General features: G+C 44.0%; 1 protein-coding gene across 1 annotated transcript; it reads left to right on the forward strand.

Annotated features, from left to right (window-relative positions):
* Positions 1-13,485: 13,485 nt before the first annotated feature.
* LOC137346464 (multidrug and toxin extrusion protein 1-like) lies at positions 13,486-82,931 on the forward strand. Its single transcript, XM_068009916.1, has 17 exons — positions 13,486-13,635; positions 14,255-14,356; positions 25,353-25,421; positions 29,405-29,553; positions 40,015-40,057; positions 43,521-43,565; positions 45,609-45,706; positions 47,397-47,494; positions 47,631-47,744; positions 51,579-51,646; positions 55,359-55,467; positions 58,358-58,433; positions 58,541-58,610; positions 62,705-62,837; positions 75,628-75,722; positions 78,096-78,177; positions 82,659-82,931. Exons 1-17 carry the CDS (start codon positions 13,489-13,491, stop codon positions 82,895-82,897), a joined length of 1,737 nt encoding a protein of 578 aa, XP_067866017.1. The 5' UTR covers positions 13,486-13,488; the 3' UTR covers positions 82,898-82,931.
* Positions 82,932-144,179: the final 61,248 nt, after the last annotated feature.

Below are 144,179 nucleotides of genomic sequence, written 5' to 3' on the forward strand. Positions count from 1 at the left end.
GATAGTTTTATTACAAGTTGCGCCAGGCAGTCACGTGGACCTTTGAGAGCAGGTAGTTTACTACAAGTTGCGCTGGGTAATAAGGCGAACCTCTGAGAGTAGGCAAGGAACTACAAGTCACATGGAATAGCAGAGCCAACCTCAGAGATTAAAGCTAATTGACGACACAACTTACCTAAATATAGCCAGTGACAAAATGGAGCTCGAGTGAGGACCCAAGGGGTCCCTTAACCATTATTTCGCAACCAATAATAAGAAGCTTATAAGCAAAATGATTCGGTCTAATTGGAATCCCCATGACCCTCCTGCAAAACAAAGGGAGTGGTGACAAAAAGAAGAAAAGCATTCACTAAGTTTATGGCAGAGTGACATAAAAGACTACGTTTTCGAGTAAAAACAAGTTACTGTGTCTTTTGATTCGAATGTGTGAATGCTGGAAGCTTCCACGAATGAAATGAATGCCCTTGGGATGTGCTGCTTGTGTTCTGTCGAACTTGGTGTTCTGCAGAACTGACTGTCGTTAACTCTTTGTTGTCTGGCTTTAATGTTGAAAGCATGAGGTCTGTTAAGTTGTCTGGAATTGAATGAGTGTGAAAAGTGATTGTTGAGTATGTTCATTTCAATTTAAGATTGTGCACCCAGGAATGGGATATAAACTTGAATTATACTTTGTTAATGTTTTATTTTAAGTTTGGTTTTGCAACTGTGAAAAGGCAATGAACAATTTTCTAAGAGATAAGCTTCAGCCTTGAAGGTCTGAAGATGTCTGGCAGAAATCCAATTTGAAGTTTAAAACACTGCTTTAATTGGAAACTCTGCTATTGCTTTATTTTGCAGTCTAAACTTGAAGACATGTTTTACTGACTGTTTTTAAGTAGCAAATGTCAAAAGATTGAATATTGTCTTAAGGGAGAGAAGGATAACCAAAGGAGTTATGGGAAAGATTAAAGTTTGTGGAAGAAGCTGGTGTTAAGTCTTTTGTTGTAAGAATGTTAAATAACTTTTTCTTTAGTTTTTGGTTTTAATAGTCATTTGAAAAAGCGTCTGTTCTGTGTGTAGTTAATAAGTATTTTCAGTTAATAAGTCTGAATTAAATTTATACTGTTAAGGTTAACTAACCTGTTAAGTTGAGGAAAACTTTTAAATGTTTATTGACATGAACCGGAATTTGGAATCATCTTGGTCAAATAAAAAAATCCTTGGATTAGAAATCTCTTACAAAAGATGCTAAAAGTTTGGAAACAATTGGAGTTTAATCTAAAATGCCCTCTTTCCTGATGGAGATGGTTTCCTTTGAAGTTGATTATGTTCCTAATGATTTTGTTGCTTTAAAACCCTAAGGATACCAAAAAAAGAGTTTAAAATGGAATTTAGTTCTTTTCGATAAGGGAAAAAAAAGGGTTACTTAAAGCGAGCAGCCGAGAACGCTTTGCTCCGCCCCCTTGGAAACAAGCAAAGAAATTAACCTTGCTGCAGCTATCTTTATCAATGAGACAAAAGTCTTGAGAAGGAGAGATAGTTGCAAGCACTTCTGTCTTTAGTGTAAAAAAATGCAATTCCAAGTCTGGGCATAAGAAATTGCAATCGATAAACAAAATTTAAATTGATATGAGTGGTTATTTAAAGCACTCAAAGGGAAACTCACTGTTATTTGAATGTGGAATAATCTGAGATGTTGAAAATCCAGTTTAATTTAGCAAGTTATTTAAGGAATTAAAATGTCATCTAAGGTAAAAAAACAAACAATATATAGTAATGCCTGGAATCAAACGGAAATGTTTGATTTCTGTTTTCAGGAATTATAAGTATTGATTGTAAAGGTTCTCCAGGGCTCAAAATGAAATAGAATTATAATTAATCGAAATTGGCAATTAGATCTGGCTGATGCAAGAGCTAATAAAGGAATTCTGGAGATAAACAAATGGTGAAATTAGAATTCAAACAGCTAAATTAATATAGTGCGAAATTTTCAAGAAGCCTAGAATTTTCCAGTGAAAGTCAGGAAAGTGTAGATTAGACTGGCAATTGATAGTTTTCTGTTGGAGATATGAGTTTTTAAGAGATCTACATTTGAAAGTCTGGCCATTTTTGATATTTTGATAAGATCACCTGAGAGTTGAGAACATGTGGCATGACACTGGGATACCAGTGCAGGTGTGCAGATGTGATTTGTTACATGCAGAGCAACTAACATGCAAAATGTATGGTGAAATGCACTGACGAACGGGTCTCAAACATGTTTACTGACTTGAGAAACAGCATGGCATAAAATGGTTAATGCAGCCAGTACAGTGAGACAGCTCGCATAGAGAAAATGACTTTATAATAATCAGGATAAATTAAACACCTTAATAATGACAGGAAGGGTGATGAGGTTGCTAGGGGACATCGTAGCAGGTAGTGAGGAAATAGGAACTGCAAGAGAAAGGGTTAAAAGATTTTTGAAGGGGTTATGCAGACAACTGTATGAGTGGAGGCAGGAGGTTCTATAGAAACAGACATGAAAGAGGAACAGACAAAGGTGCCTGTTGTGGGAGATAAAGTAATGGTAAAGGGAAGGGCCGATGGAAACATTGGTCCCACCTGAAGGTATATAAAGACAACAGCAAATGACAGACCCTGAAATAAACACCACCTGGTAAGCAAAGAGATACCGGGAATGGAAGAAAACACTTGAGAATGGACTACTCGGGGGGCTGGGAATAATGGTATTATTGATAGGCATTTGAATTATTATTAGATGGGCTACTAACTGGGCAAGGATTGTGGGGAACGAAGCCTGAGCACAATGGGCCCATATAGATAATTTCGAAAGAGTAGAGATGATAAGAATATAAATTAACTCCTTGATTCCCCAGGACGTATTCAGTCCCCACAGATAGATATGTATCCCTCATCAGGGGATACTCACAACATGGACAAGTACTAACACCTGGTGACCACCAGGGCAGTGTGTTTAAATTACAGATATAACCACTAGTGGAGAATGGGAAGGAACGGAATACAGTGGCCGTGGGACCTGATGCTAATATCTGGAGGCTTGGGACAACGACCGGAGAGGAAGAACAAAGACCTGGTGACGGATGCACAACGCTTTAATGAAAGGGGTATTTTTTTTTTTAGAGATACAGCACTGAAACAGGCCCTTCGGCCCACCGAGTCTGTGCCGACCAACAACCACCCATTTATACTAACCCTACAGTAATCCCATATGCCCTACCACCTATCTATACTGGGGGCAATTTATAACAGCCAATTTACCTATCACCTGCAAGTCTTTTGGCGGTGGGAGGAAACCGGAGCACCCGGAGGAAACCCACGCAGACACAGGGAGAACTTTTATTAATTAATAATTAATTAATAATATTAATGTGGACTATATGAACTATGGGGCATTGTACAACATGTCGGATGGGAAGTGTACATATGTTTGCCCCCTGATCTCCGACAACACCTCGCTCTTTAACAATGTTCATAACCCCTAAAGAACTTCAATGTCTAATAGCAAAAGGACCCAACAATGGAATAGTCCTGTTGAATGGGGGACGATAATGTAAAGCATGAAAATGTGCCAGCGCTGATCAATGTCTCAGGCATCCGGATGCTGGAGCAGTGTTCAGAGCAGGCCGAGAATATGTATAATATGTTAACTGATGTTGTGATAAGTCAAGCTGCTGATGCCACAGGGGCCACAAGGATAAGGGGGCAGAACCCATTTCATAGATACAAGAGAAAAATATGAAATGATGTAATCACAGGGATCAATACTGGGACTTCTTGAATCAATTCTTTAGATATACAAAGGGTAAACGAGAATGTGGAACAACTCTGGAGGGTTATAAGGGAGCTCATAATTCAAGCTGAGAGGGCCCAATTGGATCAAACAGGTCTGGGGCAGAGAACAATGGAAATTCAGTTAGATGGGATAGCAGTGCTCGAGGTACATGCCTAGACCATTAATTGCCTACTCGACAGAGAACGAGAGGATGCAGGAAAGCTCCAGCAGGGACAACTGTGCCACGCTTATGGGTTGTGGATGGTTGAACAAATGAGACACAACCTTGATCAGATCCAAAGTAGGGAGATACCAGATTGGATCAATAGCACATGGTTGGCCTGGTGAGCTGCACTCAAGGAAATACTGGACAACGGTACCCTAAAAGGTTTGACCAGGGTATATCAAGTGGTCCCCAATGATACCGGGACATACCTCCACTTATACAGGGCAATACCTCTCTCCGATATTATCTGACAGAGACTCATGCGGTACGGAAAAACCAGACTCTGTATGGAGTCTCTGTCACCGGGTATAAGCACCAAGGTGGCCTCACCATGTGCCCTCATCCAGTGGGGCAGGGGGAATTAGATGAATGTGGATTTAATTGTGAGGAAGGGTGTGCCCTGGAAATTGTGCCCGCCACCTCAGTCCCCAACACTTTGCAAGGTCGGGTTACCAGGGAAAAGGAAAGTACTGCGTGTCCACGACTGAAACATCACACCACTACAGACGTTACGCTGCCCCATCCCATACCCAGACTTCTGTTTTACCCCTTAACGACCGTTACTATAGGACAAGCCCAGATAGTTTATATCCAACAGCGGGGGCTGGAAACCATTAATGCAATCGATCAGCTCCATGATCATCTTCAAGTTTATAAAGAGCTGGAGCAGGCCCCAATCCCACAGCTAGTGGATGAGCTGAGTGAGTTAAGGGACAGAGTAGGTCAGTCAGTGAAGCTCGACCACCAGCTACGGAGTAAAATAAAGGTTCTCAAAGAAGATACTGAATGTGAATTTCAAAGCCCAAGCTGGTGGGAAAAAGTATGGGATTGGGGGATGAATGTCAACAACCACCCTTGGATTAGGATAATAACACATGTGTTGGTGAGGGTGCAATTGATCCTGGCTCTCACCTGGGGAGTATTGGCTTGTAGATCATGCAGACGATATACCATGTGAAAGAAAGCAAAGGCTTTGGTAAAGGAACAACACAGGAGGTTAACTTCAAAGGGACACGATAATTTGGGACATATTGATTTGATTTAAGTGACCGGGGTTCCCGAAAACACGTGATTGACCAGCATTTAGAGGCAGGGAATACCGGACAGGGTTAAAACGGGAAAGATAAAGTAGGTATGTCAGTTAATAGGACGAGGGGCAGTCCTTTACTGAAAGGTGGGATTGTTGGGGGAAAATTGTGGCCGATGCAGCTAAATAAATATACACATAGATCCAAGTTGAAAGTGTTTGTTTCAAAATGGAGTACTTAACTAAAGCATTGTGAGACAAGTTAGTTACCTTGCAGCCTTGAGCATGGTACTGCTTAGCACAGGCAAATAGGCTGACCCATGAGGGCCCCTCATATCACTGCATAAGACAGCTGCTCCGTTTAATTGCAGACTGCACAAAGCAGCTGGGAAAGCAGGCCTGACAGAGGTAGAAAGATTCATTGTGAAGACTCAAGGATAGTTGATAAGGGGGCCTGGTAAACATCCTGAGATGGTCAGGGGCGACCACAAGCTATCCCCACAACCACATGATACCTAATCAGTAATTTTATTGGTAATGAATGTAATGTATGTAATCAATAACTGTTATGATTGGATTGTGTCCAGCCAGGATGGGCTGAGTAACTGTATATCCGTTGTGGTTTCTCCTTTGTTCAGTGGAGAAGTGCATGGTAAGCCCAGCGTCTTACTCCCCACTGGAGTAAAATTCAATAAACCATTTGACGATTGGAACGGACCCTGAGTGTTGAGAGATTTGTCTTAGTCATTCCACTCTAACAGAGTACAAAAGCAGGGAAGTTATGCTGAACCTTTATAAAGCTCTGGTTCGGCCCCAACTGGAGTTTTGTGTCCACTTCTGTTCGCCGCATTTTAGGAAGGATGTGAGGACCCTTCAGAGGGTGCAGAGATTTACCAGAATGGTTCCAGGGTTTGGGAGATATTGGTCCAAGGTTAGTTTGGAGAAGCTGGGGTTGTTCTCCTTGGAGCAAAGGAGATTGAGGGGAAATGTGATAGAGATCTACAAGAGCATGGCAGGATTAGATAAGGTAGACAAGAAAAAACTGTACCCATTAACTGATGGTCAAAGACTATGGGACACAGATTGAAGATTTTGGGAAAGAGATGAAAGGGGAAAATTGCAGAAGAACATTTTTATGCAGCGAGTGGTAATGACCTGAAAAGAGGGTGGTGGAAGCAGAAACAATCAATGATTTCAAAAGGATATTGGATGGGCACTTAAAGGAAATAGACTTATATTGCAATGGAGGATCGAGCAGGGGAATGGGACTGACTAGTACACGGCAGAGCGCCAGCATTAACTCGATGGACTGAATGGGCTCCTTCTGTGCTGTAAATAACTCCATGACTCTATGACAGACAAGCCAATTCTCACCAATCCATCTGAAGACACACACAGGTTAGACAATGTCTTTTAATAAAAACACTTAAAAAGAACAATTTTAAAAAGGGGAGCTGTCGTTATGTAAAGCACTGTGCAAATGTAATTTGCAAAAGCAGCAGTCCTGAGGGTTTGTTGAAATTAAGTCATGTTCACCTGACAATCATTGTTTCAACATTCTCAGTGTGTTTTATCCATCAAACCACAGCGTATCTTCCGAGCTCCTTTTCCGTGACAATCATGGATCAAAGAGCTTCAGGTAAGGTTCTAACAAACAACTATTTAGAAACATTTGGAAGAGTTTATGTTATAATGTAACTCAGCTACACAAATCAAACCATCCTGCAACAGGAAGCATTAACAGTACAAGCAGCACAAAGTTATTGTAGAAAGACTGACCGAGACTGTCAGTACTGAGTGGCAATGTACAACAACAATTTGCATTTGTGTAGCACCTTTAATGTATTGAAACATCTGAAGGTTTCACAGGAACGTGATCATATAAAAACTGGCCCACAGTGTAGGTCAGTGGGCACAGGGTGATGGGTGAATGGGATTTGGTGCAAGTTAAGTTGCGGGATGCAGAGCTTTGGATGAGCTCAAGTTTATGGAGGGTGTGAGTGAGCAGCTGTTCTGGGAGAATTGCAGAGAAATGCAGCGACTGTATTTACTGTTCGAATCCAGATGGAGCAGTTGAGATTACTGCTTTTCAGGAGACAGCAATATGTCCATCGGAAAATGTTGAGAGAGGCACAGAGGGTAAGCATGAACAAGTGGCCTTGACAGCTGGTTTATTCCACATCCTCATCCTCCCCCAGCACAGAGACACTGAGGACAATTGTAAAATCCCTACTGTCACCGTGAGTGAGATGGAAAGACTGAGCAGAACACAGGGACCTCCCTGGTCTGTACAGTTCAGTACCACACTGGGAAATCTACTGAAGCCCTTAAATTGAAATTACTGCTCAGCTTTTTAAATAATGTGAAAGAATTCAACATTTCAAACTATGTGATTTAAAAAAAAAATAATAATAAAACCATAAAGTGCTGGAAATACTCAGCAGGTCTTGCAGTATCTGTGGAGAGAGAAGCAAAGTTAATATTTCAGGTCAGTGACCTTTCATCAGAAGCTGAGGGGCCAGTGTCCACATTAGTATCACCCTGATGTGGCGAGGAGGTTCACCTCCTCCATCTCAGGGCTTGTATGAACTTTGCTGCTCTCCCCCAAAGGACAAGGAGCAGAGATACTCTCCAGGCCCCGGTCTCTCTCTCATCTTCCCACTGCTGTGTCCAGCTCATGGCCAAGGCGAGGGTTTGCAGGACAGCGCGGATCATTGGAATCTGGCTCTCCATGAGAGTCGCCAACATCGCGATGGAGGAAGCTATGCGCTCAAATGCCTGGGACATAGCAGCTATCATGGCCTGGATGGACTCCCCCACTGTCCGCTGAAGGCTGCGCATGGCCTGTGGCATCTCCACCAGATGTGTTGCCTTAACTCTCCCTGCAACTCCAGAATGTCCTGAGCTGTCGACACCAGAGGACCATCATCAACCTGGGGCTCAGCATGGGCCTGGACACCCACAGTTCTCCCACTGTCAGAGGTGTTGCCTTTCTCAGCCTCAGCCAGCTGTTCGGGCCTGTGCAATGCTCTCACCAGCTTGTGATCCAGACTCTAAAGCCGAACGAATTCCCACCCAGATGAGTGTATCTGTGCTGATGGAAGGTGCAGGAGTGTCATGGAACGCTGTGTCCTCTGAGGTTGTCTCTTCCTCAGAGGTGGTGTCAGTCTCCAGGGCCTCCAATGCTGACTTGGAGCGTCGCCCTGCAAGATACGACGTTAAGGGCACAGTTTTAGTTTTTTATGGTGTCATAATTATGACTTCATTGTCCCCAAAAATAAAATGTTATGCATAATCATTGTGTTTATCAAAGAGCTGTATGTTCACCCAGGACCACAAGCTCCACATCTGAAACGGCAGATCCTCCCTGGCTGCCAGCTAGCTCGAGGGCATCCTTCTCAGACTGTGTCAGCAGTCTAATCTCTGGCACCCCTCCACCGGTCCTGGTCTCCTCCATCGCATTGTGGGCCCCGTTCTCCGGGAAGAGCAAGGATGCAGATATTGAACATTGCCAAACAACAACATGATGCTAGTCACAACAGGATCACTAAAACCAAAGGTGGGGAAAGCTCAGTCTGTAATACAGACTCAGCCTGTCATGTCGGTGCCATGCTCCGAGCAGCAAACGAGGGTGAGTTCTTTCACAGATGCAGCCACTCATGGCATCAATCCTCCATGCCCGAACTCCCTGTCTTTGACATTGCAATGGCACCCATGTGCCACTCTGTATGGGGACACCCAGGTCAAACAGAGCCAGACAACAAAGTGCCACTTACCTTTGCCAAGCACATGAGGTCGTTTGCCTTCTTGTGCATTGCACTCAGTCTTGGCGGATGACCCCATGGTTGCTGACTTCCTCTGCGATCTCTTTCCAGGCTTGCTTGGTCAGGCGAGAGGACCTCTTCTTCCCATTGCTGGGGTAAAAGACCTCTTGCCTTTCCCTTGCAGCCAGGAGGAGAGTGAGCACGGAGGCATCGTTGAACCTGTGACCACCCTTCCTCACACCTCTGCCATCTCCGGTGCCTTGCAGGTGTAGTTACTTGGCAGACTGGGCTCTTCAGACGTCACTGCTGGCTGGTCAGCTCCAACAGCAAAGGTTTACATGTGCAAGAGGTTGCAGGGCTGGCTGCCATTTAAATATGGTTCCAGCACCTGCTGGCCTGTCAGCTGCCAATGTCGAACAGACTGCCCCTTCCATGTGATTGGGGGGTTGGTGGTGGGCCAACCCGGGCAAGATAGTGAGCCGCTGTACGGATGATTGCAGTGGCTCTTTGTGTGCGGCCCACCATTTTTTAAGCTTGCCACCGAGATCGGTGACATGCTCTTAAAATCCAGCCCCTAGTGTGTGTGTATGTGTGTGTGCGTGAAAGTTGGCGCATACTTTATTATTTATTTAACAACAATAAAGTTAACCTCTTACTTTGAAAACCTGACCGATTGGTTCTGGTTTTGATCATAACAAGTAAGTAATCAAACACCTCCTGAATTGGCCAGAACACCCACTTTAAGAAAGAATTAAACCTGTTGTTGTCAGACAAGGAGAGGGAAAAGAGAGAAGCTTTTTGGCCCCTCCTCACTTGACCGTAGCAATGTAATTGGATGTGTTGTTGGATAAAGATGTTTTATGAAGATTTTTGTTGGTAGATTTTGTTGTTGAATGTTGGCCAAGGGGACTTTGTGTTGGGGAGTTTGAAATGGATGTGACGGTGGGGAATAGTGGGTCCATGTTGGGATGGGGAAGTTAGTTTCAATTTCAGAGGCGCACTGTCTGCTGTCTCTCACCGTGTCCAGTTGCATAGGGTCAATGATGCCTCCTCACTCTCTTCTCTTCCTCTTCCTGCTTTGCCTCCTCTTTCTCCACCTCCACCTCTTCCTCGTTCTCCTTCTGCGTATCTTTCCCTTCCTCATCCTTCTCTTCCTCCTTCTCCTGTTCCATTTCTTCCACCTCTTCCTTCCCCTCCTCCTGCTCCACCTCCTCTTTCCCTGAGGTGGCCTCTGGATTGCTGTAGGTTGCGGCTGTGCCCCCATAATGTTCAGACAGTGGAGAACACAGCACACCACCACAAACTGGGAGACCCTCTCTGTCTCGTACTGCAGAGATTCCCGCCGAGCAGTCCAGGCAGGGGAAGTGTTGTTCTGAAGGCCGATTGCCTGCTCCATGATGTTATGCATGGCTCCCTGGCTTTAGGTAAACACCCACTCTGCTTACATGGTGGGTTTGCGGAAGGGGCTCATCAGCCATTTGCAGAGGGGTGGCCCTCGTCCCTCAGCAGCAAACTCTGGATCTTCTCAGAGACCTGAAAATGGTGGATAGGGAAGGGTGTCGTAGGATGACAACATCGTGGCTGCTGCCAGGTATTCACCGAGATGAACTTCTTGGTGGATCACACACCAACTTCACGATTATGGAGTTGTAGCCCTTGCTGTTCCTAAACTTCTCCCCATTGACACGGGAGGCTCACAGAGCCACGTGCTTTCAGTCAGTGGTGCCCTGCATGATCAGGAATCCTGATATCCTAGTGAAGCCACGTGCCCCTGCACCCTGCACTCCCTCCTGAGGGAGAAGAGGATAAAGTTCCCTCGCATTGTGTATTTAGCCTCCATCACCTCCCTGATACTGTGATGCACTCCATATTGTGAAATATTCATCACATCTTCCACTGCCATCTGGAAAGATCCAGAGGTGTAAAATGTGAGAGCAACGGTGAGCTTCACAGCCACTGGGAGGGTTGTCCTCACCCTGGGGTGAGATTCCAGGTTGGGCTGAAGGAGGTGTCACAGCTCTGTGACCACCTCCTTGGTAAACCTGATCCACGTCAGGTATTGGCTCATAGGAATGTAGCAGTTTTCTCCTGGAAGACCAGTGATGGGTTGGGCCTTTGATGGAGAACCCTCCTCCAGCTCCCTCTACCTCCTCTGTTCCACCTGATGGTCATGTTGCAGACTAAGAGGTACAGCAACAAGTGCCCTCATTCCTGGGTCCAGTCCTCCTCTCTCCTCCCTGACTGTAATCACCAACTGCCACAAAACACCTCCAAAAACAACACTCCACACAGCTTCCACCAACTCTGGCTGAACACATGGAAGTGAAAAACACCTCACCTGCAACATGCTGACTGATCCTTTAAATAGGCCTAGTTCAGGGCCCATCTTGCCTTTCTGCACTTGTTTAATCATGACTGTGTGGTCCAAGTTTGCAACCCTGGCATCGCATCACTCAGTTAGGCAGTGTAACATGAGGATAATGTCCATCCACAGCATTACAGCGCACACAGGAGACGTACCTGTGTGTGCCCTTCCTCTGTACTAAAACTGTGTGGGCCGTGCAGGAAGCAGCCAGCAGTGCGACTCACACTCAGTAAGCGGCTCAAGGCCTCGGTAGCGGCGTTACGCAAAACAATTTTTCATCCATCAAATTGTTAAGGGGTTTGACAGGGTGCATGCTGGGAGGATGTTAGCCCTGGCTCAGGAATCTAGAACACGGGGTCACAGTCTCAGAATAAGGGGTCGGTCGTTTAGAACTAAAATGAGGAGAAACTTCTTCGTTCTAAGGATTGTGAACCATTGGAATTCTCTAACCCAGAGAGCTGTGAATGCTCAGACATTGAGTATATTCAGGCAGAGAGTGAGAGGTTTTTGGGCAATAAGACAATTAAGGGAAACGGGGATGGTGCAGGAATGTAGAGTTGAGATGGAAGATCAGCATTAATTACAACTGATTAATTTCCTGCCATTTTTCCTTCTTCGTACAGAGCCTTAAAACATAATATTTTAAATTTAAAAAAGTTTTTTGTGTTACTTTTTGTGTCATCTTAAATGACATCATACTACTTAGGAACATCTAGTACATATTTGACTTGAAAACACTTTGGGCTGGCATGAGGTTGTGACAAATGCTGTAAAAATGCAAAACCTTCTTTTACATGCTCACGCAATGCAGACTGAGCTGTTGGTCTGTGCTGTGTTGTGAGGTCAATAAACCAGATAAAGTTCTAAAGTGAACATCGTTCCCTCCCTCAATTCACCCGTCTGTCACCACCACCCCCCCCCCACAACTCCCCCAACCCATAAGAAGCAGAGAACCATTGCAGACAAAATGTGAACTTTAGTTTGCACATACAGAAATGCATGTCACAACAGGAAAGATTACAAGGAATAATATTTGGAAAACTTGCTCCTATTATGTGCTTTTAGTACTCATTAACATGTTGCTGGGAATAGTTTCCAAAATTTGAAAAGAAACACTCCAGACAATTCACAGTGTGTTTAGGCTCTCTGTCGCTGTCTTTGTTTTATAATTATCCAGAGCTGTGGAAATCTCAGTGCAGCTCATGATCTCCACTCTTGTAAATGACATGGACAGTTACATATACTGCATTGTACCAATGGGACATTGAAATTATGGTTGTCTGTTGTTGACATTGGGTCACTTATTAAAAACCTGGCTTGGAAGTAGCAAGAACCAATTGTATCGCAGGCTGCTGACGTTATTAGCAGTCTAATATTAGGTCACCTGATATGTCTCTTTTACTGGTAAATAGTCTGCAGATTGGAGAACAATCAATATCCTGTTGATCCAGGGGTAAATGCATTGTCTGCACTGTTACTAATCTGTACAGATTGGGCAAGTGCCAATCCTGTTGATAGATTGTTTGGTTGTGTGAGTGCATCACAGTTGCACTTGAGCCTGTGCTCAATGTCCATGGGTCACTGGATAATGACCTGGAGTGGGAGCCTTGGCTGATTTTTCCACCTCCTCCTTAACCCAGGGCTATCAGATCAATTGTTGCAGCCCCACCAACAGCCCCACTTTGACAATGCTAATACCACAGAGATTAGGATGACATTTGCCCAATCTGTACAGACTAGTAACAGGCCAGACAATACATTTACCCCTGGATCAGCAGGATCTCTTTAATAGACCATTTTATTGATTGTTCTCCAATCTACAGACCATTTACCAGTTAAAGAGACGTATCAGGTGACCTACTATTAGACTGCTAATAACGTCAGCAGCCAGCGATGCAATGGGTTCTTGCTATTTCCGAGCCAGAAGGTTGTGGGTTCAAGTCTCACAATGGAACTCGAGGACAAAAATCTAGGCTGACACTCCAACACAGAACTGAGGGAGAGCTGCATTGTCAGAGGTGCCGTCTTTTGGATGTGATGTTAATCGAGCCTGTCTACTCCCTCAGGTGGATGTAAAAGATCCCATGGCACTGTTTGAAAGAAGAGCAGGGGAGCTCTCCCCACTATCCTGGTCAATATTTATCATTCAATCAAAATCACTAAAACAGATTCTCTGGTCATTATTACATTGCTGTTTGTGGGAGCTTGTTATGAGTAAATTCTCAGCCACATTTCCAACATTGCAACAATGTCTACACTTCAAAAGTCGTTTCTAAATGAGAGAAATATAATAACTGCTTTATTTTCATTTTGCAAGGAAGGATTGGAAAAATGGAGAATTCAATGCAACTTAGCTCTGACAATGCTACCCAGACTCGTGGAACCTGTTGTAACCTGTTACTGAGGAAAATTAGGAGATTGATACCCATCAACTTCTGGCAGGAAGTGAAATGTGTTTCCAGACTGGCTGTGCCAATAGTGAGTTTACACCCACTGAACATCTCGTCATATCTTTCATACTCTGCTCTTTCCAGAAACGTATCTAATTCTCCACCAAACCCATTACATAATTAATCTCCTTCAATTAACACATTTATATAATTCAGCTCACCGTGCCCATTTATATAATCCTCTTCAATTAATCCATTTATACAATCATCATCACTGAGCCTATTTATAAAATTCCCTTCACTGATTCTATTTACACAATCCATTTTAATGAACCCATATAAAAAAACACTTCAATGACCTCATCTGCTAACTTATTCCACAACTCCCAACTTAAAAAGTGATAATGCTCCGCTTGACATTGTTTTTTAACTGCAAAGACCATAATTGCTAATTTGGTGCCTGATATTTGAACCTTTCATCACAGTGAATGATTTCCCTGGATCAACTTTGCCATTTCCATTCAGAATCCAGAAAACCTCAGTGAAATCACCTCAAAATTGTATCTCCTTTTTGAAAAGAAACAATTGTTTTCAGCAAGAAATATGATTGCTTTAATTCGATTATAATTTTATTTGTAAGTGTAAAAGAGTATTATCTAAATTAACTAACCTGTGTATACTATTTATAATTCATTTTCCTTTTACAGTTTTTAACACAGCTGATGATGCGTCTCATAGATGTTGTCAGCTCCGCATTCTGTGGACATTTAGGAAAAGTTGAATTGGACGCTGTTAGTCTTGCCTTAGCGGTAAGTTTACGTTCAGAATGAGCACATTTATTTCATCATAATGTATCCTCTATAAAATTGTGATGGAATTGCATTGCTTCTGTCAGTTTCAGGTTCAGTGCCTTTATCAGCTGTTTATTACTGATAGATGATGAAATCAGCTCCTTGTAATAAAGCCTGGGATTTACCTGCTGGTCTCAATGGAAGAGAAACGAGAGTGTAGCAAATGGCTTCAGTGGCCCTAGATTTAAGAACAGAAAAATCAGCTCAGAATTCCAGCTCATCACCATTGTCAGTGACCCAACCTGGAGTCTGAAATGGGTGGATGTTCGGGTGAGAATGAGACTGGACTCAGTCGTCATGCTGTTCATGTGCAGCTAATCTTCTGCCTGTCACTTGACTCACACATGAAGACTGCTCACTTGTGCAAAGCTTTCAAGGGTTTCTGTGGCCCATGGAACTGTATCAGGAGCAACAACAGCTTGCATTTATATAGCACCTTTAACATCGCGTTGTAATCACTTGGTTCATGGTTTGTATTATTTTAATTTAGAAATTGAATTTTTTTAAGGAATGGGTTATGACCAGGATGGAAAGTGGTCTCGGGTTCCCTCTCAGCCTTCACCTGGTCTTACTGTAACAGGGTTTAATTTTAAACCCATTGTTTTTAGCTCCTTGTTCACCACTTTCCAATTATCAGGCAAAGAAACCAGCACAAACAGGCTTTCTTAGGTTTAAAGAAGAAAAGTTGAAGTTTATTCAACTTAACTCTAATTCGCTTGACGTCTACAGATACACGACACACCCATGCTAGCATGCATATGTGGTACACACATACAAATAGAGACAGAAAAGAACAGAAGAAAACTAAAGTGGAAAAGTTTGAGGCAATATCTGAAGAGTTTTTGTGACGGTTTTTCGAGCTCACTGCAGAGTCCTTGATTGTAGGTAGATCTTGATTTTTGTTGGGGTCCAGTATTCTTCTTAAACCTTGTTTGATGTAGGAGACTTTTCTCTCTTGGGGTTCTTGTGTCTTTTGAGGCTTGTGAGAAAGAGATGGGAGCAGGCAGACAGGAGGGGCTGTGGCGAGCCAGCCAGGAGAGATCTTCTCAGTCCAGGAGCATTCTGCTTTCTGTCCAAACTGTTTGTAAAAATTCAAAAAACACAGGATGCCCAGCAGGTTAGTCATGTAACTACTGGTTTGACCATGTCCGTTTCTGTATTCAGCCATCTTAGCAGTCAACATGGAATGCGAGCTCCCCCACCTTCAATGTCTGGTGATCAAAAGTCTATTGTGCGTTGAATGTGTCAGGGAATGGCTGCTTTATCCTTCCACATGTTAATATACAAATGTCTTTTCCAGCCATGGCTGATCTGTTTGACAAGTCCTTTCTTCACTCCAGTAACAGTTTAATTTTGTCATGAACATTGATTTTAATGTGCCTCATTCTTGGCAGGTGGGGGCCTAGCATGACAGAAGACAAATGAAACACCTGGTTTGATAAGCTGGCAAACAAACCTAGGGTGGTTACAAATCAAAATGTAGCCCCTGTTTAATTTGTTTCTTCATTCGTTGGTGTCATTCCCTTCCCAGAAGGTTGACTGTGATGAATCTCCACCTCTGTCCTGTCCTGTCCTGTCCTTACACATTCTGCATAGGTCAGCTGCATCCAGTCGATTATATCTGTCATCTATTTTCTTCTCTGCTTCCCTCTCCGACATTTTCCATCGATCTTTCCTTCCAATAATTGTCTCTGTCTACCTTCTGCTCTAATGATGTAACTGAAGTATTGTATCATTCTCTCTTTGATGTTATGCACTAAATTCCTCTTTTCTCCAGCCAATTCTTGCACTTCCTCATTCATCTTTCTGTCTGTGTAAGATATGCAGAACATCCTCCGATATGTCCACATTTCAGATGCTTCCAGCTTACCAATAGTCTCTTTGTTTGTTGTCCGTGTCTCAGAGGCAATAAACATAGAAGACAAAATATATCACCTCAGCATTCTTCTCCTCAGATTCAAGGTCAGTTTCTTTGATGTTAACAAGTCCTTCATTCTGACAAAGCTGGTCTTGGCTATCTCAATGCTCCTTTGGATCTCACAATCACATTTCCCATCATCTGTGATAACCTGTCCAAGGTATATAGACTTTTACACTTGTTCCAGGACTTGTCCATTTATTTCAATTTTCACTTCTGGGGTTCGGTCTCTGCTTGTCACTATTGTCTTGGTTTTCTTCACAGTCATTCTTAATCCATATTCCACACTCCTTACATTCACTTTGTTCACTATTTCTTGTGGTGCCTTTTCTGAATCTGCAATCAGTGCAGTGTCATCTGCATATCTCAAGTTGTTAATGGTCAACCTACCAATGTTGCAACCTGGTAGATGTTCTATGTCTCTGACGATCACTTCAGTGGACAGGTTCAACAGTGTTGGAGACATAACACATCACTGACACACTCCTTTCTTGATTGGGAAACTGTCTGGCAAGCCACTATCAAGTCTCATCACTGCTGATTGCTTTCAATACAGATTCTGAATTATCCTTTTATCACTGTTGTCAATGTCTGATTTGTTTAAGTACTCCATTATTGTCTGATGGTAGAGTCTATCAAGTGCCTTCTCATAGTCTATAAAGTATACATACACAGGTTTTTATACTTCCAGATATCTTTTGATTATACTCTCAACTTAAAGATGACCTCTCTCGTTCCTTTCTTTGATATTTATCCTGACTGACTGTCATCTATCTCTGCTTCTACAGACTGGTCATTTCTTTCCAAAATGATTATTAAAATCATTTTCATCACATGGTTTATGGGGCTTATTGTCCTGTCGGAAAACTCTCGGGCTTTTGGTTTCTTTGGGAGCTTACTGAAGACTGTCTTGCAGGCCACCACCTGCCAAGAATGAGGCAAATTAATTTCGCCACATGGACATTAAATTTCAAATTGTTGCTGGGAAGGAGAGAAGGCCTGTTACAAGGCCTGTTGCTTGGCTAGCAAAAAAACATTTGCATACTAACAGACATTGAAGGCAGGGAAGAGCATTCCATTCCCTGCTAAGATGATACAATACACAGAGCCAAGATGTGGTCAGACCAGTAGTCACATGACTAACCTGCATGGCAATCTGGGGGTTTTCTGAATTGTACAGTTTGAATTGAGAGCTGGCAGAAAGCAGAATGCTCCTGGACTGAGAAGATCTCACCTGGCTGGCTTGCCACAGCCTCTCCTATGTGCCTGCTCTCAACTCTTTCTCATAAACCTCTGAATCCACTGAAGACACATGAACTCCAAAAGAGAAAAGTCTCCTACAGTGATCAAGGTTTAAGAAGAATACTGGGCCCCAACGAAAAGCAAGATCTACCTACAATCTAGGAAGCTACAGTGAGTTCGAAGAACTGAAACAAAAACTCTTCCGATATTGCCTCAAATGTTTCCACTTTATTTTCCTCTGCTCTTTTCTGTCTCTATCTGCATGTGTGTATCATATATGCATGCTAGCTTGGGTGCATCGTGTATTTGTAGGCGTCAACCCAATTAGAGTTTGTTTAAGTTGAATGAATTTCAACTTTTTTTCTTTAAACCTAAGAAAGCCTGTTTGTGTTGGTTCCTTTACATTATAATTGGAAAATGGTGAACAAAGATTCACCAAGCGGGAGGTTTTTTTTTAGAACATTACAGCGCAGTACAGGCCATTCGGCCCTCGATGTTGCGCCGACCTGTGAAACCATCTGACCTACACTATTCCATTTTCATCCATATGTCTATCCAATGACCACTTAAATGCCCTTAAAGTTGGCGAATCTACTACTGCTGCAGGCAGGGCGTTTCACGCCCTTACTACTCTCTCAGTAAAGAAACTGCCTCTGACATCTGTCCGATATCTATCACCCCTCAACTTGAAGCTATGTCCCCTCATGTTTGCCATCACCATCCGAGGAAAAAGACTCTCACTATCCACCCTATCTAGCCCTCTGATTATCTTATATGTCTCTATTAAGTCACCTCTCCTCCTCCTTCTCTCCAACGAAAACAACCTCAAGTCCCTCAGCCTTTCCTCGTAAGACCTTCCCTCCATATCAGGCAACATCCTAGTAAATCTCCTCTGCACCCTTTCCAAAGCTTCCACATCCTTCCTATAATGCGGTGACCAGAACTGCACGCAATACTCCAGGTGCGGTCTCACCAGAGTTTTGTACAGCTGCAGTATGACCTCGTGGCTCCGAAACTCGATCCCCCTACTAATAAAAGCTAACACACCATATGCCTTCTTAACAGCCCTATTAACCTGGGTAGCAACCTTCAGGGATTTATGCACCTGGACACCAAGATCTCTCTGTTCATCTACACTACCAAGAATCTTCCCATTAGCCCAGTACTCTGCATTCCTGTTACTCCTTCCAAAGTGAATCACCTCGCACTTTTCTGCATTAAACTCCATTTGCCATCTCTCAGCCCAGCTCTGCAGCCTATCTATGTCCCTCCGTACCCTACAACATCCTTCGGCACTATCCACAACTCCACCGACCTTAGTGTCATCTGCAAATTTACTAACCCACCCTTCTACACCCTCTTCCAGGTCATTTATAAAAATGACAAACAGCAGTGGCCCCAAAACAGATCCTTGCGGTACACCACTAGTAACTAAACTCCAGGATGAACATTTGCCATCAACCACCACCCTCTGTCTTCTTTCAGCTAGCCAATTTCTGATCCAAAGCTCTAAATCACCTTCAACCCCATACTTCCGAATTTTCTGCAATAGCCTACCGTGGGGAACCTTATCAAACGCCTTACTGAAATCCATATACACCACATCCACTGCTTTACCCTCATCCACCTGTTTGATCACCTTCTCGAAAAACTCAATAAGGTTTGTGAGGCACGACCTACCCGTCACAAAACCGTGCTGACTATCGCTAATGAACTTATTCTTTTCAAGATGATTATAAATCCTGTCTCTTATAACCTTTTCCAACATTTTACCCACAACCGAAGTAAGGCTCACAGGTCTATAATTACCAGGGCTGTCTCTACTCCCCTTCTTGAACAAGGGGACAACATTTGCTATCCTCCAGTCTTCCGGCACTATTCCTGTCGACAATGACGACATAAAGATCAAGGACAAAGGCTCTGCAATCTCCTCCCTAGCTTCCCAGAGAATCCTAGGATAAATCCCATCTGGCCCAGGGGACTTATCTATTTTCACACTTTCCAAAATTGATAACACCTCCTCCTTGTGAACCTCAATCCCATCTAGCCTAGTAGCCTGAATCTCAGTATTCTCCTCGACAACATTTTCTTTCTCTACTGTAAATACTGATGCAAAATATTCATTTAACACTTCCCCTATCTCCTCTGATTCCACACACAACTTCCCACTACTATCCTTAATTGGCCCTAATCTAACTCTAGTCATTCTTTTATTCCTGATATACCTATAGAAAGCCTTAGGGTTTTCCCTGATCCTATCCACCAATGACTTCTCGTGTCCTCTCCTTGCTCTTCTTAGCTCTCCCTTTAGATCCTTCCTGGCTAGCTTGTAGCTCTCAAGCGCCCTAACTGAGCCTTCACGTCTCATCCTCACATAAGCCGCCTTCTTCCTCTTGACAAGAGGTAAAAACATAATGGCCAGAATTTTATGCCACCCCAGCGAGACGGATGGTGGCCGGAGATGGGTGGCATAAAATGGAGCGGGAGGCTCCGGGAGGCCTTTTCGACCTGCTCCTGCCCCGCCCACTTTAAGTAGGGCTGGGGTGGGGCGAGAAATGGGTCGTCCTCCCCAGGCCAATCAAGGCCCTTAAGTTGCCAATTAATGGCCACAAGGGCCTTCTCCTGCCTCCACGCAGATTTTACCCGTGGCAGGCGGTTGTCCTGGAGCCGTAAAAGGCCCTCTAATAAAAGAAGGTGGCCTCTCAGCACCCCGGAGATGGGCCCCGACAAACAGGCACAGGGTGCCCGATTGAGGGTCAACCCCGCTTCCCTAACAACCCCTTGGACCCAAGACGACCCCTTTCTCCCCACAAATGACCACCCTTGCCTTGCCAGGGCATGACCAATTACCCCTGGCAATACAACCCAAACTTACCTGCACTCCTGGCTCCAAGTCCTCGGCTGGGATGCCGTCCCAGCAGTGGCCACCGCTGCCGGTAGCACTGCTGGGACGAAGAGCTGCCGACCCGATGATTGGCCACAGCTCAATGAGGCGGGACTTCCTCCTTAAAGCAGGTGGAAGCCATGCCTCGGACCAATTAAAGCCTAGGGACCTGTAAAATGCAGAACGGATCCCCAGGCGAGGTGGAAGCGGGTTTGTCAACAACTTTTACGTGGGTGGCCAGCTCCTGTCGGCCCGATGTAAAATCCAGCTCAGTGTGTTTAAAAAAGACCAGTTGAAGGCTGAAAGGGAACCCTAGACCTCTTTCTCACCTGGTCGTCACAGAGATTTGGGTGCTAGTGTCCGGAATTGACTCACAGACAAATGAGAGAAATTGGAAGTGGGAAGTCAAATTGTTCCCAATCAAAAAGAGCAAGATTTCAATATAGGTTTTCTTGTGGTTGTGTGTGCTTGTATACAAACATGTCTGCAACTGAAGCGAGTAGCTCTCCGAGCCAGGGTGAAGTAACTTGGGATAAGTTAAAAGCATTGTCTATGGAGGAGTTGAGGAAAATGGCTGAGCAGTGTGGGATCAGTGTACATGGCAAGACTTAGGAAATCTGAACTCCTAATGCTGGTGGCCAACCATTTTTTCCTTGAATCTGACGGGGCAGAAGCAGTGTTAGAAGTAGACCCAGGCAGGGTACTGCTAGCAAAGATACAATTGGAACAAAGGAAACTTGAATTAGAAGACAGAAAAAAGAAATAGAGGGACAGGAAAAAAAGATAGAGAAGCTGGAGAGGGATAAAGGAAGAGCTTTCCAGAAGGAGTGTGAAGAGAGAGAGAGAAAAAAAAACACATTCTGGAAGGAATGCGAAGAAAGAGAAGTGAAGCGGCTTGAGTTAACTAGGGGCTGACAGAGAACCCTCGTGAAAGCATGGCCAATATGGAGGAGCGTAATTCAGGGCTGGGTACAGAATTGTTAAAACTAGCCCAATTAATTCCAAAATTCAATGAGGAAGATGTAGAAGAATTTTCTGTCCTTTGAGAAACTGGCAAAGCAGCTAAAATGGCCACCTGAGACCTGGTCTCTTTTACGACAAAGCAAACTAACTGGCAAAGCCTGTGAGGTTAATTCCCTGTTGCCAGATGAGAGTTCATCAAATTACAAACTGACCAAAAATGCTATCCTCGGGGCATATGAGTTAGTACCCGAAAGCCTATTGCCAAAAGTTTAGAACCCTCAAGAAGCAAGCTAATCAAAATTATCTGGAGTTTGAAAGAAGTAAGCAGCTGGCTTTGACCAGTGGCTGAGGGCTCTTAAAGTACAGCTCAGCTATGAGAATCTCAGAGAAGTAATTCTGTTAGAGGAATTTAAAAACTCTCTCCCATTCTCAATAAAGACCCATGTAGAGGAGCAGCGGGTTCAGAGAGTCTGCCAAGAGGCTGTTCTGGCCGATGAGTTTCCTTTAATTTATAAGTCAGTTTCCCAGGGGAGAACTTTTCCTAGTCACCCCCACAAATCCGAAAAGGACAAAGGGTGGTAAGGTGATATCTGCCCGGGAAGGTGATATCTGCCCAGGCAGTCCTGGAAGAGAAAGGAAAGTAGGAGACACAGGGGGCCCTCCTCTAGCCAAAAAGAAAGGTGCTGTGAGCAAGTGTGAGACCGAGAGACCTGTGTGCTTCCATTGTAATAAAGCAGGGAATTTAAAATCTGACTACTGGAAACTAAAGGGAAAACCTGCAGGGTTAATCAGGGCACACTCAGCTCAGTGAAGAAAGGAAGCTGATGGTAAGCAAAGCAGAACAAGCTGTGGCTTTAACTGCAGTAAGAGTGCAACACAGGAAGCTTACTACTGCAAGTGCAAGGAAATTTAATAGGATTCCTGAAGGCTACCAGAGTTTTGTGTCCGAGGGAAAAGTAACCCCATACCTCTCGAGTGGGCCAAGCAAGCCCATAGTAATTCTCGGGGACACAGGGGCCACTAGATCCCTTTGACTGGGAAAAGGTCTGACCTTTCCCCTAGAGAGTGCAGTGAACACCAAAATGGTGATGAATGGTATTGGAGGGCAGTGAATGCCTGTAGCTGTACATCGGGTGCTCCTGGAGTGTGACCTAGTTTCGGGAACAGTGACCGTAGGGATTGTCCCTAGTTTGTCTGTGGACGGGTTGACCTGCTCCTAGGTAATGATCTGGCGGGGATGAAGGTGGTAGCACCCCCCAGTAGTGAAAGAAGGACGCAGGAGGTCAGAGAGACAGGGCGGTGGCAGGAGACGGACCCCTGTAGTTTCCCTGAATGTGTAGTGGCTCAGGGGCCATGATCAAATCAGCTTCCCCAGAGGAGACTGAATTAGCCTTGCAGACAAATGACCATGAGGTCTGCCTGCCTGAGACTTTCTTTGGAACGGTAGGAGACCCAGGGAATGAATTAATGTATTTTCCCTAGGTGAGGCTCAGTGAGCCAACCCAGTATTGAGAGTTAGCACAGGCTGCCCAGTCTGAAAGTGAAGCAGAGGGAGTCCCTGATTGTGACCACTTTCGAATGAGGTACTGATGAGGAAATGGTATTCTCCTCACAGACCTGAGAGCAAGGAGTGGACAGTAGTTCAGCAGTTAGTGGGGCGGCAGAGGTACTGAAGAGAGACTGCAGTGGCTGTACAGGCCGTTATACGAAAGACCAAAGGTTGTATCAGACAGCTGTTTGACTGGCTAAAACTCCACAATGATGTGGTGGAGTACTGCAAGAGTTGCCAGGTTGAGGAGAAACCCCAACCTACAGTGAAACCTGCACCCCTAAGTCCTGTACCGGTGTTGGGAGGACCCTTCAGCAGACGGCTGATGAACTGTAAGGAACCCCCACCGAGAACAAAAAAGGACAGACAGGCACGAGGCTGGCAAAAGGTTAGACAGGGAAGGTGAAAAAGTGACCAAGAGGGCAGGTTAAAGGAAGCCCAGGTGGATCCGCTGCAGGATTTCTAGCCTCTGACCTGCTCTTGTAGCCACGGTATTTATATGGCTACTCCAGTTCAATTTAGGTCAATGGTAACCCCCAGGATGTTAATAGTGGGGGATTCAGCAATGGTAATGCCGTTGACTGTTTAGGGGAGATAGTTAGATCCTCTCTTGTTGGAGATGATCATTGCCTGGCATTTGTGTGGCGTGAATGTTACTTGCCACTTATCAGCCCAAGCCTGGATATTGTCTAGGGATAATGAAAACCCTACAAAAAGTGTGGATGAGAAAAGTTTACAGTTTGTTCTCACTGGTTGAAACAAATCCTGGTGGGAAAGGACATCTCTGAAATTTAAATGTGTGGATGCAAGTCATCAACTGTCTGTTTTACAAAAAGAAATGCATGTACAAAGACATTTCAGGGGCCCAAGAAGAAGGCCATCTCACAATGTAACACTTTGTACAGAATATGGAGTTTCCTGATTTAATTTTGTTTGAAAATTCAGTTACACAAAGAAACGGTAATTTTTATTTAGAGAGAGAAGGGAATCCTTTAATTCTGTATTAATTGTAATGTACACCACACACAATGTGTGCTGATACAACAGTCATGGTCTAACTCTGAAGAGCTGTAAAAAATGAACTTTGTCTTGTTTTAAAAAGTGACCAATTGTCCAAAATGGTCACTGAAGAAAAAGAGGATTGGCCTTTTGTGTATTCAAACAGTCTGACAAAGACAAAGGACAAATCTTCAAAGCTAAAAGGTGTGTGAATGGGACCAATCCTACACCTATCCAAAAACATTACAGAATTGAATGTCTTCTTCTGAAACAATTGAGGTGTGAAGTAGCCATGTCCTGGGCCATTGTGCGATCACCATGGGGGAGGAAACCAGAGTGTGTCCGAACAGGAGGCGAGAGATAACAGCTTATCCTTAAAAAAAAAGAGACAGACAGAGAGAGAGGGACCGACAATGGTGAGAAACAAATCTAACAACCGACATTCCAGCAAGTCAGAAAGCACATGCCCTACTGAAAAAATCTGACATCTACATTATACAGCAATGAGGATGAGAAGTAACCTACCATTTTTTAACAGAACCTTCAGTCAAGAGAGAAATCTACAAACATCTTAGGCCTGCATCCATCTAGAACTTGGTTCTCAAGAGAACAGGTTTATCATAACCTTTCCGCCCACTGAAAGCCATCTTCCCTTTTCACTTCTCTATCTGTTTATTCTTTTGAGTGTGTGTGTGTGTGCATGAGAGAATGCATGAGTGGATCCGGTTGCAGCACTTTTGGGATCAGGAATGTTAATCAACAAACGCATTATTTTATGCTCTTGAAAACCTACAAGAAAATCTATCGCTATCTGGTTATTTGAGAATAAACCACCAAAGGGCTAAACTCTAATACAAATACACTTGCTGCAGTCAGGTGGGGAGTTGAACATTGGGAACCACCCGTATCACATCACCTGGTCATTACATAATTCTGTTTAATCGTCTGCAGTGGTTGGGCAATAACTAGGAATTCATTTGAGCCTTTTAAAGTAGACACAGACTAGAACTACGGTTGGTGGTTTAGGAAGTGTATGTTAAGATAAATGTCTACAAAGATTGGCTCCAGTTTCCGCCTTCACCAACTGGCTTTCTGGAATAGAACACAGGGATCATGGTATATGGGATTCTGAGGAAGTTTGGGCAGGAAAAGCTGTGAGTTTTAGATGACCTCAAGTTTAGGGAGGGTGGGAAATTGAAGGTTGGTCAGTTGAGTATTGAAATAGTCAAATCTGGAGGTAAGAAGTGTATTAAAAGTTGGTACCTGATGGAAAGGAGGAGTGAAAAGGGAAAGAATGAGGAACAAAGAAAATTCCTATTTTGTATTTTGTAGCATGTTGCTGGCATCTATGATGATGGTGTTAAATGTTCTTTTTCTATTCTTTATTTCTTTTGTACAGGTAATATCTGCATCAGGGATCATGATAGGTATAGGATTGTCCATAGCATGTGACACACTCATATCCCAGGTAGGTGCCGTTAACTCCAGGCTGTACAGTGGGCAGTGATGAACCTCTTGTGCAGCAAAAATTAATTCATTATATCAGAGAACAATGGGGGTGTGAATTTGGTTTCCATAGCGCTGCTGCAAGTGGTGATATGTAAGCCTTGTGCCCTCCTGGAGATACAGACTGTGCTATCAGCTTCTTCCACCATGGCCCGCATGGCAGGCTGTGTTGAGAAGGGTGCCCATGCGGGCGTCCCTGTGTGTGCCAGAAGAATGTGAAGTAGCGCTATCCTGACAGCACACACCCTACCAGCTGTTGTGATGTCAGACTTCCTAATTTGGACCAAGCAGGTCCAGGGAACAAGTTTTCTTGTCACTCTGCAAACAGCAAGCATTGAGCTGTAAGACAGGTCTGACACCAGTGTTATTTAAAGGGCCAGGCACCCAACTTGCAGGTAAGGTAATTTTGAAGAACTTCTGCTATTGTAAAGTGTCTGGAAGTGTTTTGGAGGTGTTGTGGTGAGTTCCTAGAGAGTATTGCTGTATCCTCACAGGAAGGGTAGAGGATTAGGTGACCTGTCCACACAAAGGCTACAACAGGTATGGGCATAGCAGTGGCAGTACCACTGGGTCCTCAGCATGTCAGAATGAAGCAGAGGCTGTGAGAGGTCAAGCTCTGCTCAATGCCCTCTACCAACTTGGAGACAGACTTCTCCATGCCCCTTGACAGTGACAGGCAGGCCAATAATGCACCCAGAATCTCAGTATGCATTCCCATCAGCGCTCACCTGAATGTAATCCCATCCAAGTCCTCATCTGAGTCTTCTGCAGCAGAACTCCTCTGTGACTGTGCCCTTCAGGGAGCTGGCAAATGAACCCCGGCCTGGCTGCAGCCCACTTGTGCCCAGACGACTCTTCACATGCTGACCCCAACTCTATGATAGCCTCCGAGGTACGTGCAGATCCAGCATCTGAGCTGGTGGCTGCGAGTGTCTGATCAATTGACAGGGTCTCTTTATCAGTGGAATGGTGTTGCTCTCTCTCTTCCACCTTCAGCTGCTGTGGCTGAGCAGGTGGCAGTTTTGCCTGTTTAAAAGCAGAAACTCAGAAGGGGAAGGTTGGTGTGGGGTGGGAAGAAAGAGGTCCATGGACCCCATCAGCAGCTTGCTCTTCATGGGAGATCCCAGGATGAGGGTGAGTGGCAGTTAAGAAGGGGCATAAGAACAACAAAGAACAGTACAGCACAGGATCAGGCCATTCGGCCCTCCAAGCCTACGCCGATCTTGATGCCTGCCGAAACTAAAACCTTCTGCACTTCCGGGGACTGTATCCCTCTATTCCCATCCTATTCATGTATTTGTCAAGATGCCTCTTAAACGTCACTATCGTACCTGCTTCCACCAACTCCCCCAGCAACAAGTTCCAGGCACTCACCACCCTCTGTGTAAAAAAAAAAAACTTGCCTCGCACATCACCTCTGAACTTTGCCCTTCGCACCTTCAACCTATGTCCCCTAGTAACTGACTCTTCCACCCTGGGAAAAAGCTTCTGACTATCCAGTCTGTCCATGCCACTCATAACTTTGTAAACCGTTATCAGGTCACCCCTCCACCTCCGTCCTTCCAGTGAAAACAATCCGAGTTTATCCAACCTCTCCTCATAGCTAATGCCCTCCAGACCAGGCAACATCCTGGTAAACCTCTTCTGTATCCTCTCTCCAAAGCCTCCACATCTTTCTGGTAGTGTGGCGACCAGAATTGCACGCAATATTCTAAGTGTGGCCTAACTAAAGTTCTGTACAGCTGCAGCATGACTTGCCAATTTTTGTACTCTGTGCCCCGACCGATGAAGGCAAGCATGCCGTATGCCTTCTTGACTACCTTATCCACCTGCGTTGCCACTTTCAGTGACCTGTGGACCTGTACGCCCAGATCTCTCTGCCTATCAATACTCCTGAGTGTTCTGCCATTTACTGTCTACTTCCCACCTGCATTAGACCTTCCAAAATGCATTACCTCACATTTGTCCGGATTAAACTCCATCTGCCATTTCTCCGCCCAAGTCTCCCAACTGATCTATATCCTGCTGTTGTGTTGTCTGCAAACTTACTCATCAGACCAGCTACATTTTCCTCCAAATCATTTATATATACTACAAACAGCAAAGGTCCCAGCGCTGATCCCTGCGGAACACCACAAGTTACATCCCTCCATTCAGAAAAGCACCCTTCCACTGCCACCCTCTGTCTTCTATGACCGAGCCAGTTCTATATCCATCTTGCCAGCTCACCTCTGATCCCGTGTGACTTCACTTTCTGTACCAGTCTGCCATGAGGGACCTTGTCAAAGGCTTTACTGAAGTCCATATAGGCAGTAACATACCGTCATCCTGAATGCTCTTGGCGACACTGGATGACACGGGCTCTAGTGCAGCCAATCCCATAATGCAGAGAATTATCTGCACCATAGGGTTCAGGAAATGGATGCATCTTGGCTCCCACCAGTTCTGCTCTGCTCCTTTTCTATTGTTTGCCACCTTGTCCTGTGAAAGAGAATATCAGTGATTGTGTAGCACTATGTTCGGGTGATCTGTCTGCCATAGCTGAATAGCTTTAGGTATGTGGAGGCAGCAAGTGGTGAATGTGAGGCTGGCAGCATTGTTAGGTGTGTGAGGGTGAGGTGGATTATCTGGATGTTCCGTGTGTGCCCTCAGTGCTGGGACTGCTGCTGGGTGAGTGATGGGGGTGTGGTGTATTGAACAGATACTGATGGTGTGGTGGGGAGGAGATGTTAATGTTAAGCTGCAGTCAATGACCATGACCACTTGTGTGAGGTCATTGGATTTCCTGTGGAACTGCTGCCAGATCCTCGGGGCCAGAGTCCGGAAGCTGAACCCCCCTGGACACCTGCTCTCACTCCTTTGAGGGTTGTCCTTGAGGATCTCCTGACCCTCTACAGAACAATGGTGTGTGCCATCCTGTCCATCTCCATCACTAATGATTAACCCTCACCCTAACCCCTCCAATCACACACCATCCTGACTGGGAATTTATCATTGTTCCTTCACTATTGCGGGGTCAAAATCCTAGAACTTCCTCCCTAACTGTGGGTGTACCTACACCACATGGACCTCATCAGTTCAAGAAGGCAGCTCAGGAGCACTTTCTGAAGGCCAATTAAGGATGTGCAATAAATGCACATGTTCCGATGAAGGGTCACTGACCCGAAACGTTAACTCTGCTTCTCTTTCCACAGATGCTGCCAGAACTACTGAGTGGTTCCAGCATTTCTTGTTTTTGTTTTGGATTTCCAGCATCCGCAGTATTTTGCTTTACAATAAATGCTGGACTTGTCAGTAACGCCCACATCCCATAAAAGAATCAAAAAAGTCTAAACATTTTAAAAATGCAGCACTGCCCTTCAAATGAAAGCTTGCAGAGGTTAACTGCTGCATTGAAGTAGAATCATCAGACAGATTGGACAACAATTGGAGATTGATTAACAATTGAGCATTCTTGCTCAGTCAGAAAGTGATGAATATTGAAGCTGTAAATAGTACAACAAATAAATGCATTGTATACTGCATATGAATTTGGCTTGCTCTAATCTGCAACAATGGGAAAATTAAAGAGAAGATTATATTACTGAGACAGCAGTGAATTACGAAGAGGTGATTTCTACATTTACAATTGCCTTAAAGAAACTTGTGCTAAAAGAAAAACTTACCTTTATATAGCATCTTTCATGGCCACAGAATATTCTAAAGTGTTGACAGTCTTTGAAGTGTAATTACTGTTGTAATGTAGGAAACACAGCAGCTCATTTGTACACAGCAAGCTCCCATAAACAGAAAAAGTGTTTTGGTTAAGTGAGAGAAATATTTTAATCTTCTAATTTTTTACAGTTTGTTGCAGTCGGTCTGTGTCGAATCAATGGCATCGATCAGAATGTTAATGAACAATATCGATAGAACTCACTTTAACTAAACTTTTGTTCTGATTTTTAGACGGTTGGCAGTAAGAACTTGGAGCGAATTGGAGTGATTCTCCAAAGAGGGATTCTCATTCTCATGATAACCTGTTTTCCCTGCTGGGCCATCTTCATAAACATTGAGCACATTTTATTGGCTATCAAACAATCTCCTGCAGTAGCCAAGTGAGAGTCTTATCTATTTTTTATGACAAAAGAGAATAAAATGACGGCATTAGTGTGAAAGAAAGAAGCCATCCCAGGTTTGTGGCCCAAAGACAGAGTGTGTTCATGAACATAGAAATTTTGGTCAAAGAGTGTTAGGACTGAGGTTCCAACTTGCATATTTACATATAGGGCTGGATTTTAAGAGCCTGCCGCCGATCTCGGTGGCGAGCTCAAAAAGGGCCGCATGCCAAGGGGCTGCCGCGATCACCCGTGTAGTGACTCATTTAAATAGCTGGAGTGGCCCTGCCCCGCCCCCAATCATGTGGATTGGACGGGCTGTCCGTCCCTGCCAATGGCGTTAGCTGCCTGTGCACAGGTGCTGACACCATTTTTAAAGGGCAGACAGCCCTGCCGATCAATTTGAATTTTTAAAGCAGTATTCCCCACAAAATGTATGAAATAAATTGCTAAAACCTCTTTCACATCCCCCAATAACAATTACATTAACCATTTGCCCTTCCCCCCCCCCAATAAACTTAACTTTTAACTGTGACCTAGCCACCCCAAACTGCACAAAGTTTAAAGTTCACCCCTTCCCACCAATCCCTACACTCATTACGTTAATTTGACCCTGTCACCACCACCCCCCCCCACACTGAAATCTTAACATTGCCCCCCCTCCCCCAACCAGTGTCAAACTGGCTTTCCCCGGATGGGGAATTGAAGACGTGGGAATGCCAGCTACCGTGCTGAAGATTGTGGCGGGCTTGGAAGATTTCAGGTAAGTTTTTTTAAAAAATGTATTGATGTCATTCATTTAAATTTTGAAATGCTGCTCCCGTCACCCAGTGGCAGGAGGGAGGAACTGCCACGGAGCCTGCCACCGCCAGGAGGATTGGGCCGAGCCCTCCTGGTGTCGGCCTCTGTGGCGGACCGCTGCCGGACCCATATTCTGACCCCCCCCGCCCCCTGCCCTGGAGCCCCATGTCGTGGGCTTGGTAAAATCCAACCCATATGCTGGATCTTAAGAGACTGCCGCAGATGTCGGTGACGAGCTCAAAAAATGCTAGCCCACCTTTGTGGGCCGTACGCCAAAGAGCTCCGCGATCTCCCGTGCAGTGGCTCATTTAAATAGGTGGGTTAGCCTGCCGCCCACCCCTCCCCCAATCACATGGAGGGGACGGGCTGTCCGTGCCCGGCAATAGCGACAGCTGCCTGTGTGTAGGCACTGGCACCGGTTTTAAAGGGCAGACGCTCTGCAGGCCAATTTAAAATTTTGAAGCATTATACCCGCAAAATTAATGAAATAAATACTAACACCCCTTTCCCACCCCAATAACAATTAAATTAACTATTTGCCCTTCCCCACCAAAAACAAATCTGACCTTCCCCTTCCCAGACTGCACAAAGTTTAAAGTTCACCTCTTCTCACCATTCCCTCCACCCATTGCATTTATTTGACCCCGTCATTCACCCCACCCCCCTGCACTGAAATTCTTAACACCTTCCCCCTCCCCACCAGTGTCAAACTGACTTTCCCCAGGCAGGGAATTGAAGACGTGGGAGTGCCAGCTGCGGTACCAAAGATTATAGTGGACCTGGAAGATTTCGGGTAAGTTTTTTTCAACATTTATTCATGTCATTCATTTAAATATTGAAATGCTGTTCCCCTCACCCAGCAGCGGTGGTGTGGGGGAGGAGCCGTCATTGAGCCTGCTGCCACCGTGAGGGTCAGGCTGGGCCCTCCATGGCGGACTGCTGCCGGAACAATTTTCCGGCCCCCGCCACCACTACCACCAAGGAATTTGACGTAGTGGGCTTGGTAAAATCTAGCCCATAATGTGGGGCTAATCTCAGCTGGATCAGTGTCATGCAGAGGCCAAATTATTTCCTCAATAGAGAGTGGGCCAATGAAATACTGAGTTGACCATCTTGCAGTGGATCCCACCTGGTAACAACATTCAGAGCAGCATTGATAGGGAATAGCAACAAGACTCATGATACAATGTGTATTTGGTACACAGAGTGTAGTGCAGTAGTGCTTGATGTGGTATTATGGATATACATGTCGGCATACACATGAATAATGTAGATCCTGCATCATTTCGGGATAATTGAAGAATACAACATCCTTCTTTCTCAGTAAAAGGCATTGCAAGCTTATTTAATCAGCACAATTTTTCCAAACATGATTCTTCTTTTGGCTACAATAGAAACTTTACAATCAACTATTACAATTAAATGTATAATTCTGAACACATTGAAACTCTTCCATGGCTCATTTTCTTTCAAAGCATTATTTGCGATATTGTTCTGGTGGTAAGATGTTGTGCCTCCATCTCGTGGATTTGGTTGTCGTCATCCCTATCTGCAATTAGTTGACCTCTGTACTGGCAGTGTTGTGTGTATTGTTCCTGGTGTTGTCGAAGTTATGCTTCATGTTGGTGATGTTGTTGATGTTGTGTCACTAGTTGGTCATGTTGCTGATGATCTTTTCTGCTTTACCAGTTCTGGTGTTGGCCAAATATGAATTCAATTCCTTCTCATCTGCTTCCTGGTTTCAGTCTCGATGATGATCGATAATCTTGGAGTCTCAGCTTGACCAACAACTTTTGCTGGGTTCCAGGTTTTCGGGATCAGATCTTGTATGTGCACAATTTGTCCCCTCAACAGCTCAGGCAATGAATTGGCATGTTTGCTGAAGTGCTGACATCCTTCTACCTGTGCCTCAGTGATTTACTGTCTTACTTCCTCATGGTCATTTGGAGGATGCATCTTGCTTGGTAGAGTTGTCTTGCATTTTCCACCATTCAGTAGCTCTACAGGATTTCATGTTGGTCTTGAGAGATGTAGCTCAGAGTGAAAATAAGGCAAGGTTTGGGTCTTTCTTTGTCTATCGGCATTTTATGAGGGTCTTCTTGACTGTCTGGACATATCTTTCGATAAAACCGTGTCCTCTTGTGTAATGTGGTGATGACATTATGATGCTGTCTGGAATCCCTTGCTTAGTAAACAGGACTTTTACTGCTATGGTGATTGTTGTAGCTCTCAAATCTTTTACCTTTCTGATGAATGGGAACTTTGAATAATAGTTCGCTTCTATAAGATACCATTATTGGTTGTGCGTGAATAAGTCAGCTCCCAGTGAGATTGTAACTCTGAAGCCTCAAAAGTAGCCTTTGTTACCTTGCTGGTGCTCCACACATATTTTTGTTTTTATTTTCTCCTCTGTTTGAAACAGTCTTCCTTTAAGACTCTTAAAAACAGTGCACCTTTAAGGCAGAGAGAGAAGCTTTTGGATTTCTGAGGCACCGTGTGCCAGCTGCACTTGTTACCTAGTCAATGGCAGGAGAGAGAAGTCACCTGGTGGACTATAACAATTTAACTGTGTGTTAAACAGCTAAAACCAGTTTTGAGAGACTCACGAGTGAAGCATGCTACTGAAGAAAAGAGCTGTCTATTTCTCTCAGCAAAAATTCTACAAGGAGCTACAGGCCAAGTTAATTGCCTCAGGAGGAAATAACTTTCTGAAGAGACCATTTGTATTGCTGAAGTAAAGTTTTAACTGGGAGACTGTTGGTTTTAAAATTCAAGTAGGCCTATTGCTGTGCTCATCATTGAAAGAACTGTTTGATATCTGCTGCAGCCAAAGTGTTTTGAATGCCGATCTACGAAGAGACTGTATCATCAAATCTGCATGGAGAATTTGAGTGGCATTTAATTGTTTTCACATTATAAGATCTTACCCATCAGGAACGCAACCCACAAAGACTTAAATGCCAGTTATTTATTTATTCTTAAAAAGTGCATTTTTAAAACTTTTTTTAAAAAAGGAAACCGGTTAACCATGACTTTTGAGTGTATGTGTGTGAATGGGGAGTTAGGTTAAAATAGAAGTTATAAGGTCTTCAGATTTAGGTTTATCTTAATAGTGTTTAAGATTTAGCATTTAATAAATAGTTAATTTGTTGTTGTCTAAAGATACCTGGTTTGGTCTGTTTTATTCTGGGGGTTACTAGATTGTTTAATTTGTCTGTTTTCTGGTTGGGTGGGAAGACTTTACTAATATGCTGTGATCTGTGGAGTGATGGGACTGAATTGATAGTGCATTGCTCCTGCCTCAGTTATAACAATCTATTCTAGTGGATGATGATCACTCTCCACTGTATTTTCTCCCATAGAGATATGCATGGACTTTCTCACATCTGTACAGCACTGCCAAAAGGTCTCTTTCTCTGTTGGCATATCTGATTTCAGCTGATGTCAGAGTTTTGGCTGTGAATGTTATTGGCTTTCCTTCTTGTACCTGGGTCCCTCCCAGTCCTTTTGTAGAAGCATCTACTTGTAGAGTGACAGGTTTCACCCTGTTGTAGTATGACAGACTTGTCTCCTTGCATATTACTACTTTGAGTTCACTGAAACTCCTCTCATGTGTCTCTGACCACCTTCTCTCATCAGCTCTCATAGGTTTTCTGTGTGCTCTGACATGTGAGGTATGAAAGAGCTCATGTACTGGATCAAGCCAAGGAAACTTCTCAGCTCTTTCTTGTCTCTTGGAGCTTTCATCTCAGAGATAGCTGTGACTTTTTCAGGACTTGATTTGACTCCATCAGGTGTGTAAACCATTCCAAAGAACCGGCATTTTGTCACCTTTACAATGCATTTGCCTGCATTTAGCTTGATCCCATATTTTCTGGTTCTCTTGTGATGGAATATAGGTATAATAGGATTAATTGGGTAGAATTTAGATATAGCTAATATATTATACCTTTTAGAATTAAAGATTGAATAAATGGTCAGTTTTCATGACTTGCTGATATTCCCCTTTAAGAAGGTAGATCAAAAAAAATTCAAGGTCCCTGTTACAATAGAATATGAACCAGAAAACATTCTTAAATTGGGAAATTAATTTCAGTGTCTCTGTTGCCAGGGACTTGGAGGATAAACACACATTGAAATATCCTGTGTGACATCAGTAAAAGGTAGCCAAGAATGTAATTAATTGGTGTTGGTAAATGTAGGCAGATTGACCCACAAAGAGGGTTCAACCTACCATAAAACACAATTATAGATAATAAAAACAATAAAATGGAATAGTGCTTCCAGGAACAATAGGTCAAGTAAAAACAATTATAAATATTTTGACCAGATAAATACTCACAAGTTGAAGAGCAGTGGTTTCTAGTAAAACATTAAGTGCAGATGTTCGTTAATGATACTACTAAATATGGATCTTGAAAGCAAGAAAAACACATACAGAAAGGCAACACCACTAAAAGGTCAACTGATATCTTAGAAACAGCATAAACATGAGGGTAATGAAGCAAATATTAGTGTTGAATTCCTCAATCAATACTTCTCACACCATGACTTGGGGAATTTAAGGTAAAAGTTTACTTTAAATTTTGATGGATGTTCTAAGATATTTTGCTGTAACATTAGCAAGGTTAAACTTTTGGATTCTATGTGTTACATCTTAGTAATATTTAATATTGTGATATACTTAAAAGTGTATTGCATGTTAAGTTCTTTAATAAATATATAAAAGTTAGTAATTTGTCTCATGTAGCATTCTGTACACAAGTATAAGAACCTCCTCTCTGTGTCTCTTTAGGTGGGGAGATACATATTGAAGAGACTTTCCCAGACCCTTAAAATACCTGGGATATTTGTGACTAAGCCATAATTGTTAAATATAGGCTATCTGAAAGATGGTAATATTCTGTTAGTTTTCTTTCTTTGAGGGAAAGCTAGTACAATTATTTGGACCCAAATAAGTGTCTATAAGAATTTGTCTGGTTTGAACTTAATTAAAGGAGATTCATAGGGATATACTCCCAATTTGGTTTAGTCCCTATAAGGGGTTAAAGTCATAAATCACTTCATTCTCCATGGCTTCATGTAGGTGGTAGTTATGGCATTTATCATCTGCACCATAGATCTCTATATCATCAACTAAACCAATTGCTGCTTTGTATCTCCGGTATGGCTTTTCTATTTTCTGCTAAACACATCCTGGCTCACTTTAAGGCCAAAAGGTAGATGTAGGAATTTGTACCATCCTGCACATTTTCTTCCAGTGATTGGGCCTTTCAAAAGCTCTGCAGTTTGATCTGTATGCGGGACATGTCTCTCTGTCTGCGAACTCATGTCGTCATCCTCATCTCTTGCATATCTTTCTCGCTCTCTGGTGTGCCTTACTTTGTTGCTGTTTTACTGCATCAACCCTGTTTCCTTTCTCTTGACTAAACTGAATGCTAGCTGTTTGGGTAATCAATGTCTTGATCTGTCTACTCGTGGCTTCATGTGCTTTGGCAGTGTCTACAGCCTGTGATATTGTCAGCTTGTCCTTTTCAATTAGAACTTTTTGTGCATCAGAGTGTGCAGAACCCCAAATGAGCTGATCCACCAGGCTTTTATCCTTGAATTTACATCTGCTGGCTATGTTTCTCAATCTTGTGAAGTAATTTTCAACAGGTTCACTTTGTTTCTGTTGCAAGCTCTGAAATTCATAACGGAGGATCTGATGGTTTGACTTTGGCTGAAGAAGTTTACTGAATTTCTCAAAAATCTTGTCTGGGTTTTTACTGTCGTTCTTACTCATTTCCCAAATATTGAAAAGACTAATCCTTTCTCTCCTGTATGTCCTCAAAAGGATGCAGCTCACCTTTTCCTCTTCACACGTGCCTTTCAGAAAATTACTGAGTGTCAATTTTCACTTTTGCTTCAACTTTATGAATTCCTCCACGATGTTGTCAGCCTCCCAAATCATCATGGTTGGAACTGCGCATTCATTGCTGTGGCGGCAGACATCTTGTTTTTTCCAGGATCAAGTTCAGCATTTACATCACTCATACAGTTTGAGTTCTACTTACAAACACCTTGCTGCTACCATGTTACGTATTGTGGTTCCCAGAGCTCTGAAATAATGAGACTTTTTGACACAGATACTGGAGTGTGGATCTCTTATATTTTACACATCTTTACATGAAATGATACCATGTTTGTTTGGTATACAGACTGTTGGGCAGTAGTGGTTGATGTGGTACGATGGATAAACATGCAGAACAATATAACAGCCATATTGGTAAAGGCAGTTTTCCAGGTGTCCTGGGCAGTTGAATAAAAGAGACATCTGGTCCCTTACATATGTAAATGAGGCAGTACAATGAATGTTGATTTCATGCCTGTATCATTGTTTTACCAGACTAGATATGAGTAGAAACATTAGTGTTGCCTGGGGTGACCATCTCCATGATATGTTCTTTCCCTTCTTGTATTGTGTCTCCCAGTGAAACCTGCCTGAGACTCCGCTATGTGGCAGATCTAACTTGCTGCCTTCATTGCTGGGGCACAGGATGTTGGTACTTCACTGTGCTGCAAGACTTTGCTACTTCAATTTAAGTTTATCTTTGATTCATTTAGGAATGAGATGAGGAGAAATTTCTTCACTCAGGGGCTTAAGAATCTTTGGAATTCTCTCCCCCAGAAGGCTGTGGATGCTCAGTTGCTGTGTATAATCAAGGCTGAGATTGTTAGATTTTTGGACTCAAGGAAAATTAACAGATATGGGAATTGGGAAGGAAAGAGAAATTGAGGTCAATATCAGCCATGATCTTATTGAATGGAGAGCAGGCTCGAGGGGCTTTATGATCTGTTCCTGCTCCTGTTTTTTATATTTTTATGATCAGATAGTGACGTTCGATAGTTTTCCTCTTGTTACCAGCATCTTCTTTACAGAGACATGGCTGCAGAACGACATAGATTGGAACCTGAATATTGAAGGATACATGATATTTAGGAAGGACAGGAAGCTCAGAAAAGGTGGAGGGGTAGCTCTGTTATTAATGATGGTATTAGCACAATAGAGAGGGATGACCTAAGTTCAGGAGACCAGAATGTAGAAGCAGTTTGGGTAGAGATGAGAAATCATATAGGCAAGAAGATTGTGGGAATGGTGTACAGGCACCTAACATTAACCAGACTTTAGGACGGGGTATAAAGGAAGAAATAATGGCAGCTTGTCATAAAAGGTAAAGCGATAATTAACCTGCATATAGACTGGAAAAATCAGATGGGCAGAGGTAGCCAACATGAGGAGTACATAGGATATTTTCAGGATGATTTCTTGGAACAATATGCTCTGGAGCCAACCAGAGAGCAGGGCTACACTAGACCTGGTATTGTGCAACGAGATAGAATTAATTAATGACCTCATAGTTAAGGTGCCCCTAGGTAGCAGCAATCATAATATGATTGAATTTTACATTCACTTTGAGGGAGAGGAGAGTGGGTCCAAGATGAGTATTTTAAACTTAAACAAGGACAGTTATGAGGGCATGAAAGCAGAGCGAGCTAAAGTGAACTTGCAAATCAGGTTAAGGGATAGGTCAATAGAGATGCAATGGCAGACATTTAATAGGATACTTCAGAATACACAGAATGGATACATTTCAATAAGAAAAAGAAAAATTCCAAGGGTGGGACCTGCCATCCGTCGTTAACTAAAACAGTTAAAGATAACATCAAACTTAAAGAGAAAACCTATAATTGCACAAAGATGGGCGGCAGGTCAGAGGATTGGACAGAATATATTAAAGCAAAGAATGACTAAAAGATTGATAAGGTAGGTAAAATTAGAGTATGAGAGAAAGCTGGCTGGAAATATAAAGACAGATAGTAAGAGTTTCTATAGATACTGAAAAAAGAAAAGAGTTAACAAAGTGAGCATTGGTCCTATAGAAAGTGAGTCTGGGGAATTAATAATGGATAATAAGGAGATGAATTGAACAGATATTTTGCATCGGTCTTCACTATTGAGGATACAAGTAACATCCCAGTGTTAGCTGTAAGTCAGGAAATGGAGGGAGGGAGGAACTCCAGAAAATTACAATCACCAGGGAAGTGGTACTGAACAAATTGTTGGAGCTGCAGGCTGACAAGTCCCTAGGTCCTGATGGACTTCATCCTAGGGTTAAAAGAAGTGGCTAGTGAGATAGTTGATGCATTAGTTTTAAATTTCCAAAATTCCCCAGATTCAGGGAAGGTTCCGTTAGATTGGAAAATAATGAATGTAATTCCTTTATTCAAAAACGGAGGGAGACAGAAAGTAGGAACCTACAGGCCATTTAGCTTAACATCTGTTTTAGGGAAAATGTTAGAAGCTATTATTAAAGACGTTATAGCAGGGCATTTAGAAAAATTCAAGGTAATCAGGCAGAGTTAACAAGGTTTTATGAAAGGGAAATCATGTTTTACCAATTTATTGGAGTTCTTTGAGGGAGTTACATGTGCTGTGGATAAAGGGGAATCGGTGGATGTATTGTACTCAGACTTCCAGAAGGCAGTTGATAAGGTGCCACATCAAAGGTTATTGCAGAAAATAAAAGCTCATGGTGGAGGGAGTAACATATTGGCATAGATAGAAGATCGGTTAGCTAACGGGAAACAGGAGTAGGCATAAATGGGTCATTTTCTGGTTGGCAAGATGTAATAAGTGGTGTGCCATGGGATCTGTGCTGGGGCCTTAACTTTTTACAATTTACATAAATGACTTAGATGAAGGGACCGAAGGAATGGTTGCTAAGTTTGCTGATGACACAAAGATAGGTAGGAAAGTAACTTGTGAAGAGGACATAAGGGTAAAGTTAGTGGGCAAAGACCTGGCAAGTGGAGCATAATGTGGGGAAGTGTGAAATTGTCCACTTTGGCAGGAAGAATAAAAAAGAAGCATATTATCTAAATGGTGAGAGATTCCAGAGCTCTGAGATGCAGAGGGATCTGGTTGTCCTAGTGCGTGAATCACAAAAGGTTACTATGCCAGTACAGCATGTAATTAGGAAAGCTAATAGAATGTCATCATTTATTGCGAGGGGAATTGAATATACAAGTAGGGAGGTTATGCTTCAGTTATACAGGGAATTGGTGAGACCACATCTGGAGTACTGTGTACAGTACTAGTCTCCTTATTTAAGGAATGATGTAAATGTGTTGGAGGCAATTCAGAGAAGGTTTACTCGACTACCACCTGGAATGGTCAGGCTGTCTTACAAGGAAAGATTGGACAGGCTAGGCTTGTATCTGCTGGAATTTAGAAGAGTAAGAAGACTTGATTGAAACATATAAGATCCTGAGGGGTCTTGACAGGGTGGATGTGGAAAGGATGTTTCCCTTATTGGAGAATCGAGAACTAGGGTTCACTGTTTAAAAATAAGGGTTAGCCCATTTAAGTCAGATGAGAATCGTTTTCTCTAAGAGGGTCGTGAGTCTTTGGAATTCTCTTCCTCAAAAGGCAGTGGAAGCAGAGTCTTTGAATATTTTTAAGGCAGAGGTAGATAGATTCTTGATAAGCAAGAGGGTGGAAGGTTATCAGGGCGAGGTGCAAATGTTCAGCCATGTACTTATTGAATGGCGGAGCAGGCTCGAAGGGCCGAGTGGCCTATTCCTGCTCCTAATTTGCATGTTCTATTTTTCTTGCAGGTTAACACAACTCTACGTGAAGATATTTATTCCTGGTCTTCCTGTAAGTAAATTATTATAGATTGCACACACACACACATAGTTTGTTCAAAAACTGAAGTCCATAGTGACCTGAAGTATGAACAGACCAAAAGAATCCAAAAGATCACACTGGAGCTCCCTGTGACTAACTGGGACTCAGTGCCCCATATTTAGATACTGGAAGAAGTCTTGAACAATCCAAAGGCAGGTGCCAGCAGAGTTCCAATACCTTAACCTAGTTACTGTTCCCTAGATGAGAGCTGAAGAGTGATAATTGGAAACTGTCTGAACATAAGGAGCATCACAGGTGAATCTAACAAACACAATCTGACACAAACACACAGACCACACAGATTTTCCATGATAACGAACAGTTTATCAAGAATGGCTCATTCCGTAACCTCATTGCCCAGGATTGTTGAGGCCAATAACAATGTCTCAGGTGCTCCTTTGTTCCTGCTCAATGCTCAGCTATCTGAATTGACTCACTTACAGATTGGCTGGTGCATTTACCTACTTAGTCAATGGGGGAGGTCCTTGGTGTAATGAGTTCTTTATGTTGTCTGATGCAACATAAATGAGATGTGTGGAGTCTTCCTGCTGAAGATCTCAAACAGGTTTCTTAACTATTATATACAGTACAGAGCAAACTATTTACAGAACCTTCTTCTGGGTGTTACAGTTGCAGAATGGCTCTGGCTTATAGTAACATGACTGCATCCTAGTACTCAGCTCATTAGCATACCGAGATCTTAAGGAGATATCACTCTTCAGTCAATCATCCAACACTTAGTACCCTTAAATCTCAAAAGAAAGACTTGCATTTATATACCTTTCATGATCTCAGGACATCCCAAATCACTTTACAGGCAGTTAAGTAGTGAATTGTAGTCACTGTTGTAATGTAGGAAACACAGGAGTCAATTTGCAACAACAAACCCCCAGAAACAGCAATGCGACACATAACCGGATAATCTGTTTTTTATGTGATGTTGATTGAGAGATAAATATTAGTCAGGACATCAGGTACAACTCCACTGCATTTCAAAATCTTTGATGTTCACATGACAGAATGGACAGGGTCACCTTTTAGCGAGTCATCTGAAAAACAGCACCTCTAACAGTGCAGCACTCCCTGCACAATAACTGTCGGCGTAGATTTTTGAGGGATTTGAATGCGCAACCTTCTGAGTCAAAAGAGAGTTTACTACAAATTGAGCCACAGCTGATATGGTTATCCAGTGCTCAGATTTTTAAACTTCTATGTAGCTATAGCTTGGGTCATAGAGGACCTGTGTAAATGGTCTGCAGTCAGGTTGAACTTAATCCCAATGCAGGTCTGGGTCAAACCTTTGAGGGAATTGTTACAGACAAGTATTAAAGGGGTGCAGGTAGTTCCCACTGTTCACCTCCCAATTGCCTACAATTGTGCTTTGTTTAATTATTCTGGTCAATTCTTCTTCGTAAGTGGGGGGTAGGGGCAGAAGGCAACTATTAGATGTAAGCGTTACTGGGGGGAAGGGGCGATGGTTTATTTTGCGGTGTATTGCGGGTGTCGGGCTTTAAAAATTTAAATGTAGCAGCAGTGCTGGCTGACCTTGAAAAATGCCATTGCTGGCATCGCAGAGCCCACCCCACCACTTGATTAGGCTGGGGGAGGGGAAACGGGACGGCTCAACCGGCATATTATGTTGGGCTGCCACGTGGTAGGTCACATGGCATGGCGGTACGCAGCTTTCACATGCGAACTGCCGCTCCCGGTGGTGGGAGAAGAAAATTCAGTCCATTCATTCACACATGTATACACGAGAATAGATAGATAGAGAGGAGAAGGGTAAATGGTTTAAAGTGACGTAGATATTCGTGGTTCATGGAAAACTTGTTGAATCGTCAAAGTAGGACAGTCTTCTTGAAAGGTGCAGGCCTGGGTGTTTGTAGTCTTAAACTTTTTGAGGTGTTCTAGAATTCTGGTGATTAAGACTTCAGGCTGGAGGTGGTGGTCACTTTAAGTTCTTTGCTGCAGCAAGATCACAGAATCACACAGAATCACGGAATAATACAGTGCTGAAGAGGCCCTTTGGGCAATCGAGTCTGCATCGATGCATTAAAGACACCTGGCCTGTCTACCTAATCCCATTTGCCAGCACTTGGCCCATAGCCTTGAATGTTATGACGTGTTAAGTGTTCATCCAGGTACTTTTTAAAGGATGTGAGGCAACCTGCCTCTACCACCCTCCCAGGCAGGCCATTCCAGACCGTCACCACCCTCTGGGTAAAAAAGTTCTTCCTCAAATCTCCCTTAAACCTCCTGACCCTCACCTTAAACTTGTGTCCCCTCGTAACTGACCCTTCAACTAAGGGGAACAGTTGCTCCCGATCGACCCTGTCCATGCCCCTCATAATCTGGTACACCTCGATCAGGTCACCCCTCAGTCTTCTCTGCTACAGCGAAAACAACCCAAGCTGATCCAACCTCTCTTCCTAGCATAAATGTTTCATCCCAGGCACCATCCTGGTGAATCGCTTCTGCACCCCCTCCAGTACAATCACATCCTTCCTATAATGCGGCGACCAGAATTGCACACAGTACTCCAGCTGTGGCCGTACCAAAGTTCTATACAACTCCCTGCTTTTGTAATCTATGCCTCGATTGATAAAGACAAGTGTCCCATATGCCTTATCACAACCCTATTAACCTGCCCTTCTGCCTTCAGAGATCTATGGACAAACACGCCAAGGTCCCTTTGTTCCTCGGAACTTCCCAGTGTCAGGCCATTCATTGAATACTCCCATGTCACATTACTTCTTCCAAAGTGTATCACCTCACACTTTTCAGGGTTAAATTCCATCTGCCACTTTTCTGCCCATTTGACCATCCCGTCTATGTCTTCCTGTAACTCAAGACACTCAAGATTAAGTGTAGAATTATCAGCATGGCTTCTTCCTTGTATAGGCTGGATCTCTTGCCACAGCCTCTCGCTGGACTGCTTTCCATAATGCTTTCTCCAACGGGCTACCTTTTAAGGTCAAAATCCATAACATTAGCATTTTTGTCAGTTGACACATGACCTTCTCCCCTGGAGTGACCAGACAATGGACCAGGATGTGGAATCCATGGTTATCTATTGATGTCCGGATAAGTATAGCTACCTCAGACCTTCTTTGCTTCAGAATAACCCATTCAATTCAGGAACGTCTCTTGATGGTTTCAGAATATTTGTCTGGAAGGTAACCTTGTGACCTTTCAAGACAGTGAGGCAGATTTTGAATACACAGGCCAGGTCATCTGACTTTCAGTGGCCATCTTTGCAGCACATTGACCTATCCTTTTAAAAAAGTGGACAATTTCAAGAAGTCCACATTGAATAAAATTTGTATCGTGAAAGTTAGGAATATGAGATGTCTTTACTGAGCATGTCAGAATTATTAATGTAACTTTCTTAATACATTATCTGCTGCTAACTATTTTCTGTATTCTTTCTCAGGCAACATTTCTCTATATTGTAGAGGTCAAATACCTTCAGAATCAGGTATAGTTAACAACAATAACTTGCATTTATATGGCTGCTTTACTGTACTAGAATGTCCCATGGCACTTCACAAGGCATTATAAAACAAAATATGACACTGAGCCACATAAAAACATATTAAAGCAGAAGACCAAAAGATCAGGTCAAAGAGGTTAGAGATGAAGGAAGGTGAGGTAGAGGCAGAGATGTTTATAAAGGTGATTCCAGAGCTTTGGGCCTCGGCTGGTGAAGGCACGGCCACCAACGGCGGACACTGAGTTTTGGAGTGAGCGTTAAATTACTTTAATAATTATTGCGGTAAGATATATTTTCAAGTCTTCGGTTTCATTGCATTGCCCTTTCATATAAAGGAAATCAGGCAGAAGATTCATGATATTTGGAAAAAGTGGCTACAATTACAAAGCCTTTGCAGCACAGAAACAGGCCATTTAGCCCAACAGATCCACACTGGTCTTGTGCTCTACACCAACCTCCTCCCAGCCTTCTTCAGCTAACCACATCACATATCCTTTTATTCCTTTTTCCCTCATGTGATTATCCAGTTTCTCCTTAAATACATCTTTACCATTCACCTCAACTACTCCTTGTAGCTAAATAAATGAAACTGGTTTCTCAGACCAAAGGGATCAAGTGAGGGTAATATCTACCTTCATTGCCTGGACTGTAATCTGGTGGAGACAATCGCCCAATGTGGAACCCGTCTAATTTTCATGCCATTAAAATCACAGGGATAAAATCGTGTGGCTTTGACAATGGGCAGGCGAGCTGCTTTACCAGATTATCACCCAGTCTGTGAATGTGAAAATTACCATCATGTCAGTTTTTATTACTGACAGTATATTGTTCCTCAGCAAAATGCTGAGAGACAGCACCTTCACGCTGGCACTTAGATTCTCACTTACCCCAGTGGAGTGATGTCCACCCTTTCAGTTTGTTCTCAGGATGTGTACAGTGCTGGAAAAGCCACATTTATTGTTCATCCTTATTTGCCTCGAGAAGGTGATGGCGCGTCTTCTTCCTGAACAACTGCAGTCCGTGTAGTCCTAGTGCTCCCCTGATGGGAGTTAGGAAATTCCAGGATAATGACCCAGGACAATGAAGAAGCAGCAACAAATGTCCAAGTCGGGATGGTTTGGGACAGGAGAGAAGCTGCACATGATGGCGTTCCCATGACATTGTTGCTTTTGTTTTGTTTTAACGGTAGAGTTATGACCATCGGTGGGTGATATCCTGTCAAAGGGAAACTGGGTGTGAATCTGCAGTGCGTCCTGTAGATAGTAGATACTGCAGTCACAGTCACAGTGCACCAGTGGCAGAGGGAGTGGATACTGAGTCTAGGGGCACCAATACAGCAAGTCAAACTTCATCAGTTTCTATATTCCAGCAGTTTCATGACTTCGAGATTGTAGAGAGGCTATGAGGGATCGGGAGGTGAGCCACTCATTGTAGAGTACTCAGTATCCATCCTGCCTTGTAATCATGGTCTTGATATGGCTGGCTTAGACTCAGCTCCTGGTTACTGGTTACTTCTAAGATATTGCTGATATACTCCCAGTTGGTAATGCTATTGCACACACTCACAAACATGCACATATTCACTTGGAAGCAAGATCTCAAAGAAGGAACCCTTAGCTTCCCATATTTATAGATTGTTTCGTTGGTGAATTCAACTCAGAGTGGGTGGAATGACAGCATCGGGAGAATGGTTAAGTGGTCAGAGGCTATTGACTGAAACCAGTCAATTCAAATCTCCTGCACTCTGGGGAAACTCAATGGTAGATAGGGTTGTTCCCGAGAACACAGGGAATTTGAATTTGCTAACGTATGTGAGTAGTGGGCACCTAGAAACAGGCAAGTTCCAGCAATGAGCCTGATCAAAGTGAAGGAAAAGGGATCCTCTTAGATCAGGGGTACATTGTACCCTTAACATGGCCATTGGGAGAACAGTTGTACCCTACCTTCCCGCTATACTGGCACCATGCCACACACACTGTTGGTTTATTGAACGGCAATCCCAACTTTATTGTTTTGTTCCCACTTCAGGGGATCATCTTGCCTCAGCTTTTCACTGGTTTCATAGCCAACATCTTGAATGCAGTCATCAATTATCTCTTCCTCTTTGTGCTGATGCTGGGAGTGCCGTAAGTAGCAAACAAATTTTAAAAAATGATAAAATATCTATTAATGAAATGTTCACAGAAAACAAACAACCCAAACAACAACCTGCAACAGGACATAGATAGGCTAGCAGAATGGGCAGATAAGTTGCAAATGGATTTTAATACAGAGAATTGTGAGGTGATGCATTTTGGCAGAAGGGGTAGGGAGAGGTAATATAGACTTAATGGTGCAGTTCTAAAGAGTATGCAGGAACAGTGACCGTGGGTGCAAGTGCATAGATCTTTGAAGGTGGCAGGACATACTGAGAGAGTGATTAGCAAAGCATATGGGATATTGAGCTTCATAAATAGAGACACTGAATACAAAAGCAGGGAAGTTATGCTGAATCTTTATAAAGCTCTGGTTAGGCCTCAACTAGAATATTGCATCTAGTTCAGTTCACCACATTTTAGGAAGGATATGAGGCGCCTTGAGAGGGTGCAGAAGAGATTTACCAGAATGGCTCCAGAGCTGGGGGATTTTACTTACAAGGTTAGGTTGGGAAAGCTGGGGTTGTTCTCCCTGGAGCAAAGGAGATTGAGGGGAGATTTGATAGAGGTGTACAAGATTATGACAGGCATAGATAAGTTAGACAAGGAAAAACTGTTGCCATTAACTGATGGTACAAGAACAAGGGGACACAGATTGCAGGTTTTGGGCAGGAAATGCAGGAGGAATGTGCAGAAGTAATGAAACATAGAACCATAGAAAAATTATGGCACAGAAGGAGGCCATTCAGCCCATCATGTCCATGTCAGCCAAAAAAAACTAGCTGCTCAATCTAGTCCCACCTTCCAGTACCTGGTCCACAGCCTTGCTGGTTACTGCACTTCAGGTTCCTTTTAAAAGAATTGAGGGTTTCTGCCTCCACCACCATTCCTGGCAGTGAATTCCAGACACCCACCACCCTCTGGTTGAAAATGCTTTTCCTCATGTGCCCTCGAATCCTTCTACCAATCACCTTAAATCTGTGCCCCCTGGTAATTAACCTCTCCGCGAGGGGAAACAGGTCCTTCCTGTCGACTCTATATAGGCTCCTCATAATTTTGTCCATCTCTATTAAGTCAGCCCTCAGCCTCCTCTGTTCTAAGGAGAACAACCCTTGCCGATCCAATCTTTCCTCATTGCTGCAACTTTCAAGCCCCCGGCAACATTCTTGTAAATCTCCTCTGTGCTCTCTCCAGAGCAATTATGTCCTTCCGGTAATGTGGTGACCAGAACTGTATGCAATAATCCAGATGTTGCCTCACCAGTGTTTTATGCAGTTCCAGCTTTACATCCCTGCTTTTGTATTCTATACCTTGGCCAATAAAGGAAAACATTCCATATACCTTCTTCACCACTCTGTCATCCTGTCCTGCAACCTTCAGGGACCTGCGGATGTGCACTCCAAGGTCTCTCATTTCTTTTACCCCTTTCAATATCCTCCCGTTGACCTGGAACACATGGCCCACGAGGGTGGTGGAAGCAGAGACAATCAATGATTTCAAAAGGAAATTGGATGGGCCCTTGAAGGAAATAAAATTGCAGAGCTACGGGGATCAAGCGGGTGTGGGAATGACTGGACTGCTCCACGGAGAGCTGGCATGGACTTGAATGGCCACCTTCTATGCTGTAAAAAAAATCAATTGTTTGAAGTTGCCTTTAAAATGTGAACTTGGTGTTTTTCAGAGGCTCAGCTGTTGCCAGTGTCATTTCCTGGTACTGTCAAGCTTTACTCCTGCTTGCATACATTCGATGGAAAAAATTGTACGTTGGGACCTGGGCAGGTAGAGTCCAGGGGCAATTTCAACTTTTCAGATTGGTATAAAATGGCCAATATCCAAATAGTCCTACTTTCCTTAACCCTTCTGTGCTTTTCAGACACTTTCTATCCTGTGCCAGTAACTCTTTTCTTTTGTGTAGGATGGTCTACTGACAGCCTGCAGGAGTGGGGGCCCTTTATACGCCTGGCAATTCCTAGCATGTTTATGCTCTGTATTGAATGGTGGACATATTATATTGGAACTTTCCTAGTAGGTAAATAAGCTACCCACTACGAAAATATACACACACCTTTTCACTGTTGTTAACTGGGGCTGAAGGAGACAGAGATCAGTCAATGAAATGTAGTCCAAATAGATACTCTCAAAGCAGATAAGCAAGGCCACTCTTTGCCCTATGGTCATGAGGTTTACAAAGGTTCACAAACTTACACAATATGAAAATATTGAGGGTGAAATTCATCTTGGCTGCTTGTGTAAATGTGTGAGAGTCAATCCACGTGTTTGTCTTTTCCGTGCAGTGTGAAATGAGCTACCAATTCACTATCACTCCCTTCACCCCAATCATCACAAGATTAATTTCTACCCCATTATCTTCCCTCCAGTCAAATCACAATACACAATTCCCCATACAATAGACAAAGCAAACACTGAGGGATAGTTTAAGAGTAATATTATAAGATGGCAAAATCAGCAGAGGGCAAGGAAACGGAAGATTGAAAAGCAACTATGAAATCACACAAATGTATCATTAAAGCAAGAGTACTGAAGCAGTCTGTGCCTGCATGTAGCATGACCAGGAAAACATTCAGGCTGATAAGTGGCAAGTGACATTCTCACCTTCTCCAAGTTCCCCTCCAAGCAACATAACATCCTGACTTGGAACTATATCACATCCCTGTTGCTGAGTCAAAATCCTGGAACTCTCTCACTAACAGCACTGTGGATGTACTGACATCAAATGGACTGCGGCAGTTCAAGAGGGTGTCTCACCACCACCATCTTAAGGTCAATTAGCGATAGCAAACAAATACCGGCCTTGCCAGAGATGCTTGCATCCCATGAACAAATAAGTGATGGAGACAGGAAATGGCCCATGTTACCATAAAATCTGGAAGCAATTTTTATCCCACGAAACACATTAGGAAAGCCAAAACACCAAGAGTCTATTTGTCAAATCAAGATTCATTTTGTACCATCATGTTCTAAATTCTGGACCTGCATTAGACATTAAAATCTATGTTTGATGTAAGTTGACAATATGATCCAATAATTCATGTATTCTTGCTGTTCGGGGACCTGACTGGTTTCCTTTACCAATGTTTGGTGCCTGGTTAACTTGTTTTGACAAAAATGACTCATCCTTTATTTCTCCCCCCACCCCCGAACAGAGTATTGAGGAGATGAAATCTTGACAGATATGAACATCAAGCTTAGCTGACTAAAGGCAAAGAGCGATGCCAAGCCTAATCACCCAAATTCAGTTAATGTTAATGTTTTCCTGAAGAGGAGCAATCATTTTCCATCAAATACTAACCTCTAGGTTGTCCTAAGAATCAGAATTATGAAACTTTTCAGAAGCAATAGCACTTGGAATGTTTGTCTGAGACCGAACAACATTCCAGGTGAAGCCGTTCCTCAAAATCATACAGAAACTTAACCAGAGATTCACAGCATTTGCTGCTTCATCACCTTCTCTGTTTAGTTTCTGTAGCTGATTAGAGGATACACTTAGTTCCACTCTGTGCCCTGAGTGTATGTCAGAATCAGGAAGAAAGGTTTGCATTCATACAGCTCCTGTCACGATCTCAGGATGTCGGAAAACATTTTACTGCCAATGAAATACTTTTTGAAGTGAAGTCACTGTTGTAATGTAGGAAACACGGGAAAGGAGTTTCATGAATCATTGGCCGAAAGTTGGCCTATTTTGAAAAACCTATTTGAGAAATCGAAGGTCTTTGAGTGAAAAACGAGGGTCCCTGGAGTCAGCCAGTGAAGGGACAGATTATATACAGTGGATATTTGGCACTGAGAGGGCTGAATTTTACCGGCCCCTTGAAGCCGCGGGTCGTGGCGTGGGAGCCGGTAAAATGCTGCGGGGAGAGGCCCGCCTAGACCTGCGAGGTTGAGAAGGGCCCGCCACATATTACCGGCGGCGGCAGGAACTCGGTGCAGCCCCCCCCAATCGCCTGGTGGCGGGACCTTCATCAGCATATGTAGATGAACATTTAAAATATTTAAATAAACATCCCTACAGGTGGCGGCTGTCCCACTCCGATATTAGTGCCACCATTCGTGCTCCGCGCCCCTTCGGAACTCTGTACGGAGTTCCGGGCGAGAACCTGGTGGGGACGGGGGAGGAATAAAATTTTCAGTGCAGGTGGGGTGGGGGAGTGGGAGAATCAATTTTTATTGGATGTGGGAATGGTGGGGTTGAAGGGTGAGATTGAAGGTTGAGGGGCAAAGTTCGGGTATTTGAATAATCAACTGATGAACATTTCATTGCCTGAAATGACCATTGGGGGTTTGGGGAAGGGTCTCCATCACTTATTTTTAGATGTATTAAAAATCATACATCTGTACCTTTTAAAAATTAAACTTATTTGTAAGGGCTGTTGCCAGGGACGCGGAGACCACCCCCTCTACATCATTGGGGGCGGCGGTCCGCTCCCTCTATTTAAATGAGTCCCCACATGTAATATCACGGGGCCTCAGGGACGGCGTATCTGCACAGGATGCAGGCCGTTCTTAGAATACGCCACCGTGAACTGCAGCACACTCTTCAAATTCAGCCCAGTGTCTTGATCAGTTCTATTCATCTACAGAATGTGTTGAAGAGGGGAAGGAGTTGAGCTTTAACATCTGTTGTGAAGAATTGTTTTTGTGTGGTTTTACATTTCCAATTCTATTGTTTTATTGTTGACCACTTTACCAATTTTTACATTAAATAAAATGAAAAGAGAGTGAAGGGTGGAGTTGGGGAGTTGGAAGACAGCAGGGAATGTTTTGCAAACCAAGCCATAGGAACAGTCAGACAAAAAGAACAAAGAACAAAGAACAGTACAGCACAGGAACAGGCCATTCGGCCCTCCAAGCCTGCGCCGATCTTGATGCCTGCCTAAACTAAAACCTTCTGCACTTCCGTGGACTGTATCCCTCTATTCCCATCCTATTCATGTATTTGTAAAGATGCCTCTTAATCGTCGCTATCGTACCTGCTTCCACCACCTCCCCCGGCAGCAAGTTCCAGGCACTCAACCCCCTCTGTGTAAAGAACTTACCTCGCACATCCCCTCTAAACTTTGCCCCTCGTACCTTAAACCTATGTCCCCTAGTAACTGACTCTTCCACCCTGGGAAAAAGCTTCTGACTATCCACTCTGTCCATCCACTCATAACTTTGTAAACCTCTATCAGTGTGAATATTTATTGTATTATTTGGAAGGTAATATTATTGTCCTGTATCCATTTCACTCTTGCAGTTTATGATGGGATTAAATGGGACAGCTCTTTCAAATGGCCAGCACAGGCACAACAGACTGATGGTCTCCTTCTGTGCTGTAAGATTCTATAATTCTACATTGTCTCAATCCCTCAACATATTACTGCTCTGTACAGACTGTGCTTATCATATTAAATCAAACAAATCTTAAATAAATGAATGTTTTAGCACATGGCACCAGAGATTGAGGGTCAGTTCAGTACTCTGCTGAGTTACTGATCTCACATGGGCTGTCATGGGGAGTAGCAACTTGGAGGCCAGGCACTGCTCTTCAGAGGAGGAGACAATCAGAGGGGAAGCCATTATCAGACCATTCTTATTACATCCTGGCAGCGGCTTCTGAGCAGCATCGGCAGAATCCTGGAATCCTATCACCTCCCCCACCCCCTCTGATGGAGCTCCCAGGGAGGGAGGAAGATGAGGGCAGGGTAATTAGAAGGGGCACTGACTCCCTACCCCCAAATTAGAAGCATAAGAGATTTGTTTCAGCTCTGTTGAAAGGCTATTATTACATCATTTATTTATCTCCCCTAATATTGGTTTACTTGAATAAAGTTTAACTTACTCTTTGTTCTCTTCCTGTTCACAGGGTTAATTAATCGAGTTCAACTTGGAGCCCAGACCATTATCTTTCAGGTTCTGAACGCAGTGTACACCGTAAGTTGAAGATTCTGTACTTACAGGCCTAATGTATGTTCAACACAACAGGGAAACAAAATCCTTCTGACTGCTTGGAGAATGCATTAAATGAAGGTTAAACCATCTCTTTTTACGACAATTACAATATGGGAGAAACCCAATGCATCTTCAACAATAGCACAAGTACATTTGTAAAATTGCTAACCAGCCACTCAGAGTCACAAAAATTAAAGTTAAGAATGAGGCCATTCAGCCCAGTTTTGCCTGCAATGGTGCTAACTCTTCAACTGGAGCTATCTTCTATAATCCCATTTCTCTGTCCTTTCATCACATTATTTTATATTCTTCCTTTTCAAATATTTACCTAATTCCCTTCTCAGTGATGTTACGGTCTCTGCCTCAGTAGCTCCTTGTGCTATAGTATGCCATGTTCTAATAACTCTCTCTCTGTGTAAACATTTCGTATTACTCCTGCCCTTTGTTTTTCTAATGATAATTCTGAGCCATGCCTCCTTGTTACTGAGTGAAAGCAATTTTCACCATTTAACTTCTCAAAACCTTTTGTATTTTTGGAATCCTTGATCAGATTCTCCTTCAACCTTTCCTGTTCCCTGATGGAGGCTCCATTTTTTCAAGCTGTTGTTTGTTGCTATGACATAAGGACAATAAGGAACAGGAGCAGGAGTCGGCCATATAGTCTCTGGAGTCTGTTCCACCATTCAATAAGGTCATGGCTGATCTTGGACCTGAATTCCACTTTCCCAACTGAACTCCATATCCCTTGATTCCCCCATAGACCAAAAGTCTATCTATCTCAATCTGGAATATACTCACCAAATGAGCATCTACAGCCCTTTGGGGTAGACAATTCCAAAGATTCGTAACCCTGTGAGTGAAGAAATTCCTCCTCATCTCAGTCTTAAATGATTGACCTATTATCATTTGGTGAGACTTAGTCCCCTAGATCTCGACTCTCCAGCCCGTGGAAACAGCCACTCAGCATATACTCTGTCAACCCCCCTCAGAATCATAAAGATTACAGTCAGATTACCTCTCATTCTTCTAAACTCCAGACAGTATAGGCCCACTCTATTCAATCTCTCTTCATAGGACAACTGTCTCATTCCAGGAATCAATCCAGTGAACACTTGTTGCACTACTTCCAAAGAAACTATACCTTTCCTCAGATAGAGACAAAAGCCCTCCATGATACTTGTGATGTGGTCCCACCAAAGCCCTGTGTAATTGCAGCAAGACTGCCTTATTCTTATATTCCAACCTGTTGTACATTATTGCTAGCGTAGTTCGAGTGTTGTTTATAGATGTCTCAGAGTCTTTGTGTGGCTAAATAGTAACTTGTTTATTTTATATGTATAACTATTTACACTGTCATTAAGCATGCCCAGCTAGCACCTCTCATGATGTTTCTAGCAGCTTCTGAGCCTAATACCCATGTGACTATTACATCATCACTACACTGGGAGGACTTACTATCACTCTTTCAAACATTAACCCTTTCAGACCTCTATACTACACAACCCCCTTGCAATAAAGGCCAACAATTTTGTTAAATTAATTCCTGACATCGCTGGCTAGGCCAGCATTTATTGTCCATCCCTAACTGCCCTTGAGAAGGTGGCGAACTGCCTTCTTCAACTGCTGCAGTCCATGTGGGGTAGATACACCCACAGTGCTGTTGGGAAGTGATTTCCAGGATCTGACCCAGCAACAATGAAGGAATGGCGATATAGTCCCAAGTCAGGATGGTGTGCGGTTTGGAGGGGAACATGCGGGTGGTGGTGTTCCCATGCATCTGCTGCCCTTGTCCTTCTAAGTGGTAGAGGCCGTGGGTTTGGAAGGTGCTGTCTAAGGAGCCTTGGTGTGTTGCTGCAGTGCATCTTATTGATGACACACACTGCTGCAACTGTACGTCGGTGGTGGACGGAGTGCATGCTTGTGGATGGGGTGCAAATTGAGCAGGCTGCTTTGTCCTGGACGGTGTCAAGCTTTGTTAGTGTTGTTGGAGCCGACCCATCCAGGCAAGTGGACAGTATTCCATCACACTCGTGACTTGTGCCTTGTAGATGGTGGACAAGCTTTGGGGAGTCAGGAGGTGAGTTACTCAAAGAACAAAGACCAAAGAACAGTACAGCACAGGAACAGGCCATTCGGCCCTCCAAGCCTGCGCCGATCTTGATGCCTGCCTAAACTAAAACCTTCTGCACTTCCGGGGTCCGTATCCCCCTATTCCCATCCTATTCATTTATTTGTCAAGATGCCTCTTAAACGCCTCTATCGTACCTGCTTCCACCACCTCCCCCGGCAACATGTTCCAGGCACTCACCACCCTCTGTGTAAAGAACTTACCTCGCACATCCCCTCTAAACTTTGTCCCTCTCACCTTAAACCTATGTCCCCTAGTAACTGACTCTTCCACCCTGGGAAAAAGCTTCTGACTATCCACTCTGTCAATGCCACTTATAATTTTGTAAACCTCTATCGTGTCGCCCCTCCACCTCCGTCATTCCAGTGAAAACAATCTGAGTTTATCCAATCTCTCGTCATAGCTAATGCCCTCCAGACCAGTCAACATCCTGGTAAACCTCCTCTGTACCCTCTCCAAAGCCTCCACGTCCTTCTGGTAGTGTGGCGACCAGAATTGCATGCAATATTCTAAGTGTGGCCGAACTAAAGTTCTGTACAGCTGCAGCATGACTTGCCTATTTTTATACTCTATGCCCCGACCGATGAAGGCAAGCATGCCGTATGCCTTCTTGACTACCTTATCCACCTGCGTTGCCACTTTCAGTGACCTGTGGACCTGTACGCCCAGATCTCTCTGCCTGTCAATACTCCTAAGGGTTCTGCCATTTACTGTGTACTTCCCACCTGCATTAGACCTTCCAAAATGCATTACCTCACATTTGTCCGGATTAAACTCCATCTGCCATTTCTCCGCCCAAGTCTCCAACCAATCTATATCCTGCTGTATCCTCTGACAATCCTCATCATTATCTGCAACTCCACCAACCTTTGTGTCGTCTGCAAACTTACGAATCAGACCAGCTACATTTTCCTCCAAATCATTTATAAACAATACAAACAGCAAAGGTCCCAGCACTGATCCCTGCGGAACACCACTAGTCACAGCGCTCCATTCAGAAAAGCACCCTTCCACTGATACCCTCTGTCTTCTATGACTGAGCCAGTTCTGTATCCATCTTGCCAGCTCCCCTCTGATCCCATGTGACTTCACCTTTTGTATCAGTCAGCCATGAGGGACCTTGTCAAAGGCTCACTGCAGGATTTCTCACCTTTGACCTGCTCTTGTAGCCACAGTATTTATATGGCTACTCCAGTTCAGTTTCTGTTCAATGGTAACCGCCAGGATGTTGATAGTTGGGGATTCAGCGATGGTAATGCCATTGAAAGTCAAGAGAGATGGTTAGATTCTCCCTTGTTGGAGATGGTCATTGCCTGGCATTTGTGCGGTGCAAATGTTTCTTGCCCCCTATCAGCTCAAGCCTGGATATTGTCCAGGTCTTGCTGCATTTCTACACGGACTGCTTCAGTATCTGAGTCATCACGAATGGTGCTGGACAACATGCCATTTGACTTACTAATTGCTTGTTACATCCACCCACAGATTCATTGATGGAGCAGTTACTTTCAGCAACTAATTGAATGGGGGATAGAGAGAGAATAACTGTTTATATTCTTTCTCCTGCAGATTGCTTTAGGATACAGTCTGGCTGTAACTGTTCATGTGGGTAATGCGCTGGGTGCCAGAAATCCAGAGCAGGCTGTAAACTCTGTTAAAGTTGCTTTGTGCTGCATTGGTGAGTCCAATAGTTTAAACTCATTGACTAAAATTCTATTTATTCAAGTGATATCCAAGTCCGAATGGTGTGTGACCTGGAGGGAACTTGCAAGTGGTGATGTTCCCATGCACCTGCTGTCCTTGTTGTTCTAGGCAGTAGAGGTTGTGGGTTTGGAAGGTGCTGTCGAAGAAATAGATAGTGTCAGAATGTGCCAGGATGAAGGGGTTGGAGATTGGGTCCAATGACAGGGGAACCAATCAAGCACTGAGTGGTGTTCAGTGTTGCTCTGGCTGTCCCAGGTAAATGGTGAGTCTTCCATCACACCCCCAACTCGAGCCTTTCAGATGGGAAAGAGGTTTTGAGTGACCAGATCTCTCAGTCTGTGCTTCGCTATTGTAGTCAAGGTGTCAGTATGGCTGATCTAGTTACCTTTCTGGGCAATGGTGACCCCCTGACCCCCAGGAGGTTGGTGATGGGACGCTCAGCAATGGGGGTATAGTTGATGTTTAAGCAGAGATGGCTGGACTTTCTCTTATTTGAATTGGTAATTAACCTGGCACTTAGATGGTGCAAATGTTACCAGTCATTTATCAGTTCAAGCCTTGGTATTATCCAGATCCTTCTGTAGGCTGTTTCATTATTGGAGGAGTTATAAATGGAGTTGTGTACTGCAAAATTCATCAGCAAACAGTTCCCCTTCCAACCTTGTGAGAGAGGGAAGGTTATTGATGAAGCAGCCAAAGATATCTGGACCAAAACTGTACAGAAATCAGGAGACAAAAGAAAAGGTGATTTTCCACCTCCCTAAACCAGGGGGACTGAGGCCAATGTATAACTTTTACCACCATTCCTATCAATACCATCTACCCCCTCCACCCTGCTCAGCTCAGCTAATTCAGAACAGATTGGGGATTAAAGCTGGGCCATTCCCCAAGTGTCCAACACACAAACTCATTGCCTTTACCAGGGAAGCTGAAGGCAATTATTGATAAAGCTGGATAACTGTGTAAATCCTGCTTCCAGCTGGGAGGAGGCAAGACTCCCAACACAGAGTCTACAGGCGGAGGATCAGCTCTCTCGACATGTCTGAGCACCAGTGCCTCAGGCTCTCATGGCAGATCACTGCTGAAATCTGCAGCCTCCTGGAACAAGATCTCCGTCCCAGCGGAGCAGGTGGGTACACATTTCCAGTGGTTGACAAGGTGTCTGTGACTGGAGGGCCACACCTACCTGTCCAACCTCCAGCCTCTGCCTCTTGCCAAGTTGTGTGCTCTCTTTTCCTGCAAGGAAAGAAAGCAGAGAGATGTGAGTGGCGGTAATGGCTTGGGCAGAGAGGAGGGAAGGATAACATTTGAGGACTGAGTGAGGCATGGGTGTGGAAGCACAATAGGCTGAGGTTGAGTGTTGGCTGTTTGGATGGGGATATGAGGTGCCTGCAGGGAGAGGAATGAGTGGAGCTGCAAGGTGTGTTGTCCTGAGGAGTGCTGTGCAGGAGAACACTGGGCAAGTCAGAGTGTGGGGCTTGGCACCTGAGAGTGTTTTACCACTCACCTTTCCTGCCCTCCTGAGGTACTGGATCCTCTTGGCACACTGTCCACACTCCTGCTGCTGACTTCCTCAGCCACTTCCATCCACACCTGCTTAGTTGGAGAGGGTGTCGTCTTCCTCCTGTCCTTGAGTGAGTTCACTTCACTGCAGCCCCTCAAATCCCACAGCAGGACCTCCAGGTAAGAGTGAGACCCTGGGAGCAGCCTTCCCAGGTCTCCTCTCCATTTCTGTGGTTGCTGCAGATTCAGCAATCCAACTGCTGGCGGGCCCTTTTATTCAGAGTCCCAGGATTCTGTCCCAGTGACAGCGAAGGAGCAGTGATATATTTCCAAATCAGGATGTGACTTGAAGGGGAACTTTCAGGTGGTGGTGTTCCCCGGTGCCTGCTACCCTTGTTCTTCCAGCTGGTAGAAGTTGTGGGTTTGGAAGGTGTTGCCGAAGGAGACTTGGTGAGTTGCCGCAGTGCATCTTGTTGGTGGTACACACTGCAGCCACTGTGCATCGGTGGTGGAAGAAGTCGATGTTTGAGGTGGTGGATGGGGTGCCGATCAAGCAGGCTGCTCTGTCCTGAATGGTGTTGGGCTTCTTGAGTGTTGGAGCTGTACTGATCCAAACTGAGTATTTCCATCCTTTTCTGTTTTTATTTTATCTTTAGGAAGATGCCATGTTTGATTCCTGATCTGTGCTGAGTTAACTAATCTCAGTTGGGTTCCAGCTAGATTTGTACAATTGGCCTCAACAATCTGGATTAGGGAGGGGAAAATCAGCTCTGGTTCCAGCTCCTGATCATTATTCAATGTGTGGGTCTGGACAATGGGTGAGGACAGGATCAGGTCCAATGGTGATGACACCACAGTCAATAGATTCACATTCACTGTCTAGGCTTATCCAGGAAGAAGGTCCCTGGAGCAAGTTACAGGAGGGGGAGGAGGTTCCATCAAACTCCCAGGCAAACAAAACTGGGGGAGGATGGGGTTCATGTGTTAGGAAAAGGGAGGGAAAAAATAAACAGTGAATTGCAATGCTCTGTAAAAAGTTTATCTCGATCTTCAAATAGACTTTTTCTTCTTTGGCCTCCTTATCTCGAGAGACAATGGATACACGCCTGGAGGTGGTCAGTGGTTTGTGAAGCAGCACCTGGAGTGGCTATAAAGGCCAATTCTAGAGTGACAGGCTCTTCCACAGGTGCTGCAGAGAAATTTGTTTGTCGGGGCTGTTGCACAGTTGGCTCTCCCCTTGCGCCTCTGTCTTTTTTCCTGCCAACTACTAAGTCTCTTCGACTCGCCACATTTTAGCCCCGTCTTTATGGCTGCCCGCCAGTTTGATGAGAATTCTTCATATTTTACATTTATTTTCACAGGGTGCATTACCTTAGTTAATGCAGTGATAATTGGAGCGATAAAGGATGTGGTGGGCTATATATTCACCACTGACAAGTTAGTAAAAACAAATTCTACAAGAATAAAAACTCATCAACATGCATTTTCAAAATGGATTCAGAATCAGCTGAAAGCTCTCTGATATTCCTCTTCTCCTTTTCCAGAGAAATTGTTCATTTAGTTGCAGAAGTAATTCCACTCTATGCTGCTCTTCATTGGGTTACTTCCATGGCTGTGAGTATTTCAGTATCTGTGATTTTCATACAGGTTATCATGTGACATTTCTTTTGTTTGTTACTTTTAATTGTTAACTCCTTTATTTTAAATTTATTGTATTATATCAGTGTAGTTTTACCTTTTTTAATTAGGTCATGGGACATGGGCATTGCTGCCATGACCAACGTTTGTTGTCCATCCCCAATTACCCTTGAGAACAACTGAGTGACTTGCTGGGCCATCTCAGAGGCAGTGAAGAGACAACCACATTGCTGTGGGTCTCAAGTCACATATAGGCTTGACTTGGTAAGGATGGCAGATTTCCTCCCCCGAAGGATGTCAATGAACCAGATGGGTTCCTTTGCCAATCTGGTCATTCCACAGTCACCATTACTGACGCTAGCTTTTTATTCCTGATTTTTATTCAATGAATTGACTTCAACCTCCCCAGCTGCCACGGTAGAGATTTTAACTCATGATGCTAAGATCATTAGTGCAGGTGTCAGAATTACTGATCCAGTAACATAACCAATATTTTACAATAACCCCAAAGCACATTTCTGTTAGATTCTGCATGTCACACTTCATAGTGTTATACTGCAGTTTCTACTCAGTTACCGATGCAATCCAATCTTAGAGAATTTTACAGCAGAGAAATACGCCATTCAGCCCAACTGGTCTGTGCCAGTGTTTTTACTGCACCCAAGCCTCTGATCACTCAAGCTCATTTCACCCGAAGTATCCTAAATATCCTGTATTTTGAGAACAGGAGATATCTGAGTTTCCAAATGATCGATTCGAAGCCAATCTCATAGCTGTACTGAAACGACTGGGTATGACAGCAGCTCGCTGTGGTACACAGGCCTTCAGGAGTATCTGAGCCCCCTTGTCTTGACTGGATCCAGTGCAGTCAGCTGCTTCGTAATATCCGGAGGAGTGAAGCAATTCAGAATGATATCGACAGTGTTGATAGTGAAAGATATCTAAATGTGGTTTCTGTGGGATCGTCCACATGGTAAATACCTCCATAAAAGGAGTCTCCGCCTGAACCACCACTGAAGCTAAAGGGGGAGAAGGGTAAAGGAATTCATCCCCAATGCCTGCCATCTCTGAATGGTTTGAAGTGTTTCTGTTCTGGGATCACTGCACTTTTAATTTTAATTTATTTGTTTTAAGCTAAAGTTTGACGGAAAGAGAGCAGTTTTTTTTATTCATTCATCCATGGGATGTGGGCATCATTGGCTAGACCACCATTTATTGCCCATCCCTAATGGCCCTTGAGAAGGTGGTGGTGAGCTGCCTTTTCGAACTGTTGCAGTTCATGTGAGATAGGTACACCTACAGTGCTGTTAGGAAGGGAGTTCCAGGATTTTCACCCAGCAACAGTGAAAGAATGGCGATATAGTTCCAAGTCAGGATGGTGTGTGACTTGGAGGGGAATTTGCAGGTGCTGGTGTTCCCATGCATTTGCTGCCCTTGTCCTTCTAGTTGGTAGAAGTCGCAGGTTTGGAAGGTACCTAAGGAGCCTTGGTGCATTGCTGCAGTGCATCTTGTAAATGGTACACACTGCTGCCACTGTGCTTTGGTGGTGGAGGGAGTGAATGGCTGCAAATTTGCAAACAATCAAGCGGGCTGCTTTGTCCTGGACGGTGTTGAGCTTCTTGAGTGTTGTTGGAGCTGCACCCATCCAGGCAAGTGGAGAGTATTCCATCACACTCCTGACTTGTGCCTTGTAGTTGGTGGACAGGCTTTGGGGAGACAGGAGGTGAGTTACTTGCCGCAAGATACCTAACCTCCGACCTGCTCTTGTAGCCACAGTATTTATATGACTATTCCAGTTCCGTTTATGCTCAATGGTAACCCCGAGGATGTTGATAGTGGTGGATTCAGCGATGGTTAATGCTATTGAATGTCAAGGGGAGATGATTAGATTCTCTCTTGTTGGAGATGGTCATTGCCTGGCAGTTATGTGGTGTGAATGTTACTTGCCACTGATCAGTCCAAGCCTGGATATTGTCCAGTTCTTGCTGCATTTCTACACTGACTGCTTCTGTATCTGAGTCGTCGTGAATGGTGCTGAACATTATCCAATCATCAGCAAACATCCCCACTTCTGATCTTATGATTGAAGGCAGGTCATTGATGAAGCAGCTGAAGATGCTTCTGACGCTGAGGAATTCCTGCAGTGATGTGCTCGAGCTGAGATGATTGACCTCTAACAACCACAACCATCTTTCTTTGTGCTTGGTATGACTCCAACCAGCAGAGAGTTTTCGGCCGATTCCCAATGACTTCAGTGTTGCTCGGGCTTCTTGATGCCATACTCGGTCAAATGCTGCCTTGATGTTGAGGGCAGTCATTCTCACCTCACCTCTTGAATTCAGCTTTTTTGTCCATGTTTGAACCAATGAGGTCAGGAGCTGAGTGGCTCTAGTGGAACTCAAAATGAGCGTCACTGAGTAGGTTATTGCTCAGCAAGTGCCGCTTGATGGCACTGTTGATGACACTGTCCATCACTTTACTGATGCTTGAGAGTAGACTGGGTGGTAATTGGCCGGATTGGACTTGTCCTGCTTTTTGTGTACAGGACATACTTGGGGCAATTTTCCACATTGCAGGGTAAATGCCAGTGTTGTAGCTGTACTGGAACAGCTTGGCTGGGGGTGCGGCAAGTTCTGGAGCACAGATCTTCTGTACTATTGCCGGAACATTGTCAGGGCCCATAGCCTTTGCAGTATCCAATGCCTTCAGTCGTTTCTTGATATCACGCAGAAGGAATTGAATTGGCTGAAATCTGACATCTGTGATGCTGGGGACTTCAGGAGGAGGCTGATTTGTATCATCAACTTGGTACTTCTAGCTGAAGATTGTTGCAAATGCTTCAGCCTTATCTTTTGCACTGATGTGAGGTGGGGATTGAGGTGGGGATATTTATGGAGCCACCTTCTCCAGTTCGTTGTTTAATTGTCCACCACCATTCACGGCTGAATTTGGCAGGACTGCAGAGCTTAGATCTGATCCGTTGGTTATGGGATCGCTTAGCTCTGTCTTTTGCATGCTGCTTACACAGTTTGACATGCAAGTAGTCCTGTGTTGTAGCTTCACCAGGTTGACACCTCATTTTGAGGTATGCCTGGTGCTGCTCCTGGCATGCCCTCCTGCACTCTTCACTGAACCAGGGTTGGTCTCCTGGCTTGATGGTAATGGTAGAGTGGGGGAAATGCTGGGCCATGAGGTTACAGATTGTGGTTGAATACAATTCTGCTGCTACTGATGGCCCACAGTGTCTCATGGATGCCCAGTTTTGCATTGCTAGATCTGTTCAAAATTTATCCCATTTAGCACAGTGGCAGTGCCACATAACACAATGGAGGGCATCCTCAATGTGGCTTTGTCCCCACAAGGACTGTGCGGTGGTCACTCCTACCAATACTGTCATGGACAGATGCATCTGCGGCAGGCAGCTTAGTGAGGACAAAGTCAAGTCTGCTTTTCTGTCTTGTTGGTTCTCTCACCACCTGCTGCAGACCCAGTCTAGCAGCTGTGTCCTTTAGGACTTGGCCAGCTCGGTCAGTAGCAGTGCTACCGAGCCACTCTTGCTGATGGACATTGAAGTCCCCTACCCAGAGTACATTCTGTGCCCTTGCTACCCTCAGTGCTTCCTCCAAGTGGAGTTCAACATGGAGTAGTACTGACTCATCAGCTGAGGGAGGGCAGTAGGTGGTAATCAAAAGGAGGTGTCCTTCCCCATGTTTGACCTGATGCCATGAGACTTCATGGGGTCCGGAGTCGATGTTGAGGACTCCCAGTGCACCTCCCTCCCGACTGTATACCACTGTGCCGCCACCTCTGCTGGGTCTGTCCTGCCGGTGAGACAGGATATAGCCAGGGATGGTGATGGCAGTGTGGGACGTTGTCTGTAAGGTATGATTCCATGAGTCTGACTATGTCAGGCTGTTGCTACATAATATCAATGACTGTGTTCGAAATGTAAACTACTGGTTATGAATGATTTGAGGACATGTTTATTCATTAGGTTTGGTTTCATTCCTGTACAAACGACAGCAGAATGTTATGTAATCACTAATATATTCTGTTTATCTGTTCTACAGGCTGTAAGTGGTGGAGTGTTAAGAGGAATTGGGAAGCAAAAATTGGGAGCTATCATTCAATTCATTGGATTCTGTCTAATTGCACTTCCCATTGGAATCTCACTGATGTTTGATGCAAAACTTGGTGTCATTGGTAGGAATTTAAATATTTTTTCTTTTTGTTCTTTACCGTCAATTGTCACCCTTCACCCGCTCTCTTTAAAGTACTGAGGATATTGTTCCACCTCGAGATCTGTGCTGGAGAGTGTAGTTGGGTGAAAGGTCTGTCTCTGGGATGCAACATGAGTGTAACCAACACTGTGGAATTCAGGGGCTAATGTCTCTCCGTCCTCACACTGTACTATTATATCCGGCACCTTGCTCACATGGCCATTTTTCATGTGTAACAATAGTCACTGGAATATTGGCAGGAGGTGAGTCATAGTGTCTTAGTTCCATAGAGTCATTTACGGCATAGAAGGAAGCAATTTGGCCATCGAATCTACTCCGGCTTTATTTCAATCAATCCAGTCAATCCCATTCCCCTGCTCTACTCCGTAGTCCTGCAAAGTTATTTCCCTTGAAGGGCCCATTTCCTTTTGAAATTATTGGGGGGAGTTTTATGCTCTCCCCTGTGTCAGGTTTGGAGACGGGGAGAGCATATAATCGGGCGGGATGGTGACAGGGTGGTGGGGGGACCCCGCCACCTCCCTGCTTCCACCCAAATTAAGTCTGGGGGAGGAAGCCCTGTGAACAGCCTTCCCACCATGCTGCTAATTGAGGCCCTTAAGAGGGCAGTTAATGCCCAATGAATGGCCTCATTCCAGCAGCAGGTGGGCCTCTCACCGTACGGGGAGCCTGTCAAGCAAACCTGTTCAGGTTGCTTGCTGGCTTCGGGGGTGGGTGGGGCTCTCGTTAAAAGGCACTTTGTGCTTGAATGAGGGTCCTGACAATTGTGAAGTGGGGAAGGCTGAGAGCGACCACCACCCCCCACCCCCCCCCACCCCCCCCCACCCCCACCCCGCCCTGGCTGCTGACCCCCCCTAAACCCCCCCTCCCCCACGATCCCAAGCCACAAAACCCCTTCCGTCCTGACCTACCTGTGGCCTGGGTCCCTCGGCCAGCCATGGCTACCAGTAGTTCCAATACCGGCAGCAGCCATCACCTCTGCAGTGACGCTGCTCAGTTAAACAGCTGCCAGCCTCTGATTGGCCAACAGCTCTCAGCAGCTGGAACTTCTCCCACTGGGGTCCTTGATCCCAAGGAAGACCCGCCGCTGCCCACTTCAGTGCATATTAGGAATCGATCCAGCATGCCTTCTCCAGAGGAGGCGACGTTGAGCTCTCACTGGCACTTTTGCCGGTGGTCGAAACCCCCATTGCCCATATAAAATCACGGCCATTGATTGTCTCTGTTTCCACCACCCTCATTACCACTCGCTGTGTAAAAAACGTTCGTCCTCACATTCCCTCTGCATCTCTTGCCTCAAACCTTAAATCTGTGTCCTCTGGTCCTTATGCCATCAGCTAATGGGAACAGTTCCGAAGAAGGGTCACTGACCCGAAACGTTAACTCTGCTTCTCTTTCCACAGATGCTGCCAGACCTGCTGAGTGATTCCAGCATTTCTTGTTTTTATAACAGTTTTTCTTTGTCTACCTTATCTAAACCTGTCATAATCTTGTACAACTCTTTGAAATCTCACCTCAATCTTCTTTGCTCCAGAGAAAACAACTCAGCTTCTCCAACCTAACTTTGTCGCAAATATTCCTCGTCCCTGGAACCATTCTGGTAAATCTCCTCTGCACCTTCTCAAGGACATTTACATCCTTCCTAAAGTGTGGTGACCAGTACTGGACTCAGTTCTCTATTTGTGGCCTAACCAGAGCTTTATGAAGGTTCAACATAACTTTCCCACTTTTACACTCAATACTTATGAAGCCCAAGATCCCATCTGCTTTGCTAATTCCTCTCTCAATATATCCTGCCATCTTCAAAGATCAATGCACATGAATCCCTTGGTCTGTCTGTCCCTGAACACTCTTTAGAACTGTACCATACAGTCTATTTGTCTCTCCCTATCCCTTCTGCCAAAATGCATCACCTCACACTTTGCTGTATTAAATTCTATTTGCCACGTGGCTGCCCATTCTGCTAGTCTGTCTATGTCCCGTTGCAGAAGATTTGTTTCATCGTTACTGTTTGCCACACCTCCAAGTTTGGCATCATCAGCAAGTTTTGAGAACTTTATTCTCTATTCCAATATCCAATTCATTTATACATATCGAAAAAGCAGTGGTCCAAGCACTGACCCTTGGGGAACACCACTATCTACAACCTCCAGTCTGAAAAACAGCCATTTATGATGACTATCTGTTTTCCGTCCTTAAACCAATTTTTTTTATTAAAGCTGATATCCTGCTATTCCGTAAGCCTTAATTATGTTAACTAGCTATTTGGGTGGTACTTTGTCAAACCCTTTCTTGAAATCTAAATGCACAACATCATTGCATTTCCATCATTAACCTTCTCTGTTACTTCATCAAAGAATTCAATTAGATTTGTCAAGCATGATCTCCCTTTCACAAATCTGTGCTGGCTCTTCTTAATTAACTGAAACCTCTCCAAGTGCCTGTTGATTTTATCCCTGATTATAAATACCTGACCCACCACTGATGTTAAACTGACTGGCCTGTAGTTGCTAGTACTGTCCTTACACCTTTTCTTGAATAAGGGTGTCACATTTGCCTCTCTTCGATCGTCTAGCACCTCCCCCTTATCTAGAGAAGATTGGAAGATTATGGAAAGCCCTTCCACTATCTCCATACCCACTTCCTTTAGCAACCTTGGATGCAAGAATTCTAGAATAGGTGACTGAGCCATTCTAAGCATTGCCAAACTTTCCAGTATCTCCTGATTCTCATTTTTCACCCCATCCATTCCTTCTACCATCTCCGCTTTTATCAATATTTTGTCAGCATCCTCTACCTTAGTAAACACCAATATGCAGTACTCATTAAGTATTCTCGCCTTACCTTGAGCATCTAAGTATAGATCACCCTCTTTGTCCCGCATAGGCCTAAACCTGCCTCATACTACCCACTACTATTTCCAAACCAGTAGAAGATTTTTATATTCCCTTTACTGTTAACTGCCATTCTGTTCTCATTCACTCTTTGTCAGTCTTACATACGAACATACGAATTAGGAGCAGGAGTAGGCCACTCAGCCCCTCGAGCCTGCTCCACCATTCAATAAAATCATGGCTGATATTATTGTAACCCCGACTCCACATTCCCACCTACCCCCAATAACCTTTCACCCACTTGCTTATCAAGAATCTATCTACCTCTGCCTTACAAATATTCAAGGACTCTGCTTCCACTGCCTTTTGAGGAAGAGAATTCCAAAGACTCATGATCATCTGAGAGAAAAAAATTTCTCCTCATCTCTGTCTTTAATGGTGACCCCTTCTTTTTAAATAATGACCCCTAGTTCTAGATTCTTCCACAAGGGGAAACATACTTTCCACATTCACCCTGTTAAAAACCCCTCAGTTTCTTATGTGTTTCAATCAAGTCACCTCTTACTCTTCTAAACTCCAGTCGATACAAGCCGAGCCTGTCCAATCTTTCCTCATAAGAAAACCCGCTCATTCCAGGTATTAGTCTAGTAAACCTTCTCTGAACTGCTTCCAACGCATTGACATCCTTCCTTAAATAAGAGACCAGTACTGTACACAGTACTCCAGATGTGGTCTCACCAATGCCCTGTATAACTGAAGAATAACCTCCCCACTTTTGTATTCAATTCCCCTCATGATAAACGATACCATTCTAATAGCTTTCCTAATTACTTGCTGAACCTGCAGACTAACCTTTTGCGATTCCTGCACTAGGACACCCAGATCCCTCTGTCTCTCAGAGCTCTGCAATCTCTCACCATTTAAATAATATGCTTCTTTTTTATTCTTCCACATTATACTCCATTTGACAGATCTTTGCCCACTGACTTAACCTATCCCTTTGTAGCCTCCTTATGTCCTCTTTACAACTTATTTTCCTATCTATCTTTGTGTCATCAGCAATTTTAGCACATATACCGTCTGTGCCTTCATCCAAGTCATTTATATAAATTGTAAATAGTTGAGACCCCAGCACTGATCCCTGTGGCACACCACTCATTGCACCTTGCCAACCAGAAAATGACCCATTTATGCCTACTCTCTGTTTCTTGTCAGCTAACCAATCTTCTATCCATGTCAATATGTTACCTCTTACACCATGAGCTTTTATTTTCAGCAATAACCTTTGATGTGGCACCTTATCAAATGCCATCTGAAAACCTAAGAACCGGTTCCCTTTATCCATAGCACATGTTACTTCTTCAAAGAACTCCAATAAATTTTTCCCTTTTCCCTTTCACAAAACCATGTTGATTCTGCCTGATTACCTTGTATTTTTCTAAATGCCCTGCTATAACGTCTTTAACAACAGTTTCTAACATTTTCCCTATGACAGATGTTAAGCGAACTGGCCTGTAGTTTCCTGCTTTCTGTCGCCTTCCCATTTTTAACAAACAAATTACATTTGCTATTTTCCAACCAAATGGAACCTTCCGTGAATCGAGGGAATTTTGGAAAATTAAAGCCAACACATCAACTATCTCACCAGCCACTACTTTTAGGATCCTTGGATGAAGTCCATCTGGACCTGGGGACGTGTCAGCCCGCAGCTCCAACAATTTTCTCAGTACTACTTCCCTGGTGATTGTAATTTTCTTCAGTTCCTCCCTCCCTTCCATTTCCTGATTTACAGCTATTTCTGGGGTGTTACTTGTTTCTTCTATAGTGAAGACCGATGCAAAATACTTGTTCAATTCATCTGCCATCTCCTTATTATCCCTTATTAATTCCCCAGACTGACTTTCTATAGGACCAACACTCACTTTGTTAACACTTTTTAAAAAAATATCTGTAAAAACTCTTACTGTTTGCTTCTATTTTTCGAGCACGTTTTCTCTCGTACTCTAATTATTCCCTCCTAATCAATCTTTTAGTCATTCTTTGCTGTCTTTCATATTGTTACGACCAGGCAAAAAAGGTGTCTAGGGGTCTTTTACTGTCTTCACCTAGTCTTATTGTAACAGGGTTTAATTTAAACACATTGTGTTTTGAGCTCCCTTGTTGTGAATCCTTATTCACAGCTTTCCAATTATAAGGCAAGGAAATGAGCACGCCAGGTTTTCTTCAGGTTTAAAGAAGAAAAGTGAAATTTTATTAAAACTTAAACTCTAATTCCGTTAACGCCTACGGATACACACCACGCCTCACGCCAGCATGCATACGCGATACACATGCAAATAAGGACAGAAAAGAGCAGAAGGAAAAATAAATGGAGAGGTTTGAGGCAATATCAGAAGTGGGTTTCTTGTTACTGTTTCTGTGTTTCCAGCTCACCATAGAGTCTTTGACTGTGGAGAGCTCTTACTTTTCGTTGGGGTCCAATATTTTTCTTAAACCTTGTTCACATAGGAGACTTTTCTCTCTTTGAGTTTACGTGTCTTCAATGGTTCTTCGGTTCTGTGAGAAAGAGATGGGAGCAGACAGGAGAGAGGTGTTCTCAGTCCAGGAGCAAACAGCCTTCTGATTTCAAATTCCTTGTTGGTAATGCAAATTCAAAAAACTCCAACAGTCAGCCAGCCATGTGAACAAACTGGTCCGACCACGTCAGTTAACCTAGAATGCTGGCCTTTCCATCTTCAATGTCTGGTAATCAAAAGTCCATTGTGGATTAAATTGGAGCAAGGAATAGCCCCTTTATTCTTTGAAGTACTGTCTGTGGATATGCGAATATCTTTCTCCAGCCAAAGTTTCCAATAGTTTTTTTTGAAGCAAGTTCTTTCTTCGCCAGCAACTGTTTAAAATCAATGTTCATGTGGTGAACATTGGCAGGTGGGGGGCTTGCCTGACACCTCCACATCCAGGTGAATGAAATGCGATTTGAAGAAAAACTGCTTTATTTCATTACAGGGTTTGAGAGAAATATAAGATACAGAAAGAAAAAACATGCATTTCTCTCATTCATTGCTATTCATTCACCAATTTTAAAGCATATTAAAAATGATCCTTCCTGGGTGCTACGGCTGTTTTAATTTCACCCTTTTTTCCCTCAGGAGAGTTAGAGCTGAACTCTCTGAGTCATGCAAAGACTTTTGATTTCAGGGGATGGGTGGTTCCCTTTTTCTCTGACTGTGGGGGAGGAGTCTTTCTTACTCACCTTTTTCTTCTCTGGGACAACCCTACCTGCAGGTATTTGTGCAGACTTAACTGCACCGCCTGTGACACTTCGAGTAGGTGAGGCATCACCCTCCATTGTTTTTGTGCCTCCTAGAGGTCTCTCTTTGTCTCTGTACATGCTGTTAGCAACTCTGGTGGGGTGCTTCCAGAGTCTGCATTTACATAGGATGCGGGGGGGGGGTCTAATTTTTCACATTTTTCGGGGTCGGTTGACCGGACAGTTCGGGTTTTCATCCAGAATTTTTCCCATAATTCCTTTAACCTGTCCTCTTGCTCACTTTTTCCCCTTCTCTTTCTAAACTATTTCCAGCCATGTGCCTGCCTGTCCCCTTTTGTACTCGGCAATGGTCCCTTATCATTCACCAGCCCTCGGCTGGAGGGTCCTCCTAACATTAGTACAGGACTTAGGTGTGCAGGTTTCACTGGAGGTTAGGGTTTCCCCTCAACCTGGCACATGTGACAACTACTGCAGTACTCCACCACATCTTTGTAGAGTTTTGGCCAATCAAACCGCTGTCTTATGCAGGCTTTATTCTTTTGTATCCCGGCATGTAGAGCCACTGTAGTCTCATGGGCCCTTCTTAATATTTCTCCCTGGTACCTCTGTGGCACCACTAACTGGTGAACTACTGTCCACTCCTTGCCATCAGTTCTGTGAGGAGAACTCCATTTCCTCATCAGTACCTCATTCTTTAAATAGTACCAATCAGGGACTCCCTCTGTTTCACTTTCAGACTGGGCAACCTAAGCTAACTCTCACAATACTGGGTCAGCTCGCTGAGCCTCACCTAGGGAAAATCCATTAATTCATTCCCTGGGCCTCCGATCTTTCCAAAGAAAGTCTTGGACAGGCAGACCGCATGGTCATCTGCCTGCAGTGCCAATGCAGTCTCCTCCGGGGGAGCGGGTTTGGTCATGGCCTGATCCACTGCACATTCAGTGACACTGCAAGGCGTCCTTCTCCCGCCACTGCCCTGTCTCTCTGGCCTCCTGCAGTCTTTCTTTCACTACTCGGGGGGCTACCACCTGTACCCCTGGCAGATCATTACCTAGGAGCAGGTCAACCCCGTCCACAGGCAAACTAGGGACAATCCCTATGGTCACTGGTACCGAAACTAGGTCACACTCCAGGAGCACCCGATGTACAGGTACAAGCATACACTGCCCTTCAATACCATTCACCACCATTTTGGTGTTCACTGCACTCGCTGGGGGAAAGGTCAGACCTTTTCCCAGTAAAAGGGATCTAGTGGCCCCTGTGTCCCTGAGAATCACTATGGGCTTGCTTGCCCCACACGAGGGGCATGGGGTTAACTTACCTTCAGATACAAAGCCCTGGTAGCCTTCAGGAATCCTATTAACTTTTCCTGCACTGGCCCTCGCAAGCTTCCTGTGTTGCAATCTTATTGCAGTTAAAGCCATAGATGGTTCTGCTGTGCTTTGCATCAGGCCCTCATCACTGAGCGAGTGTGCCCTGATTAACCCGACTGGTTTCCTCTTTAGTTTCCAACAGTTAGCTTTTAAATGCCCTGCTTTATTACAATGGAAGCACACAGGTCTCTGGGTCTCACTGTTGCTCAAAGCACCTTCGTTTTTGGCTGGAAGAGGGCACCCTGTGTCTCCTGCTTTCCTTTCTCCTTTTCGTATTTGTGGGGGTGATTAAGGAAGGTTCTCCCTGGGAAACCGAGTTGTAAATTAAAGCAAACTCATCGGCTAGAACGGCTGCTTGCTGGGCTCCCTGAACCTGTTGCTCCTCTACATGGGTCTTTATTGAGAATAGGAGAGAGTGTTTAAATTCCTCTAACAGGATTACTTCTCTGAGAGTCTCATAGCTGAGTTGTATTTTTAAAGCCCTCAACCACTGGTCAAAAGCCAGCTGCTTGCTTGCTTTCAAACTCCAGATAAGTTTTATTAGCTTGCTTTTTGAGGGTTCTAAACTTTTGGCAGTAGGATTCAGGTACTCATTCATATGTCCCGAGGATAGCATTTTTGGTCAGTTCAGAATTTGATGAACTCTCATCAGGCAACAGGGAATAAACCAAATGGGCTTTTTCAGTTAAGTTGCTTTGCAGTAAAAGAGGCCAGGTCTCAGCTGGCCATTTTAGCTGGCTTGCCAGTTTCTCGATAGACACAAAAAACACTTACACATCTTCCTCATTGAATTTTGGAATTAATTGAGCGAGGTTTAGCAATCTTGTACCCACTCTTGAATTCTGCTCCTCCATATTGGTCATGCTTTCACTATGGTTACTCTGTAGCTCCCTAGTTAACTCAAGCAGCTTCAACTCGCTTTCTTCGCATTCTTCATGGAATATTCTTTGTCTCTCTCTCTCTCTCCTGCCTTTCATTTTCTTCCCGTTCATTCTGGAAGTCTCTCTCTTTCTCCCTCTCCTGCCTCTCTCTCTCTTTTTCTCTCCCGTAATTCAAAATTCCTTTGTTCCAATTGTATCTTTGCTAGCAATACCCCGTCGGAGTCTACCTCTAACCCTGTTTCTACTTCTTCAGATTCAGGGGAAAAATGGTGGGCCACTAACCTCAGAAACATAGAAACATAGAGAATAGGAGCAGGAGTTGGCCATTCGGCCCTTTGAGTCTGCTCCGCCATTCATGATGATCATGGCTCATCTTCCAACTCAGTAACCTGTTCCCGCTTTCGCCCCATACCCTTTGATCCCTTAGACCCAAGAGCTATATCTAACACCTTCTTGAAAACATGCAATGTTTTGGCATCAACTGCTTTCTGTGGTAGCAAATTCCACAGCTCACCACTCTCTGGGTGAAGAAATTTCTCCTCATCTCAGTCCTGAAAGGTTTTCCCTGTATCCTTAGACTATGACCCCTGGTTCTCCCCCACCATCGGGAACATCCTTCATGCATCTACCCTGTCAAGTCTTGTTAGAATTTTATAGGTTTCTATGAGATCCCCCCTCACTCTTCTCAACTCCAGTGAATATAATCCTAACTGACTCAATCTCTCCTCATACGTCAGTCGCACCATCCCAGTAATCAGTCTGGTAAGCCTTCGCTGCACTCCCTCTATAGCAAGAACATCCTTCCTCAGATAAGGAGACCAAAACTGCACACAATATTCCAGGTGTGGCCTCACCAAGGCCATGTATAATTGTAGCAAGACATCCCTGCTCCTGCACTCGAATCCTCTCACTATGAAGGCCAACATACCATTTGCCTCTTTTATCGCCTGTTGGACCAGCATGCTTACCTTCAGCAACTGGTGGATGAGAACACCCAGGTCTCGCTGCATATTCCCCTCTCTCAGTTCTTAGCTGTTCAGATAATAATCTGCCTTCCTGTTTTTGCTACCAAAGTGGATAACCTCACATTTATTCACATTATACTGCATCTGCCATGCGTTAGCCCACTCACTCAACTTGTCCAAATCACCCGGAAGCCTCTCTGCATCCTCCTCAGAACTCACCCTCCCACCCAGTTTTGTGTCATCTGTAAATTTGGTTCAGACTGCCTAGCCTTGCCACGTACAGTGATCCCACACTGCTCAGCCATTTTCCTCAACTCCTCCATAGACAATGCTTTTAACTTATCCCAAGTTACTTCACCCTGACTTGGAGAGCTACTCGCTTCAGTTTTAGACATGTTCGTTTTCAAGCACACACAACCACAAGAGAACCTGTATTAAAACCTTTCTCTTTTTGATTGGGAACAATTTGGCTTCCCACTTCCAATTTCACTCATTTGTCTGTGGGTAAAATTCTGGACCCTAGCACCCAAATTTCTATTATGACCTGGTGAGAAAGGTGTCTAGGGGTCTTTTACTGTCTTCACCTGGTCTTATTGTAACAGGGTTTAATTTAAACACACTGTGTTTTGAGCTCCCTCATTGTGAATCCTTGTTCACAGCTTTCCAATTATAAGGCAAAGAAATGAGCACGCCAGGTTTTCTTTAGGTTTACAGAAGAAAAGTGAAGTTTTATTAAAACTGAAACTTAAACTTTAATTCAATTAACACCTACGGATACACACCGCGCCCCACGCTAGCATGCATATTTGATACACACATTGAAATAAGGACAGAAAAGAGCAGAAGAAAAAATAAATGGAGAGGTTTGAGGCAATATCAGAAGCGGCTTTCTTGTTACTGTTTCTGTGTTTCCAGCTCACCATAGAGTCTTTGATTGTAGACTGCTCTTACTTTTTGTTGGGTTTTGTTGTATTCTTCTTAAATCTTGTTCACATAGGAGACTTTTCTCTCTTTGAGTTTACGTGTCTTCAATGGTTCTTCAGTTCCGTGAGAAAGAGATGGGAGGTGACTGGAGAGAGGTGTTCTCAGTCCAGGAGCAAACAGCCTTCTGATTTCAAATTCCTTGTTGGAAGTTCAATTTCAAAAAACTCCAAAAGTCAGCCCGCCATGTGAACAAACTGGTCCGACCACATCTGTTTGGGTATTTGGCCACCTTAGCGGTTAACCTGGAATGCTAGCCTTTCCACCTTTAATGTTTGGTTATCAGAAGTCCATTGTGGATTAAATTGGAGCAGGGAATAGCCCCTTTGTTTTGTGGATATGCTAATATCTCTCTCTAGCCAAATTTTTCAAGTTTTTTTAAAGCACGTTCTTTCTCGACCAACAACTTTATAAAATCAATGTTCATGTGGTAAAATTAATTTTCCTCATTCTTGGCAGGTGGGGGGGTTTGCCTGACATATTCTGTCCAATCTTTTGACCTGCCACCCATCTTTGCGCAATTATATACTTTTTCTTTAAGTTTGATACTTTCTTTAACTTTTTAAATTAAGCACGGATAGTGGGTCCTCCCGTTGGATTTCTTCTTTCTCGTTGGAATGTATCTATTCTGTGTATTCTGAAATATCCTCTTAAATGTCTGCCACTACATATCTCTTGACCTATCCCTGAACCTAATTTGCCAGTTCACTTTAGCTAGCTTTCATGCCCTCATAACTGCCCTTATTTATGTTTAAAATACTTGTCTTGTACCCATTCTTCTCTCCCTCAAACAAAATGTAAAATTCAATCATATTATGATTGCTGCTACCTAGGGGCGCCTTCACTATGATGTCATCAATGAATCCTGTCCCAATGCACAATACCAGGTCAAGTATAGCCTGCTCTCTGGTTGGCTCCAGAACGTGCTGTTCTAAGAAACTATCCGGAAAACATTCTATGAACTCCTCATCTCGCCTACCTTTGCCCATCTGATTTTTCTAGTCTATATGTAGATTAAAATCCTGCATGATTATCGCCATACCTTTCTGACAAGCTCCCTTTATTTCTTCCTTTATACTCTATTGAAACAAGTGGTTCCTGTTAGGGGCCCTGTATACCACTTCCACGAGTGACTTCTTGCCTTTATCATTTCTCATTTTCTTATTTTCTGCTTCTCTTTCCCTTTCAACATATTAGGATGGATTTTATGTTGCTGCTGCCGAGTACAGCGGTGACCGTTCAGGATGGTGACCCGCACGCGTGGGTTTTGCTCTGTGGAGCCACTGTGATATTATACATGCTGGCTCATTAACATGGCCAGGGTGCACCGCCATTCCCCCCCCACCCCCCCCCGATGACATGGAGGCGGCGGGCGGTCCGTCCCTGGTAATGGCGTCAGCGCCACTGCACAGGCGCCAGTGCCATTTTTAATGTGCTTCAAGCCCTTGGAAGAAATTTTAATTTTTAAAGGGAATGAAGTGTTAAAATTTAAGTTACACATTACATAACATCTGCACTCCCTTCGCCCACACCCACAAGGAATAATCGAGTCATTAATAGCCCATTCTCCCCCAAGAAAACCTTGATTCAGATCGCAACCTGTCAACCGACCTTTAATAACTTTAATCCTCCACCCCTTCCCACCATCCCCCGACCAATCCAAAGTATTTTCCCTGCTCCCCCCCACCCCCCACCCCACCCTGCCCCTGCACTGCAAAACTTACCTGCACCCACCTCCCCACCAGTGTTCTGCCTTACATCAATGGTTGGAGATCCGACGGCACGGGAGTGGCTGCCGTCAGCTTCAATATGGCACCGGAATGGATGGCAGGAGCAGGTAAATGTTTACTTCAGAGATTTGCATTTTTGTATTTGCAATTATGTAAATTACAGTCCTGCTGCCGAGCGGCGAGGGGGATGTAACGAGGCCTCGCCGCCACCGGCATGATTGGGACGGGCCCTGCCAGCGTCGAGGTCCGTGGTGGGCCTCATCTGGGGCAATCTTAATTCTCTCCCTGCCACAGATCCCGATGTCGAAGCTGCTATAAAATCCAGCCCATTGTATTTGACCTGCTTCTCACTTGAGGAATTCACCTCACATGCATCAGACACCCTTTTTTTGTGTCATCATATTCTCGATCCCTTGTCATCCAATGAAGCCTGGCTTTGGTTCCCCTACCTTTCGCCCCTTGTCTCAATGTCCCTGGCCTGTGCATGAAGCATCTCCTCCTTCAAGATAACCCATTGTTCTGTTACAGATTTTCCTGTCAGTCTTTGGTTCCATTTTACCTTGGCAAGATCCCTTCTCATCCCACTGAAAATAGGCCTTTTCCAATGTGGCACAAGTAGTGTCGTGCAGGCTGACATCAACCATCTGATAAAGGAAAAGATGCAGAATGAAAACTCAACAACATTTACCCCATACTCACTGCACCATTATTATTTTGCAGGGCTCTGGTCTGGAATATTTATTGGCATGGTTGTACAATTAGTTTTCTTGTTGATAGTGATTTACAGAATCAACTGGAGCGAAGCATCCGATGAGGTAAGAGCAGATAATAGAGATTATTTATTACACCAGCAGCACTGTGGCGCAGTAGTTAGCACCGCAGCCTCACAGCTCTAGCGTCCAGGGTTCAATTCTGGGCACTGCCTGTGTGGATTTTGCAAGTTCTTCCTGTGACTGTGTGGGTTTTCGCCGGATGCTCCGGTTTCCTCCCACAGCGATGTGGTAGGAATATGGGATTTGTGTAGGATTAGTATAAATGGGTGGTTGATGGTTGGCACAGACTCGGTGGGCCGAAGGGCCTGTTTCAGTGCTGTATCTTAGACGAAACCAATATTTTTGGTTTAAGTTTTTCTATTTCCCCCATCTCCTTGTCACCTTGTGCCATATACTGTACCCAGCTGGCAGAATAAGCAGTCTGTGCATCCTCACACATCTGCCAACATCATTCTTACTCTACCTGCCAGGGGGCAGTTAAGAGAGTCTCACGGTTACTTTGCCACCCAATAGGAAACTGCAAACGCTTTTCTATAAATTATCATTCTGGATGGTTGGTGTCATCAACTTTAAAAGTTGACCTTTAAAAGGGGCACAACCAATAAACTGTAAATCATAAAAAAAATACTGCTGTCATGCAGGACCCCATCTGCCAAGAATGAGGCACATTAATTTTGCCTCATGGGCATTAAAACTTCAAATTGTTGCTGGGAAGAAGACGAGGCCTATTACAAGGACTGCCAGACCTTAGCTAGAAAGACATTTTTGCATATTAACAGACAGTACTTGAAAGGATAAAGGGGCTATTCCCTGTTCCAATTTAACCCACAATGGGCATTTGATCACCAGGTATTGTGTGTAGAGGAAACATTCCAGGGTCTGCGAGGACAAGACAATCCACAAGGGCCAGGACTCATTAGGCCAGCTGGTCACATGACAAACTGGCCGTTCCAGTTTTTTTTCAACTTCCACAGAGAATTTGAACTCAGAAAGCTCTTGGCTCCTGGACTGAAGCAGACCTTCTCTCCTCCTGTCTGCTCCCATCTCTTTCTCACCAGCTTCGGAATCCAATTGAAGACATGTGGTCCCCAGGAGAGAAAAGTCTCCTACAGTGAACAAGGTTTAAGAAGAATATTGGGCCCCAAAGAAAAGCAAGAATTACCCACAAGCAAAGACTCGACAGTGAGCTCAAAGAACTGCAACAACTCTTCAGATATTGACTCAAACCTTTCCACTTTATTTTTTTCTTCTGCTCCTTTCTGTCCCTATCTGCATGTGTGTATCACATATGCATGCTAGCGTGGGCACCTCGTGTACCCAGAGGCGTTAACCAAATTAGTTTTTTTATTTTAAGTTTTAATAAATTTCACTTTTCTTCTTTAAAACTAAGGACACCTGTTTGTGCTCATTTCTTTGCCTTATTATTGGAAAGAGGTGAACAAGGATTCACCAAGGCAGAGCTCAAAACACAGTGTGTTTAAAATTAAACACTGTTACAGTAAGACCAGGTGAAGTCTGAGAGGGACCCATACACACCTTTCTCACCTGGTCGTAACACTGCTTACTCAATAAATTAAATTAAAATTTGGTTCCTGGTGTCAATGATGCACTCCAGTCCTGCCAGTACCCACTGGCCCTGGAAGGCTTCAATGTTACCGGGGAACACCGTGCTCTCCCTCTCCAGCTACACCCTGGAAGAAACATTGTTGTGGAAGAGAGGCAGGTAGCCAGCCTGAATGACACCTCGACTGCATGCTGCCTGGATCTGTGGTTGGCCACCTTGATCAGGCCCAGGAGCAGTAATGGCAAAGTTCATGGCCTCCCTTCAGTGATCCTTGCCCCCAAATAGCACAGCTGGGATCAGGAATTCACAGTGTGGGGAACCACGGATACAAATCACTCTGTGACACATTGCACAGGATCTATAGAGACACTGTCATCTCTCCAGAAAGAGAGCTCTAAGACAGGGTCTGACCCTTCTATTTTCTGATAAAATGAAACCAAGATTTTGCTGCCTTGTTCCCCTCTGCTACTTGCTTTTGAACACAGCTCAGACTGATGGGATGAGAAATTCCTCTTTCCATGCTCTGGACTCAATCAGCAGGAAAACTGATTCTCAGACTGGTCTGAATTGTTATTTCCCATTAAAAGAATGGAGTTCCCTCACCCCATAAATGGAACTCTGCATAATATGTCACTGGGCTATGTCTTAAAGCAAGACATGAAATGCCAGGTCTCTCAAGTGGATGAGAACATATGCAATTAGTCCTGAATTAAATCCTAACAACTAGCAGATATTTTATATTTAAAACACTTTGAAAATAATACAGATTGAAGAGTGCATTGTACAGAAAGTGCAGCTTCTGTTGTGTCCTTCCTTCACCTTTAATGATGGTTTTTGTGTTTTGTTTGAAGGCTCTGGTTAATGCAGGTGTGATGAAAGACATGGACACTTCAAACAGCGCTTCTGGTGGTCAAACCCAGTATAGGTCAACAGGTAAAAAAGAATGTTGTGCTGATTTTAAATCACTCATCAATTAACGAATGAAAGCAGAGATACTCGTGAATCTGCTATAACTTAAAAATTCACCTAGAGTTTAAAGTCCAACCCCTGCTTGATATCAGCAAAGGCAGCAATAATTTTGAGATCAAAACTCTGTAGTTAACACATACATACAAATAAATAACATTATGTGCCACACAGGAAACTGGAAGTAGGATCATATCAGAGATTGAGAGGCTGTTTCTGTTTTACCACTGATGTCCCAGAATTGACTATCGGCTGCTTCTGAGTTTTGGGGCACAAAACATTCTAACTTATATTGTTGAAGTAGATTCCAGACCAATAATTGTCAGGAATCTAAACCATTGCAGGGACAATTTATTATTAGATTTCTTCTTATCAACGTAAAACAAGAGCAACTAATGTAAGGAACCTGCAGTGCAGACAGCACACAATGGGATTAAATTTCCACAGGGGTTTAATTTGGGTTTTTTCACACTTCTCAATCTGATGCATAAAAACCTTTTGATGGTGAATATATTGGGAAGATATTACCCATAGTTCTCTTCCATTCACACACCTTGGATGCATATATTACCATTTCTTCATCATTGCTGAGTCAATGTCCTGGAAATCCCTGCCGAACAGCCTTGTGGGAGCACCGTTACCACAAGGACTACACCACCTTCCCAGTTCAACCAGGAATGGGCAATAAATGCTATCTTGCCAGCATTGCCCCGAGAACAAATGTAAAGAAAACATTCTGCTTGGCTGTTAATATCTCTGAGATAAAAGGAGTGCACTTCATACATGTCTCCTCCTAGCTGTTCACTTTGACTTTGGTTCCTCTTTAATTAAAACACTAAGATATTAACAGATTGTTCAGTAAGTCTTCATTCATATTTTAGTAGACCAGTAACACTTGAGCTGTGAAATTCAAACTAACCTGTGATGATTCATGGTCACATCCACCAATGATGGGGTCAATGAACTTTTGATAGTCTTTGGCCATATTGCTGGCAGTGTGACTACATGGCTTTGTAGAATGGTTCTCAGCTAGCAGCCCTTTCTTTAAATTCGTTCATGGAATGTGGGTGTCGCTGGATAGGATAGAATTTATTAACCATCCCTAATTGCCCTTGAGAAGGTGGTGGTGAGCCTCCTTCTTGAACCGCTGCAGTCCATGTGGGGTAGGTCCACCCACAGTGCTGTTAGGAAGGGAGTTCCAGCATTTTGACCAGGTGACATTGAAGGAATGGCAAAAACATCCCAAGTCAGGATGGTGTGTGGCTTGAAGGGAATTTGGTGGTGTTCCTGTGCATTTGCTGCCCTTGTCCTTCTAGGTGCTTGGAAGGTGCTGTCTGAGGAGCGTTGGTGCATTGCTGCAGTGCATTTTGTAGATGGTACACACTGCTGCCACTGTGTGTTGGTGGTGATGGGAGTGAACTTTTGTGGATGGGATGCCAATCAAGCAGGCTGCTTTGCCCTGGATGGTGTCGAGCTTCTTGAGTGTTGTTGGTGCTGCACCCATCCAGGCAAGTGGAAAGTATTCCATCACACTCCTGACTTGTGCCTTGTCGATGGTGGACAAGCTTTGGGGAGTCAGGAGGTGAGTTACTTGCTGCAGGATTCCTAGCCTCTAACCTGCTCTTGCAGCCACGGTATTTATATGGCTACTCCAGTTCAGTTTCTGGTCAATGGTAACCCGTAGGATATTGATCGTGGGGGATTCAGCAATGATATGCCATTGAATGTCAAGGGGAGATGGTTTTATTCCCTCTTGTTGGAGATGGTCATTGCCTGGCACTTGTGTGGTATGAATGTTACTTGGCACTTATCAGCCCAAGCCAGGATATTGTCCAGGTCTTGTTGCATTTCTACACGGACTGCTTCAGTATCTGAGGAGTTGCGAATGCTGCTGAACATTGTGCAATCATCAGAGAACATCCCCACTTCTGACCTTATGATTGTAGGAAGGTCATTGAGGAAGCATTTGAAGATGGTTGGACCTCGGACACTACCCTGATGAACTCCTGCATTGATGTCCAGGAGCTGAGATGATTGACCTCCAACAACCACAACCATCTTCCTTTGCGCTAGGTATGAGTCCAACCAGCGGAGAGTTTTCCCCCTGATTCCCATTGACCTCCGTTTTGTTCGGGCTCCTTGATGCTCGGTATTGGGTCAAATGCTGCCTTGATGTCAAAGACAGGCACTCTCACTTCACCTCTTGAATTCAGCTCTTTTGTCCATGTTTCAGACAAGGCTGTAATGAGGTCAGGAACTGAGTGGCCCTGGCAGAATCCAAACTGAGCCTCACTGAGCAGGTTATTGCTGAGCAAATGCCGCTTGATAGCACTGTTGACAACTCCTTCCAACACTTTATCGATGATCGAGAGCAGACTGATGGGGCGGTAATTGGCCAGGTTGGATTTGTCCTGATTATTGTGTGCAGGACAGACCTGGGCAATTTTCCACATTCCCAGTTGGATGCAAGTGTTGTAGCTGTACTGGAACCGCTTGGCTCGAGGCGTGGCAAGTTCTGGAGCACAGGTCTTCAGTACTATTGCCAGAATGTTGTCAGTGCCCATAGTCTTTGCAGTATCCGGTGCCTTCAGTCATTTCTTGATATCATGAGGAGTAAATTGAATTGGCTGAAGACTGGCATCTGTGATGCTGAGGACTTCAGGAGGGGGCCGAGATGGATCATCAACTCAGCACTTCTGGCTGAAGATTATTGCAAATGCATCAGCCTTATCTTTTGCACTGATGTGCTGTGCTCCCCCATCATTGAGGATGTGGATATCTGTGGAGCCACCTCCTCCTGTTACTTGTTTAATTGTCCACCACCAGTCTTGACTGGATGTGGCAGGACTGCAGAGCTTGGATCTGATCTGTTGGTTATGGGATCGCTTAGCTCTGTCTATTGCATGTTGCTTATGCAGTTTAGCATGCAAGTAGTCCTGGGTTGACACCTCATTTTGAGGTATGCCTGGTGCTGCTCCTGGCATGCCCTCCTGCACTCTTCATTGAACCAGGGTTGGTCCCCTGGCTTGCTGGTAATGATGGGGGATATGCCAGGCCGTGAGGTTACCGATTGTGGTTGAGTGCAATTCTGCTGCTGCTGATTGGCCACAGTTTTGCATTGCTAGATCAGTTCAAAATCTAACACGTTTAGCACAGTGATAGTAACATACAATACGGTGGAGGGTATCCTCAATGTGAAGAGAGGACTTCCTCTCCACAAGGACTGTGCGGTGGTCACTGCCATCAATAGTGTCATGGACAGATGCATCTGCGACAGACAGATTGGTGAGGACGAGGTCAAGTATATTTTTCCCTCTTGTTGGTTCCTTCACCACCTGCCACATACCCAGTGTAGCAGCTATGTCCTTTAGGCCCCGGCCAGCTCGGTCAGTAGTGGTACAACGAGCCATTCTTGGTAATGGACATTGAAGTCTCCCATCCAGAGTACATTCTGCGCCATTGCCACTCTGTGTATCCTCCCAGTGGTGTTCAAAATGGAGGAGTACTGATTCATCAGCTGAAGAAGGGTGGTAGGTCGGAATCAACAGGAGGTTTCCTTGCCCATATTTGACCTGATTCCATGAGACATCATGGGGTCTGGCGCGATTTTGAAGACTCCCAGGACAACTCCCTCCCGACTGTATACCACTGAGACGCCACTTCTGCTGGGTCTGTCCTGCCGGTAGTATTGGTCGTGTCTGGGATATTGTCTGTAAGGTATGATTCTGTGAGTGTGTCAGGCTGCTACTTCACTTGTCTATGGGACAGCTCTCCGAACTTTGGCACAAGCCCCCAGATGGAAGGAGGACTTTGCAGGGTCAACAGGGCTGGGTTTGCTGTTGTCAATTCCAGTGCCGAGGTCGATGTCAGGTGGTCTGTCCAATTTCATTCCTTATTGACTTTGCAGCAGTTAGATATAACTGAATGGCTTGCTGGGCCATTTCAGAGGGCATTCAAGAGTCAACCACATTGTTGTGGATCTGTAGTCACGTGTCGGCCAGACCAGGTGAGGGCAGCAGATTTCCTTCCCTGAAGGACATTAATGAACCAGATGGGCTTTTACGACAATTGACAATGGTTTCATGGCCATCATTAGACTAGCTTTTTAGTGACCCAACTCTAAGTTGGATCATGGAGGGTTCTGATCAGGAAGCAGAAATGCAAAATATGAAAAAGGACAATGTACATTTTTGTACCAGTGCATCTCCTGTTAATTGCTGTTTTGAGCTGGTCTCTCAAACTTTGTCAGGATGGCAACATAGCCAATACTCAGTCGAATTTACCGTGCTTTGACAAGACAGATCTCCTGCTTGTAGCTAATGTGTTATTGCCAATGGTTGGTAGTCATGGAAGAGATCATTGTTCTGATCACCAGCCCTCCTAAAAACAATTGGATCAACCAGTAACATTATGTACTTACAACTTTTCCATGTGACTTTCCTTCACAGAAGTGGACACAGGAAACAGAGCAGTGGTTCCAATGCCCAATGTTTGTCAAATGGAACAAAACATAGACAAAGACCGTGTTACAGATGAGTCTTCCATTCTGGACACTGGAGTTACCACAGTTGGAGAAATCTTGTCCACAAAACAACTGATCATTCGTCGTGGCCTAGCTTTCCTTTCAGGACCATTGGTACTGGCAATTGGACTAGTGATACACTTTATTCTTGCAAAAAACATGTAGACCCCAGTGAATGTTGCAAAGACAAAGCAAGATTATTTTCTGTAGCATGAGACATAAAACTGTGCCTGAATTACAATAGAGGGCAAATTTCACACAAAATCTGATTGTGGCTGCTCAGATTCTCCAATCTATTTCTAAATATATAATAAAGAAAAATGTATTAACAATCATCAGTTACGAACAGATTTCCAAATGTCTCATTCACTGTTGATATTTCAGTTGGATGGTGTTAAGATTTAGCACTTGGAAATACCATTTTCCCATTCAATTGTTGTCCAGAGTCCCAGTGAACAAGCTGCCATTCTTGTGATCAGTTTGTGGATGTATTAGACTAGGCAAGCAAGAGCCTAACTTAGTCATAACCATCAGCCAATGTCCCAGACTCCGACATGACTCTCTCTGGATATGTTTCATCACACCAGCAGCACAGACCCTCCACAGGTGGGGATACAGTAGTATACAGTCAATGGGGGTTACTGGCTCTGGGAGTCATCAGCATTGACCCCAGACCCCTCGCAGTATTATTGCATTAGGTTAAACATAATCAAGGAATCCTCCCACTGATAACCACCGACCATCCGTTCTCAGATGATGAATCAGTTTTGCTCCATGTTGAACACCAGGAGGAAGCACTGAGGGTAGGAAGGGCACAGAATGTACTTTGGTTGGGAGGCTTCAATGTCCATCACCAAGAGCAGCTTGGTAGTAGCACCACTGATCGAACTAGCCATGTTCTGAAGGATATAGCTTGCAGACAGGTGGTGAGAGAACAAACACAAGGGAATAGTGTACTTGACCTCATCCTCACCAATCTACCTTTAGCAATTACATATGTCCAAGAATCTCTCAATCTTTTTCACACTGAGGACACCCTCCATCAAGTATTTTGGCACTGCCAATGTGCTATTTGAGATACATTAAGAACACATCTAGCAGCTCAAAAGTGGGCATCAATGAGGTGCTTTTGTCCATCGGCAGAAACAGAATTGGGTGCCACCACAATTCGGACACTCATGGCTCAGTATATTCCTCATTCCTCCATCACCAACAAGTCAGGTGACCCACCCTGTTCTTTGCATGATGGAAGCAACACCAAGCTCACCTGAAAATGAAGTGCTGACCTGGTGAAGCTACAGCACAGGAATACATAGATGCTAAACAGTGAAAGCAGCACGCTGTATGTAGAGCTACGCGATCCAACAACAACAACACCAACTTGTATTTAATTAGCACATTCAATGTCGTAAAAGTCCCAAGGCATTTCACAAACAGAAGTGTTATCAAACAAAATTTGACACCGAGCCACATAAGGGAATATTAGGGCAGATGAAGACAGCTTTAGAATGCATATATGTAAACATACAAAGTATGGTGAATGAGATTGGTGAGCTACAAGCACAAATAGCCATTTGGGAATATAATGCAGTGGTAATATGGAAAAGTGGCTTAAAAATGGTGATGACTAGGCACTTAATATACAAGGATACAAAGTGTTCAGAAAAGATAGGGAAGGAAAAAGGGGACGTGGGGTGGCAGTACTGATTAGGGAATACATTGCAGTGTTGGAAAGAGAGGATGTCCTTGAATGTGCAAGGACAGAATGCATTTAGTTAGAGTTGAGAAGCAAGAAAGTTATGATCACGCGATTGGAGGTATTCTATAGGACTCCAAATAAGCACATAAGAACAGAAGAAATAGGAGCATAAGTAGGCCATTCAGCCCCTCGAGCCTGCCCCGCCATTCAATAAGATCATGGCTGATCTGTCCCAGGCCTCAACTCCTCTTTCGGGCCTGCTCCGCATAACTCTTGACTCCTTGAGATTTCAAAAATCTATCTAGCCTTCAGAACTCTCTGAGGTAGAGAATTCCAGAGATGCACCACCCTCTGAGAGAAGAAATTCCGTCGCATCTCAGTTTTAAATGTGTGCCCCCTTATTCTGTAACTATGTCCCCTAGTTCGAGATTCCCCCACCAGTGGAAACATATTCTCAACATCTAACCTGTCAAGCCCCCTTAAAATCTTATGTTTCAATAAGATCACCTCTCATTCTTCTAAACTCCAATGAATAAAGGCCTAACCAGTTTAGCCATTCTTGATAAGACAACCCCTTCATCCCAGGAATCAACCTCGTGAACCTTTCCTGAACTGCCTCCAATGCTAGTATATCCTTCTTTAAATACAGGGACCAAAACTGTTTGCAGTACTCCAGGCCTCACCAACACCCTGTACAGTTGTAACAAGACTTCCCTATTTTTAAACTCTAACCCCCTAGCAATAAGGGCCAAAATTCTATTTGCCTTCCCAATTACTTGCTGCACCTGCATGATAACGTTTTGTGTTTCATGTACAAGAACACCCAGATCCCTCTGTACTGCAGTATTTTGTAGACTTTCTCCATCTAAATAATCTGCCTTTTTATTCTTCCTACCAAAGTGGATTACCTCACACTGTCCCACATCGAACTCCATTTGCTAAGTTTTTGTCCACACACTTAACCTATCGATATCCCTTTGAAGATTCTTTGTGTCCTCATCATAACATGCCTTCCCACCTATTTTTGTATCGTCAGCAAATTTGGATACACTACACTCTGTCCCTTCCTCCAAGTCATTAATGGAGAGAGTAAATAGTTGAGGCCCTAGGACCGATCCTTGTGGCATCCCACTAGTTACGGCTTTCCAACCTGAAAATGACCCATTGATCCTGACTCTCTGCTAACCAATCCTCAGTCCATGCCAACACATTACCCTCAATACCCTGAGCTCTTATTTTGTGCAATAACCTTTTATGTGGCACCTTATCAAAAGCCTTCTGAAAATCCAAATACACTCCGTCTACTGGTTCCCTTTTATCCACTCTATTTGTTATATCCTCAAAGAACTCTAACAAATTTGTCAAACATGATTTCACTTTCATAAAACCACATTGTCTCTGTTTGATTGCATTATGTTTTTCTAAATGTCCTGCTATTTCTTCCATAATAATGGACTCTAGCATTTTCCCAATAACAGATGTTAAGCTAACTGGTCTATAGTTTCCTGCTTTCTGTCTCCCTCCTTTCTTGAACAGGGGCATCACATTGTTTTCCAATCCGCTGGTACCCAACCGGAATCCGGTGAGTTTTGGTATATTACGATCAATGCCTCCACTATCTCTGTAGCCACCTCTTTAAAAACCCTTGGGTGCTGGCCATCAGGTCCTGGCAACTTGTCTGCCTTTCGTCCCATCAGTTTGTCAAGCATCTTTTCCCTCTTGATAGAGATTGTTACAATTTCCTCCCTCCCGTTTACACCTTGCTCATCTATTATTGTTGGGATGTTTGTCGTGTCCTCCACTGTAAAGACCGATGCAAAATATTGGTTTAAATTATCTGCCTTTTCTCTGTTCCCTGTTATTAATTCCCCAGTCTCATCTTCTAAGGGCCCCACACTTACTTTAGCAACTCTCTTCCTTTTTATATACCTGTAGAAGCTCTTAATGTTTGTTTTTATATTTCTTGCCAATTTACTCTCAATCAATTTTCTTCCTCTTTATGAGTTTTTTAGTCATCTGCTGCTGGTTTCTAAAAAAAAATCCCAATCCTCTGGCCTACCACTAGCTTTTACCGCTTTGTACGCCTTTGTTTTTGATTTGATACTCTCCGTAACACCCTTTGTTATCCACGGGTGGTTCATCGTTCTCATCGAGTCCTTCCTTCTGACTGGAATAAATGTTTGCTGAGTTGTGAAATATCTGCTTAAAAGTCTGCCACTGCTCATCTACTGACTTCCCCTGTAGTCTATTTTCCCAGCCCGCTTTAGACAACTCTGTCTTCATACTTCTGTAATTGCCCTTGTTTAAGTTGAATACATTGTTTTGAGACCCGAGTTGCTCACCCTCAAACTGAATTTGAAATTCTACCATGTTACGATCGCTTCCCCCCAGAGGATGCTTACCTCCGAGATCTCTTATTAATCCTACTTCATTACACATTACCAAATCTAAAATAGCCTGGTCCCAGGTAGGTTCTGCAACATATTGTTCGAAGAAACAATCCCTGATGCACTCTACAAATTCGTCTTCCATGATACCCTTGCCAATTTGATTTGTCCAGTCTATATGCAGATTAAAATCACCCATGATAATTACAGTGCCCGTCTTACACGCCTCCATTTTTTCCTGATTAATAGTTTGTCCGACAGAGAGGCAACTCCTTCGGGGCCTATAGAACACTCCCACCCATGATTTCTTTCCCTTGCTATTCCTTATGATGAGAGAGAGAGAAATAGAGGAGTAAATTTGCAGGGAAATGGCAGAGATGTGTAAGAACTATAGAATGACGATATTGGGAACTTTAATTACCCAAATAAAAGCAAAATACTGCGGATGCTGGAAATCTGAAACAAAAACAAGAAATGCTGGAATCACTCAGCAGGTCTGGCAGCATCTGTGGAAAGAGAAGCAGAGTTAACGTTTCGGGTCAGTGACCCTTCTTCTTAATTACCCAAATATTGATTGGGATAATTTTCGAATAAAAGATAAGGAGGTGGAGGAATTTCTGAAATCTGTTCAGGAGAACTTCCTTGACCAATATTTTCTCGGTTCCACTTGGAAGGAGGCATTGCTGGAGCTGGTGCTGGGGACTGAGGTGGGCCAAGTTGACCAAGTGCTTGTGGGTGAATGTTTGGGTAAAAGTGATCATTGGAGCACATGGTTTAGATTGTGAATGAAAAAGAGCAAGGGACAATCTAAAGTAGAACTTCTAAATGGGAAGAGAGCTAACTTCAAAGAGATGAGAGGGGATCTAGTCAAGGTAAAATGCAACCAAAGACTGACAGGAAAAACTGTAAAGAAACAATGGGTAAGCTATAAGGAGGAGATGCTTCAGCAACAGGCTCGGTACATTTCAACAAGGATGAAAGTTAGAGGAACCAAAACCAGGCCTCCTTGGATGAAAAGGTAGATGGAGAATATGATGAAACAAAAAACGAGAGTATACCATGCATTTCAGGTGAATTCTTCAAGCAAGAACCTTAAGGCTAGAATACTTAATGAGTACTTTGTATCAGTGTTTACTAAGGCAGAAGCCGAGATGGTGGAGATTATGGATGGGATGAAAATTGATAGGCAGGATGTACTGGAAAGGCCGGCGATGCTGAGAGTGGATAAGTCGCCTGGTTTGGATGGCTTGCATTGCATGTTGCCATGGGAATTTGAGGGTGGAGATAGTGCAAGGGCTTGCCATAATCTTCCAATCTTCCCTCGATACGGGGAGGTGTCTGAGAATTGGAGAGTGGAAAATGTGACACCCTTGTTCAAAAAATGGTGTAAGGACATTCCATGTAACTCCAGGCCAGTCAGTTTAACATCAGTGGTGGGTAAGGTTATAGATACAACATTCAAGGCAAGAATTAACAGGCATTTGAAAAGTTTTGTCTGAATTAAGGAGAGCCAGCAGGGATTTTTAAAGGGCAAAACGTGTTTGACTAATCGAATGGAATTTTTTGATAAAGTAACAAAGAAGGTTGATGAGGGGAATGTGGTGGATGTTGTCTATGTGGATTTTAAGAACGTGTTTGACAAAGTACCACATAAAAGGCTGGTTAACTAAATTGAGGCTCATTGAATGGGAGAGTCTTTGTCAACTTGGATTTAAAAAATTGACTTAAGGACAGAAAACAGCCCTTTTCCAGACTGGAGGATGGTAGACTGTGTTGTTCCGAAAGGGTCAGCTTTTGGACTACTGCTTTATTGATATATACAAATGAATTGGATATTGAAATACAGAATAAAATTTCAAAATTTGCTGATGATACCAAACTTGGAGGTTTGGCAAACAGCGAAGATGATACCAATGACTGCAACAGGATTTCGATACACTCGACGAATGTGCAGACAAGTGGAAGATGTAATTCAATGCAGAAAAGTGTAAGATGTTGCATTTTGACAGAAGGGATAGGGAGAAGCAATATAGACTTAATCGCACAGTTCTAAGGAGTCTGCAAGAGCAGAGGAACCTGGGGATGCAGTAAATAGGTTTTTGAAGGCCATAGGACATAGTGAGAGAGTAGTTTGGAAAAGCATATGGAATCTTGGGTTTCATAAATAGAGATGTTGAATACAAAAGTGGGGAAGTTATGCTAAACCCTGAAAACTCTGGTTAGGCCACAACTAGACTATTGCGTCCAGTTCCGGTCTCTACACTTTAGGAAGAATGTGAGGGCCCTTGACAGGGTGCAGAGGAGACTTAACAGAATGAGGGATTTTAGTTACAAGGTTAGATTGGAGAAGCTGGGGTTGTTCTCCTTGGAGCAAAGTAGATTGAGGTGAGATATAATAGAAGTGCATAGGTTTATGACAGGATTAGATAAGGTCGACAAAGAAAAGCTGTTCCTATTAGCTGATGGCACAAGGACAAGGGACACAGATTTAAGATTTTGAACAAGAGATGCAGGGCGAATGTGAGGAAGAATTTTTTAGTGCAGCGAGTGGTAATGACCTGGAACTTGCTGCCTACAAGGGTGGTGGAAGTGAAGACAATCAATGGTTTGAAAAGGAAATTGGATGGGCACTTGAGGGAAATATACTTTCAGGGCTACAAGGATAGAGTGGGGGAATGGGACTGACTGGATTGCTCTACAGAGAGCCGGCATGGACTCGATGAGCCGAATGGCTTTCTTCTGTGCTGTTATGACTCCATCCTGTCCTTTAGGGAAGGGAGGTGGGAGTCAAACAATATGGAAAGGGTTGCTGTTCCTGACGTTGTCCTAGACCCCAGAATTTTAGCCCAGGAAATGAAATGGTGAGGACGTCCTCCCACCCCAGGCCAATTGAGTTCCTTAAGTGGCCAATTAAGGTAAGACCTGGCAGCCTCTAGCAGGGTTGTTGGGCGTGCCAGTTCTTGGAGGGCAATTTGAGGCCCTTGGAGGGCCCCATGGCAGCATGGCCGCTGCCCGTCAGGACACCACCCCCACCCTTAACAACACCACCCCCCGAACCCCGTCACCAGTGCCTGCCTGACTGACCCCGGTGACACTGGCCCCAATTACCTGTTCGGGGTCTCCGACATCTTCTCTGCTGCAGACCTCCTGCAGTACCAGCAGTGGCCACCGCTTCCAATGGCACTGCTGGTACTGCAGTGCTGCCAGCCCTCCGATTGGCCAGCAGTTCAGGATGCGGGAGCTCGTCCCTTAAAGGGATGGCGTCTCCTACAGCAGCTGCCCGCCACTAAATTGCAAGGGGGTCCATCTGATGGGCAAGGCGGGCTGTCCCCAACCTTCTGGCATGCCGCCTGGATCCCCATCACTGGAATAATATCAAACCCAATCATTCTATGATGACCAAAAGTTTGGTCAAAGGTGCAGTTTTTGAGCAGTGCCTTAAAGGAGGAAAGTGTGTTGAGCCACAAAGGTTTCGGGAGTGAATTCCAGAGCTTAGGACTGTGGCATCTGAAGGCACGGCCGCCAGTGGTGGAGTGATTAAAACTGGTGTTGCTGAAGAGGACAGAATTGGAGGAGCACAGATATCTCAGAGTTGTAGGGCTGGAGGAGATTTCAGGGAGAGGGAAAGGCGAGATCGTGGAGTGGTCTGTAAACAGAGGTGAGAGTTTTAATTTTGAGGCTTTATTTAATCAGGAGCCAATGTAGGTCATCTGGCACAGGGTTGATGAGTGAATGGGACTTGGTGCGAGTTAGGTCACGGGCAGTAGAGTTTTGGATGACCTCAAGTTTACGAACAGTAGAACCTGGGTCTGGCCAGGTGTGTGTTGGAACAGTCAAATCTTGAGGTAACAACGGCATGGGTGAGGGTTCTGGTTAAAGATTTGCAACTCTGCCATGTCCAATCATAAATGGCGGTGGACAATTCAGCAATCTGCAGTTCATGTCTTGCAAGTAAATATTCCATGAAAGGTGTTGAAATGGCTAAAATGTAAGTTGAAAGTAATCTGGAATATTAATAGACTTGCTACTTAATATATTCAATCACTGCAGAGCAGCAATAAACAAAGTGGATAGGATGCTGAACAATAGAGTTCAAGCAGTAGAGTGCGAGTCAGAGACTGTCAAGCTAGAATTACGCAGTGCATTGTCAGACAACACATTGTGTTCAGTTTTAGTCATCAAGACACATAGAAGACCTTCAATCCCTTGAGATGAGAAAGTCTTGCATTTATGCAACACCTTTCAGAACCTCAGGACATCCCAATGTAGTTTACAGCCCATGAAGTCCTTTTGAAGTGTGCTCACTATTGCAGTGTAGGAAACACAGCAGCCAATGTGCACACAGCAAGATCCCACAAACAAAAATGTTTTAGTGAAGTTGGTTGAGAGATAAACATTGATCAGGACACCACGAAGAGCTCCCCTGCTCTTCTTTAAAATAGTGCCACGGGATCTTTTGTGGCCTTCAGAGTGGACAGACAGGACCTCGACTACCCGCTGAGTCACAGCTGACACCCAGAGGAACCATGAGACTGAATGTTGGAGAATTAGATTTTTTTCAGAAAGACTGGAGGAACGTGGGCTCGAAAAGAAGGCAGCTAAGTGGGGTCAACCTCAGAGAAGAAACTTACAGGAAATGGCGTGGGAAAGGTGAATCAGGAACCTATTTGAACTTTAATCATGACCATGGCCAGGAATACAAGGCAGGTGTAGCTTAATCAGTCAAGAGGCAAACTTAGGATTGAAGTCAGGAGGTTTTGTCATACTTTAAATGGGTACAGTGACAGCATTGAATTTCTTCAAGCAACAGTTCGGGGATTGTAACTTCTTTCTGCTGGATGAGTTAGGATCGTTCAAAGACCCTCCCTGATATCTTGTGGCTGTCTGAGAAAGCAGCAAGATGTAGAAGTCTAATCATTATTGGGAAAACATGACTTTATGAGGTGTTTTCTGTCACTTGGTGTTACAATGAATTATGGAATTCATTATTAACTAGACTGTGGTGAAAACCTTGTAATATTCCTGCCTTCTAATCTGGTTTGAAGAGTTTTTGATCTAAGCATAATTTTCATTGTCAAGGCAGTTATATATTTATCAGGATCAAGATGTACTTTGGAGATATTACTGCAAAGTAAACTGTAATTATCAGCCATCAAAAAATGACAGGACAAGAAAAAGAGCCAGGAATAGTTCAACTGACATTGCAGACTACTTACCTATTCAACACTAAAATAAAAGCAAAATACTGCGGATGCTGGAAATCTGAAACAAAAACAAGAAATGCTGGATTCACTCAGCAGGTCTGGCAGCATCTGTGGAAAGAGAAGCAGAGTTAACGTTTCGGGTCAGTGACCCTTCTTCGCAGTTCCGAAGAAGGGTCACTGACCCGAAACGTTAACTCTGCTTCTCTTTCCACAGATGCTGCCAGACCTGCTGAGTGAATCCAGCATTTCTTGTTTTTGTTACCTATTCAACATCTGTCCAGAAGGATTCCACACCACCCTCCTCCTCGTCCCCTTTTTACTGCATTTGCAATGTTTCCAAACGATTCCATGGGTGTTTACTTCCACAACTCTTCCTGGAAGGATATTTCATCGTTGATTACTGTGTGAAGAAGAATTTCCTGACGGTTTACAAGCTTGAACCTGTGTCTTCTTATCCTACTGTCACAAAATAATTTAAATTCAGATTTCGACAAGAATTAACCCTCCCACAGTATTCATAGTTGTTGTGCTTTGTTTCTGGTAGATTTAGTGTGAACGGTCTCACTGGGAAAAATATAGCACTCTTCCCTGTCTTTATTCTTGATTTCTTCGTGGGCTGCCCTCCAGTACCTCATCCACTTTGTAAGCATCAGCCTTCTTTTTTTTTTCTTTTGGGCCTCCTTATCTCGAGAGACAATGGATACGCGCCTGGAGGTGGTCAGTGGTTTGTGAAGCAGCGCCTGGAGTGGCTATAAAGGCCAATTCTGGAGTGACAGGCTCTTACACAGGTGCTGCAGAGAAATTTGTTTGTCAGGGCTGTTGCACAGTTGGCTCTCCCCTTGCGCCTCTGTCTTTTTTCCTGCCAACTACTAAGTCTCTTCGACTCGCCACAATTTAGCCCTGTCTTTATGGCTGCCCGCCAGCTCTGGCGAATGCTGGCAACTGACTCCCACGACTTGTGATCAATGTCACACGATTTCATGTCGCGTTTGCAGACGTCTTTATAGCGGAGACATGGATGGCCGGTGGGTCTGATACCGGTGGCGAGCTCGCTGTACAACGTGTCTTTGGGGATCCTGCCATCTTCCATGTGGCTCACATGGCCAAGCCATCTCAAGCGCCGCTGACTCAGTAGTGTGTATAAGCTGGGGGTGTTGGCCGCTTCAAGGACTTCTGTGTTGGAGATATAGTCCTGCCACCTGATGCCAAGTATTCTCCGAAGGCAGCGAAGATGGAATGAATTGAGACGTCGCTCTTGGCTGGCATACGTTATCCAGGCCTCGCTGCCATAGAGCAAGGTACTGAGGACACAGGCCTGATACACTCGGACTTTTGTGTTCCGTGTCAGTGCGCCATTTTCCCACACTCTCTTGGCCAGTCTGGACATAGCAGTGGAAGCCTTACCCATGCGCTTGTTGATTTCTGCATCTAGAGACAGGTTACTGGTGATAGTTGAGCCGAGGTAGGTGAACTCTTGAACCACTTCCAGAGCGTGGTCGCCAATATTGATGGATGGAGCATTTCTGATGTCCTGCCCCATGATGTTCGTTTTCTTGAGGCTGATGGTTAGGCCAAATTCATTGCAGGCAGCCGCAAACCTGTCGATGAGACTCTGCAGGCACTCTTCAGTGTGAGATGTTAGAGCAGCATCGTCAGCAAAGAGGAGTTCTCTGATGAGGACTTTCCGTACTTTGGACTTCGCTCTTAGACGGGCAAGGTTGAACAACCTGCCCCCTGATCTTGTGTGGAGGAAAATTACTTCTTCAGAGGATTTGAATGCATGTGAAAGCAGCAGGGAGAAGAAAATCCCAAAAAGTGTGGGTGCGAGAACACAGCCCTGTTTCACACCACTCAGGATAGGAAAGGGCTCTGATGAGGAGCCACCATGTTGAATTGTGCCTTTCATATTGTCATGGAATGAGGTGATGATACTTAGTAGCTTTGGTGGACATCCGATCTTTTCTAGTCGTCTGAAGAGACCACGTCTGCTGACGAGGTCAAAGGCTATGGTGAGATCAATGAAAGCAATGTAGAGGGGCATCTGTTGTTCACGGCATTTCTCCTGTATCTGACGAAGGGAGGACAGCATGTCAATGGTGGATCTCTCTGCACGAAAGCCACACTGTGCCTCAGGGTAGACGCGCTTGGCCAGCTTCTGGAGCCTGTTCAGAGCGACTCGAGCAAAGACTTTCCCCACTATGCTGAGCAGGGAGATTCCACGGTAGTTGTTGCAGTCACCGCGGTCACCTTTGTTTTTATAGAGGGTGATGATATTTGGCATCGCGCATGTCCTGGGGTACTGCTCCCTCGTCCCAGCACAGGCATAGCAGTTCATGTAGTGCTGAGAGTATAGCAGGCTTGGCACTCTTGATTATTTCAGGGGTAATGTTGTCCTTCCCAGGGGCTTTTCCGCTGGCTAGAGAATCAATGGCATCACTGATTTCCGATTTGGTTGGCTGTATGTCCAGCTCATCCATGACTGGTAGAGGCTGGGCTGCATTGAGGGCAGTCTCAGTGACAGCATTCTCCCTGGAGTACAGTTCTAGGTAGTGCTCAACCCAGCGGTCCATCTGTTTGCGTTGGTCAGTGATTATGTCCCCCGATTTAGATTTGAGGGGGGCGATCTTCTTGATGGTTGGCCCAAGAGCTCTTTTCATGCCATCATACATTCCTCTGATGTTTCCGGTGTCTGAGGCCAGCTGAATATGACTGCATAGGTGTTGCCAGTAGTCGTTTGCGCAACGCCTAGCTGTTCTTTGTGCAGTACTTCTGGCTGCTTTAAGTGCTGCGGATGTTAAATCGCTGGGGGCTTTCTTGTAGTTCAACAGTGCAATGCGCTTAGTGGCTATGACAGGTTCCAGCTCTTCATTATGAGATTGAAACCAGTCTGCATTTCTCTTTGCACTTTTTCCGTAGGTGGTCAAAGCTGACTCAGAGATGGCGTCTCTGATGTGGGCCCACTTGGTCTCAGCATCCCCTGTGGGAGTGTTTTGAAGGGCTGTTACAAGTGAATTTAGAAATTTTTGTAACAGCTGTGGGTGAGAAATTCTGCTCGTGTTGATGCGCGGGTGGCCCTTCTGCTTGGAATGATGCAACTTCTTTGGTCTGAGTCTAACCGTGCTGCACACCAGGGAGTGGTTGGTGTCGCAGTCCGCACTGTGGAAGCTGCGTGTGATTTAAACACTGTTTAAGGCGGCTCGCCTTGTGACAATGAGGTCTAGCTGGTGCCAACGACGCGATCTTGGGTGCCTCCATGAAACCTGGTGACAGGGTTTAGTGTGAAAGAACGAGTTGGTGATGCAGAGGTTATGATAGGTACACAACTCAAGCAGTCTCTGCCCGTTCTCATTCATCCTTCCAACGCCATAGCGCCCAAGGCAGGAGGGCCATGAGTCATGGTCGGCCCCAACCCTGGCATTAAATTCCCCCAGCAGGAATAGGTGTTCGGTGTTGGGGATGCTGCTAATGATGTTATGGAGTTGTTCATAGAACTGGTCTTTAGCTTCAGGTGGGGAGCAGAGTGTTGGAGTATAGATGCTGAGTAGGTGTACTGGACCAGAGGTGGTGAGCAGTCGGATGGACAGTATGCGTTCCGAGCCATTTGAGGGAGGCTCTATCATGCTGAGCAAGGAGTTTCTGATGGCGAAGCCCACTCCATGCTGTCTTGGTTCTTCAGGATCCCTGCCCTGCCAGAAGAAGGTGTAGTCTTGCTCTGCTAGAGAGCCACTCGCGGGGAGGCGAGTCTCCTGAAGTGCTGCAATGTCCACATTGAATCGACTGAGCTCGTTGTTAATGATGGCGGTCTTCCGAGAATCGTTGATTTGTGTAAGGTCTTCCGACAGGCCAGGACACATAGTTCTGACGTTCCAGCTTGCAAAGCGAAGTGCTGGTACCTTCTTTCCTTTTTTCATGTTGTTTGGTGCGGTGTATCAGTCTACCTTTCGGGCAATGACCCTGAGCTCCAAGCACCCATTGAAGCAGGCAGACTGTGGCGGGACAGAACCTTATTGACCGGGGGCTGCCCGGTTTGAGGCGAGCGGTAGCTGTCCAGTGAGGTGCAATGACCTCTCCCACCGACAAAGGCAACCCGTGGCGCCCAGTTTCTACGCCAATTTATCTGGACTTATAACCCGTAACTGCTGCCTTCCGTGTTGTGTCAGTCGCTGTGAGGCAACTATGGAGTGACCTCTCCATGGCGCATGCCTGGGCAAGTTTATGGAGGTTGAGAGTTGCCCAGTCGTCAAAACCCCCCTCTCGGCCTTTCTGGTGGGGTCCAAAGGAGTGCAGGACACGACGTTTGGCACCAGTATGGCTGCAGGAACTGCCGGAAACATGCCAAAGGTGACACATGACCGCCTACGGGGTTCCGCTCCGGATTATCTGTTAGGGTTTACTCCCTTAGCCTTGGTCTCTCCCGAGACGCCCACAAGGCAGTGGGGTTGTTGGGGCCCCTACACAGGTGTAGGATGGTGCCGGTGGGAGGAGGGGATGCAACGGGGAGGGGTAGAGGGAGGGGGTGGGTGCAGGGGAAGGGGATGTGGGGTGAAGATGGTGCGGGGGGGGGGGGCGGGCTGGGACGGGGTTGTGAGGGGGTGAGCTGAGAGGGTGGAGCAGGGAAGGGGATGGGGGGGGCGGTGGAAGGGGGGTAAAGGGGGGGGGAGGGGGGGGGAATCTGGTGCAGGTAATAAGCCATTTCCTCAGTGCCCACCATCGACGTCCGGAAAGCTCATCCACGTCCTTCGGGAGGTGAAGCATCATTTGGCAGACTTAGAGGTGATTTCATTTGCTAAGGGTTTTTTTTTGCAGTGGTTTAAATAAAGGCATGCAGCATTGCCGACAGTGCGCTGCAGATGCTCTCCGAGCCATCTCCCGCTGGCGCTTTGAAGTTGCGGCCGGGGGGGCCGCTCGTGGATTTTTTGGGTGTTCGGGGCACCTTTTCTCAAGACTTCTCTCGGGTCCCGCTGCTCCTTCTTCACCTCAATGGACTAACCGCACGCCGTGGCTGCAGACACTCTGGACTGTGAAGACAGCAGGATCGGAGATTAAAGTATCGGCAGCTGTGCTCGTCAGTTTCATCCGGATCAATTTCATTGAGAAAACAAAGAGCAGGTGTGGCTGGGGGAGGGCAGTGGGCCCAGGTAACATACACTAAACTAACTGTTAGCCTTTAGATAGGGCTAAAATGAACTGATTTAAAGAGCCAGGGGAATTTAAACAGTTTAAGAGGGCAGATTGGGGGAGAAAACGTTAGGGATGGGAGCAGATGGCCATGGATAGAGTTGAACAGCAAGGGAGCTTCCAAGGGAGCTTCCAGCCCAGGAGCCATCTTGAGTAGGTTAGCATCAGCCGAGACATTGAATATCAGCAGGAAATGGACTTTTGGTACATCACAGTGCAGCTCAATGCTGTGCTCTCACACATGCAGTTCAATAGGAGGTCTCTGGATAATTACCAGGGGAACAAGTCCTTGCTGATTTTATGCTTCTTATACCAGAGGCAGTCAGGCTAACTGTATTGTCACTATCAGTGTCTTGGGATAGATCAACAAACTCAATGCAGGCTGCAGATTGAACTTGGAATCGTCCTGGTCTCTATGGCTTTGCTCCTCATTGTTAGCCAAGCTGAATCAATGGGATGCTTCCTACATAGAAATATACAGATAGGTTGATCCCCAATGGCAATGGGCTGAATTTTCCCAGTTGGGTCACGATCTCAATGTCAGCCTCAATTCCAGGTCAGGAACCCAGAAGCGATCTTCCCAAAGACATCCCAATGCCTCAGAAATCTGATGCTCTCCACCAATTCTCCAGGCACGTATTCAATCGCTTAATCCTCCTATTCCTATGTTCACTAGCACATGACACTGGGAGTAGTCCTGAGATTACTGCTTTTGAGGTCCTGCATTTTAATTTCTTTCCTAACTCACTAAACTCTGCTTTCAGGACTTCATCCCTCTTCTTACCTATGTCATTGGTACCAATGTGGACCACAACCTCTCGTTATTCACCCTCGCCCAGAAGGATGTCCCGCAGACGCTCTGTGACATTCTTGACCCTGACACCAGGGAGGCAACATATCACCCTGGTGTCATGTCTGTAGCCACAGAAACGCTGGTCAGTTACTTTCAATAACGAATCTCCTATCGCTGCTGCCCTGCCACTATTCTTTCTCCCCTCCTGTGCAGCTGAGCCACCTGTGGTGCCACAGACTTGGCTCTGATTGCACTCTTCTGAGGAACCATCACCCTCAGCAGTGTCCAAAATGGAAAACCAGTCAGCAAGCGAGATCGTCTCAGGGGTCTCCTGCACTACCTGCCTGGTTCTCTTACACTGCTTGGTGGTCACCCATTCCATCTCTGCCTGCATGCTCCTAACCTGCAGTGTGACTACCCCCCTAAACATGCTATCCACGTAGTTCTCAGTCTCGCGGATGCACCATAGTGTCTCCAGTCACTGCTCGAGTTCCAGAACCTGGTGCTCAAGCTTCTGCAGCTGGTGACACTTCCTGCAGATGCGTTTGTCAAGAACACATGGTGAGTCCATGAGTTCCCACATACCACAGGAAGTACATTCCACTCGGCTGATGGACTGATCACAATGTTGTAAATATTTTTAATATCAATTAAAAAATCCCTGATTTTGTCTGATCTCGGAAGCTAAGCAGACTCAGGCCTGGTTAGTCCTTGGTTGGGACACTGCCTGGGAATATGAGGTGCAGTCGGCTTTGCTGCCACCAGAGGCTGCTCTCAGCTCTGTACCTTCCTCACTGTCATTGTTCAGCCACAGAGTCATAGAGTTATACAGAACAGAAACAGGGCCTTCGGCCCATCGTGTCTGTGCCGGCCATCAAACACCTACCTATTCTAATCCCATTTTCCAGCACTTGGCCCGTAGCCTTGTATGCTATGGCGTTTCAAATGCTCATCTAAATACTTCTTCCTGCTGTTCCCTCCTGCACAGACACACACAGGCACACCTGCACAGACATGCATACTCCTGCTTTCCTTTGATTATTTCTTAGGAGAATATTCTCCTCCTGCAACGTAAAGCAAGGGGGTGTTGAGACAGAGGGGGAAAAAATAAAATAGCAAAAAAACAGACACTGGCTGAGAGACACTGGGACTCAGCAACAAAGCGAACAGACAAGGTGCATAGAAAACTAGGCGGGACAAACAGCAGCAGAACAAAGAATAGTGTAGAAAGAGCAGCAATTAGATGGAGGAGGAAAGCAAAGCTGACTAGCATGCTGTTGGAATGTGTGTGTGTGTTACTGTGAGGAGGGTTACTAATAAGATTGACAAGCTGCAGGTACATGTTGCCACGTGGGGTTATGATATAATGTTTATAACAGAGACCCGGCTTAAACATGGGCAGGAATGGGAACTGAACATTCCTGGTTACAATGTATTCAGGAGAAATAGAATTACATAGAATATATAGCACAGAAACAGCCCATTTGGTCCAAACAGTCCATGCCAGCAGCTATGCCCCACTCAGGCCTCCTCCCTTCCTTCCTCATCTGACTATCTGCATAACCCTCTATTCCCTTCTCTCTCCTATGCTCATCCAGCTTCCCTTTAAATGCATCTGTACGATTCAACTCAACTACTCCCTGTGGTATCGAATTCCACATTCTCACCAGTCTCTCAAAGAAGTTTCTCCTGAATTCTCTATTTGATTTCTTGGTGACTGTATGATATTGATGGCCTCTAGTTTTACTCTTCTCCACAAGTGGAAACACTCTCTCTGTGTCTATCAAAACCTTTCATAATTTTAAATACCTCTGTTAGATCACCCCTTCACCTCCTGTTTTCCAAGAGAAAACAGTTCCAGCCTGTTCATCCTTTCCATATGAATATAACTTTGCATTTCACATTGTCTGTAAATCATTTTTGCACCCTCTCCAGTACCTGTAACAACATTTGTACTCCCAGATCCCTTTGCTCCTCTACCCCTTTTGTTTCCTTATTTACAAGTAATATTTGACCTTATTTTCTTACGAAAATGTAATACTGCACACTTATCTATCTTGAAATTAATTTTCCAACTATACACCCACACTGCAAGTTTACTAATATCTTCTTGTAATTTGTTACAGTCCTCCTCAGTATTGAATATACCTCCCAATTTAGTGTCATCCACAAATTTAGAAATTGTGTTTGATTCAAGTTTAATTCATGAATATAAATTATGAACGACAGTTGGCCCTGCACTGATCCTTTGTGAGACCCCACTTCCCACCTACTGCCACTCTAAATATCTATCTTTAACCCCTGCTCTGCTTCCTGTCTTGCAGCCAGTTAGCCAACCATTCTACTGCTTCTCCTGACTTCGCATTCTCTGACCTTATTCATTAGTCTATTATGTGGCACCTTATCCTTTTGCAAATCCAGTTAAAATCCATCTGCTACATTGTCACATGTTAATGCTCCTGATCTGCTCATCTCTATGTCAATTTTCACATTGAACACAGAACAGTACAACACAGTACAGGCCCTTCGGCCCACGGTGTTGTGCCGAACCTTTAACCTACTCGAAGATCAAACTAACTACCTACCCTTCATTCTACTATCATCCATGTACCTATCCAAGAGTCGCTTAAATGCCCCTAATGTATCTGCTTCTACTACCACCGCTGGCAGTGCATTCCATGCACCCACCACTCTCTGTGTAAAGAACCTACCTCTGACATCTCCCCGAAACCTTCCTCCAATCACCTTAAAATTATGCCCCCTGGTGATAACCCTTTCCACCCTGGGAAAAAGTCTCTGACTATCCACTCTATCTATGCCTCTCATCATCTTGTACCCCTCTATCAAGTCACCTCTCATCCTTCTTCGCTCCAATGAGAAAAGCCCTAGCTCCCTCAACCTTTCTTCATAGGACATGCCCTCCAGTCCAGGCAGCATCCTGGTAAATCTCCTCTGCACCCTCTCCAAAGCTTCCACATTCTTCCTATAATGGGGCGACCAGAACTGAACACAATATTCCAAGTGTGGTCGAACCAGGGCCTTATAGAGCTGCAGCATAACCTCGCGGCTCTGAAACTCAATCCCCCTGTTAATGAAAGCCAACACACCATATGCCTTCTTAACAACCCGATCAATTTGGGTGGCAACTTTGAGCGATCTATGGACATGGACCCCAAGATCCCTCTGTTCCTCCACACTACCAAGAATCCTGTCTTTGAGCCTGTATTCCGCATTCAAATTCGACCTTCCAAAATTAATCACGTCACACCTTTCCAGGTTGAACTCCATCTGCCACTTCTCAGCCCAGCTCTGCATCCTGTCAATGTCCCGTTACAACCTACAACAGCCTTCCACACTATCCACAACTCCAGCAACCTTCGTGTCATCGGCAAACTTACTAACCCAGTCTTCCACTTCCTCATTATGCTTTGGGTAATAATCAAGAATACCACCCTCGAGATCCTGCTTTTTAATTTAGATCCTAACTCTTGATACTCCCTGTTTCTACTTACATCGTTTGCTCCAAAGTGGATCACACAACATGGATTGTCCCCCTCCCTGTCCAAATTCCTCTCCAGCTGCATTGAGATAACCCTTACCCTGTCACCGGACAGGCACATAACCTTTGAGAGTCTCGTTCGTGGCGGCAGAGGATGCTGTCTATCCCCCTAATTATAGAATCCCCTATCACTACCACATTTCTATTCTGCCCTTCACCCGCCTTGGACAGCCTTCTGAGTCACGGTGCCCTGGTCTGCATTGTGGCTGCCCTCCCCGCTCTCTTTATCCTTGTCCTCACAGGTAGTGAGTACATTGTACCTGTTGGACAGAACCAGTGTCTGCAGGGCCTCCTTCTCAACCTCTCCCAAATCCCTGCTCCCCAGCTCCCTGACAGCCACATCCTGCCTATCCTGAACCTGTGCTTGTGTATTGGATAAACTAGTCAGCAATTCCTCACCTTTGATTATGTCTCGGAATGTCTCTAACTCCCACTCCAGCTCAATGACTCTAAGCTGGAATGACTGAAGGCAGAGACATTTCCTGCAGGTGTGGCAATCCAGGACAGTCTCACTGTCCACAAACACTCATATTCTACAGTCCCAACATATAACCTGCCCTGCCATCTCCAGCCATTTTTATTTATTTGTTGATTGACAGCCTGATCCAGTAGTCTAGCTAAACTGCTTTTGTTATCAAAAACACATCACTTACTGTTTACTCACATGAGAGGAAAATAAATCATAAACAAATCACTAACCTGCTGTCAAGCGACATCACAGGGTCCAGAAATTATTTACCCTGGCCGAGTGGGCACTGCTGGAACATCTCACGCATTTTGAAACATGGTTTCTGTATTTTAATTCTTTATCTTTGTTCCTTACCTTATCTCAGTCTATATTTATGGATATGCAATTACTTTTAGGCTGTTTAAGGTTTTTTTAAGCAAACTGTCCAGTTACTTCTCCCCCTCCATTATATATTGGAGTGTCTCCAACCCACAGTCCAGCTCGATGATTCTGAGCCTGAGAGATCTGAGATGGAGACATCTACTGCAGATGTGTTCACTCAGGACAGTCTCACTGTCCACAAACTCCCACAGTCTGCAGTCCAGACACACAATCTGCTCTGACATATCCCAGTCTACATTATTTATATTCTCCATATCTACTATAGTTTGTTGCAAGTCTTTTTTCTTTTTCTGCACTCAGCACTAAAACACGAGACTAAAATTTTAAATATTGACTCAAGCTGACACAAACTACTACAATTGTCCAAGTCAAAATGAAACCCCTCCTTCCCCCTCTGCACCAAATTCCACCTCTCACCAAATTCTCAGCTTCCCACTGAATTAACATTGCACTCTGCACTGCAGCAGAAATCTTCTACTTTTATTTACCTTTGAAGACACAGCCATGTTACAATTGCTCAGCCAGCTTGCAGCACCCAGTAATTTCCCCATGTTCAGGCAAACACTTACAGCTGATTGACTTAAATAAAAACAAAATACTGCGGATGCTGGAAATCTGAAATAAAAACAAGAAATGCTGGAACCACTCAGCAGGTCTGGCAGCATCTGTGGAAAGAGAAGCAGAGTTAGCGTTTCGGGTCAGTGACCCTTCATCGGAACTGTTAGCTGATTGACTGTTAACTGCTTAACTGCTAACTGTCTTGTTGCTATTAAAGTTCAAAGTTAAATTCTAAATGTCTGACCCACTTACTGACTGCTTAGCAAATTCTACACTTTGCACTCAGTTCAAAATGCACTCAGTTAATGTTGCAATCTGTGATTACACTCTGTGCTATACTCTCCATAGGGAGAATGAAAGACAGAGAGGTGGGGTGAGGGGTGGGGGGTGTTTGTGAGGGGCCAGTGGCAGTATTGATCAAGGATAATATTGTTCTACAGAGGGATCTTGTTGCAGAGGTTCAGACTGAATCTTTTTGATTAGAGTTAAGAAACAGAAAGATCTATTATGTTGCTGGATGTTTACTTTAGGTGCGGAAATAATGAGAAGATAGAGGAGGGAATCTGCAGGCAAATTTCAAAGAAATGAAAAAAAAAAGAGCAGTAATAGTAGGAGGCTTCAATTACCCTAATATAGACTGTGAAGATTTGTTTAAATGCATAAAGGAGAACTTCTTCAATCAATATGTTTCTGGCCCAGTGGGGAAGGAAGCAGTGCTGGATCTAGTTCTGGGGAATGAAACAGGGCAAGTGGAGTGTGTTGCAGAGGGGAAACATCTGGGGAATAGTGATCATAAGATAATTAGCTTTAAAGTAGTTTTGGAAAGGTAAAAATAGCCAACTGGAAGAGAGAAAATTTCAGTGACTTGAGAAGAAATCTAGCACAGGTGGAGTGAAAACCAAGATTGGCCAGGAAAATGTCAATGAGAAATGGCAGATATTTCAGGTACTAATCACATGTATTCCCATAAGGAGGAACAATTACAAAATATTCCTTGATTATTGGTGCAGCTTATTAATACAGCTTGTGAGAATAAGAAATACTGAAATGTTGTTTCTACAGCTTGTGGAAAATTACCAAGAAGTCATTTTTACACAACATAATGAAATCACTGAAAAAGAGAACTGATAAGGGTATGTAAGTTAAGACCTTGAGACAGTACAGCAGTTAAAAATTGTGCTTAGGCAGAGAAAAGAGAAACAGCAAGAGTTGGAACAAAGGATGTAGTGAATAAGAAACTGTCCCACTAAGATAAAGGCTGACAGCTGCAAGTTAACACACACAATGGAGAGCCAAATAAGGTAAAACAACAACAAGAGTTAGGGGCTAGAAAGTTAGAGTAGGGGGAGAAGTAAACAGAGGAGGAGACTGTAGCAACTATAGGATAGGTTAGTGTCATAATATGTTATAACCAATAATGTAAACTAAAGGCGTGGAAAAATGGATTTGTATTGTATAAACATGAACTGAATATGTTGATCGGTGTGCCTGCTTGTAGGACACCCGATCTTGCAAGAACGTTAAATAAACTTACTTCTTCAGAGTTTGACTTGGTGTAAATTATTATTAAGTGGGCTATGTTTCTCACAATTGGGGGCTCGTCCGGGATCTCTTCATCATTGCCGGGACCGCGGCCGATGACAGACGAGAAGACGCGTCCCGTTAATTTAAAAACGGTCTCGTTTCTCTCGTCGGTAGCGGACCCGAGTAATCGACTGAAAACGATCCTAGGGAAGTCACTCTGAACGGGTATTTAGTGCGGCAGGTACACACGTGAAGTCAGGCAACTCCGTGCACGGACCAAGGTAAGAAAAATGACTTTTAAGTATTATCTTGGTGACTTATGGTTAACTGTAGGATAAGACCTTCTAAGTACTAAAAGTCCTTGAGGAGTGAATTTTACAGTCCTGCAGTATAAGACCCTTCAGCTAGGAGGTGAGTACTGTATGGTCTAAGACCCTTCAGTTAGGAGGTGAATACCGTAAGGTATAAGACCCTTCAGCTAGGAGGTGAATACCGTAGGGTACAAGACCCTTCAGCTAGGAGGTGAATACTGTGGGGCAGTATAAGACCCTTCAGCTAGGAGGTGAGTACTGTATGGTATAAGACCCTTCAGTTAGGAGGTGAATACCGTAAGGTATAAGACCCTTCAGCTAGGAGGTGAATACCGTAGGGTACAAGACCCTTCAGCTAGGAGGTGAATACTGTGGGGCAGTATAAGACCCTTCAGCTAGGTGGTGAGTACTGTATGGTATAAGACCCTTCAGTTAGGAGGTGAATACCGTAAGGTATAAGACCCTTCAGCTAGGAGGTGAATACCGTAGAGTACAAGACCCTTCAGTTAAGAGGTGAATACTGTCGGGTATAAGACCCTTCAGCTCGGAGGTGAATACCGTAAGGTATAAGACCCTTCAGTTAGGAGGTGAATACTGTCGGGTATAAGACCCTTCAGCTAGGAGGTGAATACCGTAGGGTACAAGACCCTTCAGTTTACCATGGGAAATAAATCGTCTAAAAAGGAAGACGATGGGAGACAAGGAAAGTCTGCCGGCAACATCCCTCCAGAAAGTCCATTGGGACGGATGTTGGAGTATTGGGATTTAGAGTCAAAAACCAAGGAGAAAAAGACCCAAAAATGATCTAAGGACAGCAAGAAGGACCATCCCTAAACCCGACGATAACGACGACGATAGAGACAGAGAGTCTCCTAAGACAATGATGCCCTTGAGAGAGGTACCAATAGGAAATAATGAAATTGGATTTGTTAGTGCATCATTAACGTCAGGAGAGGTAAGAGTGTTTAAAAAGGAAATGAAAGTCCTCGTAGAAGACCCCTGAAAATTTGGGAAAGAGAAAACCCTCCCGGGGTAGGGGGAAACGAACCAGCCGAACAAAAATACCCTAATCAAGACCCGCAGTGGCAGAACAATAACGTCGGCCATAGGGGCCAGATGAAAGACCTTAGAAATCTGATAGTAAAAGGTATTAGGGAATCTGTCCCGAAATCACATAATTTGAATAAGGCCTTCGAAGTAAGACAGGAAAAGGATGAGACTCCCTCAAATTTCTTAGAGATTACGGGACACAATGAGGAAATATTCAGGTTTAGATCCAGAAGACCCGGTTGCCCAAGGACTCCTTCGAGTCCATTTTGTAACAAAATCATGGCCAGACATCCAAAAGAAAATTCAAAAGATAGATGGATGGAGTGAAAAACAATTGGACAAACTGCTCAGAGAAGCGCAGAAAGTTTTCGTTAATAGAGATGAAGCCAGAGAAAAACAGTGAAGCTTAAATGAGATGGTAATTGTACAAGTGTTCCACCCTTTTATGTTGTAAACAAGTAGTTGAAGCCCCTGCAAAACTTATGCCTTTACAGAGTTACCTCAGGCCCCTCTTATGGCACAAGCAGGCGGCGTATTGAGTGCGACCCCTCTGGGTGTTGAAGGCTGTTTCTAGACAAATAGAGACCATTAAAGGCGCCTAGGTGGGATCAAAGGATTGATTTTTTTAAAATGTTTTGAAGAATCAAAAGGGGGACTGTGAGAACAGAATTTAGATTTTAGAATTTTTAAGAACAGAATTACATGGGAACATTTAAGATGAAACAATTAATCAGTCATGTATTGCTAACAAGCTAGCTGACTTCATAACTTCAGGGCTGCAGAGGCAACTTGGCCTTGCAGCTGGTACAGCGAGAGAGAGAGAGAGACATTGTACTTCAACAGCACTCTTCTTATCACCCAGACATGACAATCCCAGGGGAAAGTTAGAATGAAAAACATACTGATCAGGCTAATACACGCCCCCTTGTTGGAGGGTGGCTCAGCCTACCCTTCTGATTCAGCAGTTGCTGAGTTTTTTATATTTGCTTTTATATTATACTGTTTAAATGTTATTTGAGTAAATAGATCCACATAATCCTAGTGAATATCAGTAGAGAGAAGGTTATCATAGAATGATAAAAGGGGGGAATGTGGAAGTGAGCAGAAAGGCATGGCACTGGTACTTGAAACAAGGTTACCCTGGACCAAATGTTTACCTATAGCGATACTCAGAATTCGGACAGCCCCTAGAAAAGATGTGGGACTGTCCTGCTATGAAATGCTATTCGGATTACCCTATATGGGAACCAGGGGCGAGATGCCAACCTTAGAAACTAAAGATTCGTTTCTAAAGAACTATATACTGGCGTTGTCTTCCTCATTGTCATTCCTCAGGAAGCAAGGCCTGTTAGCACAGACCCCACCTCTCGAATTTGCAGTGCACAAGATCCAACCAGGAGATTGGGTTCTGGTGAAATCGTGGAAAGAGACTAAACTACAACCGAACTGGGAAGGACCATACCAGACTCTGCTAACCACTGAAACAGCCATAAGAACGGCAGAAAGAGGTTGGACCCACTACACAAGAATCAAGGGGCCGGTACAACCCCCCCGGCCGAGGAAGGAAGTTGGACAACCGAATTAACAGAAGAACCATTGAAACTAAAGCTAAAAAGACTTTGAGTAACGAACTTTTTTTTATATAGCGGCGCGAGCGCGGAAATACTGTCTGTAATATTGTGTGCCTTCTCTCTTTCTCTCTTTCTTTTCAAAAGTAGCCAGGAAATAAAATGGGTTGGATGTTTTTGTATGCAGTATTAGTCATCCCAGTAATGGGAAAAATAACAATGTGGGACGGAACTGACGGGGACAACGGTACACGAATTGAAATCCCCAAGAGCCAGGACCCTCAGGTGGTAGAAGTAGACTTATGTTTCCTAATCCCATGTGGGGGCATACATAACCAAAGAAATTATCATGTGGAGTCCCTCCATTATTATGGGGATGGACTACTAACAGGAGACCCACTCCCACCGATTATATCCATTCACCAGAGCCCCATAAAACCAGGCCCAGATTGTCCAGATAAGGAATGCAACCCTATTTGACGATAAAAAGAACCGAGTGGACAGAAACGCCTGGTGGAATATCCATCCAACGCCAGCGGAATGGCTCAATAACAGAAGAACAACAAATCAAAAATACCCACTTCCAATTAGACAACAAGGTGTCTGGAGTAACAGTTAGAGAAGGGAAAAAGAAAAGGTGAATTAAAATGTTGTTTTCAGGTAACAATAGATAAGACTGGTAAACCATCTAACAAACTAAAAGGGACCTCTCATAATGACCCTAACATAGTAAAAATAATAGAGGTAAAAGACTTGAGAAAGACAATTGAGATAGAAACTGGTTACGGGGACACAAATGCCTGGGTAGAATGGATAAAATATACTGTAAAAAATTTGAACAAAAACAATTGCTATGCTTGTGCATCTGATAGACCGATAGCTCAAGTAGTACCTTTCCCGCTGGGGTGGGAGCGTGACCGAAAGGGCATGGAATGCATGTTAGCCCTATATCAGGATAAGACAGCTTGGGGTATTCAAACTTGCATATCCTTGTCATTAATGTTCCCTCCCCTAGAGAAAAAAGATTCAAGGACTCCCCCTTCATTTTTAGCCACCGGTGTGAATCACACATCATGCGTAAGTCGACACGGTGCAGAGCTAACCAGAAATATGGGAGAGTTGAAGTCATGCATAGAGACTGAGGACGTAACTGGAAGAGTCAGGGGAGGGAACTACTCCTCATTGAATGTCCCCAGAGCGGATTTATGGTGGTATTGCGGAGGAAAAATCCTGAGACAGACCCTACCCTCCCAGTGGAAGGGGACGTGCGCAATTGTTCAATTGGCAATACCATTCACCTTGGCATTTGAGAAACAAAAGATAATAACGAGGGAAAGGGGTAAAAGGGAAGCGATAGCGAACTCTTTTGACGACCAGGTATACATGGATTTCATAGGGGTCCCAAGAGGGGTACCTGATGAATTCAAGGCCCGAAACCAAATAACCGCCGGTTTCGAGTCTTTGTTTTGGTGGGTCACGATTAACAAAAATGTAGATTGGATAAATTATATTTATTACAACCAACAAAGATTTAGAAATTATACTAGAGATATGGTAAAAGGTATAGCTGAACAATTAGATGCCACTAGTAGAATGGCTTGGGAAAATCGACTGGCTCTAGATATGATCTCAGCAGAAAAAGGAGGTGTGTGTATAATGTTAGGAGGGAAATGTTGCACATTTATCCCAAATAACACAGCACCCGATGGTTCAATCACCCGAGCACTGCAAGGGTTAACAACTTTAGCAGAAGAGATGGCTGAAAATTCAGGAGCAGACACTTCCCTGACGGGGTGGCTTGAATCCTGGTTTGGAAAATGGAAAGGCATGATAATCTCGGTTTTTACCTCCCTGATGACGGTTGTCGGAATACTAATAGCCATCGGGTGTTGTATTATTCCCTGTGTAAGAGGGCTGACACAGCGGTTGATTGAGACAGCTTTGACGAAGCAGATGTCAATACAAAGAGGCCAGGAAGAGAGTATGTACCTGTTAGGTAATGACAAAGTGGATAGTATCATCGGAAATACAGACATTGAAAAGGCGGCTGAAATAATGCTCAGAGAATTTGAGAGGACATATGAGAACCCTCCGCAGTATGTAGAAAACAACAAGGATTAAGTAAAAGAAAAGGGGGAATTGTGAGAATAAGAAATACTGAAATGTTGTTTCTACAGCTTGTGGAAAATTACCAAGAAGTCATTTTTACACAACATAATGAAATCACTGAAAAAGAGAACTGATAAGGGGATGTAAGTAAAGACCTTGAGACAGTACAGCAGTTAAAAATTGTGCTTAGGCAGAGAAAAGAGAAACAGCAAGAGTTAGAACAAAGGATGTAGTGAATAAAAAACTGCCCCACTAAGATAAAGGCTGACAGCTGCAAGTTAACACACACAATGGAGAGCCAAATAAGGTAAAACAACAACAAGAGTTAGGGGCTAGAAAGTTAGAGTAGGGGGAAGAAGTAAACAGAGGAGGAGACTGTAGCAACTATAGCATAGGTTAGTGTCATAATATGTTATAACCAATAATGTAAACTAAAGGCGTGGAAAAATGGATTTGTATTGTATAAACATGAACTGAATATGTTGATCGGTGTGCCTGCTTGTAGGACACCCGATCTTGCAAGAACGATAAATAAACTTACTTCTTCAGAGTTTGACTTGGTGTAAATTATTATTAAGTGGGCTACGTTTCTCACAAGCTGAAAGTGTGTTAATCACAAAAAACAAACATTTTTAATAGTGTCTTGCCCACCTGTGAGGAACCTCACTTAAAATAGCTGAAAATGATTTTTTTTAAAAACCTACACCTATTCATTGATTTACAGGAGACAGTTTTAGTAAATTAAATGTACTGTCATATTTAAAAGCATTTCACATGTGTCTATTCATGTCCTCGTGGCTTTCAAAAAACCTATTTTAAGAGCTTCCTCCAACAACCGCAAATGGGCACAATTTGTGGAAAATCGTCATGGTGATTAATTCAACCGTGGTCGTGACCAGTTTTGTGGCAGGGCCGGCTCCGAGTGCGATCCTTTTTAAACCAGGGAACTGTATTTGCACATCAGATTCCTTGATCTTTTATGCTGCTTTGGCTAATTTCAGGTGGAATGCGCTGAAGAAGCAGCTCAACCGAGCGGAAACTCCAGGCCAGAAAGTCATATCGCAGTTTGCTGATGATAGAAAACTGATCGATGTTGTCAATAGTGAGCAGGATAATAGCAGACTTCAGGAGGACAGAGATTGGTAAAATGGGCAGGGATATGGCAACAACACAGCATCTTGTATTGATAGAGCACCTTTAACATGATTAAACATCCCAAGGAGCTTCACAGGAGCATTATAAATTGAAATTTCACACCCAGCCACACAAGGAGAGATGAGGGCAGATGGCCAAAAGCTTGGTCAAAGACATAGGTTTGAAGAAACTTCTAAAAGGAGGTAGAGAGGTGGAGAGGTTTAGGGAGGGAATTCCAGAGCTTAGGGACCAGGTAACTGAAAGCACAGCTATTAGTGGTGGAAAAATTAAATCAGGGATGCCCAGGAGGACAGAATCCAATGAAAACAGATCTCTCGGAGGGTTGTGGGGCTGACAGAAATTGGAGGTGAGGCCATGGAGGGATTTGAAAACAATGATGAGAATTTTAAAAGTTAGGCATTGCTGGAACGGGAGTCAATGTAGGTCAGTGAGCACAGGGTTAATAGTGAATGGGACTTGGTGTGAGTCAGGACACAGGCAGAGTTTTGAATAGCCTCCCCCACATGCACCCACCCTCCCCCACCCTCAGCTCCTCGTATTTTGATTTGGCAGTTAGTGGTGGAATCCACAGCTTTGCCGCTGACAGGAAGATCTGGGAGAATGTCTTCGGTCTTCCCAACATCAACAGGATGGCAACAGAGATAAAGGGCTTCAGTTACATGAAGAGATCGGAGAAGCTGGGTTGTTCTCATAGAGTCATTTATGGCACAGAAGAAGGCCATTCAGCCCATTGACTCCATTCCTGCTCTCCACAGATCGATCCAGTCAGTTCTACACCCCTACTCAATCCCCATAGCCCTGCCAGTTTATTTCCTTTGAGTGGCCATTCAATTTCTTTTTCAGGTCATTGATTGTTTCCGTTTCCCCCACCCTTGAGGACAACGAGTTCCAGGTCATTACCACTCACTGTGGAAAAAAGTGCTTCTTCATATTTCTCCTGCATCTCTTGCCCAAAACCTTAAATCTGTATCCCTTCATCATTGAACCATGAGCTAATGGGAACAGTTTTTCCTTGTCAAACTTATCTGTGCCTGTCATAATCTTGTACACATCTATTAATTCTTCCCTCAATCTCCTTTGTTCTAAGGAAAACAACCCCATCTTTTTCACCCTATCATTGTAACTAAAATCCTCCATCCCTGGAACCATTCTGGTAAATCTCCTCTGCACCCTCTCAAGGACCCTCACAACCTTCCTAAAGCGTGGTGACCAAAACTAAATGCAATATTCCAGTTCTGGCCGAACCAGATCTTTATTAAGGTTCAACATAATTTCCATGCTTTTGTACTCAATGCCTCTGTTTATGAAGACCAAGATCTTGTATGCTTTACTAACCACTCTCTCAATATGTTTTGCCACTTTCAAAGATCAATGCACATGCACCCTCAGGTCCCTCTGTTTCTGCACACATTTCATAGCTGTGCCATTAAGTACATATTGCCTCTCCCTATTCCTTCTGCCAAAATGCATCACCTCACAATTATCAGTGTTAAATTCCATCTGCCACAAACTTTCACTCGGCAATTGGACATGTATTTGAAGAGAAATAACTTGTTGGATTCATCGGAAAAAAGCTGGGGTGGGACTAAATTGGACAGTGCTTTCAAAGACCCAGTACAGGCACATGGGCAGAATGGTCCTTTCTGTGTTGTAAGATTCCACAATTCAAAAGTCGCAAGTTTTTTAAGTAAAGAGAATCCAAACAGGCTATCACCTACTGACACACTATTCTGAAAGTGCCCCGTCCTGTCTGATCTCTGGAACTAAACAGAGTCAGGCCTGTTTAGTACTGGGATGGGAGACTGCCTGAGAATACCAGGTGCAACAGGCTTTTCTCCTCAGCAGAGGCTGCTCACTGTTCTACACATTGTCACTCCCTTTATTTGCGAGTCTTTTTGCTCTTTTTCATTCTCTTTCCCCTCCAGCAGCCCATGAAATCAGTGATTTAAATTTCCCACCACATTGCATCCCCAATCCCTGCTTGTTGAGGTCACCCAACAATCACCAATAGGAGCTACAACCTTGTGGAGTGCAGTCAGGAGGGACTGGAGAGCTGAGAGACTGGGTTTCCAAGTCTCCCCTCTTTCCCGAGCCCTCCTCCAGTCTCCACTTTTCAACTGTCACTCCCCTTCAGTCCTCACTTGCAGCCGGTCCCAGTCTCCACTCTTCACCTGCTCAAAGGAGTCTTGCTGCTGGAATCACTCCTACCTTGCAGACTATAGAAGGTCAGTTTACTGTGAATCATATTTCACAAATGTCCTTTAGGGAAGAAAATCTGCTGCCCTTACCTGGTCTGGCCTACATGCGACTGCAGACCCACAGCAATATGGTTGACTCTTAAAATGCCCTCTGAAATGGCCTAGCAAGCCATTCAGTTGTACCTAACTGCCAAAAAGACAATAAGGAATAACTTTGTATACCTCAATTAGGTGCCCCCTCAGCCTTCTCTGCTCTGAGGAAAACAACCCTAGCCTTTTCAGTCTCCCTTTATAGTTAAAATACTCCAACCCAGGCAACATCCTGGTGAATCTCCTCTGCACCCTCTCCAGTGCAATCACATCCTTCCTGTAGTGTGGTGCCCAGAACTGTACACAGTACTCCAGCTGTGGCCTAATCAACGTTTTATACAGCTCCAACATAACTTCCCTGCTCTTATATTCGATGCCTCGGCTAATAAAGGCAAGTATCCTGTATGCCTTCCGAACCACCTTATCTACCTGTGCTGCTGCCTTCAGTGATCTATGGACAAATATACCAAGGTCCCTCTGACCCTCTGTAATTCCCAGGATCCTACCATCCATTGTATATTCCCTTGCCTTGTTAGACCTCCCAAAATGCATCACCTCACGCTTTTCAGGATTAAATTCCATTTGCTACAGCTCTGCCCATTTTACCAGCTTATCTATATAGTTCTGTAATCTAAGGCTTTCCTCCTCACTATTTACAACACCACCAATTTTCATGTCATCTGCGAATTTACTGATCATACCTCCTATATTCACATCATTAATGTGCACTACAAATCGCAAGGGTCCCAGCACCGATCCCTGCGGTACACCACTAATCACAGGCTTCCACTCGCAAAAACAACCCTCGACCATTACACTCTGCCTCTTGCCACTAAGCCAATTTTGGATCCAATTTGCCAAATTGCCCTGGATCCCATGGGCTCTTACCTTCTTAACCAATCTCCCATGCGGGACTTTATCAGAAGCCTTACTGAAGTCCATGTAGACTACATCAACTGCTTTACCCTCATCTACACATCTAATCACCGCCTCAAAAATTCAATCAAGTTATTTAGACATGGTCTCCCCCTGACAAAGCCATGCTGACTATCCCTGATTAATCCCTGCCTCTCCAAGTGGAGATTATTCCTGTCCCTCAGAATTTTTTCCAACAGTTTCCTTACCACTGATGTTAGACTCATTGGCCTATAATTACCTGGTTTATCCCTGCTACCCTTTTTGAATAATGTTACCACATTCACTGTCCTCCAATCCTCTGGTACCTCTCCTGTGGCCAGAGAGGTTTTGAAAATTTGTGTCAAAGCCCCTTTTATCTCCTCCCTTGCCTCACATAACAGCCTGGGATACATCTCATCTGGGCCTGGGGATTTATCTGCTTTTAAGCCCGCTAAAACTGTTCATACTTCCTCCCTTTCAATGCTAATATGTTCAAGTATATCACAATTAACCTCCCTGATCTCTACACCTACATCGTCCTTCTCCATTGTGAACACAGATGAAAAGTAATCATTTCAAACCTCAGCTATGTCCTCTGGTTCTACACACTGATTGTCGTTTTGGTCCCTAATGAGCCCTACTCTTTCCCTGGTTATCCTCTTGCCCTGAATATACTTATAAAATGCCTTGGGATTTTCCTTTATCTTGCCTGGCATTGTTTTTTCATGTCCCCTCTTCGCTCTCCAAATTACTTTTTTAAGTACCTCTCTACACTTTCTATACTCCGAGTGCCTCCACTGTTTTCAGTGCTCTGAATCTGCCATTAGCCTCCTGCAAATATCCCTCCAAGTCACAAACCATCCTGACTTGGAACTATATCGCCGTTCCTTCACTGTTGCTGGGTCAAAATCCTGGAACTCCCTTCCTAACAGCACTGTAGATGTACCTACCCCACATGGACTGAGTGGTTCAAGAAGGAAGTTCACCACCACCTTTTCAAGGGCAATTAGAGATGGGCAATAAATGCCGGGGTGGCCAGAGATGCCCACATCCCAGGAATGAATTTTAAAAATTGACCGGATGATGCAGGAGTCCATCCATGCCGTGTCCCAGGCATACGAGCACATGGCTTCCTCCATCGAGAGATTGGTGACCCTCATGGAGAACCAGATTCCACAGGTGAGCCAGAACCTGCACACCATTGCCTTGGCCATGTGCTCAACGCAGCAGCGGCAAGGAAAGAAAAGGATCATGAGCTTGGAGACTTCTCCCATTCCTCGTCCTTCTCTGATGAGCAGAGAAGTTGCAGCGAGCTTTGAAAGGGAGGAGGAGAGGCTGCACAAACAAATTTGGAGGGCTCATATTTGGAATCATAGTAATTACTCATCTCTGGGATAACATATTTAAATTGGGGTCTTGCATTTGGCATCAGATTAATTGCTCTCGAGTCTGGGATCTTATCAATTGGAAACCTGATTGTTGGGATCTAAATCTGACACCAGTTACAAAGAAATTAAAAGAACCAGGTCTCTTGTCTAATAAGGTACAGTCGATACCATTGTTTTGGCATTAGAGGTTGTAGCAGAGTTTTTGGGAAAGCAGAATGTTTCCCTGAGTGACTTGATAACTTTAACTAGGAACAAATTAAAAGAAATGGCAGCGAAATTGGGGTTGGAATTGAAATCAGGTGCCAAATAAAGCAGAGATCATTGAAATAATAGCCGAACATCTGGAATTAGTAGAAGAAGATGATGATGATAATACAGATGAAGGGAAATATGAGGAACAAGAAAGTGAATATGAAAGACATGAAGGTAGTAGGTCCCAGAGTGATGCAGTGGAATTGGCTGGGATTCAGTTAGAAATGAAATAAAACGGAGATTCAACAGGAAAAAGAAAAAGCAATAGCAATAAGAAAACTTGCACTTCAGAGAGAAAGTGAAAGAGAAGAGAGAGAATTTAGGCTAAAAGAGATGGAACTAAGACAAAAGGCTAGTCTTGAATCCAGGGAAAATTCGGATCAGGAAGAATCTGAATTTCGATCAGGACCCAGCGAGAAGTTATTTAAAGTTAGACAGGCTCTTCCCAGGAAGAGGAAAGGGATGTAGAGGCATTTTTCATATCTTTTGAAAAAATAGCCAAACAGATGAAATGGCCGAAAGAAAGCTGGACATTGTGCATGCAGGGCAGGCTGGTAGGCAGAATTCATGAAGTTTATGCAATCCTTTCCGAAGAGGCTTCTGCAGATTATGAGCTGGGAAAAAATGCTGTTCTCACTGTGGATGAGTTAGTCCCTGAAGCTTACCGTCAGAAGTTTGTGAACTGACGGAGATTGACTGGGCAGACATATTTAGAATTTGAGAGGGTGAAGCAAATGAATTTTGACCGTTGGATACGGGCATTAAAGATAGAAACCACAGATGAAAACCTTCGAGAATTAATTCCCTGAGAAGAGTTTAAAAACTCCATTCCTTCAGTAGTGAGAACTCATATAGATAACCTGAAAGTTTTGAAAGCTAGGCAAGCAGCAGAAATTGCTGATGAAGCCAACCATAAACCCGAGAAGGATAGAAAGTGGGAGAGTGAAAGGAAGGTAAGTAGCCGGGGACAAGAAGGAACAGCTGGGAATGTCCCAGGATTATCTCCTCAGGTCAGAAAGGAAGGTGCTGAGGGTAGAAGTGAGGTTCGCAAGCCTCAGTGTTATCATTGTAACACAATGGATCATCTTCGTTCAGAGTGTTGGAAATTGCAAGGTAAACCCATAGGACTTGTTGGGGTATGCAAAGTTATTGCAGAGGAAAAGACTCTGACTGAGAGTATAGCAGACCAGGATATAGCTTTAATGGCAGCTGTGAATGTGAAACCAGATACTAAAACTAAGAGGAGTGTAGAGGTTAAGAATAAAATACCTGAAAGTTATAATGAATTTTTGTCAAAGGAGAGAGTAACTCCATATCCTGTAAGTGAGGCAGGAAAATCTATCATTATACTCGGGGATAAAGGAATGACCCAAACGCTCTTGCTGGGGAAAGATTTAAATTGGGGTCTTGCATTTGGCATCAGATTAATTGCTCTCGAGTCTGGGATCTTATCAATTGGAAACCTGATTGTTGGGATCTAAATCTGACACCAGTTACAAAGAAATTAAAAGAACCAGGTCTCTTGTCTAATAAGGTACAGTCGATACCATTGTTTTGGCATTAGAGGTTGTAGCAGAGTTTTCCGCCAGACAGCGCCTTGAATGCTAACGTTTTAGTAAATGGAATTGCCGGGGTGTGTATACCCGTACCTTTATATAAAGTATGCCTAGAGAGTAACTTAATATCTGGGATAGTAACTGTAGGTGTTGTCTACAGTTTACCAGTAAAGGGAATTGATCTACTCCTAGGAAATGATTTGGCAGGATCAAAAATATCAGTTTCTCATATGGTTACAGAGGAACCATGTGAAATTAAGGAAACGGAGCAATTTCCGGGAATATTTCCTGCGTCTGTAGTTACCCGAGCAATGGCTAAACAAGATCCATTGTTGGAGGTAAAAGGGGCACCACAAATAGATAATCAGGCATCTGAAACCTTATTTGGGGATTGAAATAATCCAAATGAGATGTTTAACAGATCGTCGATCATTGCAGCACAGCAAGCTGATGCAGAGATCTACCAAATAGTACAGATGGCTCTGTCAGAAGCTGAGGTGAAAGGAGTTCTGGAAGACTATGACAGGGCAAACAGGGTTTTGGGGAGGAAATGGAGACCACCTCATAGACCAGCCGACGAAGACTGGACAGTTGTTGAACAGATAGTGGTACCACCTAAATATCGTCTAGGATTATTAAGGTTAGCACACGACATTCTTTTTTAAGGACATAGGGGAATTCGGAAGACCAAATTACACATAAGCAGACATTATTACTGGCCGGCTCTTACAAAGGATGTGAGACAATTCTGTAGGGCATGCCACACCTGTCAAACGGTGGGAAAACCACAACCTACCATAAAACCAGGGGATGAGGTATTAGTGTTGTTACCATCACAGGGAGAACCATTAAAAGCATGGTTCAGTGGCCCATATAGAGTGATCAAAAGAGTGGGTATGGTAGATTACTTGATTGACACCCCTGATCGCCAGATGAAGAACTGCTTGTGTTACATTAATTTGCTCAAACCACATTACCGCAGGGAGGAGGATAAACCAGTACAGGTATGTCAGGTAATCGGGACAGTGGAGAAGGAAAAGGATAGTGAGGATGAGGCAGAATTAGGCCTAGGAAATTCTCAGATTGACCCTTCAACTATCCCATTAGTGAATGCAGAATGGCGAGGAAAATTAAACAATAGGCTTTTAAACTTAGAAGCAAAACAGCATGAAGTCCAAACCAGGGTTTTCACAATGTTTCAAAATGTTTGTAGGGATAAGCCAGGATGTACAACCTCAGCCACACATCATGTGGGTATAGGGGGAGCCATTGTGGAAGCAGAGGTACAATGCATGCTGAAGGGCAGCTTAGATGAACCTCGTCAGGACAGCTGGAATTCACAGATGGTCTTGATGTCTAAACTGGTGGGACGGCTCAAACTGTCATAGGCGTTAGAAAAGTCACTGTGGTAAAGAAGGCAGACTCCTACCCAAATTCTCAAGTAAACAACTGTTTGGGCAGAGTGGGCAAAACAATGTGTCTTAAAGAGACAAATGTGTTGGAAGGATACTGTCAAATTCTCTTGACACCCCAGGGTGAGAAAAAAATCAGCTTCTGTTACACCGGACAGAGTTTTCCAGTGTCAAGTGATGCCACATAGGTTTAGGAGTATTGGAGAAACTTCTCAGAGAATAGTGAACCCAGTAGTGGTTAGTGCTCCGAGCTGTGCAGCTCACCTGGCTGAGGTGATGGACAATAGGGACACTTGGAGGGAAAGCATGAAACAATTGGAAGACGATGCTTGTAAATTTAAAATGGGTTAATTGGAACAACCTATTGAAAATGTAAAGCCGAAATGTTCTGGTAACTTGTTGCTGTAGTCTGAACATTTTTTTTAGAAATGAGTATATTTGTAAAATACATGAACAAAAAAGTTAGTGTTTTTTCAATTTGTATTTTTTTTTACCCATTGTAATGAAACGCATTTTTTTTTAAAATTATTCAGTCATGGGATGTGGTCATCGCTGGCGAGGCCAGGATTTATTGCCCATCCCTAATTGTCCTTGAGAAGGTGGTGGTGAGCTACCTTCTTGAACCGCTGCAGTCCGTGTGGGGTTGGTACAACCACAGTGCTGTTAGGAAGGCAGTTCCAGGATTTTGACCCAGTGACAGAGAAGGAACGGCGAAATAGTTCCAAGTCAGGATGGTGTGTGACTTGGAGGGGAATTTGCAGGTGGTGGTGTTCCCATGCTTCTGCTGCTCTTGTCCTTCGAGGTGGTAGAGGTTGAGGGTTTGGAAGGTGCTGTCTAAGGAGACTTGATGCATTGCTGCAGTGCATCTTGTAGATGGTACACACTGCTGCCACTGTGCGTCAGTGGTGGAGGGAGTGAACGTTTGTGGATGGGATGTCAATCAAGCGGGCTGCTTTGTCCTGGATGGTGTCGAGCCTCTTGAGTGTTGTTGGAGCTGCACCAGTGGGGCAAGTGGAGAGTTTTCCATCACACTCCTGACTTGTGCCTTGTAGATGGTGGACAGGCTTTGGGGAGTCAGGAGGTGAGTTACTCGCCGCAGGATTCCTGGCCTCTGACCTGCTCTTGTAGCCACAGTATTTATATGGCTACTCCAGTTCAGTTTCTAGTCAATGGTAGCCCCTAGGATGTTGATAGTGGGGGATTCAGCGATGGTAATGCCATTGAATGTCAAGGGGAGATGGTTAGATTCTCTCTTGTTGGAGATGGTCATTGCCTGGCACTTATGTGGCGCAAATGTTACTTGCCACTTATCAGCCTATGCCTGGATATTGTCCAGGTCTTGCTGCATTTGTACACGGACTGCTTCAGTATGTAAGCAGTTGCGAATGGTGCTGAACATTGTGCAATCATCAGCGAACATCCCCACTTATGACCTGATGTTTGAAGGAAGATCATTGATGAAGCAGCTGAAGATGGTTGGGCCGAGGACACTACCCTGAGGAACTCCTGCAGTGATGTCCTGGAGCTCAGATGATTGATCTCCAACAACCACATCCATCTTGCTTTGCACTAGGTAAGACTCCAACCAGCAGAGTGTTTTCCCCCTGATTCCCATTGACTCCAGTTTTACTAGGGCTCCTTGATGCCATACTCGGTCAAATGCTGCCTTGATGTCAAGGGCAGTCACTCTCACCTCACCTCTTGAGTTCAACTCTTTTGTCCATGTTTGAACCAAGACTGTAATGAGGTCAGGAGCTGAGTGGCCCAGGCGGAACCCAAACTGAGCATCACTGAGCAGGTTATTGCCAAGCATGTGCTGCTTGATGGCACTGTTGATGAAACCTTCCATCACTTTCCTGATGATTGAGAGTAGGCTGATGGAGTGGTAATCGGCTGGGTTGGACTTGTCCTGCATTTTGTGTACAGGACATACCAGGGCAATTTTCCACATTGCCAGGTAGATGCCAGTGTCAACTATACTGGAACAGATTGACTTGGGGTGTGACAAGTTCTGGAGCACAGGTCTTCAGTACTATTGCCAGAATATTGCCAGGACCCATAGCCTTTGCAGTATCCAGTGCCTTTAGTCGTTTCTTGATATCACGCGGAGTGAATTGAATTGGCTGAAGTCTGGCATCTGTGATGCTGGGGACTTCAGGAGGAGGCTGAGATGGATCAGCAACTCTGCACTTCTGGCTGAAGATTGTTGCAAATGCTTCAGCCTTATCTTTCGCACTGATGTGCTGGGCTCCCCCATCATTGAGGATGGGGATATTTGTGGAACCACCTCCTCCAGTTAGTTGTTTAATTGTCCTCCACCATTGACAGCTGGATGTGGCAGGACTGCAGAGCTTGGATCTGATCCGTTGATTATGGGATCGCTTAGCTGTGTATTGCATGCTGCTTATGCAGTTTGGCATGCAAGTAGTCCTGGGTTGTAGCTTCACCAGGTTGACACCTCATTTTGAGGTATGTCTGGTGCTGCACCTGGGCATGCCCTCCTGCACTCTTCATTGAACCAGGGTTGGTCTCCTGGCTTGATGGTAATGGTAGAGTGGGGGATATGCCAGGCCATGAGGATACAGATTGTGGCTGAGTACAATTCTGCTGCTGCTGATGGCCAACAGTGCCTCATGGATGCCCAGTTTTGCATTACTAGATCTGTTCAAAATCTATCCCATTTAGCACAGTGATTGTGCCACACAACACGATGGATGGTATCCTCAATGTGAAGGCGGGACTTCGTCTCCACAAGGACAGTGCGGTGGTCACTCCTACCAATACAGTCATGGACAGAAGCATCTGCAGCAGGCAGATTGGTGACGACAAGGTCAAGTATGTTTTTCCCACAGGTTGGTTCCCTCACCACCTGCTGCAGACCCAGTCTAGCAGCTATGTCCTTTAGTACTTAAACAGCTCGGTCAGTACTGGTGCTACCGAGCCACTCTTAGTGAAGGACATTGAAGTCCCCCACCCAGAGTACATTTTATGCCCTTGCCACCCTCAGTGCTTCCTCCAATTGGTGTTCAACATGGAGGAGTACTGACTCATCAGCCGAGGGAGGGTGGTAGGTGGTAATCAGTAGGAGGTTACCTTGCCCATGTTTGACCTGATGCCATGAGACTTCATGGGGCCCGGAGTCGATGTTGAGAACTCCCAGGGCAACTCCCTTCTACTGTAGACCACTGTGCCACCACCTCTGGTGGGTCTATCCTGCTGGTGGGACAGGACATACCCAGGGATGGTGATTGCAGTGTCTGGGACATTGTCTGTAAGGTATGATTCCGTGAGTACGACTATGTCAGGCTGTTGCTTGACTATTCTGTTGGACACTTCTCCCAACTTTGGCACAAGCTCCCAGATGCTAGTCAGGAAGACTTTGCAGGGTCGACAGGGCTGGGTTTGCCGTTGTCGTTTCCGCTGCCCAGGTCGATGCCGGGTGGTCCGTCCGGTTTCATTCCTTTTTATTGACTTCGTAGTGGTTAGATACAGCTGAGTGGTTTGCTAGGCCATTTCAGAGGGCATGTAAGAGTTAACCACATTGCTGTGGGTCTGGAGTCACATGTAGGCAAGGCCAGGTAAGGACAGCAGATTTCCTTCCCTAAAGGACATTAGTGAACCAAATGGGTTTTTACAACAATCGACAATGGTTTTATGGCCATCATTAGACTGGCTTTTAATTCCAGATTTATTAATTAAATTCAAATTCCACCTTCTGCTGTAGTGGCATTCAAACCCATGTCCCCAGAGAAATACCCCGAGTCTTTGGGTTACTAGTCCAGTGAAAATACCACTATCCCACCGCCTCCCCCATTTCAGGAAAGGGGTTTCATTGCCTAAGGGGTGGAGGTGTCATGGTCCTGTAGTTCTTTTGTTGCAATATGCGGTTTGGCTTTAAGGCTTGCGAGGGATCAGTATTGTTTTAAGAGCTGGCAAGCCTTTGGAGTTATAGGAAGGTGCATTTTCATTGCCTTGGAAACAGCCATTAGGAGACTGCGATTCAAAGGGTGCATTCTCGTAACCATAGAGATAGCCACTGCGAATGAGCCTGATGCGATACATTTGTTACAATTCAGTTTTGAACTGGCTTATGAATTGAAGACAGTTTGTCCCAACTGAACACAGAGGCAGAAGACAGACAGCTGCGACGAGCACCTGAAAAAGTGCTCTCAACCATTTAAACTGAAAGAATAGGATTTTTAGTCTGTTTAACTATTATCTCTCAAACTTCAAAGGAAAAGTCAGGCCAAAAACAAAGATCTCTGGTAATTTAAATTGAAGAAAGGGAAGTAAGACTGTGACAATCTTTTATCCCTCAAAATCTTTAAAGTCAGATTGATTCTGTTGAAAGTGTAGGCAAGTCGTTAATTGTTGAAATTCGCTGGAAAAGGTAAGCAACATCCTGTGAAGACTTCAAGCAAAATCCTTTGAGGACTTTGAGCAACATCCTGTGAAGACTTCAAGCAGCATTGGACTGTGAATTTGCAAGGACTCTAATTTCTTTTATTTTAAATGGTTGTTTATATCTTCATAGTGTTTAAGAATTTAGTTCTTCTAATTGAAGAATTAATTTGTTAATTTAAAGACACCTGGTTTGGTTAGCCTCATTCGGGGGTTAATAGATGGTACAAATTGGCTGGGTCTTTCTTGAATTTGGAAAGTTTTCACTGATATGTTAGCCGATCTGTGGAATGACGGGATTGAATTAACAGCGCATTAATCCAACAATCAGAATTGTAAATTTTGATTGGGGATTTTGACAGGAGCGGTCAGTTGTAAGAGTATGCTTGATTGGGTTTGGTCCCTATAAGGGGTTAAAGTCATAAATCACTTCAGTTGGTGCCCAATGTGTCACTTCAATCTTTCCCGCCCTCCTGAGGTCCTGGAGCCTCTTGGTGCACTGTCTCCAGGCTGGAGGGAGCACACTGCTTCTGCCTACCTCCTCGGCCAGTTCCACCCACACCTGCTTGGTTGGAGAGGGTGTCCTCTTCCTCCTATTCTTGAGTGAGCTTATCTCACTGCAGTCCCTTAGGTCCCACAGCAGGACCTCCAGGTAAGAGTGAAAGACCCGGGGAGCAGCTTTCCCCAGTCCCCTCTCCATTCCTGTAGTTGCTGCAGCTTCAGCAATCCAAATGCTGGTGATCCCTTGTAACCCATGCCGTGATCCCTTTAATTTGAAATCGTTCCTTTGACAGAATGGACTTGACATCCCACCCACCCTCACTAATTGGTTGGGTAGCCTAGCAGTGGGATGCTGATGCTGTTTCTGAGAAAGAGCCTTGACAAAGTCTGCCCATTCGGAAATCAGGTTGCCGAATCAAAAATGGTCCTGGCAATCCACTAATTGTATAACATTCCACCCGTTAACTCTGTTTCTATCTCTAAACCTGCTACCTCATTGAATTTCGAAATTCATTCATGGAATGCAGATAAGCCAGCATTTATTGCCCATCCCCAATTGCCCTTGAGAAGGTGGTGGTGAGCTGCCTTCTTGAACTGCTGCAGTCCATATGGGGTAGGTACACCCACAGTGCTGTTAGGAAGGGCGTTCCAGGATTTTGACCCAGCGACTATGAAGGAAAGGTGAAATAGTTCCAAGTCAAGATGGTGTGAGACTTGCAGGGGAACTTGCAGGTGGTGTTCCCACAGGCCTGCTATCCTTCTGGGTGGTGGAGGTTGTGGGTTTGGAAGGTGCTGTTGAAGGTGCCTTGGCAAGTTGCGACAGTGCATCTTGTAGATAGTACACACTGTAGTCACTGTACGCCACTGATGGAGAGAGTGAATGTTTAAGGTGGTGGATGGGTGTCGATCAAGTGGCGACTTTGTCCTGGAGGGCATTGAGCTTCTTGATTGTTGCTGGAGCTGAACTGATCCAGACTGAGTTTTTCCAACATCCTCCGCTGGGGGAAACAGGTCTTTCCTGTCTACTCTATCCAGGCGCTACATAATTTTTGTACATAATTTTTGTACACCTCAATTAAGTCACCCCTCAGCCTCCTCTGAAACAACTCTAGCCAATCCAATCTTTCCTCAAAGCTGCAATTTTCAAGCCCGGGCAACATTCTTATAAATCTCCTCTGTACTCTCTCCAGAGCAATTATGTCCTTCCTTACTGTGGTGACTAGAACTGTACACAATACTCCAGCTGTGGTCTGACCAGTGTTTTATACAGTTCCAGCATTACATCCTGATTTTGTATTCTATAATTCAGCCAATAAAGGAAAGCATTCCATATACCTTCTTCACCATTTTATCTACCTGACCTGCCACCTTCAGGGACCTGAGGACATGTACTCCAAGGTCTCTCACTTCTACTCCTCTCAATATCCTCCCGTTTATTGTGCATTCCCTTGCTTTGTTTGCCCTCCCCAAATGCATTACCTCAAACTTCTTCAGAATGAACTCCATTTGCCACTTTCCCACCCACAAAACCAAACCATTGATTTCCTTCTGAAGTCTGTAGCTGTCCTCTTCAATATCAACTGCATAATAAATGGTAGAATACTGAGAAGTGTACAGGAACAGAGGGACCTTTGAGTGCATGACGACAGATCCCTGAAGGTGGCTGGAAGGTAGAAAAGATGGTTAAGAAGGCACGTGGGATACTTGCCTTTATTAGTTGAGGCATTGAATATAAGAGCTGGAACTGTATAAAAAACTAGTTTGGCCACAGCTGAAATACTGCATACAGTTCTGGTCACTGCACTAAAGGAAAGATATGATTGCACTGGAGAGGGTACAGAGGACATTTACGAGGATATTGCCTGGGCTGGGAATTTTAATTATGAGGACATACTGGTTAGGTTTGTTTACTTTGGAACAGAGGAGGCTGAGGGGAGACCTAATAGGTGTGTATACAATTATCAGAGGTCTAAAAGGAATGAATAGGAAGGTCCTATTCTGCTTGGTTGAGGAGTCTGTAACCAGGGGTCATAGATTTAGGGTATGAGGTAGGAGGTTTAGAGGGTATTCGAGGGGTAATATTTTCACCTAGAGGGTGGTGGGGCTGTGGAACAGACTGACTGAAAGGGTGGTAAAGGCAGAAACCCTTGTAACATTTAACACGTACTTGGATATACACATGAGGTGCTGCAACCCACAAGGCTGTGGACCAAGAGCTGGAAAGTGGGATTCGGCTGGTTGCCTACTTGATGAATGGAGATGATGGGCTGAATGGCCTGCTTCTGGGCTGTAAATTTCTATGATATGGCCTCAACATTCTGGATTAGGGAGGGGAAAATCAGCTCTGGTTCCAGCTCCTGATCATTATTCAGTGTGTGGGTCTGGACAATGGGTGAGGACAGGATCAGGTCCAATGGTGATGCCACCGCAGTCAATAGATTCACATTCACTGTCTAGGCTTATGCAGGAAGAAGGTCCCTGGAGCAAGTTACATGAGGGGGAAGAGGTTCCATCAAACTCTCAGACAAGGAGCAGTCGACACCCAGTCAAACAGAACAGGGGGAGGAGGGGGTTCATGTGTTAGAAAAAGGGAGGGAAAAAATAAACAGTGAATTGCAATGCTCTATAAAAAGTTTATCTGGATCTTCAAATAGATTATTTGATGAGAATTCTTCATGTTTTACACTTATTTTCACAGGGTGCATTACCTTAGTTAATGCAGTGATAATTGGAGCGATAAAGGATGTGGTGGGCTATATATTCACCAATGACAAGTTAGTAAAAACAAATTCTACAAGTATAAAAACTCATCAACATGCATTTTCAAAATGGATTCAGAATCAGCTGAAAGCTCTGATATTCCTCTTCTCATTTTCCAGAGAAATTGTTCATTTAGTTGCAGAAGTAATTCCACTCTGTGCTGCTCTTCATTGGGTTAGTTCCATGGCTGTGAGTATTTCAGTATCTGTGATTTTTGTCCAGGTTATCATGTGACATTTCTTTTGTTTGTTACTTTTAATTGTTAACTCCTTTATTTTAAATTTATTGTATTATATCAGTGTAGTTTTACATTTTTTAATTAGGTCATGGGACGTGGGCATTGCTGCCATGACCAACGTTTGTTGTCCGTCCCCAATTACCCTCGAGAACAACTGAGTGACTTGCTGGGTCATCTCAGAGGCAGTGAAGAGACAACCACATTGCTGTGGGTCTCAAGTCACATATAGGCTTGACTTGGTAAGGACGGCAGATTTCCTCCCCCGAAGGATGTCAATGAACCAGATGGGTTCCTTTGCCAATCTGGTCATTCCACAGTCACCATTACTGACGCTAGCTTTTTATTCCTGATTTTTATTCAATGAATTGACTTCAACCTCCCCAGCTGCCATGGTAGAGATTTGAACTCATGATGCTAAGATCATTAGTGCAGGTGTCAGAATTACTGATCCAGTAACATAACCAATATTTTACAATAATCCCAAAGCACATTTCTGTTAGATTCTGCATGTCACACTTCATAGTGTTATACTGCAGTTCCTACTCAGTTACCGATGCAATCCAATCTTAGAGAATTTTACAGCAGAGAAATAGGATATTCAGCCCAACTGGTCTGTGCCAGTCTCATAGCTGTACTGAAACAACTGGGTATGACAGCAGCTCGCTGTGGTACACAGGCCTTCAGGACTATCTGAGCCCCCTTGTCTTTACTGTATCCATTGCAGTCAGCTGCTTCTTAATATCAGGAGGAGTGAAGTAATTCAAAATGATATCGACAGTGTTGATAGTGAAAGACGTCTAAATGTGGTTTATGTGGGATCGTCCACATGGTAATTACCTCCATAAAAGGAGTCTCCGCCTGAACTACCACTGAAGCTAAAGGGGGAGAATCGTGAGGAAATTCATCCCCATTGTCTGCTATCTCTGAATGGTTTGAAGTGTTTCTGTTCTGGGATCACTGTGCTTTTAATTTTAATTGATTGGTTTTGAGCTGAAGTTTGACTGAAAGTGGTGAGAGCAGTTTGAAACATGCAGCCTGCAACAGTGGACGCAGCCTCATGGAAAAAAGTTGACATCACATGATGGGTATCATATTGCGGTGGAGACTGCAGCACAGAGTCAATAGTTACATAGGTTTTTACATAGGAACAGGAGGAGGCCATTCAGCCCCTCTAGCCTGATCCACCATTTAATCAGATAATGGCTGATCTGGACCTGAACTTCTTGTCCCCTTCTTGGCTCCATAACCCTTGATCTCCTGACCCAACAAAAATCCAGCAATCTCAGTCTTTAAAGCTCCAGTTGTCCCTCAGCATCCATAGCTTTTTGGAGGGAGGTCTGAACAACATGTGCACTTTGAGTTAATGAATTCAGATAAGAGTTTCTACTTGTTACCTTTAATGTTAACAATACGAGAAAGCGAGTTGACCACATGAGCTATTCCTACATAACATCAAGACTGTGTTCAAAATGTAATTATGAATTATTTGAGCACATATTAAGTAACTAGATTTAGTTTCCTTCCTGTATAAATTACAGCAGAATGTGGTGTAATCACTAATATATTCTGTTTATCTGTTCTGCAGACTGTAAGTGGTGGAGTGTTAAGAGGAACTGGGAAGCAAAAACTGGGAGCTGTCGGTAACCTAGTTGGATTCTGTCTATTTGGGCTTCCCATTGGAATTTCACTGATGTTTGGTCAAAAACTTGGTGTAATTGGTAGGAATTTAGTTTTGTTTTCTTTCTGTTGTTTACTGCCAACTATCATTCTCAATTTTTTCTCTTTGAAGACCCGAGGATTGAGGATACCGTTCCACCCTGGGATCAGTGCTGGAGTGTGTAGTTGGGTGGAAGCACAGCCTCTGGGATGCAACATAAAAGTGTAACCAACACTGTGGAATTTTTGTGGCCAACATCTATCAATCCTCACACTGTACCATTATATCTGACACCTTCCTCACATGGCCATTTTTCATGTTTGAACATAGACACTGGAATATTGGCAGGAAGTGAATATCACAGCTGAGTTATCATAGAATCAGAGTCATTGAGTCAGAATGGCACAGAGGTGGTTCATTCAGCCCATCGAGTCCATGCTGGCGGTCTGCAGAGCAATCCAATCAGTCCCATTCCCCAGCTCTATCCCTCAAGTGCCATTCAATTTCCTTTTGAAATCATTCATCATCTCCACTTTCCCCACGCTTGTTGGCAATGAGTTCCAGGTCATTACCACTCGCTGTGTAAAATGGTTCTTCCTCACATGTGCCCTGCATCTCTTATCCAAAACCTTCAATCTGTGTACCCTAGTTCTTGTACCATCACCTCATGGGAATAGCATTTCTTTTTCTACCCTATCCAAACCTGTCATAATCTTGTACACCTCAATCAAATCTCCCCTCAATCTAGTTTGCTCCAAGGAGAACAATCCCAGCTTCTTCAGCCTAACCTTGTAGCTAAAATCCCTCATCCCTGGAACCATTCTGGTAAATCTCCTCTGCAACATCTCAAGGCCCTTCACATATTTCTTAAAATGTGGTGACCAGAACTGGGCACAATAGTCTAGTTGTGGACTACCAGAGCTTTATAAAGGTTCAGCCTGCTTTGTACTCAATCCCTCTATTTCGGAAGCCCATGAACCCATATGCTTTGCTAACTACTCTCTCAATGTGTCCTGCCAGCTTTAAAGCTTTATGTGCATGGACCCTCAGTTCCTTTGTCCCTATACACTCTTTAGAACTGTGCCATTTAGTCGATATTGCCTCACCCTATCCCTTGTGCCAAAATGCATCACCTCACATTCTCTATCAAATTCCACTTTTCTGCCCATTCTGCTAGCCTATCTATGTCCTGTTGCAGATGATTGGTATCTTATCCTTACTATCTGCCACACCTCCATGTTTGGTGTCACTGGCAAATTTTGAAATTTTATTCTGTATTCCAATATCCAAGTCATTTATATATATCAAAAAATCTGTAGTCCCAACACTGACCCTTGGGGAACACCACTGTCTACTCTCATCCAGTCTGAAAAACAACCAGTTACCATAACTGGCTGTTTTCAGTCTTGAAGCCAATTTTCTATTCAAGCTGACACTGTCCTCCTATTCCATGAGCCTTAATTTTAGTAACCAGCCTTTTACATAATGCATTGTCAAAGGCTTTCTTCAAATCCAGAAAGACAACATCTATTTCTTTCCCCCAACCTTCTCTGTTACTTCTTCAAAAAAAAAATCAATCAGTCAAATGCAATCTACCTTTTACAAATCCATGCTGACTCTCCTTAATTAACTCAAACCTCTCCAAGTGCCTGTTGATTTTTTTCCCTGATTATTGTTTCTAAATCCTTACCCACCCTAATGTTAAACTGACCAGCCTGTAGTTACTCGGAATGTCCTTACACCCTTTCCTGAATAAGGGTGTCACATTTCCCACTCTCCAATCATCTGGCACCTCCCCCATGTCTCGGGAACAATGGGAGATTATGGTAAGCCCTTCTGCAATCTTCATTTCCACTTTTTTCAGCAACTTGAGATGCAAACCATCCAGACCAGGTGACTTCTTCACTCTAAGCATAGCCAGCCTTTCCAGTACATCCTACCTATATATTTTCACCTCATTCATTACCTCTACCATCTCCACTTCTGATATTTTGTCAGCATTCACGTTCTTAGTAAACACAGCTAAAAAGTACTCATCAAGCATTGTAGCCTTGTCCTGTGCCTCGAAGCATATATCACCCTCTTTGTCCCTAACAGACCCCACCCTGCCTCTTACTACCCACTTACTAATTACGTGCATCATGAAGACCCCCAACTGCCAAGAATGAGGCATATTAATTTTGTCATATGAACATTAATTTTAAACTGTTGCTGGGAGTGAAGAAATGACTTGTTTAAAAAGAGATCACCAGAAACTTGGCTGGACGACATTTGCATACCAAGAGATAGTGCTTGGAGAGACAAGAGAATTGCACACTGATTCAATTAACAGAGACTGGGCTGGGCAATGGTGATCCACATCACCACCCCTCCTCCCCACCCCGCACCGAGAGCTTTGGAATCCACAAACGTAGGAGTGGTTGAAGAAGCTGGTCATATGACTATGAACATACGAATTTGGAGCAGGAGTAGGCCGCTCGGCCCTTTGAGCCTGCTCCACCATTCAATAAGTTCATGGCAGAACTGATTAGTCCACATTTCCACCTACCCCCAACCGGCTGTTCCAGATTTTTTTGAACTACACACAGAACAGTTTGGGGTCAGACTGCAGATTGTAACTGAACCTGGAACAAGAGAACCTCTCTCCTGGCTCTCTCTTTCTTGATTTCTCACAAGTCTCCGGACCCACTGAAGTCACTTCAACCTCAAGAGAGAAAAGACTCCTACATCGAAACAAATTGAAGCGTGCACTGGGCCCCAATGAACAGCAAGACTTACCGGCAACCAAAGACTCCACATTGAACTTAAAGGACCCTAAATAACTACCAGATATTGCCACAAACCTTTCCCCTTTACTCCTTCTACTTTTTCAATCTCTATCTGCGTGAGTGTTTATCGCATATGTGTGCTAGCATGGTCGAGTGGCGTACTCGTAGTCATTAACCGAATTAGAGTTTAAGATGAATAAACTTCCACCTTCCTTGTTTAAATCTAAGAAAACTTATATGAGTTCTTGGCCTTACAATTGGAAAGCAGTGATCAAGGATTCACTGATGGGGAGCTAAAAACATGGTGTTTAAAATTAAACCCTGTTACGGTTAAACCAAGCAAAGGCTGAGAGGGAACCCCTAGACCCCTATTTCACCTGGTCGCAACACATGCCAATAGAAGATTTTTGTGTTCCCTTTTATGTGAACTGTCATTCTATTCTCAGTCTCTCTTTGCCAGTTGGACTGAGAACATACTGGTCAAGGAAGTTCTCCTGTACATATTTCAGAAATTCCTCCCCCTCCTTTTTCTTTACTCCAGCGTTATCCCAATCAATATTTACAAAATTAAAGTCCCCCAAAATCACCACTCTATAGTTCTTAGATATCTGTCATTTTCCTGCAGATTCGCTTCTGTCTCTCACTAATTGGAAGCCTATCGAATATCCCCAGTAGTGTGATCATCCCTTTACTGCTTCTCAACTCGAACCAAATGGATTCTGTTTTTGCACCTTCAAGGATATTTTCTCTTTCCAAGACTACAATGTCTTCCCTAATCAGTACTGCCGTGCTACCTCCTATTTTACCTTCCCAATCTTTTCTGAACACTTTGTATCCTTGAATATTAAGGGCCCAGTCCTCACCATTTTAAGCCTTGTTTCTATTATTGCCACTGAATCCAAGGCTATTTGTGATTGTGTCTCCCCAATCTTATTCACCACACTTTGTGCATTTACAGTCATGCTGGCTAAACCTCTCTTTGTAATCCTCATAGTCCTTCTTATTCTCCTGCTGTCTAGTATGTTACTACTTCCTTCTCTAATACTATCCATCACTCTCACTCCTTTATGCACTTTATTCCTCTTTTCTACCTCTATATACTTGTGCCCATCCCCCTGCCAATTTAGTTTACACCCTCCCCAACCATACTTGCGAACATCTCAGGAGGATATTGGTCCCAGTCCTGTTGAGGTGCAACCTGTCCCTTTTGAATTGGTGCCTCCTGTCTCAGGACTGATCCCAATGACCCAAGAATCTGAAGCCTTCCCTCTGTGCCATGCCTCAAGCCACACATTGATTGTCCCTATCTTCCTATTTCTACCCTTGCTAGCATATGCCACTGCCACTCCCTAGCTCCTGAAAATCCGACCGGAGGACCTCAATACCTGCCGTCTCTATGTCATTGGTACCAATGCGTACCACAACATCTGGCTCACTCCCTTCCCCCTGCAGAATATTCTGCACCCTCTGTGATGCCTCCCTGGTGCCAGGGTAAAGGACAGCACACCATTCAGGACTCAATGATTGTTACAGAAATACCTCTCTGTCCCCCTAACAATGGAATCTTCTAGAATGACTGCATTGCTACTCTTTGCTGTTCCCTCCTGTGCAGTCACTTGCCCATTGGTGCCATGGTCCTGATTGCAATCCTTTGAGGTGTCTCCAAAGCTAAGTACCAGTTTGAGAGTGGCACACACCCTGAAGACTCCTGCACTTCCTGCCTCTTTCTACTCTTCCAGATTGCCACCCATTTACTATCCTGAAGACTCACTGCCTGTGGGATGGCTCCCTCCTGGAATGCACAATCCAGAAACTTCCATGCTGTCTGATGCTCCGCAGTGACTGCAGCTGCCCCTCAAGCATGGAAATCCTGAACTCGAACTGAGGCAGATGGAGACACTTCCTGCACACATGGTCCCCCAAGACACACGACGTGTCCTGAAGTTCCCACATGGCACAGGAATTGCAAGCAACATGTGTTAGCTGGCCATCCACGATCTAAGAAAAATATCTTTCTTCCTACTTTTATAATCTAGTTAGTATCTTGTATAAACCCTGTGCTAATATTGTTATTAATTCAGTTATAGTTTTACTTACCCCAACAGGAATTCTATTAATCAAAGCTATAAATATTATACAGTACTTTATAGTTTCCTGGTGCTAGATCAAATGACTACCCTAGATCAGAGAGGGAAAAAAACCCTTAAAAGCTCACCAGCCAATCACCTACCTGTGATGTTGTGACCTTGCTTGTTCTGGAAAATACTAGAGTAGGCCCATTCTTCCCCCACTCCGAGTTATTCACCACCACTGCTGTTGTCAGGTTTACACTGTCCCCCACTCACTCACATGGGCCATTCCTTGTTTTGTGAGACACACAGCAGTACCTCTTCCCTCACTGACCAAATTTCTCAAATTACAGATGCTTAACGGATCCAGGCTAAACAGTGAAGAGTGAAATTTAATACAGATCATTTTTCTTGAGAGCCAGTTTATTCACCAACCACACTTGTGTCCAGTGGGCTCTCTATTTTCACTTCAAATTGCGAATTGAACAATGCTTTCAAATGTTTACCTTTAACAACATTAACCATTAACAGATTCCCCTTCCATTGAAGGAAACTTAAATAATTGCAAAGCAAAAGGAGAAAAAGAAGTGATTTTCCATATTTCATACAACTCATATTGCAAGGTGTCCCTCTTCTAGGACCTCCAACAATTTCTTGGAACAAGCATTCCTTTCAGTAAAACAGCCTGATAATTGGTGCCTTGCATCAACCCATTTAATCTTCGAGATTTCTTTTCTCTCCAACATTTCTTTTATACTGGTAAAGTCAATCCTTAATCTTTTCTCAGCGCCACTCTTTGTCAAATGAACATTATCCCAAAGTGAAATAAAAACAAAGTGCTGGAAATACTCAGCAGGTCAGGCAGCATTCTTGGAGAGAGAAACAGAGTTAATGTTTCAGGTCTGTGACCTTTCATCAGAACTGGCAAAAGTTAGAAAAATAATTAGGTTTTACGCAAGTGAAGGTGGCAGGGGTTGGTTTGGTGGAGAAGAGAACAAAAGGAAAGGTGTGTAAGAGAGTAGGAGAGATTAAATAACAAAGATGTCAATGGACAAAGGCAAAGAGTGTTTTAATGTTTGTGGTGAAAGACAAAGCATTAGTCCAGAGTGTTAATGGCAGAGTAATGAGCAACTCTGTCCAAAAGCACAAGATGCAAAACAGGCTTATGGTTAAAAAATAAAATCAAATCATAAAAAATAGGGGAAAAAAGGCTCAAAAGATAACTCAATTCTGGAAAATTGAGTGTGCACATCTCCCAGTTTAATTTCTTTCCTGTTTTATTTGCCCTCAAAAACTTTCTCAGTTGTAATGTGTTTCATCACAGTACTAAGTTCCAATATATCATAACTGGTATCAGGTCTTGTCTGGTTACATAACCAGCTTAACAGTCAGGTCAGGCTTTTTAGCTGCTCGGTTTCTTCTTTGGACGCAAGATCATCTTTCTGTGATGACCTGGTCTGATTTATGGGGATCCAATTAACACTTTCTAGATATGATTGTTCATTCAAGGTTATTCCTGACCTATTCTGATTAATGTCTAACCCTATATATTGAAAAGCCCCTGAAGCCTGACTTCCAATCTTAAATTCCCCTTTTTACTTAACAATAAGCAATTGCTCAAATTCCACAGAAAATCATCGACATGCATCAGAAAGATGCCTGCGCATTTCTCTTTGTGATATCAGTAGAACATTGCTGGATCTGCTTTCAGCTGAATACAACCTACTTTCAGCAAGACAGACCTAACCCAGAAATCCCAAACTCTCAACACATCATTCAATCTGTAAACACGTGTTTAATCTCCACAGCTTCCCTTCTGTATCATTCACTACTTTAGGTGGTTTCAAAAAGACTTCTCTTTGAAACTTTTCACCCTTCAAAAATGTGGCTTTTATATCAATCGGCCTACATTCTCACAAGTATGTGGCGAAGAGAACAAAGAAAATTTTCAAGATTACTTTTCCTGTTGTCGGGGAGTTCACTCTCACATCTTGATCAAGTCTCTCTTCAAATCCCCAAGCCACAAGTCTCACTTTAGCCTTATAGGTTCCATCTGGGAGTACTTTTTTCAGATGCATCCATCTGTGATAAGGCTGGCTGTCCCCTATCTTATACTACAGAATAGACACCAAATTCCTTCCAACTTTCCAACTCTTTTCATTTTGCCTCTCATCAATTTTTCTTCTAATTTATTTGCAGCCACCACAACTTCCCAATCATAAGAGCTTCTACTTCTAATAATGTTCCTAGTTGTCTCTGTAGTCCTTATTCCAGTCAAGCTACACCCTTGACTTGCCCTCTTATTTCTTTCTGGACTACTGCTACAGGATCACTCCCTCCCACAGTCAGAGGTCCTGTCACCAGTACATGATCATTTCCTGGTCCCAGAGTTATTTCATTTATCTGCTTTCTGCAACCACTGTCCAATACAGTGCAATTAAATGAATCTGCAACTTGCATAGACATAGTGAGATACAGCACTGAAACAGGCCCTTCGGCCCACCAAGTCTGTGCCACCATTCTCTTCCCACCTACCTACACTAGGGGCAATTTACAATGGCCAATTTACCTATCAAGCTGCAAGTCTTTGGCTGTGGGAGGAAACCTGAGCACCCAGCAGAAACCCATGCAGTCACAGGGAGAACTTGCAAACTCCACACAGGCAGTACCCAGAACTGAACCCAGGTCGCTGGAGCTGTGAGGCTGCGGTGCTAACCACTGCGCCACTGTGCTGCCCTTGTACACTCATTGCCAGACTGAAGCATCTTGTGACCAGTACAATTCCCTCAGCACTTCGGAGGCTTCCATGTCATGCGTCGTCTCAAAAACCCTGTTGTTCCATTTTGGATAGTTTATCGCATAATGAATTTTGAATCACATCTGAAACACCTGTAATAATTCCCCAGGCATTCTTAGGGTTCATTCATCTGTTACTTCATTCCTGTTATCTGCCAGATTTGTCTCTATCTTCATTTCATTTGTCGGTGATTCTATTGCTGTATTGATGCCTGCGCCTCCTGTCTGAACAATCTTGAAATACTGCGACCAAAGAGTCCTCCACCCATTTGTGCCATGAAGGCTGCTGGAAATGACAGCTTTCCCAGGAACTTTTTTAAAGCATCAGACACCTGATCCAAAAGTGTGTCTGTTTCTGAGAACCTAACTCCAGTTAAGACCAGGAGCCGAGCCATATGCAACACGGGAACACAATCCAACAATTTGAAAGGAAGCACTGAACAAGGAATTTCCAAATAGAATTCCTGCAGTCTGTTATATGTTGTGCTAAATTCCATAATATTATCCCTCTATGGAATAACCATTCATCTTTGTAAATTTATCAAAGTCTGACCATGCCTGGTATGCATTTGCTCATCTTTCTTAGAAATGTTATCCATAAAGCTTAATAGAATCTCCAAACCTTCCTCAGTGTCCAACTGACAGGCCTCTAGCTCAAAAAATACTTTGTACCTGATCTTGCTTTTGTTAAGAAGTTGCAGTGCCGAGGCACTGGTTTTCTCTTTGGTAAGGATGTAATCCATGTCCACATATCCACTTCACTTTTCCATTGGTCATTAGGTTCAGATTCAGCAAACATCAGTGGGAAATCATACCCTGACATTTTACACTTGGTTTTAGCCATTCTTTTCAAAAATAATTTAGTTACAACATTGCATCAGAAAAAAAAATTCCAAGTTTCCAATCTTCACCTTTAGATAACCATCATCTGCGACCATGTTAAATGGATCCAAGTCAAACAGCGAAGAGTGAAACTCAACACAGATCCTTTTCTTGATAGTCAGTTTCTTCACAGAATACAGCAATACACATCTCTGCCTTCTGTTCACCATCCACACTTGTATCCAGCAGGCTCTCTTTATATTCACTTCAAATCCTTAATTGAACAATGCCTTTCAGCTCTTTACCTTTAACAACATAATTAACCATTAACAACACACTCTGTTGTCGGAGTACTCAGTCGAGCTGGACTCGTGCTACTTACTTTTGAGTCAAAGGCCTCGTCCAACATCAACGCACACATATTTCCAGCATGGGTCATTAGATATTAATCAGGACTGCGATCCCTGACTGAATTCTTCACGTCCTGAATCCAGGGGTGCTGAGACCAAATGTGGCACAAGTAACACCATGCAGGCTGACACCAGCCATCTGATAAAGGAATAGAAGTGGAAGGAAAACACAACAGCATTGCCTCCATACTCACTGCACCATTATTATTTTGCAGGTTTCTGGTCTGGAATATTCATTGGCGTGGCTGGACAACTAGTTTCCTTTCTGATAGTGATTTACAGAATCAACTGGAGCGAAGCATCCGATGAGGTAAGAGCAGATAACAGAGATGATTTATTGCACCAATATTTTTGGTGTAAGTTTTTCTATTTCTCCCATCTCCTTGTCTCCTTGTGCCATGTACTGTACCCAGCTGGCAGAATGAGCAGTCAGTGCATCCTCACACATCTGCCAACATCATTCTTAATCTGCCTGCCAGGGGGCAGTTAAGAGAGTCTCATGGTTACTTTGCCACCCAATAGGAAAGTGCAACTTTTTTATATAAATTATCAATCTGGATGGATGATGTCATCAACTTTAAGAGTTTGCCAGTGGCACCTTTAAAGTGGCAGAGCCAATAAACTGTAAATCATAAAAAAAATCAACAAATTACATTAAAATTTGGTTCCTGGTGTCAATGATACACTGCAGTCACTCCAGTGCCCACCAGCCATGGAAGGCCTCAGGCTTACTGGGGGATACTGTGCGCTCCCTCTCCAGCTACACCTGGGCACAAACATAGTCGTGGAAGAGAGGCAGGTAGCCAAGCTGAGCGACCCCTCTACTGCACGCTGCCTGGATCTGTGGATGGCCACCTTGGCCAGGCCCAGGAGCAGCCATAGCAAAGATCATGGCCTCTCTTCAGTTCTCCTTGTCCCCAAATAGCACAGCTGGGATCAGGAATTCACAGTGTTGGGAACCACGGATACAAATCACTCTGTGACACATTGCACATGATCTCCAGAGACACTGTCATCTCTCCAGATGGTGAATTGTGTATATTGCTCATTTAAAGAAAGGGTCTGAGCATCAGATTTTCTGGTAAAATCAAACCAAAATTTGATTGTGTAGTCCACCTCTGCTACTTGCTTTTGAACACAGCTCAGACTGGTGGGATGAGAAGTTCCTCTCTCCATGCTCTGACTCAATCAGCAGGAAAACTGATTCTCAGACTGGTCTGAATTGTTATTTCCCATTAAAAGAATAGAATTCCCTCCCTCCATAAATAGAACTCTGCATAATATGTCACTGGACTATCTCTTGGTGCAAGACTTGAAATGCCAGGTCTCTAGACTGGATCACATATGCAAATATCTTAAATCCTAACAACTTTTATATTATATTATATTAAAAGCAGGTTGAAAATAATAGATTGAAGAGTGCTTTGTACAGAAAGTGCTGTCTCTGTTGTGTCCTTCCTTTGCCTTTAGTGATGATTTTTGTGTTTTGTTTGAAGGCTCTGGTTATTGCAGGTGTGATGAAAGATGTGCACACCTCAAACATCGCCTCTGGTGGTCAAACCCAATATAGGTCAACAGGTAAAAAAGCATAATAATAAATAATAATAATAAATAAATTCCAGTGAACATCAACGCAAGCTCGAGGAACAGCATCTCATTTACTGATTAGGCAAATTATTGGGTTCAATAATTTCAGAGCATGACGGGCCTCCCTTTTTTACTTCGAGTTATATTTTTTCTTTTTCACTTTTTCTTTTTATTTTATTTTCGTTTGTTTCATCATTTTTTTTTTACCATGTGCCTGCCCACTGTTTTTTTCATGTTTGCACTTTTGGCCAAGGCTGTTCATTTTTCTGTCAATTCACGCCCTCTCTGCACTAACACTTTGTCTTTCGGCACTCCATTAGCACACCATTTGCCTTTGCTCCATGACCTTCTGGTCAGTTATTCTCTGTGACCCTCTGCCCGATCAACACCTTCCCTTTTGTTATCTCTTGCCCCACCCCTGCTTTATTTGCTTAAAACCTATTACATTTCTAACCTTTGCCAGTTCTGATGAAGGGTCACTGAACTGAAACGTTAACTCTACTTCTCCCTCCACAGATGCTGCCAGACCTGCTGAGTATTTCCAGCATTTCTTGTTTTTATTTAAGGCTTATTCAGTCATGAAGCAAAGCATTAACACACAGATTGAAATATGAAAGTTCCCTTTTTAAATCCCCTCACCCCCGCCCCCAACCCCCGGCCTCCCCCCCTGCCCCCCACCCACCCCCCCCCCACACACACAAACACTGAAAAAAAATCAAAAATTCTCTCTGCAGAGATCTGTTACAAAAAATATATACTTTGGCCAAATACTTGCTAATTCTTGAAGAAAAAAAAGATATGGAAAGAAGTCAGTTGTCCCTTTTGGTCTGGCATCCTGGTATATGGAGACGAGTCACTGGAATCTTTTCTAAAGCAGTTCTTTTCAGTCGATGTTGAGAATTACTCTGGCAGGTTTTTCCAGATTCTCAGTGGAGATGCAACACCAGGGACTTTAGCTCCCCCACACTGGATCTTTGCAGGGTTTCTTCAAGGAGATAGAGAAAGAGGTGAGCTGGATGGTTTCTTTTTCCTTGGCAGGAAAAACACCAACTGTCTTCAAAACAGTTCACAACCCAACTGTCTTGAAAACAATATCTTGCCCAAACAGAAAATCAACCTGACCTCCATAAACCTTGACATGTGTTCTCTGTAAAATCTTCCCCAGGTCACCAAGATTTCTGTTGTTTATTTAGCTTAGCAGGATTTCCAGCATAGGTTGTTTTCAAGCAACATCTCAAGTGTTCTTTCAGTAAACTTGGTTAAAAAAATACATATCCATGGAATCTTTTCAGTTTCACACATGTCCTCAAAGAATAAAATCTTAAAAAATAGAAGCACTTTCGTAACACCTCCATCCTTAGAGGAATGAAACATCATTTTTAAATGCGTTTCATTACAAAGAGTGAAACAAAGATGAAAAATATTTTTAAAACATTTACACGCTCATTCACTCTTTACCTGTTGCTGATACAGTTCGGCTTTGTACGATCTTTGCACTCAGATAACTCAAAGCAAAGTTAAGTCCCAGACAAAGCATCTGCAATTACATTATGTTGCCCTACAATGTGGATAATCTTTAAGTGATAAGGTTGCAATAGTAAACCCCATCGGAATAGTCTGGCATTCTGGTTTTTAAATTTTTCCTCAAAGGCTAGGGGGTTATGATCAGTATATACCAGTGTCTCTCTGTAGTCATGGTAGACATAGACTTCAAATTGTTTAAAGCTAGTAATAAGTCCAGGGTTTCTTTTTCCACTGTTGAGTATCTTTTTTGGTGTTGATTTAGATTTTTGGAAAAGTATCCCACTGACCTTTCTGTCCCTGATTCATCATCTTGTAACAGGACTGCACCAACCCCCAGGTCACTAGCAACAATTGCTACCTTGAGGGCTTAATGAAATTTGCAGCATCCAACACTGGGTTCATTTATCAAAATGTCTTTTAGTCTCTCAAAAGATGCTTGGAACTCTCATGACCACACTACCTTGGTTTTCTTTTTTGTAGCAAATCTTTCAGTGAGCAGCTACAGGACTAAAACTTGGTACAAACTTGTGATAGAAACCACATATCCCCAAAAACCTCATGATTTCTTGTTTAGTCTTTGGGGTAGGGAACTCCACTAATGCTTGTCCTTTCACTGTTCTGAGCAACACTTATCCTTGCCCTACTATATGCCCGAGGTAAGTTACTCTCACTTTCCAAAATTCACTTTTGGCAAGGTTTATCATTAAATCAGCCAAATGTAATTTTCTAAACAGAAATTCTTGTCGTTCCAAGTGGCCCTTCCAGTGTCACTGTATACCAGCACGTCATCAAGATAAACTACACAGTTAGGAACACTGGCTACCACCTAGAATCATAGAGTCGTACAGCATAGAAACAGGCCCTTCGGCCCACCGCGTCCATGCCGATCATGCCGACCATAATGCCTATCTATACTAATCCCATCTGCCTGCATTAATTCCATATACCTCTATGCCTTGCTCATTCAAGTACCTGTCCAGATGCCTCTTAAATGACGCCACTGTTCCTGTCTCCACCACCTCCTCAGGCAGCTCATTCCAGATACCCACTATTCTTTGTGTGAAAAATTTACCCCTTTGATCCCCTTTAAACCTCCTCCCTCTCACCTTAAATCTATGCCCTCTAGTTTTAGTTACCCCTACCATAAGAAACATACTCAGAGTATCTACTCTATCTATGCCTCTCATCATTTTATATACCTCTTGTTCATTAATCTCTGAAAAATGGCTAGGGCATTTTTTAGCCCAAATGGCAATCATGGGGATTTGGACCTTTTGGACCTCACTTCCACCCTCAGCATCTTCCTTTCTGGCCTGAGGAGGTGATCCCGGACATTCCCAGCTATCCCTTCTTGTCCCTAGCTATTTCCTTTCCTTTCACCCTTCAACCTTCTATCATTCATAGAGTTGTGGGGGTGACAGACAAAGGGTTTGGACTAGCAAACAAGCTTGTAATCATAAGCAATTTCTGCTGTTGACACCTTCTTGTTCTCTACATGGGTTCTTACTCATGGAGGCAGTGAATTTTTTAATTCTTCCCGGAGAATTATTTCACTAAGATACTCATACAAGGCCTCTACCTTTAGTGCCCACATCCAACAATCAAAATTAATTTGCTTTACCCTCTCAAATTCTATCTAAGTCTGCCCAGGCTGTCTCCAGAGGTTCCGGAATTTCTGCCTGTATGCTTCAGGGACCAACTCATAAGCAGCGAGAATAGCCTTTTTGCCATCTCATAATCTGCAGAGCCCACCTCAAAAAGCATGGCATAAACTTCAAGTGCTCTGCCCACCATTCTGCTATGCTTTCTGTTGGCCACTGCATCTGTTTAGCTATCTTTTCAAAAGAAATGAAAAATGCCTCTACGTCCCTTTCCTAAAACTTCAGGAGGGCTTGTATGAATTTAAACAGCTCTCCACTGGGTCCTGGGCTAGAGTCAGATCTTTCCCCATCAAAATTTTCACTTGAGTCAAGGCCACCCCTTTGTCTTAGTTCCACCTTTTTAATTCAAATTCCCTTCGTCTTTTTAACTTTCTCTTTGAAATTCTAGTTCAAGTCTTTTCATTGCCAATTCTCTTTCCATTTCAAATTTCAGTTTTTCCAAATCTATTTCTTTTTCTTTCTCTTTGTCAAGTTCAAGCTGCCTCATCTGCAACTGAATTTTATCTAATTCAACTGCACTACCATCTGGTTTACTTTTTTCTTCTTCCAATTTCAAATTGTGTGCTATTACCTCAATTATATCTGCTTTCTTAACCCCCGATTTTAACTCTTAACACTAACTTTTCTGCCAATTCTTTCGTCTAACCTTTGTGTGCCAGTTAATCTCCTGTTAATTATTGTGTTGAGCTGGTCTCTCGAACTTTGTCAGGAAGGCTACACAGCCAACCCTCGGTTGACAATGAGTAGAGAAACTTTGTACTAAAGTAATCCAAAACTAGGAGTCCAGGAATATACCGTGCTTTTGGCAGGACAGATCTCCTGTATGTAGGTCATGCGTTATTACCAGTGGCTGGTTGGCATGGAGGAGATCATTGATCTGATCATTAGCCTGCTTAAAAGAAATTGGATCAACCAGTAACATCGTCTACTTACAACTTTTCAATATGGCTTTCCTTCACAGAAGTGGATACAGGAAACAGAGCAGTGGTTCCAATGCCTAATGTTTGTCAAATGGAACAAAACATAGACAAAGACCGTGTTACAGATGAGTCTTCCATTCTGGACACGGGAGTTACCACAGTTGGAGAAATTTTGTCCACAAAACAACTGATCATTCGTCGTGGCCTAGCTTTCCTTTCAGGACCATTGGTACTGGCAATTGGACTAGTGATACACTTTATTCTTGTAAAAGACACATAGACCCCAGTGAACATTGCAGAGATAAAGCAAGATTATTTTCTGTAACATGAGAAGTAAAACTGTGCCTGAATTACAAAAGAGGCCAAATTTCACACAAAATCTGACTGTGGCTGTTCAGATTCTCCAATTGATGTCTAAATATATAATAAAGAAAAATTTATTAACAATGATCAGTTACAAACAGATTTCCAAATGTCTCATAAACTGTTGATATTTCAGTTGGATGGTGTTAAAATTTAGCACTTGGAAAGACCATTTTCCCATTCAATTGTTGTCCAGAGTCCCAGTGAACAAGCTGCCTTTCTTGTGATCAGTTTGTGGATGCATTAGACTAGGCAAGCAAGAGCCTAACTTAGTCATAACCATCAGCCAATGTCCCAGACTCCAATATGACTCTCTCTGGATATGTTTCATCACACCAGCAGCACAGACCCTCCACAGGTGGGGATACAGTAGTAGACAGTCAATGGGGGTTACTGGCTCTGGGAGTCATCACATTGACCCCAGACCCCTCGCAGTATTATTGCATTAGGTTAAACATAATTAAGGAATCCTCCCACTGATTACCACCTACCATCCGTTCTCAGATGATGAATCAGTTTTGCTCCATGATGAACACCAGGAGGAAGCACTGAGGGTAGGAAGGGCACAGATGTACTGTGGTTGGGAGGCTTCAATGCCCATCACCAAGAGCAGCTTGGTAGTAGCACCACTGATCGAACTAGCCATGTTCTGAAGGATATAGCTTGCAGACAGGTGGTGAGAGAACAAACACAAGGGAATAGTGTACTTGACCTCATCCTCAGCAATCTTCTTTTAGCAATTACATGTGTCCACGATGGTATTTGTTGACTTGATAAATCATCACACAATCCTTTTCACACAGAGGACACCCTCCATCAAGTGTTGTGGCATTGCCAATGTGCTAATTGAGATACATTAAGAACACATCTAGCAGCTCAAAAGTGGGCATCAATGAGGTGCTTTGGCCCATCAGCAGAAACAGAATTGGGTACCACCACAATCTGAACACTCATGGCTCAGTATATTCCTGATTCCTCCATCATCAACATGTCAGGTGACCCACCCTGTTCTTTGAGTAGTGTCAAACAGCATGATGGGAGCAGCACTAAGCATACCTGAAAATGACCAACTGACCTGGTGAAGCTACAGCACAGCAAATGCATAGATTCTATACAGTGAAAGCTGCACTCTGTATGCAGAGCTACGCGATCCAACAACAACACCAACTTGTATTTATCTTGCGCATTTAATGTAGTAAACTTCCCAAGGCATTTCACAGAAGTGTTATTAA

Source organism: Heterodontus francisci, chromosome 30, assembly GCF_036365525.1.
Source record: "Heterodontus francisci isolate sHetFra1 chromosome 30, sHetFra1.hap1, whole genome shotgun sequence".
NCBI lineage: Eukaryota > Metazoa > Chordata > Chondrichthyes > Heterodontiformes > Heterodontidae > Heterodontus > Heterodontus francisci.

Coding starts and splice junctions, on each gene's coding strand:
- LOC137346464 (XM_068009916.1), top strand. CDS start 13,489: ATGGAGAATTCAATGCAACTTAGCTCTGACAATGCTACCCAGACTCGT. Junction 43,566..45,608: donor TCAAATACCTTCAGAATCAG/GTATAGTTAACA, acceptor TTCCCACTTCAG/GGGATCATCTTGCCTCAGCT. Junction 58,611..62,704: donor ATTGGGTTACTTCCATGGCT/GTGAGTATTTCA, acceptor TCTGTTCTACAG/GCTGTAAGTGGTGGAGTGTT.